General features: G+C 41.4%; 5 protein-coding genes and 1 long non-coding RNA gene across 14 annotated transcripts in view; 3 read left to right on the plus strand and 3 right to left on the minus strand.

The window, feature by feature from the left end:
* Positions 1-22326: 22326 nt before the first annotated feature.
* vari (MAGUK p55 subfamily member vari) lies at positions 22327-89240 on the minus strand. Of its 7 annotated transcripts, XM_086972416.1 has the most exons (13): positions 87649-88861; positions 74027-74407; positions 43228-43448; positions 41687-41812; positions 38891-39316; positions 35558-35752; positions 34797-35076; positions 33116-33343; positions 31528-31730; positions 28684-28821; positions 28342-28410; positions 26908-26975; positions 23883-24059 (listed from the first exon to the last, which is right to left on the minus strand). In XM_086972416.1, the coding sequence occupies exons 2-13, from the start codon at positions 74109-74111 to the stop codon at positions 23981-23983; spliced, it is 2118 nt and encodes a 705-aa protein (XP_086828542.1). In that variant the 5' UTR covers positions 74112-74407; positions 87649-88861; the 3' UTR covers positions 23883-23980. The 7 variants fall into 7 exon arrangements, with proteins under 7 accessions (XP_086828540.1, XP_022706096.1, XP_086828541.1 ...); XM_086972414.1 differs by lacking the exons at positions 26908-26975; positions 87649-88861 and adding an exon at positions 89207-89240 and having other exon boundaries at positions 22327-24059; XM_022850361.2 differs by lacking the exon at positions 26908-26975 and having other exon boundaries at positions 22327-24059; positions 87649-88848.
* Positions 52064-55653, minus strand: LOC147752148 (uncharacterized). The gene is made up of 5 exons (XM_086972417.1): positions 55391-55653; positions 54948-55216; positions 54379-54550; positions 52808-53024; positions 52064-52366 (listed from the first exon to the last, which is right to left on the minus strand). Exons 2-5 carry the CDS (start codon positions 55108-55110, stop codon positions 52154-52156), a joined length of 765 nt encoding a protein of 254 aa, XP_086828543.1. The 5' UTR covers positions 55111-55216; positions 55391-55653; the 3' UTR covers positions 52064-52153.
* Positions 55651-58629, plus strand: LOC147752149 (uncharacterized). Its single transcript, XR_015314889.1, has 2 exons — positions 55651-57403; positions 58464-58629. It is a non-coding gene; the product is annotated as an uncharacterized LOC147752149 (long non-coding RNA).
* Positions 89241-103021: 13781 nt separating the features above from the next.
* On the minus strand, positions 103022-109631 carry ppk31 (pickpocket 31). Its single transcript, XM_022850396.2, has 9 exons — positions 109507-109631; positions 108123-108229; positions 107758-107918; positions 107481-107579; positions 107036-107223; positions 105251-105316; positions 104724-104796; positions 103880-104014; positions 103022-103566 (listed from the first exon to the last, which is right to left on the minus strand). Exons 1-9 carry the CDS (start codon positions 109629-109631, stop codon positions 103555-103557), a joined length of 966 nt encoding a protein of 321 aa, XP_022706131.2. The 3' UTR covers positions 103022-103554.
* A 2686-nt stretch (positions 109632-112317) lies between these two features.
* On the plus strand, positions 112318-129806 carry LOC111270256 (regulator of G protein signaling 7). 3 transcript variants are annotated; one of them, XM_086972434.1, is made up of 12 exons: positions 112318-112750; positions 113189-113329; positions 113548-113816; positions 113952-114149; positions 119514-119552; positions 120985-121156; positions 121397-121557; positions 122275-122478; positions 122687-122894; positions 123068-123266; positions 124038-124285; positions 124661-129806. In XM_086972434.1, the coding sequence occupies exons 1-12, from the start codon at positions 112694-112696 to the stop codon at positions 124958-124960; spliced, it is 2196 nt and encodes a 731-aa protein (XP_086828560.1). In that variant the 5' UTR covers positions 112318-112693; the 3' UTR covers positions 124961-129806. The 3 variants fall into 3 exon arrangements, with proteins under 3 accessions (XP_086828560.1, XP_086828561.1, XP_022706125.1); XM_086972435.1 differs by having other exon boundaries at positions 124050-124285; XM_022850390.2 differs by lacking the exon at positions 119514-119552.
* An 8278-nt stretch (positions 129807-138084) lies between these two features.
* The window catches only part of LOC111270257 (protein amalgam), a 36620-nt gene continuing 30525 nt past the window's right edge, over positions 138085-144179 (plus strand). Inside the window, exon 1 of the mRNA XM_022850392.2 lies at positions 138085-138246. Within this exon, the coding sequence (XP_022706127.1) occupies positions 138210-138246 (37 nt within the window). The 5' untranslated portion in view covers positions 138085-138209. The remainder of the gene's footprint in view (positions 138247-144179) is intronic.

The following is a 144179-nucleotide window of genomic DNA, read 5'->3' on the forward strand; positions in this document are numbered from 1 at the left end:
ACTTTGCACTTAGGTTTAATTATATCGCGCTATTTAAACGAAATTTGTGAAGAATTCAAAATCGTTTCTACTTCCATTCAGTCTCGCTGCTCTCATGTATCGTTCCGTGATAATATAAAAAAGAAACTCTTCTGATTTGCTTTTTGTTTATCAGATGAAGAACGACAGATCGTTATTAACGGGTTGGAGCACATCATCTTTTTAGCACCGTGGTCCTATAATTTACACCTGTTACATTCTATTATGCGGCCTATGTTATCTGGTTGTACCTTTCAACTTCTATGCAATGGCTTGTTTTTCTGCAGCGTTCTATGTAACATTTATTAAAAACTAAGGCGTATTTTGCGTCGTTACCTCTCTTTAATAGCTCATTAGATTAGTATCTATTCAATAAATGTTAGGTTCGTTCATCTATAAATTTGCACGAAAGCGTTTCATCAATATATGGCTTAAATACTTAAGCGTTAGTTCGAGCATCGGGGTTGGGTGTTGCGGAGGGCCGCTAGTTCCCTCCAGGAGACGAGGCGTATTTGCTTTCGATTTTCAACCCATACAGTTTCCTACGTTGAGTGCGCAAATGTGTCCCCACTCAACGTTCAAGGTAACTTGCCGGTCTTTCTTTCCCAACCTGAAACATCTCTTATACTAACAAAAAAGGAAATCACATTACTTATTTGGATCTACGCATTACGATTAGGTAGATAACGTCTCCTATTTAAAAAAATGGTGATTTCTAACAACAAGGTGACAACAAATATAAATCTGCGAAGATGTCATGAGCGAAACTAGTAATGCTAGGTACTTCTGCCTCGGTAGGCTCTAAATCTAGATTTCACTATCGAACTGTGCGTTGGTACAGATGTGTCCAAGCTAGATATTTACTATCTCCCCATACGACCTCAAAGAAAGTACAGCCTTAAGAAGACGTTCCAGTACACACGAATTACTAACGAGCATCTGCTCTTCATGATAAATACGTAATTGTACGTAAAAACATTTGCTAATCTACAACATAGATAGATGGCAGCAGTGATACATAAATGAAAAACGTGTCCAAAGGTTACCCTTATTAAAATACAAGTCCAGCTGACTGTATAGTTATTTCAATTGCTATTTATGTATTATCTCAACCAGTTTCCCTAGCCACCAAGTGTTTAGGCCTGACACAATAGCAGTATATTGATTTTGATATAAATATATAATGATGTCCATCACATGTCCTATACACAGGCTAACGCTCGATCGATACTGGCGCTGAATTAAAGTAAACGGTGCTTTATTCAGAAGCTGCATCCGAAACAACTGTGAAACAATTCGTGCACTTGGGTTAATGCACAGAAAAGTCTTACTGCTGCAGATTAAATTCTGCCCTCAACGTTTCGGTCGAGGATTGTGTCTTCGAAGAGCTAGGTGGCACTTCTACCTAAGGAATTAATTTGTTAACGCCACAACACAATAGCACCAAATCTTCTTAGGTACGTCACCTGAATGCGCGTAGACAAACGCGCCTCCACTGTGTACATTGTTTCTTTTCCATATAAAGTAATGTCCGTCAATATGGCTATTACTCGAATAAAACTGGTACTACAAATTGTAGTCCTTTCTATAGGGTTCGGGCAGCTGATAACGGATTGGTACCTACGGGTTTCCCAGACACGTAACGGCTGGTACTCTAGATCTTGCAGTGGGCTAATTAATTAGTAACTGTAGCCACTTCGATCGATATGGTCGCAGTTAACATTAGCGGTCACTTCATGAGCTGCTGGATGAGGCAAATTCTGTACGAAGAACACAACGCTACACACTAAGCCAACGAGCAAATATGTACTTCAGTTTGCCCCCTTGGATTCATCTAGTAAACTAGGAATAGTCAGTTAACATCTTGTCTGTAAATGCATCATAAACAAAAAGATCGATTTTCTCTCAGGTAAGTCCTGCCAGGTTTCCCCATTGAACTGCATGTCACGATACCATAGTGGCAAACATAGCGGTCCTTTAGCAACTCCCTTCAGTGCGTTTAAGTGCAGCACAAGCTTCAAGTATGTAATGTATACATTATTATTATTATTTGAATAATATTATTATGGAATGAATACGTAAATTCTGTGAAATGAACGTAACGATCATAGCTCGAAGACAATTTCACCTTAAAAAAAAAAGAGATCTGCTTATTTTTTAGGAACAAAATGAACCGGGTGCTTTCCGGCTGCTACACAAGGGCGAGCCGAGCACAAAGATCATCACGTTTGCGGTAATGTTTTGCGGTAAATGTTTTTTGTTTCCGATTGATGTTACCACTTTCAAAGTACATCGATTTATAAATTGTTTTCGAATCAAGAAGTTATTTGACATCGGTCGTATGAAACATTTGCGCTATTTCGTCTGCTCATTTAGTTCCGGAGACAGAAGGCGTGCCAACTTATTTGTTGATAAACAGAATAATTACGTCGCAGACGATTATAGCTAAAGTCAACCAGTTACCTGATCCCAGCTTTGCAGATTTTTCTATAAAAATAGAAAACAAAATAAAATTTATATTTCGAAGTGCTTGCAGTGTAAATTCATCGACCAGGACAGCCGACACACCAAGGAAATTTTGTTACGAAAAACGTATATATCTTATTGTCGTTACATTAGCTGATAATGCCAGCTTTCAACGCAAACACCGATAAGTTCGGTTATCAGACAGTTTAACTTAATGAGTTCTGGTGTAACGATATATAGACACTCTGAGTAATATCGATATAGAAAATAATCAATTTAAGTTATCCTCCCTTAATTATTAAGCCGATAATTCGAAATAGTGAGATGTACCAAGGAAAAATGTTGGGAGCAAAAAAGCCCACAGCAACAGAAAGTTGTCCCTAGAAGCTAAGAGTTCACAACGGATGATTCGCAACGTGTACGCCAATACATGCCGAGTTGCGTTTTATTTTTCTTGCTTGATATAGAAATTTTATTACGGCAGTGTACTGTTTTATGAAGCATTGACGAATACGATTTTCCTAATCGTGTTCTGAGAACTTAGATGCTTCCTGAAGATGGGGAACGGCCGAGACAATCAGACAGCCGCCTGATGTCGTCGCTGTGATAAAACCGAGCTGTTCGCATCAAGAGTCACTTATTTTGAAGTCAAGAAAATCCGTCATAAAGTCAATTCATACGCAGATTATAGAGATACCTTTTGCGTTTCAATTTTCCTCCTGACATGGAAACCACGTAGGGAAGGCTGCGCAAATAAAGAGTCTCACATAAGGAAATTAATTCGAGTAATTGCTTCATTACCTATGTGTGTTTTCGTCATGGTCTTATTTTACATTTCCTTTGGTTGTCCACAGATGATAGCCTAAAATGTCTTCACAAACTTCCCAATGAATAGAATAAAGCACTACTCACAAACGTCCATTAGTATTTTTCGTCATATCGCTATAACGTGGTAGAAATCAGAACAAATTGTGTTCTTTGCGCATGAAACACCTTTTTACGCAAAACAATTAGGCTCCACTATTTTATCACGAAGAGATTACCGTTTGTTAACCTACTCCAAAAGGCCGTGATAGCTCGGCGGCCTTCGTAGGCGCGTACATCTAGATAGCATAAACGGATAACAATAGTATCAATTAGCAATGGCCTTTTCTCCATAAGGCTATGACGATGACGCTAGTAGGAATGCTAGTGGTGGCCTTAATTAAAACGGTCGAGCGGTCAATGAGCAGGGAAGCCGTCATTACGTAACAGGATATGAGCTCCGAATAAAGGAGCAAGCGGGTTCGCTATGTCGCACTATTTCTCATGTCCTCGACCGTTCGCAGGTGCTGATCAGAGCACTGGCACCGCCAGTGGATCGGTCTTGCAGATGACCCAGTAACCCATTTGTGGCACAAGACAAGCGACCTTCACGAAGCTTATCTCCGTTGACGGTCTGACTCGACATTCGACCTCCTGGATTTTTTTCTATATGGTCAATGGCTAAAAAGCATTCGATATTTTACGCGCATAGGGAGGCCCCGGGTAAGTACTTTACTTGACGAGAGTCTGGGCACGTTGTGGCGAACGTCATATAGTTTTGCTGGTTCTTCCGTGTCCAGCAAGCGTAGTTAGTTGGTTGGTTGGTTGGTTGGTGGATGACACTTGCACTCACATCGGCACGTGTCTCTTCACTTAATTCCGATAATTATCTAGCCTCAAGAATCCGCGTATGGATGAAGATATCTGTCTTCGGACGTTTGACTTCTCAGTCAAAAAAAGCGACCAGGCAAATGAATAGCACTGAGCCAATATGTGCAGAGATTATGGTGGTTAAACCCACCCTAACAGTGTAAAGTGTCAGAGCTAATGTGGGAAGATCAGCTGTCCATTTGCAACGCTTCTATCTGATCCGTGCAAACATGGATAATGTATTTCCTTGTCCGTAAAATATATATGCGTTTACATTAAACACATTCAGCATTAGGTGTCAGTATACTTTATATGCTGAAAATCTGCTAACCTTTAATGGGACGGTTTTTTTTGGTAGACGTATGCCCGTGCGCGATTATGGCTGGCATTACCTAATGAAATAAGCCCGAAGTACTAGGTATTCAAGGGGGGCTGGTGCTGCAGAGCAGAGTTTGAACTTAACAGTTATGATTTGATTCCACGAATACGACGACTACTACGAACTTTAGACAAATTGAGAAAACCTTGCGATATCTATATACAGACAGAAAGATACGCGCACACTCGTCCTAGTCGCTAGGATAGCTATTCATTACATTCTGTAATTTGCAATAGAAAAAAAATGAGGATTCTACTAAGGATTATCGTTTCGATACAAACGGGCTTTTCTGTGTATTGTATGATATAGCCCCCATGTTAGCGTGTTCGTTACTAACTTAATTGAAGATCATGTGCTGAAGGCTATATTGTGACTATTGGCTAGAGCTCTGCTGTTACACATCGTCGCCGTCTCGTGTAAACAACCTGCATTTGGATCCGTAGTTACAGATCTATTAAACTTCCTTTGCGCATATCCATTTTAAAAATTCCCTATATAAAATTCAGTTTTTTCGCATTTTAAATAGAATTCTGAGATTGCGAGCAGTTGACCTAAGGTATATTCTGAAACATCTATTAGAGTATATCAATGCAAACAGTCTATTCTGTACTTATAGCAACAGAAAAAGGCTAGCAAGTTCTTTAAAGATTTTTTCGCTGGTTAGCTTCTTAAACTTAAAATAATAACAATGATTATATAAATGCTGATATAACGTTACTGTAGTTATGCTGTGCACATATCACCATGCATAATCACCAGAGGGTCGTTGCATCTGTCGGTCCGTCCGATGCGGCTGGAAGATTCGTGCACGATCTTGAAACATTATAGACGCTTATGTAAGAGTACTCTGTACTGTGTGTCCACATCTATACTATGGGTATAGCAACAAGTAGTTAGATCACGTTTAGATAGCTAGATAATTTGTACGCGAATAGATAGATGTCAGTGCACGCTGACTGTTCTCGTGACGAAGTCAAATAACTATCACGGGGTGGAGTAAGTCTCTCATTATTTCGTGTTTACATCGTCCAGCTTCACAATACGTAAACGAATCGCACTCAACATGATTTCTTATGCTGCACCACCGGAGTCTGCCTGCTGTCGGTAGTAAACAAACCTCTGTGCGACCTGAGCAATTATGCATGTACGAAGAGCTTCATTCGACGACGCTTGCCGCTTCTGTCGCATTAAACCACCATTGAGTCCTGGTGGATTTGGTATCGTTCACACGGTGATTTAAAGAATATATAATTGGCATACATCAAAAAATCCCAAGACTTTTCCCAATACGTGAAGTAATACAAGAGAGTTTTTGATGGCGATATAATTTGGGTATCTCAGCCGATCTGAAAGTGTTTGAATACAGGGGCGATAATCTAGTAGCTTGCCCTATATCCCATCACTTTCTTAGAACTGATGGCTGAGAAAAGCTTGTCTGAATCTACATATCACTTCACTTTTCGCATAATGGGACAACGAGTTCACACGTGAAGATTCTTCGGGTCCCGATGGACAAAATTACGCCGACCCGAATTTCTACATGCCGCTACTGATTCTAAACGTTATTTTTGCATACTTACACTGTTCTTAGCGGTACAAACTAATAGTAATCATGATTATAAATGTCGTGATCAAGGAAAACGTTTCAAAGTTAAGTACTCTGCACAGAGGTTAAGGAAATTCGCACTTCTATTGCAGCAGCAAAATACCCATTTTTGTTTCGGCATAGTCAAATTTGTTTTAAGGTAACGCGGTATGTAAACAGAGGTTTTAGAGACTAACAGAGCTGAAGGCGGCCCAGTGCTAGAAGTTGGGCATGAAAGCCATCTTTCTTGCCAGTCTAGTTAAGAAGGGACAGTTTGGTGCGAAGGTTCGTCAGCGCAACGAGATGTCGTCCTTATTCAGCGCACGTGTCTAAACGCTAGTCACACATATGCTGACGTGTGTTACGCCCATATGTTTTTTGCTTATGTGGAACACGCCTACAGCTTTATTTTTCTTGCCGAAATATCTTTCAAATACGATATGCTGCTAAGGCCGGTCATGAAGCAACTGTACATTATTGACGAGGATTTATTTGTTTATAAAGACACCGACGTGTCCCCTATCGCGCTCAAAGGATCAGTGACTTCGTGTGGATTAGAACTGGTAAATTACTGAGCATGTTGGGACAAAAAAGGAAGCTACAACTGTACGGTCAGACGGAAGCCGTACATTTCCTTAAAATTAGAATTAACTTTTAAATGAAGTGTTTGAATAATAGTAATGTCCGTAGTAATACAATGTATCAAAGGAGGCAGGCTACGAATGGATGCATTGATCAAAATCATTGGAAGGATCATGCTGTTTGCAGAAAAACCAAATTCTAGAAATAACGTAACATAGTGTATTTTATTCAAAAATATGACTAGAAATAATTGGTGTATTTAATTTGTGTCATATAACATACTGCAAAGAAAAACAACCATACTTAATATACATACATGTACGTGTAATGGAAAAACCTAGACTCTCGTCAGAAGTGGAGTGCCTTTTCTTCATCCTTAGTCGGTAAATTGGAACTGTAAGCCTAAACTATTCTTACCTAAGCTAAGTTTTTGCCGTGGATGAACTAGTGAAACTAAACGTTAGAATGAAAAACATTGTTGTTTTTTACTTATCTCAATTTCAGTTACATAGTACTTTTTAGTTGTTTTTAAACTTTAGTAAAAAAAAGATCGATCTTAATCGAAGACCACTCGGTTTGGAACGAACACGATTTCGTGCACTTACAGACAAAGGCGAATCGATGTTTCTGGGATTATCATTGTTACATCGTCTACTACGTTAATATATCATATACTATTGTCATACTGTATTGCTTAGAGCACAGTTTTTCGATGTCAGAAATTAAGTTAATAAGTTAATATATATAGACGAGGAATAGACATTCAAATTCGTATCTTTAACATGGCTATTTAGTCTTTTCTAGTTATGATGATCATCTAATTCAAATGTCGAAGTCGAAAAGCCACAAACACCAAGAAATTCTACATATCGATCGGCTTGAAATATATATTCTATGTAGCTATATAATACATTTTTTTTTTACTTTCACAGCTCGTCACTAATATTTTTTTTGCCTGTTGACCCCTATCGAATTGTGTCTGACTTTTTGGCGTTGTGCATTTCTGGCCCCGACCAGGCATTTACATATTACATAGTTAACCAGACTGGTGCTAGGTCACCAAACTTCTATTGTCCATGCAGTGGCAAAAGGTTGGAAACTCCATTGAAGGCACCTTACTAACAGTTCACACCAGTCTACGGCCTACCAACTGCTGAACTAAAAACATACATGACAGTCTGTGAGTAATGCACGGCAAACGTGCGATGCTGAAACTGAGCCAAGCTAACAAGAAGGACTAATCTCTATCCTCCCTCAAGAGTCATTCTAGTATCAAAAACAAGATAGGTTTATGATGTAGTTGGGCAAGAAAGGGAACAATTTAATGCAATACGCACAGAGCTAGAAGCCGTCTTTTCTGAGGTTTGATTGATGATAGTACCTGTTCTTTTCAAACCGCACATCGCTACGGGACGCAATCAGTATTTTGATACACCTATGACGGCCAAATAGGTAGTACCTTGCTATCTGTCAAGCCATATCTCATTCATTTTTTCCTGTTTCCGCGACATCTGTTCGCAGTTTAATATAGATACTATAGAAACGCAATTCTACTGTAACCGACCAGCCCTTAATGAGGTCAGGCTTCGTAATAGCCAATAATTTATCGTGACTAGCCTGATGTTACACAAGAAGAAAAACGTTAGTAAAAAAAAATTGTCGAAATTCTACATCGATTCCTTTCGTGGGTGATTTCTTTTTACGGTCCGAACTTGTCGACATCGTGACGAATACTTCGTGTTGTCTGTGAGGATTCAAATATGTCGATCGGTAAAATAGAAGCTCCAGACTTTAACAAATTTCGTATAGTGAATTTTTTTCTATTTCGAAAATGCTGCTCGCTCGGAACGGCTTCCCGTGGTTGACAACAACGAAATTAAATATATACGATACTTGAAGAGGAGGTTTTGGTTAGTGCTGCTGTTGGAGTTCGAAGGATATCACCAATCAACTACAATAGCACAGTATCAGTCGAATTTAATGGGCACCGATACGTATCGAAGGTATGATCCAGGACGCTATAATGCAGCAGAAGCAATGTGCACTTCTGGTGAAGCCCCATATCTATCTCAGTCCAAATCCACCTACTATAATTCGTCTTTAAATCCTCAGGAGGCTTTTGATATTTGCAGAGAACCCAATACAAATGTTATATCCACATATTTCAAAAGCCATGATGAAACTTCATCGGAACGCAGGATTAATTCTCTAGTTGATCCACGGCGAAGGTGTGCGCGTATAGAGGCTGCCTTTTTCTAATGAGAATCGGTTGTATACAACTTCATGAGCTGTGTACAATGCTTGGAAGACAACGTTCTGCAGTGCCTAAAGATTAAAGAAAGACCTTTAAATCGTACTGCAGTCTATATCCGTTAGATCGGATTAGATTGCTACATACCTCGTTGGCTTATATGCGCGACAAACTAATACCTTAAATACGAAATGCACGCTGACATCATCACGAAATCCCAGGGGTACTTTAGATAAAGATGCCGCTCACTTCCAACTGGCTACCTTTAGGCCTCAGTACCTCAAGCTGCCACGGAAGCGTAAATACCCTCATGCTGGCCTTCAAGTATATTCTATCTAATGGAGTTCGCAAAATTCAACATAGATACGCAACATGTCAATAAAGAAAAGGTAGAACATCAAAGGCGAATGACAAACATGCGTATCTTGAGATTGAGATTAATGCTTTGTGCTACCCTGTTACTTTGTCTGACTAACTCTATGATGCGATAACCTGCAAAATGGAGCTACTTGTAAACAGATAGGAAAGGACAACTCAATAGCGTGCTTTTAGTTCGCAGCTTCAACACCTGTGTTTTCGTTGATAATCGGGTTATATACATTGCAGTGAAAATGGCCAAGTTTATTGAAACTAACAAACGCTCTAGTTAGTTTTAGTTGTTTTTTCGGTCACGTATTTTATTAATCCCTATGCGTATTTGCCGTCAGAGATACATAGAGAGAGATACGTTCACTGGGCTGCAGAGTACAGCTGTATGGCTTTAGCAGCAATAGTAAAATTGATACGATAGTCCTATTTGAGGATTTTTTTAATATAGTACTATTTTCGACCTTCGAACAAGGAAACCATTATATGGTACGGTTACATAGCCCGGCTGGCATGATTGGTGCCATAGCGTTGGCTTCATAGGCCGTTCAGTAATCTTGTATCAAATGGCTCAACGACTGGGAACTATAAAGGCAACACTCGTATACGTCGTTTGGGTTTCTGCATTCCAATAACAACTAAACAAGTTAAATAGAGTTCATTATTTTGAAATCAACAACCAATCAGACAATAGGTATGTAAGAGAACCTTTAAATATAGTTATTGAAAGTTATTTTCGCCAGCAGAAGGCCGAAAAAAGCTGGCATTGCAGTATTTTCTTATGCTTCGCCCGACAATCTTTTTCAACTAGACGTTTATTCAGTTGGTTGCTATCCGTGCGTGCTTATATAATTATCCGTTATCATTTTGTCGTGCTTCGAACATTCTGGAAAGAGAAATAAAACATTGAGGAAAAAATGGAACCCCCTTTGCGGGTAAAACACCCCGTCTACTTGCCAATAAGGATTTGTCTTGCCGCTTGATTGGTCCAAGAGTATCCCAGCTGCAACACACAACTTTTTAAAATAACTTCTCCTAGGTCTTCGCAGTAACTGCTTGATTCGAAATGGCTGAGATGGCAAAAACGAAGCTATTCTTACTTGATGGTTTTTGTTGGACCGGTTTGTGTTTCTTTAAAGATGTTTTTTGTACAAACAGCCGTGAACTCCACAAAAGACTCGAGGATTTGTCATCCAAAAGTAAAACTATTGTAACTAAAGTAAGGGAAACTAAAGGTGGATGACCTGTGTCCCTGTGCTGGCTCGGAGACGGCATAAACGTAGCACCGTTGAGAGTTGTTCTCGAGCGGGGGTTTGGCGTCTTCAAGCGAACACATCTGGGAGCTTAGTTGTTGCTTACGGTATGTGTAGATACTAAAGAAAAATTATGTCGCCCAATTACGGCTGTACCTAAATACAACAAGGCAGAAGTGAATAGCTGCAAGAAAGCTCACTCGAGCAACAGTTGAACCAAACAGCGTTCACTACATAAAGATTATATAGTTTTATTTGACCGCGTTCCTCATGGCGGTTAACATGGTTGGCATCATTATACCCGTGTGCATCAATGGTGTTAAGTATTTTTGTGCATTCTCACTAAACAACACGGGCAGGCCTTCTGATTGAGCTCCTAAATCTCGCCGGCTGATGAGACAGCTCAATGACGTCGCGATCGACGGCAACCCGTTTCGGCACACTTTAATGAGTACAAATATTTACGTTGCTTCTTTAAATATCTTCTGCTGATGTAGGAATCCGAGTTACCAGTTAGTTTGATCGTTCGTTAGTAATTAGCTTTCTCGCAACGAAGAGGGTACCACAAAAAAGTTATTTCACTGCGATATATAATAATGACTGTATGTTATGCCAAGGAATTGTTTCATGTAGCAACGGTTCAGTCTTGAGCGCTCAGATTCTAAATAAAAACGTACGTCGTTACGTACAACGAATCTATGCAATAAGGCCATCTACCCCATGTTCCTTATCTGTTTAGCATAACGATTACAGCAGCCTGTAATTAAACGGAAATGTACCTTTATTTGGCCAGTTTTTATTAGAAATCTCTCTATTTCTGAAACGAAACAAATCAAGTCTAACTTACGGTTCAGCTTATCTGAACCCTCCATTGATAGACTGCCATCTACAATTGCTACGGGCGGTCGTTCTTCATCGTAGTAAACTACACTGGGCCAGTACGTGCAGGTATATTACAAGTATTTGAAGTTTTGGCTGTTACAGCCAGCGACTTCGAACACTTATTTGAGGCATATTTGTCAGAAATGCCTACAGAATCCTCTAGTACATACAGGCCTTTTCAAGGAACTGGCCACAGCGGTCTTTAGACATGACAGAGTTTCGAGATACGCCCGGTACCTAAGACTACGTAAACACGACGCTGAGACAAAAGTGACGAATTTCTAAGTGGTCTTAACCGACTTCTTCTAACCGGTCTAACCGACACTTGCGTCTATAACCGATCCCTAAACTCCCTAAACAAAAAATTGAAAAGACGTTCAGCAAATATTACTCGGTAAGTATACCTTTGGCCTAAGTCTGCAGCATTACGATCGCGCGCTAATTCACGTGTCAATCTTAATTAACAATAAATATTTCCAGTCATTTTTTAAAAGATATTCAATTCATCGACATTATACAGATCTATTCTGTTTACAACATGTTTAGTAATTGTTTCATTTATGTATATGTATGTCGTGTGTAGAAATTTCAGATTAAAAAAAGAAATGTTTTGAGATTGCTTCAGGTGGCTAGTCGTTTTTTAACACAGAACAGTGCGGTTACAGCCAGTTTCCAGCCTAAACTACCTCACACTTTCCAGCCTAAACTACCTCACACGTCCTTAAGTTTGCTCGGCAAACGCGTTACAATTGCATGGTCACGAGGACTACAGATCTATAGATGTTCAATTGAAACAACGAGCCATATCTATCATGCTTATTAAATCACTTCTACAGCATTTGGTATCGCCATCCTCCTTTCTCTTTACCATTGTATTCTGTCTTTCATTCCTGGCGCTTACTCAATTACCTATCGGAATAAGTATACAGCAGAAATTATGTCTTCCTTCCGATTTGCTTTGCTCCTTGTTTGTCACCATTATTCTTGTCTACTAGACTCTCGCTCTCAGCTATGCACGGGACCGGAGTTTGGGCCTCACTGGGTCAGCTCAGTCAGCCCCACGAACACTCTACGAGCGTTTCCGTACAATGTCGAGATGATTGTCAATTGTCAGTGACACATTCTTTGGCTTCTGCTGTATACAGACAAGGTTTTCTGTGCCTGGTCTTCCTCTTCGTATCGTTCGGCCCTAGATTTCTGCTCAAGCTCAGCTCCGGATTGCATTTAAAACCCCGGATTCTACCCCAGCCTCCTCCAACAAACTCCATCTTTCTTCGTCCATTCTCTTTGTCTGTTTTCGGTTATTTCCTGAACGAACTGCGTCTGCCTGTGTATTCTGATGTGAGCGTGTAGGGATTCCGAGTCGAGGGGATTCAGAGGACCCTGTCGACGTCGATGGGCATCGAAAGGATTGCCCTCTTTCCTTTCTATCCATCGCTATTCCTCCGCGCTTGAGCACTAGCCAAACGAATTGAAGTGGCCGTCGCTGTTCCTGCTACTCCGAATAGCGAATAGTGAGAAGCAATGGACCGATGGCACGCCTCGCCCGATTTCCATGCTGGCTTTGCTAGAACGTTCTGTTCAGTTGATGGCGTGCGGCATTGGAATGAAACGATCTCAATTCGTATGGCGGCAAGCGCAGCACCCCTGAAGGGCCTCCAGTCGAAGCAGATGGACCAGAAGGGTCCAGGCGCGCTTGACCGAAAAAGGAGAAGCGGATATTAAGGATTGATCCCTGAATTTGAAATCAGTTGCCGGGATGGTCTTGCTGCTGCTGCTGCTGAGCTTCTCCTCGACACGGTCTTTCTACAGGCAGAAACTTGCAGCTTCTACCCAGGGAGTTTTACAGCCAGAGATAGTGGCTTTGGTTCGTTGGTTGACGAAAACTGCTCAAACCAACCCAATCCAAGTCCGGCCCGCCTACGAAGACGTTTATCTCTTATGGCGACAATATCTCTGTCTGTGTGTCTGTTCGTGTGGCTATTTGCTCCTTCTTGTAAACGAATGGTGAATTGGCGGATGAGCAAATGAAGTCGAAGACGCGCACAGGCAGAGCATACCCGCTCCTGTAGCCGACTATAGCGAATGAAACTTATTCGAACGTTGGACTCTCGCGTTACAAAGGGTGTTTCGTCCTAAATACCTGCGTTGCTTTACAGGGCCTTCTGAGTTCACTACCGGATTATAGATACCTTGGATTGTGGACGATCAAGATGGGAAGAACGGACAAAGGCCTGACATTGCGCACGTCTGTTCGGTCGGTTTGTTCCGTTTATTTCTACTCTTTCGAGTGTTGCTAAAATGTCGCCGAATTTAAATTGCTGTGATTCATTACGGAATTGTGAGATTTAAAGGCGAATGTCGAGTAGGCATATTCCCAGGTGACCAGATTGTTAGATGCGAACCGTATAGATACATTCATATTGGAGAAAGCATCTACAGCGAAGGATGTTTACTAAGAAACTCGCTAGACGTCGCTTCTAACGAACTAGCGTAATAGACTGCATTGTTGTAGTCAGGACATTGTAACCTCCCGCAAAGATTATAGAGATATAATTAAGGGACAGCGCAGTCTAGGCAAGGCTAAACAGACTCGTATCGATGACATACGCTTTCGAGATTGAGCAGAAGTTGTCCTGGCAAGAAAATATTATCTAGGATTTGTGCTTAACACTACATAAATGTCGTTATGACGACTGGCAACAGCAAGTTGACATAAATGAAATGTTATTTAAGTTAACTAAGCATGTGCGTTGTATTTAGGTAATTCATATTTATGGCTACAGGGTTATTTAATAAGATTGGATGGAATTTTTTGTTCGGTGATCCGAGAATCCGCTCAGGCACTTATGCCCTTAGCTAAGCGTAAACGGGATATTCTACAAAAAATAAGTTGACTTTATTTATTATATTTACACTAATATTATCTCATTTATTCTATCCGAACGGATCTGTTTATCATAAGTCCTGAGCAATAGCCTTCTAGAAAAATATTCTCTGGATCTATCGTAGGACCTCGGTAACTTTTATCTATCGTTGTACATGTCTGAGAAGGCAGTATGTTGACATAAAGCAAGCTGTCAGCTCAACCTTGACTTGTGATTAATAAACAAGATCGATAAACGACGTAATTATGAAAAGGTCTGCGTAAGTGGTAAATAATAGTAGTTGACCTTTGACATATAATGAGAAAAGCCACTTAGGATTTCAATATAGTTAGTTTAAATCGAATATAGCTTAAAAAGATAAATTCTGAGTAAATTTCAAAATATGACCTTATCATTTTCTAATCGTATTTACTAATAGCGTAACGACAAAAATACTTTGACTCTAACAACGATTGTCAGGGCCGGCGTCCGAATTATATGCGCGAGTTGCCGCACCCTTGAAGATGGGCCATAGTAAGTTATTTACGATCGTTATTGTACGGCTTTCCTCCCTCTATCACTGATACACATCCTTAACGAGTATATCTCAGTCAGTTGATTGTGCATGACCACGTGCCAATTGTTTAGCCCCGTGTAACCGTATATTACCATCACTAAAATGTAAATACTCATAGGCTCCAGCTGTCGGGACGAGCTCCTGGCCTCGGCAATTCAGCGAACTTAGTCACCTGTACCGTGAAATCCGGATAAAATTTTCTATACCGGACGAAAATTGCCCTCTACACTATCCAAGTTCCGTTCTTGCGGCAAATGGTATTGCATTCAGAACGCCATATCATCCATTGCTGCTAGCTCACTCTACCAGCTGCTTTGTCCATGCTCAATACGTTCTGAGCAGTATTCCAGCGGTTCCGGTTTATGTGTACGCGGTACGCACTCAGCAGCCACTAACAGTGGGAACCAACGCTGCGGCAGCAGGCGTCGAGGGGTCGAATAGAAAACAAAGGGGGAGTAAGTGAAACTGCCGTGGCGAAATATTGTTCAACATGACAGAAAGACAATGCAACGGAAGAATTAAATAAGGGAGCTAGGCGAGAGGAAGGGATATCGAATGAGAGCAAAAAGAATGAACACTTCTCGGTCGCTTTGGCATTAGAGCTTCGCGGGATCCGACGCGACATGGTAGGTACGGCGGGGGGCACAGCACGTGGACGTTCTCAAACCAATGCTGTCCTAGGTATATGGGTGAGAAGCTAACGAGGGGTTTACGAAGTTCAGGAAACGAACTGCTATAGAGGATTGGTTACGGTAGAGTCGCGCGATGCACCGACGAAAGCTCTCGAAGAACGAGGCTTTTCTGCTTGATGGCACCGGCAACGGCAGTGGGGACAGCAGCAAAGATGAGGAGGGGCAGCTGTAAGTGTGCCTTGAAAATGATTGGGGGAAGCCAGCGACAGAGACGATGGCAGACGCAACGGCACCCAATCAGAAGTCACCTAAATGTCTTGTGTCATGCTAGCGTAATTGAACAAGCAAGATTTATGACGCAGCGAATGGCGACAAAAAGGCATACATCAATGAATTACTATGTTCTCCTTTCCTGTCCCGCCCAAAGTCTTCAGGGAAAACGAAGTATAAAGCCAAAATAAAAGCGCGGCGAAATACACACACACAGTGTGAGAGGTATAGCTTGGCGAAGGCATAGTTGCACGTGACGCTTATGTCGGGCTTCGTCAAAAGCACCTGTACATTTATATGTTCGAACAGCAGTACGAGTAAGACCAAAGTTTGCCCACTCAAAAAACCGCGGACATTTGGAACAGGGGCGTGATGGGGTTAGTGCAACATTTTCCATATATGTGTATATATGTATATATATATGTATGTGTGTGTGTGAAAAATATACGGAGAAAAAAGTTTAAATCATAACAGATTAGGACGAAACGAGAGGTTCCGCGACACAAAATGTATTTGTGACAACTAAATGAAAAGTTGCTTATTGCTTTAAGGGCCGAAACCCATGAACGCTGGAACACTTGCCCACAACGATGATACAGTGGGAACCGATTTCGAATACAGGAAGTGTAGGAGGCGTATTGAAAATAAACGTTGAAGAGAAACAATGCATCATTTAACTAACTTTTACTAAGCACTTATAAGCAGTGGCGGTCATGAAAAGAAAAGCAATTATTTAAGCGAGAACTTTTACTTCTTTTACTTAAAAAATAAACGAGAGCTTCATTTGACTGCAACAAAACTTCTGTATTTATTATAGATTAAATTGAAACTGCTTTACTGCATATTCGTATGTAATGCAGTTTAAACTATCCGAACAGTCTACATTTGTGCGCTTTTCAATTCATAAAAAAAAAAAAAGCCTAATTCAGACAGAAATAGCGCCGTCTGTTACGCCTTAAGCAACAAAACCGTATTCAACGTTGGAAACAATGCGACGTTTCGAAGTAACTCACAACGTTATTCGAAGCAAGGTTTAAGAACGAGGACTTGGGGTGTTCCCCCAAGGAGACAAGCTCCTATCCCCTCCCTGAGCAAATGATGCTCATCAAATAAATTTAGACTGATTACTTTTAGCTCAATTTACATAATAGTCATTTACTACTTACAAATGCCGCATAGCTTCGCTGCTCATTACACTGTAGCTCTGAACTATACGCAAGTCAACGTCTTCTAATCATCCTATATATTCGTGTTTAACATTTTTCACACATACCCCCCTGAAGTTTGCTAAATTTAAGAAATAATGACAAGTATAATTAATATTCGGATTCTATAATGAGCGTCTGCAGGATGTACTTGTAACCAGGACCGTAGGTACATCTTGGTTAGTGTTGTGGCCTTTAATGTATTATCTTTTATACAGACAAGACTGTAAATAGGACAATGCCCCTCTAATGCACATTTCATTGGGTACTGACTGTTTGCTTTGGGGCTCTGTTAAGGCTTATTACAAAATGACCTCTACATAATAGACACTGTTGATATGTCGTGCAATCTCCATTCTAGCTTTTCGCGAAACGAACCAGCAACGACAATGAACGTAAAAGCGTATGATGATAAGTGGTCCGTTAAATCATGCACTAATTAGATTGTTCCTAGGCTAACTTTACTGTACTAGCGTCATTATGTGGGGAGCTATCTCTGCACGAGACATTTCAGGTATCATAGTGAGACATATATATATAATTTTTATGACAGAGAACGAATAGAAATAAATATATGATAAAAGAGCAAACCAAAAATCAATAAATAAAAAAGACGGCTGCACTTTAATAACGCCTAATTAATAACCATAAGGCTTATCGGGCGTACACCGGAACAAGTTAGAAAGTATGAGCCAATTTGCATGAAAGCTACCTTTTCTTGTCACTAGATATGCTCTCAAAGCATCGACGTTGACAGGGGTACAGGTCATATGGTACATGGATGGGACGCATAATCGAGGACGCCGAAATGACACGGAAGTTCAACGTGTTAATCAAAGCAAATGCAGACCGTTTCTTTGCAAAACACTAAACATTATCATTTTGTTTAGCTTGATAACAAATAGTACCAAAATAAATTCACTAATAGAGCGGCATGATAGGCATCTATAATACTGATTTCTGCCCTATCGCATCAAAATGCCGTATGGTATTACTGCGTATAACGCAGCCAGATTTGACGGCTGTTTTCTCAAGCACACTTTAACAATAGGTATCGACAGAAAGACACCGTCTATAACATATCTATCACGACTCGTTGTCTGGTCGATAATCGGCTTCATGTTCCATTTCAAAAGCCGACTCGATCCACAGATGATTATCGGACGTTGATTGGTGGTAGGACTATACTAATAGTGACCTGGTATCACAGTTCACAAGTATCGAACCGGCTGACGGAGCAGAAACGTTCGTAGGCCGACTTAAATCCGAAAAATGAGATCAATCTAATTTACCAAGTCATCAGAATAGACAAGCGATAAAACTTGAAACTCGTTGGCGGTTCACCGAACCCCGAACAAACAAAATTTACATCAGAGTCAGCTTGTACGATGTGACGTATTCATTCCTCCACTACAAGCCTCGCTCATTTACCGAGTGAAAATCCTGTGACAACACACTGAGGGTAGGGATAATGGACCATGTCCTGGCACAATAACCTTCCTTGTGAACTTTGCGGATTCGCCAGAAATACACGATATGTATTCCCAGAGTTCTCAAAATCTTCCGAATAGTCCCTCATACTTGGGCTGAAAGTATCACGAAATCAACAAGGCATAACGTATTTCCTTCCTGATTCTTCCATGCTTTGTGATTTAACCACTTCATCTAGAAGTAATTTTTGCCATTTGCATGAAGTTGGCAATTGTTAGCAGAAGCTAAAGTCAATCATAGTTGTAGGGAACTAATAAAGAAATTGCACAATATACATAGCTCAAAAATGCAGATGGTTTCGAGGACCTACTAAGTTCGGCCGCGTCTGTGTACCTTTTGCGGCCAAACTTACGAATGGAAAGGACCAGCAACTATTGTAAACAACCCTGTTGGTCGTGCACCGTCCTATGCGGCTTAACTAGGATCTTGTGGAGAGTCCATGCAAGTCAGAGTGCTGTAGCGTAAGGGAGAGGGTTCGTTCAAAGCTCCTCTGGGTGTGTACATGGGCAAAACGGATCAAACTCCAGAAAACGATGGAAAGGCAAACGCCTCGTGACCGTGAGTCGGGAGACGAAGACGAACGTCCCGATATCACGTCTTTTATGATATATTATTCTCTTCTCTTAGCGTCTGGTCCTGCACTTGACATCCTTCCACGATTGCCCAGGGGAATGCTGGAAGTACGCGGGGAACGGGGAACAGGAGCACACATACTGTACTATTTGCTGCATGTTTCTGAAGCTCTTTTACGTAAGGTTTGGCAGAGAAGTTTACGCTTGAACTTCCCGACTAAGTTACAGGCGTTTGTATTTGCGGCGAACAAACTATTTAAATACATATAGACCCTAATCTGAGTGTTTGTCAACAATCTTTGCAAGCCAATACAGCGATGTCTAGCAAAAACAGAGTATGTTTAGTCGAAGCATAAGAAGTGCAGTCCTCACTATAGTCTCGAGGTTTATCACATTACTCTCGCATACCCGTCGCCATCATTTGAGCAAGTATGTTTATCACTGCACATTACCACAACACAACTTGATCAAGTTATAAGAAGTTATAAGTTATATAAGAGGTAATACAATACTGTTTTTAGCACAGGGTATTTGAGGCGAATAAATCGCTCGCCAATACGGTCATCAACGATGTCCATCACTCCGACAGATAGTGGCGAGTTGCACTTGAAGCATGGCGACTTCGCTTGATTCAATGTCATATTATCGCGGCATCGAAGTCCAATATGAAACTCCTCGCTATTTCTTGTTGTCACAGTCATATATTGGGCCGATATATTGAGGCATATGTTCAGTTCCAGTGGTATATTAGGTCCTATATCTTTTCGTCGCTTCTTCGATATAAAGGCGAGGTGTAGATCAAATGAATGGCAGTTGTACGGGCGTTAGTGCATCGTCATTACAATTGAGGGGAGCAAGAGGAGATCAAACTGTACAAGCTCAAAGACTATTCGAATCGTGAATAGACGAAATGGTCGACTAAACTAAAAAGCCACGGTCTGTAGTAAAACGTTCGTCTTTGTGGAAAGCCGTTCAACGTCGCTTTCAAGTCTACCATGTCTTGACTATTCGAGGCTTGAACAATAGATCAGGATTTTGGAGACAACAGCGGGTATCTACGGCTGGCCGCATGAACGTGTGTTCGGGATTTCTTATAGATTTTATGTACAGTTCAGTACCGATTGAAGTCGGCTGTAAGCAACCAGGCGACGTGACGTAAAATGAACTCGTCTATTCGAACGGTTGCCACGGAAAATGTTACCTCACGCGGTTATAAGTGGGCCCGAGCAGATGACGATAACCTGTCTTTACAGGGGCCAATACGATCCAATAGAAATCGTTTCTTCTGAATAAGCGCGTACTGCTGCAGGATCGTGTCATTGAGTTCAGCGCGTGTTCAAAAGACATCAAAAAACAATGTCTGGTGAACCACCTGACGCGTGTATGAATATTTCGTAACCTTACTGACTGGAGCATCGCCGCTTAATTTCAAGGCTCCTGCCCGTACGACTCGACGCTCATCGTGCGACATCTTCCCGTGCCATAATTGGGAAATTTGCGCGCCTGCTGCCTTCCTTAGAAACGCTAGCTATTTCTCAGACTGGCTTTCCGGAATCCCTGTTAAAACTATATAACATATTTTAATTAATTAATGCTCGGCAAGGTTATCCATCCAGTAGAGTGCAAATTGATATGCGGAAAATTAGGCCGGGTGCCGTTTAATAATGAATTAAGTTCAACGGGGTCCATATAAGACTGCTTGCGATAGTGCATGTGAAATGTTCGCGTGTCGCATCTTAACCATGGCCATTGTTGTCCTCTAGCGCCCTTGGCTATACGTCATTTGCGACATTATTAAACAAATGTTTAAGAGGTTTTAATTTAGCACTACTTCATAACTTCAGAAAGTTGGCTTTTAACGGCACGTATTGTGTCCGTGCCCGTTTTCGAAGTTAGATCGCCTTCCTTGTTCGTAACTAGGCGCCCACGTTACCGCCGCGGGGACGTTTTGCTATACCATTTCTATATAAAGGGCAAAGTAGGCTACCGAACTTGATGTGATTTAGATTAGCGTCAGTCGTAGCTCATGAAGTTAGCGCCACCTTGTAGGACCTTTCATTTAGCGAGTAAGTGTGCCGTTAATGTATTTAATACAGGAGTCCATACGGTGATTATGACGTAAAGACGCAATTAAGAAAAGTTCGTTTGTCTCTACACCATACCCGGCGCACAAGAAGTTCGTCTGTTTGAAAAATCACCATTAAAGACACGATGTTCATTCTCACATGCAACTCCACCGGTTTTTTGGAGTAGATTAGGAATCGTGTAGAATATAAGTAATTTAGGTCGAACGGGAAAATACAATGGCAAAGCTCTTGGGGAGCTGCTTGTGGCCTGAAAATGAGCCTGAGCTACGATAATGGATAATTGATGATCTCGGTGTTCCTTGTCGATCAGTTTGAAGATTGTTTACCACACACCGTCAGCTCGTCTCGAAAAGTAGTCGCCCAGCAATAACCAGCAATTGGGCATTAGATGTCCATTAAATCCTCTGGAAGGAAAAGAAAATTACTCTTTTTTAAGTTTCACATTCTATCCTACGATTTTGAAACGACAGCGAAGTAAACACAATGCGCATGTAACCCAGATCAGAAATTAGGTGATGTTAATGCGCAAGGTACGACGATGAATCAAGCACTATGTTCCGAACCGGTCACACCTGCGCAGGTAAAACAACAAACATTACGCCTTTGCTCAGCCCTGACGAAGCTGCAAGGGAGTTTTATGTAAGCCAAATGCTGATGTTGGACGTTTAACTTATGAAACTTACATGCTTATATTAAAAAAAAAAAACAGTAGTTAAACAAATGTGACGTGAAACCTGAATAATAACAATTGAATATCCATAAAAAAAACACGAGGTCTCCATCCAGGCGCCTTGGAATTTAGCTCCTTGGAGACCTTGAAGACAGTGCAGGATTCTCCTGAAATTGAGCGTTCCATAGACATTGTGCGAAATTCGAGTGAATTAGTAATCTTTGTAGAAGACCAACCTTGCTCTTTAAAAAACTGGGACTCACCATTTTAAAGAGCAAGGTTGGTCTAACAGATGTTTTTTTATAACATTTTCTGACTTGTGTTACAATCAGATTGAAAGCACCTAATGGTTCTCTGACGTAAATGCCGAAGATACACTAGTATGGTAGAATGATAGCATAGTTATTTTTATGACGTAATTGAAGTTATCTCTACTCGATGTAGCTACTAAGCCTGTTACTATCACATATATTAATCTACGTATCAAACATAGCTCGTATCGTTTTCGTACGACTCTCTTGTGTTATTTATTTGTATATATTCATCTGTAAAATAAGGCAGTATGCTTGATTCCTATATCATTATATTACTTTGAAGGTAGGACGACATTGTGCTGTTAATGAATTTTCATTTAATAATAAAATAAATTCATTATGAAGCTCAGTTTTTCATTTTTGCGTGCAGTACAACATTTTCAAAAAACTCAATCTCGATGGATCCATAAAAACGGAGGATCGACTGCTCCCAGCGAAAGATCATAGGAGTAATTTAAAAAATTTCTAGATAAAAATTCGCTAATAGCAGAAGAAGGTTCGCTGTTAGGTTTTCATATTCGATAAAACGTTTTTTTGGATCCTACGACATATAATTTCTACTACTCCTCATTTTCCGCACTCACATGTTATGATAATGAATATATAAATAGACAGCTCGTTAACACATCTATCATTAACTCTTTGCTGTTTAGCGAAAGACCATAGTTAGTGAGATATGGTATGACAAAAGATTATACTCAACTAAAATGTGTATATATACAATCATTTTAGCATATTTTCTATATTTTCCGTTATTAAGTACAGCATTCGGTTATGAAGTTTGTGCCTAGGACACCTCAGGTTCGTCATCTATTTCATTGTAGTACATCTAACCTCTAAGCGTCTCGCGTCACTTCTTACCTTCGTCAGCAAATTTTATTTGATATATACCATTTATATTGCCCTCAATAGCTGCCGGTTTGTTAATGGCTGTTCTTTCTGTTTTATGGAAGGCTGAACCTTTATGAGCGCTTAAAACACCAGCGTCAGGCAGTACTTATCCAAATCATCGTCTGCGTCCCTATGCGTACACCATCAGTAGCGTTCCGTGTGTTGACGCATCTGTTCGCTGTTAAAATTAGCACCATGCAGTTATCGGTCTGCCTAGGATTTCCTGCCTAATTCATTCGAAGGCACAGCATACGTTCTCTCAGCATATATTCATAGCAAACATAACTACTTTCGACTCCCAACTTCTCCTTTATCAGATAGTAGGTACTAACAACCTGATGCACCGATTTTGAAAAGCCTAAGTCTGAGACTCAATAGAATGTTGGTTGCGTACTGATATCTATTTGTAGCGCAATAATGAATTAGTCGTTGAGTGGAGACCTCTTATCGCCTTCTCGTTGAGACCATTTGTCCGTCCGCAGGACGTCTATACCCTCCATAGCGGCTGTCCTGACAATGTAATGTTCTCGATACTTCTTTGTCGAGTCCACTTTTTCAGAAGTTCCATATTCTGTTTTGACTTCCCACTGATTCGTTAGGGTAGCCAAGCTCCTGTACCCTAGGCGAGTTCAGTGTTTGTATGTATATGTGTATTAATGCCGGTGTGTACGTCTGCTGTAATTACATTGCTACAAGGAGTGATCCGCGCCTGTGTCAAGCTTCTAGACGGTGTTTGTATGAATTGGCTATTTTGAGGATCTATTGATGTCTCTAGACCTCGCAGTAGAACAGATCTGACGCGAATGCTATCGACTCCAGCTATTTTTTAGAAGTACACAGTTGAGTTAGACTAAAACACCCAGGATACGGGGACCCACTGTTGTTCGGTCTTAGTGCGTTCGATAAGTTCCTTCAGCTGTTCGTAGGTCTTGTCGAAGGCGTGATTAACTATGGTGGAGTCAAAGTACGCGGCGAACTGCCGCTCAAGACGCGCGCTTTCATCGATCGTGCGTTTGAGGTCTTCATCCTAAAACAAACAGGAAAATGTGATTCACGATATAATCTGGTCATGCAGTAAAAGACAAAGCAATTAAATTTAGATCAGGGGATCGAAATGCCAGAAGTACCACCAAACTACCCATGATGTTTAAGAAAACGATAACACAAGCAAAGTAGCGCTACTTGACAGCACAGATAATTCTCGGATATGATAGACTCATGTAGAATCTTAAAAACCGCAGTTCTAGCTGCACACATATACAAATGCACCGTATGTAGTTTGAAAATGTTTTGGGCAAGAACGCCGAAACATGCACCATTGATATCAGTAACGTCACCAGCAATGAAAAAGCAGGCAAAGGCCCCAACCGTTGGTGTCTCAACAGCTGGATCTACAACAACACAATCCAGACAACATATACTCCCACTCCCATTTCGGGTCGGCATTACTGTTCCGAAACAGTAACCTATCAACGCTTGTCTCCGCATTTATCAATTGAGCACTGCCTCGTATGAAGGGCTCGGGTTTGTCGGCGCCTTTGACGCTATGGTTATATCACCGCCCTCCGCAGGCGGCGGCAAGCAATGAGCGAGCATTACATCAGAAAGGCGGCTGCTATTTCGAATTCACCCGGGTCCCGGGCCACAACAGTCAACGTTGTTCGTTTGATCGCGAACCCCTCGGACTCGACTTGTGGGTCTTTTCCCTCGTCCTCAACTTAACTTCCCCTTAGGTCGTGCTCGCTCGCTATGACAGACAGGCAGAAGACGCGCGAAACATGGCTGACTGGCTGGCTGGCTGGCTGCAAGCGGTATGTTTAAAACAATCAATCTAATTGTGGCCGTCTGTTCATCTCTGTTAGGGGTATGTAGTTCCGATGGGAGAACAGGGTGGCTGCTTTTTTGGGTTTTCAAAGGGATGCGAGCCAATGAGTTACAGTGGGGTTCTGAGTGCATCCGTTCTTCAGTCTCATTCTACCTTCAATGTAGGTGGTGTTCGTTGACTGGCGCAGCTTTCCGACTCGATGATATAAGTCAACTTGGCCGGTGGGGAGCCTTCGCACCATTTAAACGCCAGTCAAATGATCGGGTTTTCTCTTTGTTATTCACTTTCCCTTAGAGGCTTTCTTGACTCCGCTCTTTTCGACGGCGTAACTGTGCCATCCCCCACCTTGTGACACCTTGACTTTATTAGCGCCCCCACCCAAAAGCTTCGTCCGCCCCTCATCTTCTCTCCTTGCTTCGCAAGATGGCGGTCGCTGGTGTTTCTATCAAGTTGAATAAGTGCAATTTAGGTGATTACAGCTGAACAAAACGGGCAAATAGATTGGAAGTATTGAACCAAAGAGCACGATGTGGAACCTGCTAGAAAAGGGTTTCATGAACAACTGTCAACCAATTTAGTGAAAGCTTGGCATGAACAGGTGAGTCAAAGGAAGATAGGCAGTGTGCCATTTGCACGTTCGCTTAAAATTTCTAATGACGACGCAGCAGACCCAACATGAACTTTATAGCTTTCTGATTTAAATGGTTATGTTTATTTTTGTAGGAACTACTGCTAATGGCGAAAACAAGCATATGTATATGTAAATAACTTGAATAAGGAGACGCAAATGTAGGGTATCTGGTGTACTATGCATTCATTATATATATACGAGCAGACAAAAATTATGGAGCCATATGATTTGGTAGGACATATGATTGGAATAACAAAGCTTAGACGAGTAACTTAATCGTCAGGTAGTAAATATCCTCAGCTGAACGATAGGTGCAGGATTAGGTAGCTATCACCGTGTTGCACCGTTACCATTATTCGCTGAGTTTGTGGGGAGGTCCGATCGGTAGCTCCGTAGATTTGGGGGATAGTTTCCCATTCGAATTTCGATATTTAAGTCTCTGTTTTTTGAATAACTATGGTCCATTTCTAGCAAAATGTCTTTTTATAGTCTGATTGAAATTTTTATTAGTGCTTTTTTATATTATCGATAGGCCTGTACGGCACGTCTATTGCTACAAAGTTTCTTCGTTTGCGGGTTGTTTCCGTTGATGAGGAGATAGCAAAGCTCTTGGGCGACACTACGTAAGGGATTGTCACGGTCCCACTCGAGAGTTAAGACGGACTTTTCTGGAAATAGCCTCTAAGAGGAAGTGAAGTCGAACGCCTGACAGAACAGCTGCGGCAGAAGCAGTAAGTCCTAACCAGTAGTCTACGACTGGTAAGTGCGGAGGTGTAATATAACTTTCACTCAATTGGGCAGTAAGGCTAATTTTGTCCCCCAAACAACGAAACACTATGCCCCTCGCCGGCAGCCCTCCTCACACAGGACGCGAATCCAGGGCCGAATATCGTCGGTTTTCGCCCCGCGCAGCGCTACTGATGCTAACCCCTTAACCAGCAGTACTGTCCCGCGGGATATCCTGGCCTTAGGGAACGTGCGCGGAATAAAAGGTAGGCCGACAAGTAAGACAACTAGAAGCGGCATCAGCGCCGACTCGAAAAGCCATTCTCGTTAAGCAGCGACAAGAAGCACGATGACAAGGACGAAAAAGTGGCATCTCCCTATTGTCAAATCGTCGCGACTCCAGGTCACCCTAGATAAATTTGGTTCGAAAGAGGAGAAATATGAAGGGGAAGAAGAAATTGACAGGGCCAAATGTAGAAGTGCCGTTCGTTCGCTGGTGCGCAGGCTCGACTCGTTGCAGCGTTTATGAAGCCGCGAAGGACAGTCGGGAGCCAGAAGAAGTGAAAAAAACGAGAATACACTAGGTCACGGCTGGCAGAATAAGCGTACGTAAGAGACGGCTAGAGGCTAGCGAGAGAAGGCAAAGCAAATCAAAGATCAACATTGAGTCAGTTCCTTTGCAAGCCTACTAACATGTCGGGAAGATAAGCAGCCTCACTGGACCCGCCCTGACCTCCACTCCAAGTGTTCGCTCGGTGTAGCTGCCCATACAGATTGAGAGAGGTGGGAATAATGGGTGGTTAGGAATGGACCTAAAGCTATTTCCATAACCAAGAAGGCGCGTTGTTCTTTCTAAGCAATCTCTTTCCCTATTTGGTGTCACCGTGTGCGAATGGAGACGGACAAAAACTAGACATTAATCATTTTATGGCTGCCGCTGTTGCTGCGAAAATCAGCCATGGAACGCGGGACGGCGGGCAGAGTGGATATACATATCTAACTGGCATTCTGCAAGCTGGTATCTAAGAGCGAATACGTATCGTAGCACAAATTTCTCCGCCTACGCTGATCAGGGTAGTATGAGAGGAGATTATACGCAGGGAAGGCACGCGCTTGTAAGCTTGAATATTGCTATGTATTTTGCAGCAAAAGTTTACAAATTCAGGGAATGCCTATTTAAAATTAAGTAGTGCTTATTTCTAATATCTGGAAACTTACGGGCGCCCGTACGTGATATTACTTACGTAGAAGCCAACTGCGAATTCCGCTTTGTTTCGTCAGAGTTCGGTGTAATTAGCTTCGGCTTTTCTTAGATCTTTGATTAAATATATCTAGAAAGACTATGTCCCGTAATAATCTTTTGTCACAGTGATGCCAGTTACAGACCCGTTAATAACTTCTTTTTTCAGTTTTAAATAGAGCCAGCTTTTTGCACTGAAAAAACCGATGCATATTAAGCAACGTCGATTCGTCTCGATCACTTAGGCAACAGTAAAAGAAGCCTTCGAAAACATTAAACGGGCATACTCATTCTCGCGAAGGGTCTTTAACACGAAAGCTTACTATCCCAAACCTTTAAAGTTCCGTAAAGTAATTGCCGTCTTGCTGCTAAAACCCACGGGACTTCCGGTCATCTATAGCCTTCTAGATACCGTTCGAGGTTCGATACTGTCAAGCTGTTCGAGACAGAGCGATCCCTTTAGGAGAACCTACCTGCCTAAGAGAACACTTGATTTGTTTACCCGATCCGACGTTTCCTCAACACTACCCACTAGAAATATAAAAAATCCTGGTGTACGATGGTTCCAGAATGCAGATCTAGTATGTACACGAGATTAGTATTTTTTTTTAATTCTATTAATACTGCTCTTGCCTACACATGCGTCATAATACAGATCACACTGTTTTGTAAAACGGGAACTTTTTGACGCGCCCTTTGATATCCTTACGCTGAAGTCTTTCTCTTATCCGTTTTACCTGATGATGCCCATTGGTTATTGCTTGATTACAATATCATTCTGCTGATTTACAGAATGATGACCATAGAACGATTTGGGTTGAAAATGCTGGGTGCAGTTTTACGGTGAGCCATCCCAGCGCTACTGGCGATGCATTCAGATGACTTACTTCTTGGAGAGAAGCCAAGCTTTGGAGGGTGAGAGCCCTGCGACTTTGACGACTCATGGCCCGATCAAACTATAATGAAAAGTAAAATGGACATTTTTCTAAGGTAAGGTAGACTTTTATGCCAAGAAAAAGTATCAGTTTCACATAAGCCTACATATTAGCTAGACGAACTAATATGCCAAACCTAAACTGCCGACTGAAGAAAGTACGGTCGAAAGTAACAGATTTTATTGTACCAAAAGTTTATCTGTATCAGAGCATTGTTTACAATACATAGAACTAACTTTTCATTGTACGCTGTGGTCCCAATTTCAAATATATATATAAGCTATCAATACTCACGGTGAGATTAAGGTCAAGCTTGCCATATTTACTTCCATATCTTCCGCCCTCATGGAGCCCTCTGAGTTCTGGTATTGGTGGGGCAGCGATGAACACAACATACGACATAAATTCAGGACTCTTCAACACCTTTAGGTACTGCAATTGAAAGCTGCAATTAAATTGCTAATTCTACGACTACGAACTAAACAGGAACGACTTTTTTTCCAAAACGAAGAACAAAAATAACCTAGGATCAAATCTGTTTAAAAAAAAAAACAGGGCCCGTTAAGTGTGCACTAAATGAAGCATCAACTATATAATAAATTAATAGCATAATCGTACATTTTTAGTTAGAGAAACATAATCCGACCACTATTTTTGTGTTGTGTGCTGTTTGTTATTTATTATGTTTGCAGGGTTTTTAGTATTTGATAAAAGTTTAAAGTTTTACGTCAGACAATTAGCTGGCAGCACGAAATAAACTAACGTGCCAACACCCGTTAAGTTACCACGCGTGGCTTTGAGCTTAATGCAAACACGTTACCACTGTACCATTACGGTACGTTTGGTTCTCGTTTTATACTGACCGCGCCCCTTTATGTTGGAAGGGACAAGATCACTTGGCGAGCTTCGTATCGCACGCTTGGAATATCTGTTAGGGACAGCAGTGCCCTGTCGGACCAAAAGTACGTTCCCAGTGTCCATATGATCCCACCAATCTGAAGCTGCACTTATTAATCGAAACTTGGCATCAATGAAAAATAACTGTTGCCCCGCTTGAAGAATCGACAGTGATATGAATAGCTGGAAATTTAATTAGCAAATGATCAACTCGAATTTGTCATGTTGACTCTGTCTCGTTAGGACGGACCGTTCCTCGCCGCCCACTAACTATTGGTCTCTGTTAGAAACGTATAGTTTCTTTATATATAGAGTTCGACGTTTCTACGATTATTATTCAAATCACAGTCGACAATGTAGTCAAAACCCATAGAAGCGTTAGCAATAAATAAAGTTCAGAAATCTCACAGCGAATGGTGGTCGTAGTCTGACAGAAACGCTGGGTCGACCTGCTTGATTTAATCGAATCGAGGGCGAGCACACCCTTGTCGATATAATCAACAATAACAAAAACCTAATTCGAACGATCTCCACGTTAGAGTATTGAAAACGTTGCCCCGATTGCTCCAGCTACAAGGGCTTCGATCTCTACCCTGGCGACATCGATGATCTATTTACAATATGGGAGGTATGTGGCGGCCCCAGTCGTACTGATATGTATTCCAACGTGATACGTTATTAAAATGAGCTGATCAATACCGCGTCGAAATACAAAGAAGCAACATTTGACGACGTGGGGACTTTAAAAGCTCGGTAGGCCTAGTGAGCTCCAGGGCTGCTACTGGTAGCGTTACTGTAGGGAGCAAGCTGTAGCACCGAAGCGAAAAAAAGGCCAAATAAAGCTTGAGAATAACGTGTTCAGTACAAACGATACCGCAAAGTTAGATGCTAACAATTGATCAGACATGCTGGATGTAACGACGCCGTGAACGGCCCGAACAAAAATTTTTGGCCAAGGCTAGACTCGTTAGACTAGATCGGTTTTTCAATGTGTCAATTCTTATATCGATCAATTTATATCTATGTTATGTAGCGACATTCTCATAAATACAATATTACATGATCCGAGCTTTTAAGCGTAAACCTTTCATGGCGCGACAAAAACAGCGTGCTGTCATGTTCAAACAGTCACTGTACCTAATACGTGAATCGCTTATAGTGACAGGATCAGAGTGGGACATAGTATTAATTTAGGCTAATATTCATCGGTAGTAGGAACACGCAATAGCACGTGGAAATAGGACATTTACAAAGTATGCCATTAAACTGGTAGACACGTCTACGAACTTGCTTCTGGAATTAGTGACCGATTTTTTTTTTTTTTTTTTGGGGATACTCACAGCGCTGTCCATCCCACACTGTCCGTACTATTAATATACCTACTGGGTCCTTTTCGTTAAATAAATATAGTAATAGTCTCCTGACTGAGCTTCAGGCATGGCTGGTTCAGAAGGCAATAATATGGGTGAGCGCATAATGGAAAATAAAGGGTACCACCAAACAAGCGACTAAACGGTGTAAGAAAAATTCTGCGAACGAACCAGCTCTAAAACGTACTGCTTTGTTGTAAGGCGGTTAATCCCACCTTGACGTGCTGGACCCTCAGCTATTTAACTCGGGCTTCAAGGCCATAAACACTACCGAGAATTTCGAAATACTTGAAGCCTTCTTAGAAGTGACCAGCGACTCACGATGGAGGGAGGCAGGGAGGGAACTACGCCGCTACTGACTTAGGTGTTACGAAAAAAAAAACAATGTTAGCGGCTAGAAAAGGAATGACGCGGACGAGACCGTTGAAGTCACCGTCGTAACACCGAGCGGTTTGAGGTAATATTTAAATCCCCAATGAGAAGGTGGACAAGGTTTCCTTGATGGCTTCTATAAACACAATGCCGTTACTTCCTTGGAAGCTTTGATTGTTTTAGTTGTAAGAATAACGGTACCATGGCAAATGACTGGTAAGTTATATCAAGACTATGGAAAGAAAAATGCATCGTTGTACACAAAGCGCGTACATTTACATTGTACAAAGTACGGTTTTTAAACAGAATCAACGATAAATCGCAATTATTGTGGTTATTTTTCCGAGCGATGCCATGGTCTCGCTCATTTTGTATGATGCTCCGGTTCGAAATTATTTTATATGATTTTATATAATTTGAAGAATCTCGGTTACATTTCAAGAATGCTCACTTAATCATTAAAATGATGTATACGTTATAGTGTGATGCTAATACTAACCTGTGGACTACAATCGAGAATCACCATACGACCCTTGTTACTGATTTCGCGTATTGAATCTAGCTTTGTACCGTACAAATGTCCCCCGAATTCACCCCATTCGAGATAAGCGTTGTCGGCGATGTCGGCTTCCATCCGTTCCCGGCTAGCGAAATGGTACACCTTGCCGTCGATTTCATCGACGCGAATCGGCCGAGATGTATCTGGAAAAACAAATGAAAAATACACAGAACACCAATAAAGACTTGGTCGATTCAAAGGTGGGGCAAATCATCATGGCCACTGGACGGACGTGGCCGGGCTTGCAGATAAACTGCTACAGCCGAACATATAGACTCTCTAAGATGAAACTGTGATCATTATTTTCAGGCACGCCGTCCGTTAATTACGGATTTTCGCACGTTCAAAGTAAATTGAATTCCATGCTGGGCTTATAGGGAGACCAACCACGCCGTTAGTATAATGGTCACATCAATTCACATGTGGCCATTTTTAAACGCGTATTTAGGTAGTAAAGGACTCCAGAGGTAAAGAATGAGCAGTCGACAATAAAAATTGAAAAGCGATCACAAAAGTGCCCGTAAATACAATTATACAGGTACCAGCCGTCATACAGCCGACGTCGTTTCCATGCATAAAAAAAACCATGATTACAGAGTACCATCAACAAACATATACAATACAGTCTGTTCTGGACCAAAAGTCTTCGGCTGACTCGAGACCAAGTATACAAGATGCTCGTTTCAAAGGACAAAGCCTTTATCCTATTTTCCCCCACACGATCTTCGGATCGATCTAACATTATCTTCTGGTCCCTGTAGAAACCTTCGCTATCCATTGTTCTTGTCGCAATTGACAATGGCTTTCGGCGTTTCTGCTTACATTTAGATGACAGTCTTCATTGCTTCTCTAATGATAGGCGGCCTCAATTAAGGACGTAAAACTCAAACCATATACTCCTTCACCTCATCACGTAAAGCCTATCTGCATATGTAACTATAGGTTATGACTAATAGTTCAAAAGAGTTGTTGCCTTCAGTCCTGTTGATTTTAACACGACAGTCTCTGCGATCGCTGATACTGTCAAGCCCAGCCAACGCTGCTGGAGATACACGATGCCTTTGCTAAAAGACCCTTTGAAACAAAACCTCGCGCTTAGAAAAAGACATTGACGGACAGCGTCAAAGTATGGATAGTTGGCCTCGTGACTACGCGACCTTTACGCCGAAGATTTGAAATCCGCTATGCCTCCGCTCAGTCTGCCATAGTACAGCCGGCCTACTGCATTCATGTGTCGTATCAAAGAAAAACCTTGTTTAGAAGGTTTCAGTAAGAAACTTTTACATAACCGACGAGCTAACCGTGTAACATGCGTAAACGTGCACGAAATTGTGGAACATTTGAGTATTCCATATATTAGTAGCGATTAAGGCAAAAACAAAAACTCAGCTATGATTGTTATATCTTATAATGTATTCGCAATTTGCGGTTGTTCACAAAAACATATTTAGGATGCAATATGAAACAATTAGAAGCTTTGGTGGTATCTTAGAGAAGCGGTTAAGTTACTACAGTTTGACCAACTTACGTGGCAAGGGGACGCCGAATAGCCCGGGATGCTCCTCGATTAAGCGATTTCGCAGAGATCGTCGACCGACTCCGTTAGCACCCACCAACACTAATGTTTTCCGCTCAAACGGGGGAATTTTTGTCACTTCTTCGTAAAGAGCGAGCTCCGCCTTCTCGAACTCGTCTGCCAGCCGAGTCTCGTAGAATATCGTGCGCTTATGACGGGTCAACTTCGTGCCACACATTGCTGGAATACAATTTAATATAAACGGAAAATCATGAGCAATTTTTCCAAGCAGAACTAAACATCTTAGGTAGCAGTTGGACCACATTTCACGTTTTCCCATTACAAATCATTGACACTGAAGGAATCAGTTTAATAAACGAGTACATTGTAATTCGCGCATCGTCCACTACCATATGCGCTGGCGGAGAGCGAACTGACACAGGGTTAGATTTTCAACTTCCCTCAATTGCACATGTGTACTTATAACATCGAGGGTATGCTTTGGACAAGCGAAACTGACGACCCTATCACTTTTACTCGGCTCCTATCGATCAGGGTAGACCTGGGGGACTGGGCCCAACTGAGCTACCCATTTCCCATAACCTTTTACTCTCAGTTTTTCCTTTCTGCACTACTTCGCGGACTCAAAATGTTGCTTCTCATCTTCCAATATTGACTATCTTATTCGTCCATAATCTGACCCGCTTGCTTTCGCTCCGCTAAAACGAATACGTTTCAAAAATGGACAGAAATGTTAAAAGATAGACCAAGCACAAGCTTTTTTACACGGAACGGAACGACTGAGGTGACATGGTAAGGGGTGACCTGTGCCACTCTAATTTACAATTCAGAATCTCGCAGACAACTCCAGCGCCCACTGCTTGGAGCGGTCCATTGTCGAAGGGGCATACTCCTCCTAAACCTCATGAAAGAACGCCGTTCCCCGCATTCGCTCCAATTACTTATAGAGCTGCTGAAGCAATGGATCTTCCTGTCTCTCTTGTAGGGTAGCTCTTTGAACAGAGGTTATCTCATACTGCGCTCAGACAGGTTCATTCTGTCTAATCTTTGCTGTTAGCTGGCTCGCCTGATCTCGGAATTGGGACCCTTGCAGAATAGTCATTCGCCACCTTATTGTTCCTCGATTCCGCCTAATATAATTCGACAAGTAGTTCGCGTTTGGCCAATAGGCTTTACTAAATGCTTCGAGAGTAACAGGATATGTCAGCGACAGATTTCTTTCCTGCAGCGTTAGGTCGATGAGCGCTAAGGACACGAGACTAGATACGACTATAGCCATTGTGCACTTCTAGCATGGGACTATTCCTCAGTGAAGCCGTATAATCTAACTTGCTTTTAAGTTGAGTACCAATATCGAAGTAATGCAGAAAAGGTGGATCTGCTTTTGCCACGATATGGTATATTATTAAATTAATGTTCTAGGAATAGAACTACATATGATTGTCAACATTATGGCATTGTGTATCGTAAGGCAAGCATATAGTGTACGAGCACAAAGAAAGGGATGGGAAGAACTGTTTATACATGGCATTCATGAAGTTGACTTAGGAAAACAAGTAAACGGGTGATTTCAGCAGGTGTTATCTGCACAAAAGCAATCATTCGTATTTAGCATTTTGGGTCCATATTGAGCCTAGTGTTTTAACATTGCGATGTGATGATTCTAACTCACTAGTCGTAGTTGCGTAGTCGAATTCCGCTGGAACAAAAGCTCTTCGTCGCTCTTCAAGCTCCTGCGATGGAATGAGGCCAGCGTGACCCCACGTGCCGACCCGTCGGGCCTGCCACCAGTTTGGGTCCTCCGTATTCAGGATTTGTAGAATATCTCCCATATTGAATGCTAAGCCGATCTCTTTGCAAGGCAAGAGTGAGTCCTTAGTCGGATCATACGAATACAGTGCCTTCACGAAGCTATTTGTGTGCATCGATTGGTCATTTGGTGAAGGAATTACCTGTGTACGTTATATATAGCAGATTAATAAAAATGGAACCTTTATCCTTACTTCACTGATACGTGATCCATAGAGGAAAATCGAGGGGCACTGACAGAGAGCATTTATCGTGATATCCATATTAAATAGAGGGATCTTATACCAGTCAGTCACTGGGTTTGTTTAAACACTGTCAATGCGCCGCAAACTGAATGAATTGGCATTATGCTACAATTCTATCCACAAACTCTTATAGAAGAGTTGCTTCAGGAGGTCTATTTATTCGAGAAGCTTTCCTTAATAAGAGTTACGTAAGTCTGCAATACTATTTCGGATCCAATATTGCTCGCACTCAGAGTAAGGTAACCTTCCAATACACGTTTGCCAATAATGCACACCTTCCTTGATCCTTAATAACGGGAAGCGTTTATATAAACACCACCATGGTGCCCAAAAAATAATGTTTTTCTTAATAATAAGCAGCGTTTCTGCCTTACATTACCTTGAAAATAATGGTACCCGCTTTCGCTTTTCGCAACATTGTCTGAAGATTCTCAGCTGTCGACACGCGAATATTGTTCATTTCTATAATTTTATCGCCGACCCGGAGCGAGCCCTGTTTTTCTATTGTACCGCCAGCCAAAATACGAGCAACGCGTAGTCGGCCAGATTCGGGGCATACTTCGACGGTTATTCCCTGAAATGGACGGCCATAATCCAATAAAATCATGCACTAAATGAAAAAAAAGTTTGCCCTTTTCTTAAAACGATAATCTTATTCGAAGAAAAGATCAAACAAAACTACTAGCGGTGGTACTTCATCATCCTTAGACAGCATCCTATGCGTCGGTGTCTATGCATGCTGATACATCCATATACAAACAATAGCCGATGCACACCAGTTCAATAATAACAGCTCCCCGTCATACTCGAGCTCTAGTTGGAAGCCAAAAATATAATAGAGGCCCAGAGCAACGAACGTCTAGCTTAATGAGGTCTACTGATGATGTTTTGTCGTCTCACCGATTCGGTTATTTGACGCGTACGTTTTCACACAATGGTTCTCTTGTCTGTTAGTCACTACCCCTTGTATTTCAGCTAATAATATATCATCTTTCGTTAATTCCTCGGAGATTTACACGACTGAAGTCATGAGTATCAGTGCCACATAACTCACTCGTATAGCTGCTTAAACATATAATATATATATATATAGATTCATATATATATATAGATATATATATACACCAGGTTTGAACCTACATCGCAGATAACGTAAAATGCACCATACAAGCAGGCCCTGAGGTGAAATAGGTTAGGCAAATTCTTGGAAATTTAAAAGTTCTTACTCGGCAAGACGAAGCTCACCTAATCAAGACATTCGTACAATGTAGATATCAGCACGGCGCTATTGAACAGCAAGAACTTTCGGAAGAAGCAAATAAATTTTTTGTTAGAGCATTTGATTGCTACACTTTCTGTCGAGATGCAAATGCATATCATAACGCAGGCCTTTTCGAATAACGAGTATAGAGTCGACTTATAGAAGACAGTCTACTACTTGGTCCACGAAAGCGCGAGGCAATGAGGGTAAAAGTCACTAGGTGCCTGTGCATATACGCAGGACAAAGCTGTCTCTCTTTCAAACAGAAGAAACGGATAAATGAGGGAGAAGGCAAAACGAAAGCGGACGTTCTAATACGGACGAGTCGATCGGCGCTGCTATCGGTCTCGCACATCATTTGCTGCCCTTCACCCCCCTGTCATGCTCTGTACTAATGTTGCACTGCAGAACAGTGTCTGGTAGGGACTGTTGCAGCTTTGGAAATATACCAAAGTAACGATATAAAGGCACGACTTAGTGGCTTTTGACTAAGTAGACCCTGATTCTAGTAGCAAGATCCTAACCGCACAGGCAAGCCGGTATAAGCCTGTCGGCAGAGGCTATTACGTTTTACTTCGTCGACAGCCAAATTCAAAAGGGTCCAGCAGATGCAATACGAGGTGATGCGTTGGGTTCAAAAAGTAGCCGGTCCAGCGAGTTGCTCGATTGGCTGAGAAGAGGCAAAGGGGCACGAACGCCACGCCTACCATCAGTGTACTGTTTTTTTTTTTGTATGTGAAACGATACGAACCCCCCGCGGTTGTGGACGACTCTGGTCCACCTGCGGTGGTAGCTGGATACGAGTGGACTCACGAGCGTCTGAATATATATTATCGGCATGGACATAAGCTCAGAAGTTGACACAGGCGCACGCTAATGATCGTTATAGTTTGAAAATGTATGGATGCGACGAACGGTTGCCGGTCGTAATGCGTATTTCATAAAAGAACGACACGGCGTAAGATGCGCAAAAGAATACACAGGCCTTACGACCGATTTGTGGTGGTAGAGGAACAATGGAAGGGCCAGATATGACACCGACGACGAGAAAGGCGGCAAACCAAAAAAAAAATAGAAGACAGAGAAAACACGGTGATGTCAAAGGTTGTAACAGTGTGGACCAATACGACGTAAAAACAACTATAAGCCTTTAGTGAACTTGTTCGGTTGAACACAAAAAAGATCGCGGCAGTTTACAGGACAACGTGGCCACGCTGTTCGACACACGCCGAGATAACATTTAACACACGCGTATTACTGAGATACTTTTGCTGAGGGCTAAGTATCCAAAAAAACTGACTTGCGGTATAGAGTAAGTGTTTTCTGTCAAGGTTATGGCATGTATCACAGTTTTATATGTCCTTATATAATTGTTATATATAGCTAGGCCGTTGGTCAGAGACTGACAATACCGGCCAGCGGCTAGAACTATTATACCATAACCGTTGGTTCGTTTTTTATAGCCTGTTTATCGTTTACATGCTTGAGCGTAATACATCGCGACTAAGCATGCTGCGTCTACGCAGCAGTCGCATGTCTATTGTGCGGCTACGGCTTTCACAACTCCCTGTGCCAATGGTGTAGCGTCCTTGTTGCAACAGCTCCCTGTTGACCACCTAGATGCCGTTACCGTAGTCCTACAACAGTTCTGGAATCCATGTACTTCCGTTCATTGTCGTAGTATGTGTCCGACACACATTTTGTAGGTCTAGCATGTCTGATCTCCCTTGTCGATTTAGCCTCCTTCCGTAGATAATAGTACTTGGGGCCAAGCCCTTCTGCCGTCCCTTACTTCAGAGCTGGCGACCATGTAGACTGCGACCTGGTGCCACTATCCGTTCTAACAGTTTCCCGAAGGGTGACCTGTTTTTTGCAGTGATCTGACCAGTGTCCCCGCGGGTGGCCTGCCTCTTTTGGAGATATGGCCTCCAACCAGCCTGCCTCTTGCGGCAATCTGACCAGGGGCTCCCGCTGTTTCCGGAGTGGTCTTAAGACGGCTAGCCGGTTTCCAATCTACTGATTTGGTCACTTCCACAAGTTTAGTTGGGCCCCTATTACCAACTTGCGAAGAACAAGGCCGTTGGACGAAGACTGACATGACATCGGTGAGCGATTAGTGTTTTGATACTTTAATGACGTCCAAATTATTAGCTGTCTACACTATATATATATATATATATATACACACATATATATGTATATGCAAATATATAGTGTAATAGGGTATACATATAATCTGCCGTCGTAATGATGGAGCCATAACGTATTTAGTTTCGTGCTAGAAGCCAGTCGACTGAAGCAATCCTTGGCGGCAGTAGCGAACTTAAAAAAACTTGAAATAAGAGCATGTATCTGATACATAAACATTTGCTGCCAATTACTATTTATACAAACACTTAAAATGTTTGTCCAACTTATCATTATATTGTAGTGTAAGCGCAACAGACTCACTAGTGGCTCAGTTTCGATCTTCCTGACGCCCACGACTTTGATCGGCTTGTCAGCTAGGGAATCGGCGCTGCTTTCGCGTTCTGATGAAACACTGCTCTCGTGGTTGTCTTGTTCACAGCTTTTACCATAAAACTCTTGCTCGCCCTTTTCCTCTTCGCTGGCGGACTCGTCAGACGCTGCTTCTTGCTCAGCCCGTGGTCCTTTACCTTTGCTAACGGTCTGACTATTGGTAGCAGTGGCTTTTGGTTGTTGATGGGTGTCTCCGAGGACAGAGACGTTGGAGACGACGCTCCTCTGCGTGCTCAACACCTGTAGCCCTAAACGCTCCTGTTGCCTTCGGAGCGTCATAAGTGCCACTTGGTCGTGAGCGTCCAATAGCTTGTCAACGTGCGGAGAGCTGAGAATTGAAGCAAGCTCTTGTGCGTCCTAGGCAAAAACAACATGTGCAAAACATGACGGGAATTAATTAAGTAGGTTTATGAATGGGAGGCACACATGTACATGATATATTCATTATTATCTAAGGGAAAGATTAATATAAGCACATTATATGTATGGCATATGTACAATTCAGTGTTTTGGTAATTTTTTTGGTAATTTCGTTATATGACAAGGAAATCATTAAAAAAAAGTTGTATAATTTACATATAAAGTGATATCATCCTATACTACTATGTAATACATTATAAATTTATGCCAGGTATGAGGAGTGGCCTAGGTAATTAGCACCGCCCCTGTGAATATATAATCGAATTACCACCACGTGGAGCGCTAAAGTTCCTGCGCTTTTGTACTTACCAAGGTCAGAATAAATTTATTAGTCTAGGTAGGACCAGTAATCGCCACCAAAAACTGCATGGCTGCAAAGTAACCTAGCAGACCTTTTCATTCGGTAGGACAGAAGGTGATACAGCCACAGGGTCTAAGCATGCAGAGTGTGTGTATGCTTTTATGTCTGTGTCAACCATGTACTCTTTTTAACAAGTATATACCCAATGAGACGTGTAAACTATCAGCATTTGTTGAATTTCGTATGTCGTTGTGCGTATCATCGATCAGTACTTTGTTCAGTTTCAAAATCTGCTTAACAACAGTGCTCATGCATAACTTGGGGTAGGCGTAGAAGAGGAGAGAACCATTTGTTAATGAGGTTTATGTAGTCGATGATGCACGTCGTTGACTTTTCTTTTCATTAACAAGTAATATTTCATTATGATTTGAATCTATGATTTGAATTAGTTTAGCAGAAGAGCTAAACGTTAGTATGCTGTCTGCTAAATTCAATTACTCTTCTCATTCCGACTCAGCTAAGGTTTACAGCTTCACGGTTTAAACGGAAGTGCATCAATAGACAGTGAGATACACCATCGTTTATATAGGTTAAATGAAGTACGTTCAAAGAAAGGATAGTATGTTATTTGTCACTATGCCGTATTAAGCAGTTAGTACCTTAACTTTTTTTTACGGTTTTTAGATATTTATGAAATAATTTACCTAGCAGACGGGCATAGATAGACCAATTTGACTGTGTATGCACTACCATACGATACATCGTCTCATCTTTTTTTATGTCGTTGACGTTCTACCTACGCCGTTTGCATATCCTGCAGCCGGGTGCCGCCTCTCGCGATCGAGTCACAGTTACTTGAATGAAAGAGCTACCTAAATGAAAACCGTTGGCATATGCATGATGGGCGCGTTACCTCCGTTTGTTCGTGAGAACCCTAGCAGGATATTCAGGAACGTCATAAAGTTCGGAGAGATTTTTCAGAAAGAAATTGCTCAAAAAGCGCTCACTAAAGCATGTCCATGTCCCTACTTCTAAACTAAGCTACGGACCAAGAGGCACAGCATCAGTGGCGCTATGTAGTATTGAGCTCCAAAAAGCTATAAAGAGAAACAAATTGCCATTTTGATGTCCCTAGTATTCTATCTCACCGTGTTTTTCATTGGCTCTCGATCTTGTCAAATCCTCACAAATCACCCTCACCCCACAAGCTAACTGATGGCTGATGCTGTGGCTGCCGGTACACCCACTGCCGTCATTACCGCCATTGTACCCGCCGTCGAAAGCTGATGCTAGCATGACTCCACCCGATAGGAACCGAGTTTAGGCACCGGAAAACATCAAGAAACCCAAAATAGCAGAGCATTAGGCTTACTCAAGCTGCCTCTGTGGCCATATGCTTTCCACAAAACTATCATAAGGGCTTCAACCAGAGATAACCATGTGGCACAAGCGAGAGGGGGATGAAAGGGCGAGAAGTAATCATAGCAGAAAAGTGAGGTTTAACTTCGGGGAACTGATTGCTTGATGCGGCAGTGACGACGCGGGTGTCGCCACTCGTAGGGAAGACTAGAGAAGCTGGGGGTTGCTCGAAAGACGGAAACCTAGGGTTAAATGAGGGATCAAAGGGTAGAGCAAGAGGTTAGAATCGAGGTTTGGGTGCTTTTGGCTAAGCCAGAGCTGCCGGTTAGTGTTTACCTTTCGATAAAAGATGAAGAAGCAGGGTCAAATGGAACAGAGGTATTATATAATGAAGTGCCGCACGACAGAATTTACCCACCGGAAAGCTGGATAAGCGGTGGTCGTGTCGTAGACAGCGTCGGCTTCTGGTCCAATCGACCGGAACGAATATAACGAGTGCGGCGTAGATGACAATGGAGCCGGTTCGTGGCGCCAACGAAGCAGAACGTAACAACAGGCTATAGAGGGAAATCTCAAGTGCCGTTATGAAATGCTATTGGGTTATGCGCGCCTCATTATAAACTTGCATATTGTTTAATAGAACTTGCCTTGTTATATCTGTTGGAGCGACACTGCCTCGCGACGTCGCGAGCAATGTCGACCGTCTTTAGGTGCGCCGTGGTTGTATGGGTCGGGTTCGTAGATGAAGAATACCTGACCTCCCGAGACGGATCCTTACATACAGATCGATCAGACAAGTAACCGAAATTTGACTGCGATTATTATTGCTTAAAAGTGTCCTTTATGTTAAAAAACAAAAAAAAAAAAAAAACAAAATAGCTACAGAGTTTGAGAATCGCCATTCATCTGGTTAAATCATTGCTTTAAGCAATACAACGGTGTACAGCATTTGTTGATTGAAATGTACTGTAGGTGGTGAGAAGTGGCAATACTGTTTTTACGTCCAGTTATGTGTTTAACCTCTGTGCGTTCTTCTTGTGTTACGAACCCCTTCTGCCAACTATTCGTAGCGTTGGTCGACCGTCGCTAGTAGATATGAAGTCTGCGTGTCCGCTAACTAATTGACTCAATTTGACTCGTTGACTACAGGCCTATATGTTTATTTACTTACACATCATATATAAAATAGCTATAAATCAAGTTGTGATTGTCCAGAAATAGGTACACGTATTGTGCTAATTTACTCAGCAAATTATTAATAAAGTTCAAGTTGTCCAGGGTTTGCAAAGCTGGGTACAGGACGAACCAATATAGACAGCATTGCTTTCTGTTATTATTATTTAATTAGTGATAGTAATTAGAAGCAGGTAAGAAGAACTTTGCAACCCCTCGACTAATGATTACCCCCCGTAAAAGCTAATAAAAACGTACATCAGACAATGGATAGGTAACTAGGAAGGGAATGATATGACTGTTTGTGCGCCTTACAAATATTTGATATTTAAACGTACGTAATTTGTGTATTTTTGTTTCATTTAGCCAGCAAGTCGACTGAGGTGAATTGGAAGATGTACCTTACAACGATGGTCAACTAACTTTACGAGGAATAGGCACAAGGCGCAAATACCACGAAACGCCCAGAGGCATTCAGCAATTGAATATTCATGACTGGACCTATAAACGTTTCTGTCCACCGTTTTGGAAAAAGCAAATGCTGTGCAAGGTCTCGCGCGCTGTCAGTCTAATTTATTGACGACGGAAATGCTTTTTTAACACTTCCTATCTGAACAACCTCTCCCTCACCCCTCAGAATTACCTCTTGTAAATCCAGGATGGAGAATTTGCCCCCCACTAAAAATATAAGCTGGCTGAGTCTTATTCAGTTATTATTAATCTTGAGCTTTTCCAACAGGCCTGTGAGACACGTGGCCTTTAACCTTAGTGATAACCTCTTTTAATGATAATAATAATTTCCTTAAATTCTCTAGTTGCTTGTTTTGCCCAGTTCGTTATCCTCTTTATTATCAGTTCCTAGTAGTAATTTTTTGTTAGAAATAATATAATGTTAAGTAACGCCTAATAGTAATAAATCGGCGTAACAGCGTGCAGAAGGTGCAGCAGAAGAAGTTTCTTTTCCCTTTCGGTACGTCGGATGATAAACAAGCGCGCAGTACGAGTGGAACTCTACCTGTGCAGTCGATGCTGGTTCTGCGTCTTCTGTTAATGACAGTATTGGCTTCGATACTGCTGCTGCTACGGTCGCAGTTATGACCGCGGGGTTCGTCTCGGGAAAGTCTGAATGAATTGCAACGACCCTTTTTACGATGACGACATCACTGCCAGTTTTATCAGTCTCAACCTCGACGAGATCATGGCAGGCGGGATTATCATGACCCTCCGAATAGCCAGCTGCAAAAAAATAGATGAAACCAATCCAAGAATTTAGACGATAAGTGAAGCGTGCAATTTAACATAACGCACGCCCGATTAACGTCACTGAAAGATGTCAAAGAAAACCATCGGGAATTGCTACGGGAAACAGTTTATAAAAATATCTTTCAGAAATATTATGCGATACGTTTCCTAGTCGATTTTGAAACAGTCGCATTTGTGAAGTAGCTTTTGTTTGTGATCGACAAAATCATGCCAACGATTAAAAAGTTATAGCCACAAAATGTATCTGAAATTTCCATTATCCCCAAAGGTATACGTTTGTAGGGGCAAAGTTGCTTCAGGAAACCTCGTTATGTCGCGTCACCTTTTACTCCCATTCGGCCTCCTCCATAAATTTGCGACACAAGAGCTAGAACTTAGCGTGCCCCGGATTTGTCGAGGATCTAGCGACCGGACCAACCCCCTGCCAAAACAAGTTATCCATGACTCTTTTCACTATTGCTACGCATCTATCCGTGCCGTCAAACAAAATAGACGGTCCGTATTTTCTATGCTCGTTGACACATATCCCGAACGCCACCTCTCTACTTTGCCGTTTTGTGTCGAAAGCGTCTGTGGCCAGCCCGAGTTAGCCGTGTTCCTTCAAAATATGTGTCGACCATTTGCACTAGACGTTCAAATGCATTGTCTCCTATCTGTGCTAATGTATCAATAATGACATCACACCGATTCCGCTTGCCTTCGAGGCAACCAGCCATCACTATTTGCCGTTTATATTTTTTTCTTTCACCGTTACTTCAGTAAACGTCTTTTCTTTCTTCCATGCCGGCAGACTCTCGGGTGTACTTTCGCTTTCCTTCCAGTCAGAAGGGTCCACTGAAGCGAACCTTCATTTCACTGCGGCCGTACGCAGTAAAGGCCAAATGCCGAGGCAAGTTCTCAACGTCGACCGCCAGCACCCGAACAGCACGCGATGCTGCGTCCTCTGCTGCGGCTGCCTAACAGACGTTACATGCCAACCAAAGGCTATCCACTTGCCAAACTGATCGATGCGCTAGCAACGATGCTCTTCATTGTACCGTTAGGTAACTGAAAAAGCAGCGACGGGAGCAGCGTCTCTTTTCTTATATATGGTTCTTCTACATATTTTCTTTCTTTCTATATATGGTTGCTTGTTCACTTTTTGAGATCTCCGTTCATTTCTCTTCCATCAGACTTTCGGCCTGGGGCTGGCACCGCTCTCTTTTTGGGGCTTTCAGTGTCAACGATCGCCGTCCATTACCCGGAAGCGAACGGTGGCTACTAGTAGTGGTGTCGTCATGAGCATAAACCTGGGACTGGGTAAACAGCCACCTTATTGGGCATATATGGACGTTGACGCAAAAGGGGAACGGCTCCAGGGCGTTGGAAGGGAAAGAGAGGGCCACAAAACAAAGGATATTCCTACTTACAGTCCGAAAAAGTATGTAGAGCCAAATATAGCTATCGTTTACTAAAGGAATATAGATACATTTGCACTGTATAACCAGCAATATGTTGACGTTATGCCCTCTGCTCATGGTACTATGGCCAATATTATTGTCATCACAATTATGAACCACTAGAGGATAGTGCATTACATATAGCACATGCATACGTAATTGCTAGACTAGGTTGGAAAAGCTAAAACCTTATGTTTTGCTCAAAACGTAGAAAATCAGTCGAATATTTTTTTGTTCCAATATGTACCAATAGTATCAAATAAATATAAATAAGTAACCCACTATCCGGTGAGCTCTTCAACTATATTCCACAACAATTCTTCCACACATATTCACCAGGTTGAAAGTTAGCATATACTAAAACCTCAAGCGTAATCTCTGAAGAATGTACGTCCCGTGAGTGCACTGCTTACACGCATCAACGGACGTTGGCCACATCGCAACATCAGGCAGTACAATCACAGCGGCAAAAGCAGCTGTCCAACTGCCTAGCCCCAAGCAATTTCTAGCCGCTCGCTTTTTTACGACACGAAAGTCATGCTTAGTGCTGACTTTGTGACAGTAGATATCTTCCTTGACCTCCTACCAAGGCCACTGCTGTCTTTTGTCCTTTTGCTGTTCCGTGTTATCATAGTGCGGGGGTGCTGCCGCTATTCTGGGATAGGAGAATCTAACGCACTAAACGGATGGACGCAGGCTGAAGCTTCGGGAGGCCGTAACGCGGGGCTACATACGACGGTGGAGTTACATCTTACAGCAGCAGGAAGCCGCTGACGTAAGCCTTCCTTTTTTTCTTAGTTTGAATAAACAAAGGGAGTGGAGGGGGAGTCGTTGCCGAGAAAAGGCGGACGAGGGCCGCCGGGGGACAAAACAAAACAAGGCAAAAGATCGAGCAAGACTATGCGACAGCGAGACAACATCTGGTAAACATAAAGGAGAAGATGTGAAGAAAAAGGGCCTTGTTTTTCTTCGCACTCGTTGAAGAGAGAAAATAAGGAGGGTGGATTATGATACCTACCTTAATCGTGCCTTCTCCAGTGAAGCCTACACGGGATGCATGAGCTTAGTTGAAAACGCACTGGCTTAATTCCTTTTGCATGCATACGTTATCTGAATACATCGATACTAAGCCAAGCGGATAAACCGTGAGTAAACTAAGCGGTGCTGACGTGGTGCTGGAATCACGCCCGGTACCTTATGGGTACCAGCTCGGTGTTTGTTCCTCCATTTTTTTTTGTATTAACACGGACATCACATTAAGAGCTCAGAGTACTATGGCCCATCTCCAACGACGGTAATAGGAAGAGGAACTGCGCGAACGGAAGATTTGGGCTTGGGGAATAATCACAGCTGCAACAGCATCCACAGATTAATTTCCGTAAATACTGTCACCATCCTTGACAGATATCTGTATAATTGCATATTTTGTATTATATATATATATATTATACACTATTCGTTTTGTAGGGCTCAGTCTGAAGCTATCGATAGCGCCGGTTAAGCATTGACTGAGATTTTGTGCATCTACAAAATAGCAAAGTTCCATATGTCGAACGGCGTGAACCGTGCATATGATTGTGGCTACAGCCAGCGTTTAAGTTTTTTGTTTACGTTAACGTTAAGAGGTCTCCCATTTCGGCCTGTACCAGAATAGACTGTTGGATGGTAAATAATACGTCAACCCAGACCCAGCAAAAAATATCAACCTTCGGCAAAGCTAACCAGACGAAAGACAAGATAAAACACTTGGTTCATTTTGCAATATTTATTTCCTACGGGATTCGCTAGGGGCTAGGTAGCTATGAAATCAATATTAAGCTTAGTATGTGAGTCGATGTTAGGTTTATCACAAGCCCGTTTGCTCAAGTTTGAACAATTCGGCAAGTTGCAGGAGGCTGTTACAGCATAAATTGAAACTGGAAGACCCTGGTAAGGGAGAATAAACATTAAGTTAAGGTAGAGAGGGTACGGTAATTCGAATAACCTTAGTGAGAGCGAGCGGGCGCTGATGTTAGAAGCAATAAAAATTATATTTACGCAGCTTCTTATGAGAAGCGGCTCATGAAGAAAAAAGCAAATTGCTTAAAAAACGCCGTGAATACAATAGAATTGACTTGGGACGGAGTGAATTCGCCAAAGCATCAGAACGTTTCCAATACTCGAATGTCTAATAACGGAAGTAGATTCCACCGCCTAAAACAAAGACAAATTGTGACCCTTCGAAAGTGAAAGACGGTACACTACATAGACGTGCCATGTTCGTCTGTTTGACTGAGGTCAATGGCTTATAAAAGCTGTAAAAAGCAAACAATCGGAAACTGGAAAAGTGAAGAAAGTATCGAAAGGTTCAGCGCTGCCGCGTATCAAGAAGAGCTAGCACAGGGCTCGCGGAAATTTATCGGCATGCGTCCTTTTCTGTTCCCAATGCTCAATGTTCACGCCTCATTCCTCGTGACAAAAGAATAATAAGCTCTATAAAGAGGATGATTTTTAATTGGAAAAATGCTACGCTTGCATCACCCAGGATAGATACGCACTTTGTGTTTTGTTGAAAGCTTTCTAACATACGATGCCAGCGAAAGCATCGGAAATGGCTCAGAGAGCAGCTTTTGAGGAAATGAACTGCTGTAGCTATCTTCTCTACGTTGTGCTTATTGGACCGACTAGTCACCTATGAAAAGCGATGCAAGGCTCGTTCTCATATCCCCTTGTCTCTCTTTGCTCATTGTCTGGGAGTGATGTCCGGCGCCGATGGCGAAATCATTCTAATACACTGCGAACTGAATGAAGGACACGGAAAAACTCGTGGGCATGCATAGAACACGAAAAAAACAACTGAAGACAAAGCTTGACAAATGTGCTGAGCTTCAAACACACAAGCAGAAAGCCTCGTTCACGTAAGTTAGGACGACATACTGTGGTGGCAGGGAGTGTATAAAACTCTTGTGGCAGAGGCATCGATTTTCTCATGATATGGCATGTTATACTACTTGCTAGGTTCCGTTCAGTCTCATATCCTAACTATCACGCCGTACTGTTTTCACAACAGTCACGATTCGCCGTTGAGCACTAGTCACAAAGGTTCCAACTAGCATTTTAGTTATAGGATTCTTCGGTGCTTCATGCAGCATCGACCGAAGTGCGCATCCTTAGTGTGAGCCTAGCGAGATCAGGAAAAGGCACCAAGACTACTCGCAGCAATAGTACCAAGCTTTCGTTTAGGCGTTTTTTTTCGGACGACAGCAGGGCTTCGATTTTAATGGCGGTAGGCGCGACGACGACGACGCCTGCGAACCTGCAAACTTATAGCCCCGAAAAGAGCAGTCAAAATGGTCCAGCAGGAACGGCAACATAAGCTGCAGAATTGCGAGTACGAAAGGCGAAGTAGAAGCGATCTCAAAAAGTGCAGTCGGCCGTGATAATTACCGTCCTATCCTCAGTGATGATACCGCCGGTCTAGGCCAGCCTCTTCGCCTGGCCCCATTACGCGTCGACCGCCCCATCAATGAGGACCTCCCTTCCCTTGTTAGCCTCTAACCTCTGTAACCCCCAGCTTCTTTCGTTCTCCAGCTTCTCTGGCATTCGTCCTTCCTTTCCGAGATTGTCTTGTGCAGACCACACAGATGGCTCCATTTTCTCTTCGTTCCTATCGCTTGGTAAACTTCTCGCTAGCTGTCTCTCTCTGGCCAAATATCGACCTAACCTAGCCTGGACTCAGTCCCCTTTCCTTCAGATTCAGCTTCGACGACTTACTCACCCAAAAGATAAAAAATATCAGGCTCCAAAACCAGCCGAAGCACGCTCCGTCCTCCGCTGTCAATGTGGGTTAAGACCCCACGTTAAAGCGTGCCACGCGAAGTTATAAGTATACGAAGCATTAGCTTAAGATCTGAGTAACGGAAACTAAATAACAGCAACAAACCAACGAAGAATGTGTCTCCTTCTACCGCTGTTTTCCGCAGTCGGTCCGTTCATTACAGTAGTTTTCGGTCGGGATTAACCTGCTTCGATTGTGGCCAGGCTGCGTTGCTTTTGCCGCAGGCCTAGACCGAATTGTGTCCCTTGTACAAGTGAGGGACCATCGTGCGCCATTGACTTCGTGTTTAACTGCCACTTTCGTTGTACTGTTGCTCAATGTGACCAATCCGATAACGATAGAATCAAAGCCCTTTAACCCCTTCAATCTCTTTCTGTGCTCGGCATCGGTCTCTGTCTGTTGTCTTTTTCTGTTTTCTCCATGTTCTTTAGCAGACGCACACGTACAACTCCTATACAGTAACAAATTTTCAGAGACTGAAACGTAAGAAATCAACACCACCACTGACGCCAGCATGTAATGACAACGCATTAAGTGGACCGCCGTGGCTGAAGACTTTTGAGATCTAACAGATAAAACAACAGTACTTCCTCATTTTGATTCCTATGCTGTTTACCCCTGTGCTCCTTGGATGGGTCTCCTATTTGCTCATTGTTTCGTGAATTAAGGGACACCGTACGGCCTTCACAATCGTACCCCGTTTTTATGGCTATTGCCATTTTCATGGCTGACGAACGGGTGAAATTAGCGCATTAGATAGTACGTGCTGCGTTATCAACAGAAAGCAACGTAGAGAATGTTAAGAAATAGGAAAAGGAAGACGAAGTAGCCGCTACAAACGGTACAGCGGGCGAACACGGTCGATCAGCCGGAGGCGAACTAATTATATGTTTCTACATTTAACGTTTAACCTTGGTTGTAAAGGGGGTAGCGCATCAACCCGACGTAATGCGCTTACACGTAGACGAGAAAGACTTTCAACAAAGACGACAAAGGAACTTAAAGTTCTACAAAGTGTCGCCACGGCTATACCATTCCTGCATCAGACTTGCTACGAATTGTAATGCTACAATTATAAGCTGTCGTGTACTTTCAGAGACACTCGGATCACTACTCTCTAAGAATGGCCTTCAGTTTTTTAGTCGGCCAAATGGTATTCTAAGTGCACTTCTCGGCATAATCAAGACTGCGTTTGTTCAATATGCAAGTGCGACCCTCAGTTAAAAAATGTCGGCAGTTAGCCAATTATTCTTTTTCTAAATCGGCATGGCCTACTTTTAAATTATAACTTTAATTTTAAGCACAGCAATCAGGAAGTTCCATGTTTGTTTGTTTATTTATATTTATCTTCATTTATGTGTTAGTCCTGTACCTGGGTTACCAGCTTTCCCTAGGCAACTTCACGACTGTCAAAGATGCGTCCGAAGGACGCTACGTTGCTGCTCATCGCTGGCCACTATACTACGTACTTGAAACAGATCGATGCACAGATTGCTGCTTGGGAAGGGTTGGATTGCGAATAATAAAATTCAGTAGATTCACGTGAAGTTATAGTAGTGTAATTACATTAGATAAACTATACTTTTAAGCTAACCCCTAACTTTCGAATCCTTGCTTTACGCAACTCATATAGCTTCGAAATGCATGGCAGCTTTTTTTTCCTCACCAAAGTCGGCTTAAACCAAAGCTCTAATTTGAGGTTACGCTCGACGGACCGCTGGCTTTAGTTACATTGACCTCGTTGCTAATAGAACGCAGGTCGGTACCGGCCAGAAAGCAAGGCAAAAGAGCGAGTGTTTTCGTTCGCGTCCAGCATCTAATGCCCGCCCGGTTGCCTGACTGCTCCTGCCAACAGTGAGTTGCTGGCAATTGCGCTAAAAGCTCCACATTTTCCCAACGTCTCACAGTGCCCGCCAGCGCCCAACTTACAGCTATGCGACGCTGTCACCGCGAACCCACTGGGCAGGCTCAGTGTGTCTGCAAGCCCAGTCAGGCTAAAGGTGCTCCTTAGAAGGCTTTGTTCAGGCCACTTGCTCTTGGTGATGTCGGACGAAACCGCCTCTTCCTCATTGCGCTGAGAAGTAACGTCAGACGACGCCCCCTGACCTGAAGAGTGCGGCATCCTTCTTTCCGATTCATGTCTGTGGGTCGACGGTTGTGTAAGGTTGGAATAGACGCAATGGACGATATACCCTGCGTTACTTTGCTGCGGTTTTCGTGTGCTCCAAACCCCCGGTGATCAGGTAAAAAAAAAGCTCAAGTCTAGCTAATTGCTATAAATCACAGCTAATGCAGTTTTCAAAACGGGTGCTGACGTTGACGCTATCGACGCAAAGAAGCAGGGGGTAAAAAGGTAGACGCCAAGGGAGGGTATGAAAGGCCGAAAACTAGGCCATTAAAACAGCACGGAACAAAGACAAGACAAGCTAGTTGAGACGAGAATAAAACTAAGTATCAAACTTAAAGTTCGATCTTCCGCGCATCAAGAATTCGCCTAACGATTTCTTAGTGAACTTATTTTTCCTCCCGTCGTGCAAGGTGCACGACGGTCATCCTTAATAGACAACTGCGCATTGTTTCGCAGCACCAATAGTTGTTAAGCAACAGCCTTACAGTTACGTTACAGCAGTTACGTTTATAAGGCCGTTGCTAAGCTATGAAGTGCAATAGGTGTGAGCACTTCTTTTACGGCAAATATCGCCTAGCTCCTTGTGCAAAATTTGGTTCAATTTTCCCTATCCATTTCCACACTAGCCTACCCCAGAGGTCACGGTCGTCTCATGATGCCACCTTTATGTATGGTAGAAAATGCGTGAAGCTCTTACAGGATACAGATCAATTACATAGGGGACAGACAATCATGTCAACGATGACTCGTCCGTCCTCCCTTGGTTGCTCTCTTGCCCTATGTTGGATATGCAAATGTAAAAAAAAAACTTCTAGCAAGCTAATCTATTTTATTTTCTTCACTGCTTTGTCTTTGGTGAACCGAAACCACACAATAAGGCGACTAGACTTACGCTAGAATTATGGGAATTTCAATTATAGCCACAATAGGCCGCACGCATAAAGGTTGTCCTGCACTTTTGTTGACCAGCAATAATTAGACGAACCGACTCAGCCTTCTTGTATTTTCTCCTATTAATCGAAATCTATGCTACGTTTTATTCGTATGTTTTTTCAGGTGACAATTGCGCGTTGTCCAAGCTTCCATTTTTTAAAACTTCGTCCAGACTATTGCTTGCAGCATCACTGTTTGTGGAAATAGAAGAGGAAACTGCTGCCCTTTCGGCTAACGAAAAGTATTAAGTCATCAAAAAGGACTCTCAATAAAAGCGAGTCGTACTATAATACACGTTTAATACGCATCACCCCATGACCGGCATAGAGTTACTGGCAAAATTTATAGTTTAAAGAGTTGCCTACTGGGGTACCGGTGGAAGCATCGACGGTGCGGATGTATTTATCAAACGCTCTGCGATGGTCATGTTTTCATCTAAAAGATCATTTGGCATCTCCTGACTGATCTTGGATATCGTGTCGTCTTGATCATCCAGTTCTTTGCCCATTGCGAGAGCTGCAATCCGAAGATGTTCCAGATGACGCGCTAAAACTTCGCTTTGATCTTGTAACGCCTGCGCAGTGAATAGTGCATATCTAAATATAACATTCAATGATTTTTGCATATATATATATATATAGAGAGAGAGAGAGAGAGGGAGGGGCGGGAGAGCGGGAAAGTTTGCCGAAACATTTGTCCGTTGTCATGTGCGTGCGCATGGGCTGTTAAGTACAAACCAATACGGCGAAAAAAAACTCATATGCTTATTAAATAAAAATAAATAAATAAATAAAAGGGTATTAAATCCCCACTGAGCCACGAGCAGTGATTCCTTCCGAGAGGTATTGCTGCTAAGAATATTATGAACGAACATATCAATCTTTACACATTTGTTTTGCTACTGACTAAATTGCTACGTTTCATACATCCGAAGTACGCGTCCGCTAGTTCCAGTGTACACTCCAGGCTAGATTAATAACGGGGAGCAAAATGCTGACAAATGCCCAGTTCTTACTAGATCGATCTCTTGATTTCTTGTGACTGGCTCAACACTATCGAATGAAGTTGGAACAAATCCTATCTGATGTTTCGATCCTCGTTTTTTTACGATGCCTACGGGATCTGGCCTATAACGATCACGCAGTTTCACGGCTACTGCGGGACTCTCGACAATTCCTTCTAGCCGCTTTATATCACCCTCCAGATCCGACGCTCGTTCTCTACGAAGGCATCTGTAACAATATCGACACCGAGTTTTGTCATATCCTACCACAATGGTAACTGGCAAGGTATCATTCGAGGCTCAATTATCTCTGCAAGGATGCTTGCTCTTTACATCTACACGTGTTTAATGTAAAACTAAAGGAAAAAATCAATGCCAATATTTGTCGCAAACATAACAATAAGCAGCCCGAGGCAATGCTCATGCATCGAGTGAACGGGCCTTTTTGTCCTGAACGACCATTTGAGTGATGACACCTTTAAGTATTGTGATCAATTTGCCGAATTAACCAGAAGTGCTATAAAAATAATGATAACAGCATAAATTTTTACGTCCACAATCTGTCCTAGCTATCTCTCCTATAAATATAAAAACAAAAATGGCCAGTCTACACAATAGTCATCGTTTTGAAAGCAAAGATTTACCATTAATGAATTAGCAGAATGATAGATAATTGTCCATCTAATTTCAACTATGAGAACTAACTATGTAACACGCAGCTTTTTTTTGAAGTAACGTTTTAATACGAGTTATGATGAGTGTCGGAGGCAGTGTCAGTAGCAGTCTGCAAACAGAAACACAACGCCTATTATGGATAGGATAGCATATTTATACAATAACATTGCAAAGGAGTAAGGAAACGATAAAATCTAAAGTCAAATCATCCATTGCTATTTTGGTTGGCAAAATCTCTTTAATGCGAGGTACTCCTGTACAATCGGAAACCGTGTCCGCACCGTTTCCGGATAACTACCGCTTCGAAATCGCTGTTTGGGCCTGTTCACCACAATCAGTGAACGTGGACGGTTCACCCCAATGTGGGCAAAGGAAGACAATCGAGACAAGCGGAAACCAAATCCATTACGAGCTGAGTGATGAGACAGAAAGGATTACCGGTTACCTTGCAGTCCAATGGCTTTGCTGATGAGTGAAGGCCTAATGGCTTTATCTCACCTTTGTGGTGTGTTTGTGAAAAAGACTTTGTTTAGGACTCTGCATACCATTTAAAGCCGGTATAATATTTGCAGCTCAACCTTTGATAGAGTACGCGGGCTTCGAGAACTCACCAATACACTAACCATGAGTCGATACTTCTTCGTAATGGTAACTCTGAAAATGTTGGGCCCTATTCGTGAGGAGGCGGCCAGTCTTATCGGAGAGATTACCCCTAACAGCTGTTACCGTTCGCAATGTATTCTGGGTCGGGAGGATTTTCGAGTGCGTAGTTGGATAGCACTTGTAAGATTAATATCCAAAATAATAAAAGTAATAATAATTGTCGTTAGAAATTTTCACAAATACCCAAAGCAAGTCGTTACTTAAAATTGCGCAGCCGATACGTTGACTTAAATTATTCACTATACCTTCCCTTAGCGAAAGACTTGATAATAAACCACGTGTAGCCACAGAAAGTGTCTTTTTCCTCCATTTCTTCTAGGATGGTTTTGGCCTTTTTCAGTGACTCAGTAATATCTTGATTTACCTTACGCGCCCTTTCTAACGCCTCATGCTGTGACTCAAGTCTCGCCAAGGTGGCTGTAAGAAAGTACATTGCATATGGTGACCAACTTTGCTTGCTCAAGACATAAGACATTGCTGGACATTGCATTCTTGATACAGGCATATCTCGTTTGTTATTTGATTGACTGTTATAAAACGATTCCTAATTTAGACTTGTTGCGTCCACCCATTGTTCCTATGAAAGGAAATTGTAAACGCTTAGCTTAACTCTCATGCCCTGACACATGTGTTCAGAGCAGGATGACCTTCAGAGCTATATTGTGTCTTGTATATAGTACGCAGAATTATTAGGTAAGTATTAACAGTAAGTTCTCTTGACTGTGAACCTAGATTCGGCTTTACGTTAGTGTTATTTCAGCCAACGATACATACACTTTAGCACGAAGTACACTAATCATTCACTGGTCCTTACCTATGGCGGCTTGTTCCGCTTTCGCTGCTTCTTCAGGGTCTATTTTAATGCGCAGATGGCCATCGATATAGCTTTGAATACGTTTGCTCGTTTCTGGTAGAGGACGGGGATGTTTTAGTAGCCCATCGTCGAACTTCACATTTCGTACATTAACTACAACCATCTCGATAGTTTCGATCGAGGCAGTGAACACGCAGTTGCGCTCTCACAAGAAGGACATGTAAACGCCAGCCGAGTGGGGGTCGGGAATGGAAATGTCCATTATCGATCTTGATGGAAGAAGGGCAGGCGCATGTGATGAGAACGTCAAGACTGACAGAAAAAATGCCTAATATATATCAACAGTTGATTCATACCTAGCTTCTAGCTAAATCAGTATATATACACGTGAGTAAGTATATCGCATGGATTTATCGTCTCTCGTTCACGTTAGCCACCCTTACTTCCACCAGCGTGTGAATTCTGATCAAGCACAACGGTCACAATCAACGTGTGTTTTGATTGGCCATTCCGGAGTCGAACAAGTCAGGTTCTTTCAGTTCGTTGTTATCTGACGGCGATTACGGAGCTCAGATTAGTTAGAACAGTCTGCCATCAATTAAAATTGCATGCCTAAAGTTCTAGTGTTTGCATTTGGATATAGCCATTTGTTGTTTTTGGAAACAGCTACTTCGCATATGGTTTCATGTGAGTGAATGTTTTTATGAATCTGTCTTCCCGTATATGTATCTGTGAACGCATGCCCAGCTCTAAATTCAGCTCACTTTCGCCCTTCTGTCGTTCCCCAAAGGAGTTCTGTCGTCTGTCTGGTCTACCCGTCCTGTTTCGTTCGACTTTTTCATCTTTGTCCTCCTGCGCCGCGTCTTGGTTTCCCTTTTACTCAGTTGTTACATAGTTCTCGATCTTCGTAACTTTCTTTGATGTTTCTGTATGCGTTTACCTAACATACGGTGCGTTTTCTTAGCATCATATCTGTGTTACACAAAACATGACGGCACGCTCGACTGTTTATACAGCCGACCGCGGTTGAATAACCACAGCAGCATGATCTGCCCCACCTTCGTATCTCGCTTCCTTCCTCTGCTGTAATCTCTGTCCTTGCTCCAAGCAGATAATCTCATATCGTCATACTGCACAGGCGTAGAGGCGCCATCCAGCACGTACATAAGCACGCATCCGAGACAGCTGTCATGCAAAGAACGTAAAACCAGACACAGTGTCTACAGTGTTCACTCAGCCAGTGCATAGTAGGTGTTACGGTTAAGCGGTATTTACCAAACCCATCTACCAACCAGCCTTGCCCTCGCCTTTCTGTGGTCGTGGTTGTGGGCTGCTGTTTGCAAGTGCAAAAAGACTATTAGCTACCGGCAACGGGTAACCCCATTCATATCGCAAGCACGATTCGGTCGCGTTTGACGCACGACGTCTACCGTCAGCCACAGTGCTGCCCCTTATACCGTTTCCGCTCCATCTCTGCAGAGCAGGCGGGCATCTGTGTGGCTGGTTGTGTATCTCTCTTGGCTGTTCCTGCGGGGGCAATCCTCTTGGATAAAAACAGGTAGCCAGCAGCCGCACAGTGCAGAATAAAAAGCGCAGTCCGAGCCCCGCTGTCGATGAACGACCAAAGTCGCGTCGTCAGTCGTCGACATTTAGAGTGCGCTGCTGCGGCCTGGTCGTTTGTGTGGTGCTGCCCTCGACATTGTCTTATTTTGCATTTTGTTCACGGCTGGAAGAAGCGATTTGTCCACGACTGGAAGAAGCGCAATTTTCTCTGCTGCGGCTGGTGCATGTGGGTCTGTGTGTATGCGACCATGTTGCTTTGTTACCACACAATCTGCACCTTTTTTCACTAGTTTTCCATGAAAAGTCGCAAAGTTGGTATTTCTCGACACAACGATAGCAACAATACAAGCAGCAGCGGCGACGACGACGGTAACAGCCGAAACAGTTCGTCCCATTGTGGTCGTTGTTGCAAGCAAACCGAGAAGCCGCTTTCTTGCCACCATGGCTTGTAGGTTTCCGCTTTCTTACCATGGTCCCATAGTCAGCCCTTCTTTTTCCTCTGAGCAAACATGAATCAGGAGTTTGGACACCGCCCGCTACAGATGGGTGCATCGTCGCCTGCTGTCAACCTGCCGTCACTGCTTTTGCTGCAACTGCTAAGGGCAGCAGCAACCGATGAACCACAACCTCAAACTAGCCCAGTACTTTTTGCGAGCTTAGATTATTCAAAATGCATCTGGCGCGTATTCATTCCGTGGTATTAGGCGCCGGTAAGGGAAGACTAGGAGGAAGGATAACTGTGGAGCGAAATTTGGAACGGGACCAGCATCAACTGTTAGTGTTGTTTACGTTTGACGACGTCCGAAAAATTGCGTGCAGGAAGGACGCACAGGCCGAAACAGAAAGTGCAAATCGGTAATCGAAATTTACCCAGAAACGAATCGCGGAAACTGGTAAGTACTCGATATGCTTCTATTGTGTTTACATTTATCAATATAATGAATTTCCAAAGGGGATAAATGACGCCCCTAGTCCAGTGGGTTCGACTAAGTCATTTTATTAGAAGGCAACTAAAAATTAGTTACTGTCTAGTTAAAGACATTATGCACTATACGTGAGCAGGACGATGCGCAATTTCGAAATCGAGTTTCGAAATTTCTTTATCCACTAGAATGTTCTGCCTTTAAACGTTTTGACATGGCAGAATTACTTGATTAACTTACACATGTGTGATCTAATCGTTGATATGAAACGTGTTTGGTTAGTATACTATATAACTATTAAATGATTCGCAATTACATAAAGTGGGCTTGCTATGAAATGTATCTTGCAATCTGGCATGAAAATAAAATTAAACTAAATGTCTGGTTGCCAATTCCAATAACCGCAAGTGAAATCCACAAATATATATATGTATCACCCATGTTGTTTATTATCTATTTGTTTTAAGTTACCTTTACATACTACCTTCAAGTAGCCAACTTTACACAGCTATTACATTAAATCATGTCCAGGTATTATTCATAGGCAACCTTGTTGTCTCTGACCATAAAGAGGGTGACTGCCGACTGAGCTGTATGGAACTACTGAAACACGCATGAAAGAGATACGCGTAATAGGGAACACAAAGAAACGACGGCTGAACTGCTATAGAAGGTCATTCTGCTTACTCGTAAATCTTTAACTTTATTTCACTATCCAGGCAGGTTCGTTTTATTCGTTCCGATAGCAAGTAAAGGGAGTCACTATTAGGTCAGGTGAGTGGATCTAGTAAGCAAGTAAGAACCATCCTGGTCTTCCACTGCGTCGCGCAGATCGGGCGAACGTAGTAGCCCGAAGGAACAGCACGCTATTGGCATAGCTGTGACAGCTTACGAAACCTGTGAAATTCATCTGCAGTTCTGAGGTATTTTTTGTCTCATCTTTCCCTTCCGCCGCTTCTGATTCTTAGCCCCCGACCGTACCCCATCATAACCAGTTTCGCACGTGTCACGCCTTTGTGCATTCTTTCAGTAAGGCACACAGGAATGTTGGAAAGGCATCACCCTGGGGCCTACCGTATGTCGCGATAGTCCAACACCTCTTCGACTCGCCACAAGGACTATAATCTGACACCGGGCCATTCTTTCTCAGTTAATTAAATTGCGTATGGTGGTTTGCGTACACCATGAAATAGCCGTATGCGTTGCGCAATATTTTGTACACTGCTGCATAATATGATGGAAACCCATTTACGGTAGTAAAAAATGACTGAAAAATAGTGGTTGTTAATGGAGGACGTGCATAGGACAGCGGAAAAATCAATGAAAAATAGTAATTTGCTTGCGAGAAATTAAGTTAACAACCAGATAGAAAGTGATATATTTAGACCACTGACAGTAGTTTTCATGTTTACTATTTTTTGGTTATCTGTTAAAATCTGCATGTGTACACTTACGTTTTTATTAGCGTTGATAAGTCCATTAATTGAGACCACCCAATAACTATAATCGCTATTTTCTCACCGTAGAATTACCTATTAAGGAACCCCTCGGATCGATTGTTTGGTAGCATTTGACTGTATCATAAGCAGTAGAATAGAGTACCTGAACAACTTAATGCAGTTGGTCGGCGTTGCTTTATGCCCAAGTTACTATTAATTAATGTACGTTGACTGGGATATCATGATGACGACCTGTGGCTGTACCCGTGTCTGCATAAAATTTCTAACGCATTTACGCCACGAAGTATTATTCTCAAAAAACATATCTTCATACTCAAAAATGGATTGGCCACGTTCGGCCAGTTGATAAGTGTACATTCTTGGTTTTGTTGCCTGCCGTTAAATTTTGCAAACGGTCATCTCAACTGACGCGTAAGAAACAGCAGGCCGCAGTACATCATACGCTCGACTGCTTTTTCCACGTTCTGTATCTGCCAATCATAAGAAACGAAATATATAGTTTAACTAGGTGCGTTTAGTCCGCTCACCACTTAATATTAAAGCCCACACGATAGACAAAGGGACGCACGGACCGATGCCCAACCAGACAAGGCCTAGCGCAGAATACAGCTATAGATTAATTGTATCAACGGATGGTAATGTTGCGACCTTTTCCACAGAAATTCTGTGTGTTTGGTATACTCGTTAGCATTTAGCCCCAGCCAAAGGCCGTATGGTTGATCTGAAAAACCTTTCAGCCTAGCTGCAATTCAAACTGATACTATCGGTGTTTAAAAACTTTCTAACAAAAAACAGTCTATAATCAAGATTGTAATGTTGTAGCCGCCTGATCCTTCAAGCTGCTTCAGGTCAATCGACCGCAAAAGAGAAAAGAGAAAGACCTATATCTATTTTGAGAAAGCCTAAGCGCAGCGAACATATGTACATCCCTTCCATAAGGTACAAACGCGTTATGGCGTCTAGGGAATCTACATGGCTTTTTGTAAATAAGTAGCACACACTGCATTATCATACAGTTTTCGTACAAACCTGCAATAAAGCAGAATTATTTATGGGTTTTGTTTGAATTAGAAACCAGAATGCACAAATATGATTGCCCGAAATGTGTCTTTAGGACGATGAGCCTTCCCGATCCGCCGCAGGTGATTCATTATTCATACAATTGAGTGTGAACTGGGCTGTTTTAAGGCAATGAGTAATAGAGTGACGGACGTTTGAAACTCATTTTCGAAAGATATGTCACGTTTCGAAATACGATCTCTGCTACTACTAGCACTCAACGTAAGGAAGTCGTCAAAGTTCTGAGTGATCTGAGGTTTTCTGCGATCGATGCATGGATTTTGCAGACGACAAAGTGTACAATCGATTTGTCGACGACGCGCCCTTAACTCATCTGGCATTTTTTGGTCTCCAGCCGAATATGTATATACATACATATATATAGATATACACATATATATAACGTATTGACTGTTTCTCAAGCTAGATAACCTGAAGTCACATTGTCTTAAATTATATTGGCCGCATCGGGTCGTTCGAAAGCCAGCTGTAGTAGATATGCTAAAATTGTTGAAATAGCTTTTTTTACACTTATGATACAGCGTCGTAAGGATGATAAAGGCATAAATACTATCGAGGCTTATGTAAAAATCGGCCTGTACATGCTCAAGATACGTTATCAAAGGGAACGAGCCGAAAACGGCTTTACCCCTATTGTTTTAGAAATTTCGATGTAAAAGAAGCTCCTTGTAGTGGTCGACTAGTTTCGAAGGAAGCTTATCAAGTTTATAACGGAAGCTGGGTCAGAGTGTGACACGTGAATAGCCATGACATCGTTATCATGGAGCAAAGCATCCATCACTAAGGAGTTTGAAGACTGCCGGAGTTGGTACCAAATAACTTCCTCGATCATATTTGTATCTGTGAACCTATACAGAGGCATAACAAAATCAAGCCATTTATGGCGCGGCTAATTACAGATGCTAAAAAATACGTTATATACAACAATAATGGGTAAATAAAAAATGGGCTCTACGATCTGCGGCAACGCCGCTAATAAAAATGATACTATAGGTTTGGTAGGACTGGATAGATGAGATAATCGCGTACTTTGAATTGCTGCCGTCTGGCAAAATGACTTATTCCAACCTTTACCGTCTATAATTAATATGATCACAGGAAGGCATTGAAAAAATCGACTAGAACTAGATGAGAAAAACTTCTTTTCTACCATGATAATATCTGATCACATACATGTTTGGCTATATACCAACAAAAAAAATTGATAAAACTTGCAGTGGGTCCGTCATATAGCTCGGATTTAGTACGATCCGATTGTTACCTGGTTGGGTCCGGCTGAGCTTCTTTAATGGTACTGATGTATTTTCAGTGGAGGGATGCGAAGATCAGTCGTTGCAATTTGTCGTGCAGAACGCACAATTGTTCTACAGTGACAAGATTATTGTATGACATGTTATCAGAAAACAAAATAGCGATTCTATCAAAATGGCGCATATCTAGTTTAAGGACGTTCATTTACAATATAAAAGTACTTAATTCCATTTCGGCAGAAGAAAAGTTAACATTTTCTCAACAATCAATGTATATATAAAACAAAAAAAGATCGGTAGTTAGTTCGTGTAGCTTCTATATTGACCAATTAAGAAATCCAACAGTAGCGCGTACATTCGGCGCGATTTCTTCTGTGCGAAGTTATTAATCTATGTTTACTTGTTCTCATCACCGCTATTACCTAGGCATTCTCTCGAAGCGAATGAGTAAAGTTTCTATAATAATATATATATGTATACTATATATATAGCCAAGCAATAAATTTCTTCAAATTTATTACTTGGCTCAGTCAGCTCTGATGACTTCCACTGTTTTGAGATGTGTGTAACTTCAGTGAAACGGCGTAGAATGGCGTGCCTTGTTAGGCAGGATCACGGACACAACGAAAAGTGCCTCCAGCCAGGGATCCATTGGCAGCGGGCCATCAGTATAGTAGGCCCAATTTTGTTGAGCTACATTGAATCGGTCTGCCGAGCCTGTGACGGCAACAACGCCGACGTTGTATGGCGGCTCGACGCAGCAGGCAGAGGGCAAGAACGGCGGTGAGAACTGTTCAAAAGTAGAGCCACTACAAACGATAGAAATAACAAACGCAGGAGAAACCCGGCCGGCGGCGATAGCCGTCATCATCGGAAAAACACAAACAAAGAGGGCCTTTCGTCTTCTTTTTTAGGTATTATTAATGGGAAAGGACATAACTGCTCACCGTGGATCGTTATTTCGTCAGGCGTGAATCAAAATAGCGGAAAACAAACGAAAGCCACATAATTTATTGTATCATAGGTGTCAACGCGTGTAAGCTTATAACTGTACTAGCCAAACCCTAGCAGCAGCGACAGCAGCTACATGAACACTGGTTACAAATAAAGCTGATAACAAGAGAAAAAGGGTCTGTGGATATGTGCGTACGCATACCCCTGTTCCTTTCAGATACTCCCTGTAGCTGCTATAGGCATAACGAACAAATAATCGTGTGTTTAATGTATCCTATACGATCACTCAGGTAGTTCGGTTCCGCATTCATTGTTCGAAAATTAAACGATTTCCTCGTCGTCGTTGTAGTCATTGCTGTTGTTGTCGTCGTTACGCCAGACCGAATCGTTGGCACTTTATCGATTCCTAATATTAAAGCAAGTGATATGAGCAGTCTTCTCGTGTTGCCTTGACAACCATGGAAAACTTACCCGCTACAGATCTCTCTCTCTCTCTCTCTCTCTCTCTCTCTCTCTCTTTCTCTCTCTCTCTTTCTCTCTGTGCATATATGCCGTATGATTATCTGTGTTTTTCCTTTCTGCGAGTGACCAGAAGCTGAATAGTGCTACAGTCGTGCGCGATGAGGGAAGCACCGGCGACAACGTCTACGACGACGGTCGATCAAACTGGGCGCAGTCTACAGGCGGACATAACGTAATGTGCGGCCATTCGTTAGCACAGCGCCTGGTTGTTAGTGCAGGTGCCGCAGAGGCGTTGGTGGTTAGTATTACCAGTACCGGATAGACCTAAATGCGAATAGAGGTTTACTTGTAGCAATGGAGCGGACACGATGTAGACGACTACCAGACGCCGTTGCCCAGGAAACCACCAGACAACAAATAGCGCCAACAGCAACTGCAATGGCAACGGTCGTAATGGTGGCTATGACTGTTCAACGTGCGGAGTGCTACAACGTCCAACAACGCCATGTCCAGCGCATAGCTTCTATGGAGCACACGCTAGGGAAAACTAGACAGATATATATGGGTTGGCCGACCACTTGGATTATTTAAACACGAATCAACGAAGGCAGTAAACCTCGCTATTATTAAAAGAATACACGACAATGATGTATGTTCTAGCGTATAGACCAAAGGGCAAATTGTGCGAGAACATTTTCGAAACGATGAAGTTGAGGCTAGCAAATCACAGCGCAAGGCAAGATAAGAAAACAAATGATAATGCTTGTTTAGTTTCGAGAATAATGAGAATAATAGAGAATACCTTAATGAAATAGTGATATAAAATAGATTACGTTTGAATGGATTTCTCACTTCGATTTCCCTTAGGACCATATTCTCTTTAGGCTGATTTAGTTCAGCCAGACAAACGGAGAGCTACCTCACGGCTCGACAATAAAAAGACTATTGGAACCTCTTTTCTTCAGTATTACCAATTTCATACTAACATCAAGTAGATCAAATGTACTTCATATCATTTTGTACTGATTCTTTCCTTGTTTTTTCCCTTCTTTTCCCCTACGCTTATGCTCTATCTGCTCTAGACGCCGCTGTGCATGACGGTGTTTGGGAATGAGATGGCCATTTACCGATTCGTCTGTCTTTTGGCATCTCACTACGTGATGACCACGACAACGACGTCGGCTAGTGCTCGACGAACAAAAGGAAACACAAGACGCCACCACGCGTAAGCACCGTATGAAAGAATTTATTCATCTGTACCATTCGTTTGCCTGCTTTTCAGTACCTAACTGATGATAGTTGCCAACCGGCGCGGTCTGTATCTCATTCATAAGCACCATCTTGACAATGCTGATTCATCCGGTACTTCTATTCAAGAACGCCGATGCCGACTGTGTACTCAGATTGCCGTCGTTTTCTTTTCCGTTCTTTTATACGCGTGACATTTTCTTAGACAGTTCGTTTTTTTCTCGCATATGCTTCATGGTTTGTGCTACTATCCTGGTCCAATCAGAGTCAGCCGACCAGCTTGTAAACGACGACTAGAAATGGCTACACCAACGTCGACGTTGGCCCTAGTCATGTACGGTCCTACTACGGTTGGTAAGGACGACAGACGCGTTGACGGAGGATCCTAGAGTAGGCTACAAAGAGGACGATAGGGGAGAAAAAACACAGGAGACAACCCGAGAACAGACACTCCTAGGATGAGTTTCTTTCTACTTCCGATCAGTTGGGGCAACATTGGATCGGAGGGGGGTGCGATAACACGCTGGTAGGTGGGTGGCCAGATGGGGTTTGCAAGTGAGCAAAACAACCGAATTTTGTCAGGCAGCTAACTTACAAGAAAGCAATGCAGCGGGAACCAACAAAAGCAGGCAGAAAAATATTTTCCAAGCCAAGACAGCCTAGCATAGATAGCGCAGACAATACGACCACCGCAACGACGCCGATGTATATATAGTGAGCTATTCGACTAAACGCCGGCACCGACAAACAACTGAAAATGAAAAGAAAAATCGAAAAAAGGCAAGATGCCGAGCGACAAGCGACAGAATTTTTCTTTCTCAGTTGATTAAAATTGATGTACAAATGTTTACGGTAAACGTGTACGTCGGCCGTGTCAACCAGCGGTAATGCTTTAGGACAAGCCTGTGTTGCGGAAGGACTGGCATTACCTTATGACCAAGTAGTTACAGGGTGAACGATGAGACTGGCAAGCCGCAATCGGTAACTAAGGGCTAGGACGGGCTCAGCAAGAATTTCTCGTTGCAAACACAGCACGTTGTGCACCAGTAGCAACATTGGCGCAGGCCAAAAATAGGCAGACGATCGTATGACCCAACGGCTAAATAGAAACATAGATACGGAAGCGAGCAACACATTGAACGTGGGCTATGCAAAGTCACTCGAGGTCCTTATGTGTTTTATGCAATAGAACGAAGAAATAACGAGTTTCGTCGTAGTACGTCTCGTTAGAAGGAAGCTGAGATAGACACAAATCGAATCAGAATAGAAACAGGGGAATAACTAAGTGGCTACATTCGTTCGTTTAATTCAACTCACCGATCAATTCTGAGAACCTTGACCAAAAGCAAGGTCCGCAATGCAAGGTCACAAGGTTTTTTTTTTGAATAGACCACTGGCACAGTAAATTAAAGACAACACCAATTTACTGTGACATCTAGCAGAGGAGGGCTTGTTATTATACGAAACAAAGAGACTCAGTTTTTCTTTTACTTGCGATTGGATAGTTTAGAACTGGTTGAGTGAAATATACAGAGTAAAAACATACGGTTTCCAAATATGTTGCTATAACCAAATATGCCAAACAATTACTAATTCCATATTACGACAGTATATCAGCCGTTGTTCGCTTATGTTATGTTTTCAAATGAGATTAGTTTAAAATGGTGCAAGACGGGACTTGTAAGAAGTTCCGTAAACACTTCCCAGTAGAGGAAAACATAAATACATCGTGTGCTCTCGTAGCTGATTCAGACCGAGCTACAGTGTGGCACCTCCAACGAAAGTTACATCAAAGGATCAGAACAGCAGCCTGTAGCCGAAAAGTCTACCAGAAAACGACCTACCATCCATTATAGTAGGAAACCCTTTGCGAATCGATTTTGGTCGTGGCATAGTAGCTGATCGCCTTCGATTTAGGCACTTCATCATTAAAAGTGGCTTGATAACAGTAAATTAACTATTACAACGCTTCAGCTATCATTCGGGTTAGCAATAAATCACGTTAACTGGGAGTGCTGTTCCCAACAACCTTTAGAAAAAGAATTTCTATTATTTACAGAATGGTTTTTTTTAATTCCAAATGGATCGCCGCCTCTCCGTGATCTTTATTGCTCAGTTGAGGAACATCGGAGTGGGTCAACAGGTTTCAGGACCTGTGAAACTATGTTTTTTTATTAATGCTGCAAGCCAGTAAATCAGATTTTCGTGTTACCTTTTTCAATGATGATCCGACTACAACACAGCGCGTGTCTTCAATATGTGTGTGACACAATAAAGACTCGCAGTAATAGCCAATGTGTATCTGTAATGTGAGGTTAAATAAAATAAAGCAGTGACTGAAATGAAAATAGGTGTGAGCTTCTCGACACCGACAACACAAATGGCCAGTCGCAGTATTTTCGTTTCTATCTACTATGGGTCGAACACTGATATCGATGTCCCAAGGCGTTGCCTTAGTCGATCCGATTCAGAAATTGATAATCCACGCTCCGACCCCCTGCTTTAGGTTATCACACTATTCAAGTATTGTCCTGTCTATCGCCGAACCGCTATATGTGGTTCAATAACCAGCTTAGAGCTAAAGCTTTGGCTGGTTCGGGGTTTGTCCCAACGAGCTGTGAATCGAGTGAGTGGAATGAATACACCTGATAATAAGAGCACTCACCTTATAAAGTCTGTCCTGACCCAGTTTATGCCGGTAACAATTTGACAATCATTTTGTTCGCGAATTAATATCCGACTCCCGAGCACGGTCCACTACTATAATCAGTAATCAATTCGTCCGACACTCATCAGTCTGATGCACATTCACTTGTTATATTAGCAGCACCAATAGATATCATAATTCACAGCAAATGTGTTACAGACTGGCAGATACCATGTGCACCTATGCGACCCAGCTGTACCACAGCGGTCGTTCACTATCTGAAGCAATTTATATTCACCGTAGAACAAACGCCTAGTGTTAATTTGTGTATTCATACGGCGAAATCTATTTCAACAACATGACACGGTCGTTCAGTCACCTTCGAGCTCGTCGGTAGAGGTGGATCGGTTCAGACTGATTGTGATGAATCGGACTGATTGATTGACGGGTCAGATCACACATCTCCAATTCAGGCGGTGCACAGAACATTCCAGTAACGCAGCTGTACAGGCAAGCGCGAAGCAGTTAGCTTCGTTTACAATGTACCGCAGCGCAGGGCAACAACTACGTAGTACGCCTGCCACCCTCAGCATGCACTTGCATTGAGCCTGACTCAGCAAACGTTGCCGTGTGTGCAAGTTAGCGATTGCAGAGCCCACTTGAGCCTTAGACAGTTTTCACCAACCTCGCCATCGCCGTTACGGTAGGTTAAATGGCGCATCTAGCGAACAGGTTGTAGTGACAAACGAGCATACAGTCGAACATAGAACCAAATAGCGAAACGGCCAAAGCGGCTGGTTTGCTCACATATTCTGAAGCGGTAAGCGAGCGCCTTGGAGGGCTGAAGTGATTAAAGCAAGACGCCATCTGGTGGCAAGCGCCGTGACTACTTTACAGCGGCGGGTCCGGCAGTGGCTAGGAACAACCAGGGACGGTAATTGACATTGAACCGCCGCAGTAGACTTTGCCGTGTCCCCCAGTCGCATCGCTATAATCGTCAGGAGCAACAGCGGCATTATCAGGTAGACGTGTGTGTATAGAACGGATCTAGCCAATAGAACAGGGAAAGAGAGGAGACGCAGGAACCGGCTACTGCTGGTTGCATTGGCGATCAGATCTGCCGTAAGATCGGGCGCGGCTTCAGCAGCGGAAGTTCAGACACACAAAAGAAAAGAGCATACGTCAACTCGCTGCTTTGGCGGGTAGCCCCATTCTGGACAGCGCATGCGCCGGATTGGAAGCTGCGCTCGCCGAACGTTGGATCAGACGTCACAACGCCGCTGAAATGGAAAACCCTAACAGCAGTTGAGCGGCGTGCCGTCCCGATGAACAGAGCCGTTCTGATAGGGATGCAGCTGACGCTTTAGTGCTACGCCAAAGTAAAAAGTTGAAGAAGCAATAGAGAGCCAGTGATCAAGTCGAACGTAGTGCCAGAACAACGCCGCGGTTGATTAGAATAAAAATGCCATGTTATCCGAACACTACACGCAATCGTACATCAGAGAACAGATTCAAAGCCATGGGTTACTTAGACAGCCACATGAAAACACAGAGGAACAGGCATGCCGTAAAAACGGACAACCCGTAAAGGAACGGGCGCGCAAAAGTGTAGGAAAACAGTGGTCAGGATGGATGAGCGCAAGCTATTTCATAAGGTAAAGAAACATCTAACAGAACGGACATGAACATACAAATACGTTATCGTAGTTTACAAAATGTTACATCATTTGATTAAACAAAAGCGATTGCGAGCCCTGAGGGTGAATGAATCTGAATGTAGCAAAATCAGTAAATGACATTGGCCGGTTGGACCAAACGCAGACTATAGATTCACCATATTGCAACATTATGTTGCCCAATTTGAATTAAAGTGTTTTAGTGCGGGGTTACATTCACGTCTGGGTCAATCAAATCCCGTTATATGTAAATTACCTTACCAATTAGCTCGCCTTACAGGAAGCGCTGCACTCATTGATCTCACCTTTTCGCTTAAATACCCGTGTAATGTAATCAGTGTATAAAAAAAGCCAGTACCGTATATGACATATAGGGGATGATGGGGCTGGCAAGGCCAGTGCTGTTGCCTGATAAAGGGAAGCTAATTCGAAAAGATACTGCGTGTCCTGCAAAAAACACTTAGGCATTTTTGAGACATAGGCGAAACAAAAGTTTTGCGCAAGTCAAGTTAATGGATCCTTTCGTACCGAATTTAAACGCAACTACCATTATTTCACTCATATGCGTAATTTATCCAGCACATTTTGTTGCGCTTTTTTTTTTACCGCAATGTCGAAGGTTAGAGAACTATTTAGAGCTAGACAATTCTGGTTTATACATTTGCCATTTTTAATTAAATAACTTGACCCCTTCGGAGGCTATATAGGCCAGTAAGAGCATTAATTTAGCCAAACGAGTGGATATATACTCATACTACTATGTATTTGAATTTTGGTTTTTTGGGGGGGGGGGGGGGGTAAACGCGTCGCCGTAACACGATTAAGCAATTGCTATGGAGGAAACCATGTAGTCGATAAATAATGAAAATCCAGATAATGAAGATCGTGACTCTGACGTAATTAATTAAGTAATCACAGGCAATTATATTAGAATCGTAAGTAACCACTATAGACACACGAGCTCTAAAGCAGTCAGATTGACTTTGCAAAATTGCATGTATGCTATTAAGGTTTCTTACATTTTTCCAACAAAGTACCAATCTCAGATATACAAGTATGTAACCAGTTAATACTTGTATATTTGTACTGCCCGGCGGAACTGAATTAGGATCTCTTAATTAATCATCTTCGACACTTAACGACAATGTAGTATGATTTTTTCAATTGAGACCACGGTTCCTTCTTAGAAGGTAAACATTTTCCTTTCAACATTGTCTACTTCTTCCCACAAATCACTAGGTGCCTATATTGTGTCAGGGCAGAATGGAAAGGTATGTTAGGCACTATGGATTTACTTATCCCCCTGAAACTTGTTTTTCTGTTCGAAAGCAGGTATTTTCATCTCCCCGCTCTACTTCCCTAGGCCTGCTTACAGATGTTGCCCATTCAATAAGATTCGCGGGATTTGTAACGGACCAAACGAGCAGACGGTCGTGTCAAAAACTAAAAGCGTTTAATTACATTTGTTTTGATCTACTCCGTGCGCATATAATTAAAGGCTTATATGTGTTTCTTAAGTGCGACAAAGAGACTTTTCTCAAACCATCGTTGCAGTTACATGACGGGAACAAGTGCCTGGCCCCGTCACGCCTACGTCGTCCAGATAGTATGGACGCCCAAAGGGTGTAAGATCGGGCGCTATCTAATAACTCAGCCAGGTATAGAGAGAGCAATAGTGCGCACGAAACACAACATTTAATTACTATCCGCCGAGCACTGGACAATTTCGAAATAACAACAGTAATAATAATAATAACACAAATATAATAACTATGGTACATCTATGAAACAGCCAGCATCAGCGTTAGACCTATACTGCAAAATGACTGCTTTCTCGATTGTACCAAATTACATAACGGAAATGGTACAACAGGCCTCCTTGATCAAAGTCATACTTAATATAAAATATCTTTGTTGGAAAAAACTGACCAGATGGTGTAATTGCAGAGACGACAAAAGCCATTCTGTGATGGGATACTAAGCAGATCCATAACTCAGATTGCCGTAACATTGTTTTTTTTAATGTCAAAGCTGTTCATAATGCGAAAGAGGGCTTGAAGGCGTGTTCTTTCTTTAAGGGATAGATATCACATCTAGTATAGATGGATTTAGTGCAGATTCTGTTAATTGCTCAATGGCCCGAAATCTTGGACAAGATTCTAACAAATCCATGGTCACCAGCTCTTGAATATCTCAGTATTGCGTAAGATAATTATTAAATAGCACTGGTGTGTTTACACTATTGATGATAAATATAAATTTCACTTAACATAAGTCTCCTCATATTTTAAAACATCAGCAGCATCGTCGCGATATAACCTAATTGAAAACAAAAACAGATCTATAAGAGCTCCGTGTGAGCATACTGCGTAGCACGCCCCACTCTTCGATCACTAAAAGCTCAGCGCTTACGTTAACAGGGGCATGTGGACGACGCTCTGTTAAGAATCTTCCGAATCGTATCGGTGCCCCAAAGGGCTAAATTGCTGCTATGGTTTTTGCCTGCCTGGGCAACGTACCGGCACGAAGATACAAGAGGCACTCTTGCACACAGGCTGTAAACGATGTGTAACAGGACGACCGGGAAACAACTTTCCGGCCTTTTTTTTCCTTTTTTACCCCCTTCCCTCTCTTTTTTCCTTCCTCGCTCTTTACGTCGATGTTGGGCGACCCGTAGTTTGTCGCTCACGCAGCTACTCGCTCTGTCATCCACCCTAGCTTTTCCTCCCCCTCCCCCTCCCCGCCCCCTAAATCCTGTGTGCAAAGGACTACCCCAACGTCGGCCATTAGAAATGCGGTGCGGGTCATCGATCAACATATCCTGCCGAGCTATCAAGCAGCGACGGCTGCTCGCTTTTGGTTGGCGGACCGGGGTCTTCCTGCTAGTATCCGCCACTGCTAAACCCACAGACGATTACAGAGAGAGAAAGAAGGACGATATGGACGTACAGGCGCAGTGGGCTGTGCCTACACTACTTTTTACCTACCGTATAAGGTGAAAACTGTCTACATAACTCTCACTTGCCCATTCCTAGCCCCTCGAATTAGGCGATGAACCACGTGCGAGCAGGTACTTCTTGGCTCGGTGCCTCCGTAAACATACAACGTGCCGTATCTTGTGGGCTACGGACACTCTGCGCATGGAAGGGAAACAAAACATCGGTGCATGAGCGGCGATGAGGCAGAAGAAAACGAAACGACGACAAAAAGGAGAACGCCAGAGTACCTCCTGGCAGACAAAAGAGCATACGCAGCAATTTTGGTGGTCTTCTATTTAGTAGACAGAATAGGACAAACCGTTCCGAGCAAACTCAACTGTATACGAAGATTAATCTTGCGAAATATATTCATTATCGCGGCAAAGTTCTTCTACACTATTGTATATAGTCGTTTTATGCACATTGTGTAGGCAGCGACAAGGGGCTCAAATTGTTGGGGTAAGTTATCAAGTAATTTTTGTATTTTTAGCATGTGATAGCCCTTATATTAATAGTAGTATAAAATCAAGAGTGAATATAAGCAAATATGAAAGTTAAGTGATTCATTATAGTAAACGATTATAAGATGAATATTTTTTTTATCAACTCTTTTTTTATCAACATAGAACTTTGTGGTAATGCGCGTTTTTTTTTTTAATCAAATCGTCTATTTGTGAGGTGTTATTCCTTTCGTATATTTTAGTCCATTCCATGCCACCTACTGTTACAATATGGCCTATAATCTTAATAGTACACTGGATTGGACTTTATTTCTGTACGTCGCGGGAGAAAAACGGAACAACATGTGTGTACATGCATGTACATGTATATACCCATCCTGTTGTAACTTCTTCACCTTAATATCCGATTAAATTGGATGAACTTTAACCCGTCGTCGTTTCCGGCCTCTTAGACCGTCACTTACAAAATGGCGATGGGAAAATACACAAACTTTTCCACTTTCCACTAGCCATCCGCGATGAGTATTATCTGGCCCATTTTACACTGCCTGTTACGTATGAGCTGTGGATTAAGTTCGATAGACGCCCTGTGACTGACGCTCACAGCATGCGACCTGCGGCACGTGATGGTAGTACCTGTGCCGTAAATATTGACGTGTGTATATCCCATTAGCTTGCGAATTCGTGTCCCCTGTCGGCTGGATGCTCACTACTGTTACTGGAGATTATTGGCAGTACCACGCTGAAAACACGAGCGCTTTGCCACAAGCTAGAAGAATTGAAACGTTTCAGCCGTTCCCTATTCATCGTTGGCTTTATTCTCTATAGACGAAATAGTGCTACTCATAGTCTCTTAACATTTAACGTTAATTTGGCAGAGGGTTGCTCAGCTGGGATTTGGAATCTACCAGGTTCGGTTTGGCCCTGGGCATCCGTTAAGTTGCTAGGTTACTACATTGGACTCAGCGTGCCCCTCCAACGTTACTCTCCTAGTATGCATTCGTTTCTTCAATGCAAGGCTTGTCAGACCCCACTATACGTCATATAGCCCTCATATAAGCCGTATCACCGAACTGACGAACCCTTCGCAGTTGAATAGCCGTTTCTATAAGACATCGTTGATAGTAACGAAGTCCTATCACCGTGCATCCACGAAATTTGATGTCGGATGGGGGGTAATGCAAATGTCTGATGGACAATTCAGCCCGTGATTTTGAATTCCTTAAAACGCAAAGGAAAATACCTTTTTTGCATTCACTTCAGGGTTCGGCACTTTGTTGATCGACGCTTTACTAGCTAATATCTTAGCTTTGTGTCAGTTTCTTGGCGACGGTTTATAACATCAGTATGTCTATCCGTAAATCCGACGGACGCGTTTGAAGTATCTGTACGATAGTGGGAGCACAGGCAGAGATTTTTTTTGCTGTTGGCCTGACAGCCGGCTGAGAGATGTCTCGCAAATATGCCAGACATGGCGCTCAAAATAGGCAGCGAAAGCGACACGAACAGCGAGTCACATGAGCTGCCTGGTTATTAAATATGGAAAAAAAAACCCACACGCAAATGAGATTTGAATTGTGCGCGTTGAAAATGTTTAAAGACAAGGTCCCTAACATCTAATAAGCAGAATATAGGGAGAGACCGTATTTATTCCCCCTAAAGGAACTAAAACGTGTGGTGTCACGAAACTTGGATGCCCTCCTTCAGCTTCTTTGTATCATAGGATAAATGGACATTTGCTACCTTTCATGCAATATAATATGGCCTATGACACAGCACGCTGTGGGCTTCAAAATCGATATTATAATCCGGATAACTAAATAGACATGAACGCACTTCAATACACCGTATCTCACGTTAGCAAAGCCTGAAACTACAAAGGCAGATTCTCTCTTCAATGAAAGAGCCTTCTAAATAATTTTAACAAGTAATTCTTATAACAGCGAACAGTGCACCTAGCGTATTTGAGTACGAGTAAACCTTAATGCTGATTAAGCGTTTTAAAACGATAATGAAAAAAAAAAGAAAAGAAAAAGCTTTTATCCAAAAAAGCGTGATATATTGTCAAAAAGGGAAAACGTACGAGCCAGCCATACGCCCGAATAGATAGTTACACATATGCCCTTGACTACTTCAGAGCCACCTGGTAATTATGTTGATAATAATAATAATCAAAATTATAGTAAGGTATAGAACAGATAGTGGCGTTGGAAATCTAAAACCGAAACTTCTCTGCTGCCTCAATAATGTGGGGCTCATATAAGCTATTGCGCTATCGTAATTGCAGTACCATATATAGAATTACTGTTTTAGATAATAACATTACTGTTTATTACACTCTTTATCACTGTACAGTTCCGGCAGTTTTGTTACTTACATGTCGAGGGCTTGTCAAGCTGCTCCATACTGCGAAGCAGTCGACGGCGATCCTGCCTTCGCAGGATGGCGTTCAAAAGGACCATCTCGGTTGTCTACATGTTTGCCTTTCTTCTATCGTCTCATGTGGGACTCGTTTTTCTGTTCCCGGCCCTTATCCGTCGCTGCTTCTTGTTACCCTCTACCAAGTGTTCAAAGCACTAAGCCTCCCAATAAATCGTCGATGTCTTCTTTTTTTTTTGCTTCTGCTACCAATGCCATATGCAATTCAGTAACCGAGAGGGGCTGTGCGCTACGATTTTCGTGTCGCTCCGAACTGGTCCCATGAACGGCACAGCAGCAGTGAGACCAACAGCTACTGGATCTGCATGCTAAATAAGTTCTGAAACGAAAATCATACTTTCGTCAGTATGTGACATGGTCGAATATGTATGCATAAAATTTACCTGAAAGCCGACTCGTTTACGCGGCACTCCTAAGTAGGGCTAACAGAGCTAGAAAACCAGAAGTCAGGGTCGAGTCAGGGGAAAACCAGGGTCGAGATGTTCTCGGTTAGCGTCGTACGCGACAATAGCCGCTGATCTATATGTCAACGACTGAAAGAGCTCTAAAAATGAAGAAATATGACTTAATCCCCCTTTGCAGCTATGTCACGATCTGAAGCTAGTTCAAGTTGGCATGGAATTCTATTGAGCACCCGCTTATGGAAACGGTTAAATTCTCATTTTACCATAATGAATTTACCGATGCAAATTAAGCACGAATATATTATCTAAGTGCCCTTAGAGATGGTGTTTCGAAATGCAGCCACAGTCGTTGACTTCAAAAGGGAGCCATTCTGGTTCCGTTGAATAACCATTATAATTCCGTCTTGAGAACGTCACCGCACGGCGCATTAAAAACATCGCCATATGCCTTGCCACGGGTGTGATGTGGACCAGCGATCAGAGCTGGTACGATGTCCTTAGGTGGCGTGCGTCGGGCCTTCGAGGTGCGTAGTAGACAGATAAAGCAGCGTTGTACAACAGAAGCTCTGCAGCATGCAAGAACCAGCTGGCCGCGAAGCACGGGAGAGTCGTCTCACTCCATATTCGTGTACTCTTTTTATATTAGATGAGCTTAGAAACGGCGATCTCATTTATTTTTCAGCACAATACGATTATACAATAGTAGTTTTCATTATTCAAAAAGTTTGCACACCGGTCACAGTATAATTGCATAGAGCGGGCTCTTTATTATAATAAAATACCAACAATGGCAAAAACGGCTACTTCCACAACCTTGACTGACACGTCCGCGGAGATTACTTCTCTAGTTTCGAATAGGTTCCAGGAACGCTTTAATGTACAATAACCTGTGATGTGTCCTTGGCTTGTTATCTTTATGGAAAAATGCAGCGCTTTGCAGCTCAATAGACTCACGAGGGACATCGCATTTCGCTGCTACTTATTTAGGAGGACAGCCCGGGATATTTTATGTATTCATACATTCTATGATGAAATGGAAACCATACTAGTAAGTTACACAACCAAAAATAGCAAAATGCAAGCACTATGAACGTTAAGTTGATACCTAACATTCAACAGAGTCAGTTCTGAGATTTAGATAGGGATCAAAGCCTTTCTGTGTAGGATTACACGGTAGCTGACTGCCATCTAGGAGATAAACGGCGTTACCCAGAAGAAGATATAGTTTTATTGTTTCTTGGCCAGGATGCAGTGAAATTAATCGCCTCTTGGATGACAAGCACATCTGTTGCCTTATCTATTTCCATACAGATATAATAGATACTTGCATGCATGCACGTATCTATTGTGTCTGATAGAAACAACTTCGAATGGAAGCTAGAGCTTTTGACAAAATATAATGTATACAAGGGACCTTAGACAAGAATGCAGGTGAACACTCCTCTGGAAATCCCATGCTAATTTAGGCCCAAAACTTTAAAAGAGCATAAATGGGTTTGTGCTCAACGGTAATGTTTTCCATGACAATAATAGAGTCCAGAACAGCTCCAAAACGATAGTTTCCCACAGCCCAGATCGGAGATACAATACTTACCCGAAAAATGAAAATATAATTCCTTTCTCAAAAGACCTTGTAATAATGATGAAAGAAGCCATCCTCGAAGTTAAAAACCTCGGCTAGTTCCTTAAAGGTAATTGAAGATAGACTGCGAGGTGTGAGGCTCAACTATCGGTCAACCTTATCGAACATTTGTGTAGGGGCAAAGTTGACGTTACTGAGGCCCGTACGGTCTTAGTCGATAGCATCAGAACAAATCCCATTAGGAGAAGTAGTATAATTTGGAGTAGTTTAAGAGTATCATCGTTTTTCTATATAGTTAGTTGCCCGTAAATCGTTCTATACCAACGTGGCCTCATTTGCGCATGTTTAATCGTTCAACTGTGTATCGAATGCCATAGGATCCTTCATGTTAAGTCCTGATTCGACCTGGCGTCATGGGCAGGGTTGTTGCAAACCGCAATTTTTTGTTGAACAACTTTGCGTAGGAACTATTTGCATAGTAAAGCATACTATGCTACTGTGAACTAGGCATAGTAAAGCCGTAGTTGGCTTTAAAATTTGCCATATGAGGCGTTCGGATCCGTCAGAGTTCGATAATAATAATTAAAGACTAAAAAAAGATTAGGAATCTCTAGGATATTCATGCAATGTAATTGAGTATTAGGTTGAGAAAATAACTCTAGAAAGACAGCAAATGCCTGTGCCATATTCCTAGTCTCTGTGTCCGCACTCACCAAGCACAGTTGGCAATAATCCGTATTCATTCCTATCTTACCAGTAGGGGCATTGTACTATAACTCGAATTCAAGAATTTTAGCTACGACGCTCCATTAACCCCTTGCCAGGTGCTCAGCCACTTTCTTTAGAGGCGAACAGCAGTAGGACGCCTTGTTGGACTCCAGGCGGGCGATGAAAAACAAAACTCTACCTTATCTGCTCTTTGTTTAATATATCAGCCGATTTGCGGAGCTGTGTGGCAGCTTCCGACCGCGTGAGTGAGGAAGCGCTGAAGATGTCCGAACACCTTCGAGGCAAAAGGTGATGACGTTGTCCGTAGCCTTGAAAATGTTTGCCTTTTATAGAGATATAGTAATACAGTATACAGCGCGCCCTTAATTGCTATTAGATAGCGAAAAGTGATTGATGCATCTTCACGTATGCCTAAAATTCAAAGACGCGTGGACGCGATAGGCGGTTTCTGTCAACACAGAAATGGCCTTTTTGTAAATGCCTGGAACATCTTTGACTTGCGCAACTATGCAATATGGAGAGCTCATATTGCTAAAAGCCTTAGGACAATAAAAGGATCTGTAATAACAAAAGATGTTTTTCTTAATCGTTTGCCATTTCTCGTGCGCTTCATTGTTTCCATTTGAGCACGCGGTTTAGCCGGATTACTCGACCTTTTCGGAAAATATCAAAAAGAAAGATATTTTTCACGCCATAAATTCATGCGCCTTTTGGCGTGTCTCTGACATATGTGCCTATAGTTCTGCATAGACGTTTTGCTTAAGAACCCTAATACATAAGCAAATATTTGATCTTAGCCTGATCAGAGCGGTATTCGACCACTGTGTTGACTTTAGCTTAAGAAATGCTTGCAATGTGACATGTATTAAGGAGGCTAGATCGCTCTACACCGTCAAACTTTCCGCTGATCGCATCTTCCGCGTGCTTGAACAGTCTGCGATCAGAGTTATCGTGTGATTCTTCACACAAATCCGCCGAAACTTCGTGACTAAGTATTAAGCATCAGTTAGCTAAACTACACGGAACTTTTTCGTACGTAGAGCTGACAAGTTTGAATCTGCGGCAAGTTTGGCATCGTGCCACAATGTACCTTCGTGCACTTTGGTCCATGCTAAATTAGTCTTAAACGTACTGTATGCTAGCGAAGATAAGCGTATTATTTCTACCGTATGAAGTTGTACGATATGTATCTATATGACAATGTTTATAGAAATATGTAAACGTTAATTGCGTCTTTTCTATTTAATTCTATGATACGAAATATTCGAGCCTAGATGAAGAAGGATGGACGGAGGTCGTTTGTAGAAGTTGTGAAAGCAGATTTTTTTTTTATAGGAATTGCTGATTAGACATTGCATATGTAACATTTAATAAAAGTTATTCGTAAAAATAGAATACAAGAAAAGAAATAACTATAGCCGATGATAATCGATGGTCCCATTGCGCAAATCAAGGACAGCTTTTAGGACATACGATAATCAGTGACGTTTAGATATTATTCAGCCAATCAAATTAGGGCCCTAGGAGCTAAACAGGGCCCTACATTGATTAGTTGCTATTGTAAAACACCATATATAACGCTCTAATATCAATATACACTGGATACAATCCATTCCACGTATTCGCCGTAGCCTAAATAAAGAGAATATACTTAGCGGAAAGCGCCATCGAAAAATCATATTCTCTCCATATTTCATGTGTATCTTGCTAGCATTATAAAAAGCTAACCCTTAATAAAGGCAGAGCTACAATTTATAACGATTTTACCAACGCTTGAACTGACTTGGGACTACATATTCATCGTCTATGAATATGCTGAACGGCGATGAATACGAAAATTAAAATCCAACAAAAACAACTATCGTGCGGTTAAGTTTTAGGTTCGAATCTAGACAAATGCCTACGATATTAGACGGAGTTGCCTGAAAATACTGAGCAAACTTACCTATAACCTTTTACACCTCGTTCTCCCTTTAAATTAATTCCTTTAATGAATTTGACCATCTCCTTCAGTAAATTTTGTCCTGTCATTCCAAGCATGATAAACAATAAAAATTGACTGAACATTAACGACTCGTGCTTTAAGCGCAGTCCCAGTTATTTTTCAATCACATAAATATCGTATCTTGTCCACGCTATCACCAAGCTAAATTCCGAGGACCCACCCCCCTCCCCCCAAACTACCTATATATACAATCCTGTCGTACACACGTTCAATCTAAACAAAATAACATGGTAATAAGCGTCACACGTCAGCGTTCGCTCCCCCCACCTTTCCGAGAGCATTATGTGAGAACCCCGTCCGCTGTAGCGGCGTCGGTTCACTGTTATGACCTTTAAATCAGGACCAGGCTTTATCTCCTCGTCCACCCTTTACCAGTCACCTCCCGTCCAATCCCCGGTGATTAAAGCAGTCGAATCACGCTAAGGGAACATTAAACGTCAGGATAGAGAGGGATAACCGGGTAAGCTAGCCAGAGCTGTCTGTAGTTCTGCGCCCAACAAACTCACGGATGACGCCTTCGGATGCCGCGCGTCCAATGGCACTTGCAGTTAGACCACGTTGGTATAGCGTCACATCTTTACGCCGCACGCGAGCCTTCATTCCGACACATATGGTGGATGTAACCTTCTGCGCGAGATTTTGCTTTCTGTACCCCATCTCTACCCTCCATGTCGTTAATGCGTGCGGTTCTGTTGAGATTATAAAACACTTTTGGTGATGACGATCGGGTTAGCAAGGGATCGATTCGTTATTGGCATTGTTCGTATAATTAGCTAATTTTGGAAAATGGCAGCACATCACCACACACATACGGGTGGTAATTATGAACTAAATTGAATGCATGAATATCCGAGAGCAATTGGCACCTATTTCTAACGAAGCAAATTGATTCACTCGTTGGCGAAAAGAAATAAGAAGGAATCCATATAACGCAAACGCAATCAGATTTCAACAATGCGATTTTTAAAAAATACATTTTCTAAAGATTTTTTGGTATTTGTAGTCAACGGGAAGACGAAATGACATTATGTCATCTAAATCAGCCCCACAATCGACATATACTCTACCGAACGTTTGAATTAACATACGCTTTAGGATAACATAAATAGTAATATTCGGCACCCATGTATTCAACGCGCATGGCCCTTGGGCCGTGATGGCTATCATGGTTGATCTTGAATTTGTCCTCTCTGCTTCGTGATACGAGTGTGACAAACGCGGTACATAGTTCCCTACGGCTGGCTCCAATTCAACTCAGTTCATCCATACCTTTCTGTCTGTTCATCATCGTGCTTCTTGCTCACCACCTCAACAGCGAGATACAGGCAAGCTACAGTGGATGTAACTACGGTGGCCGCTGCCTTTGTTTGACGACGGGAAAACGCCGGCCAATACCAGTAGCGAGTCGGTCACCTTGCACTGGTGGCATCCAAGTTATTCCTGCGTAACCAGCATTCTCCTTACTGATAGCCAGTTCCATTTGCCGCCTTCACGACACACATACGCACCGGTGGCACCCTTATCGCTATAGCGAACAATGGCGAGCTATTTCCTTTGCTCTGAGAAATGCCAACCGACAGACCTCAGACAGATTGAAAGACTAGGCCCTACAGAACTCGTATTGATTATGGTATCTTGCTTCAACAGCAGCAGCAGCACCACCTCTGACTCTAGTATCAGTTGTCTCTGTTAGCGAAGTCGTCATTATCCTAGCGTTGCCGGGCGCCCAGCGCAATAAGACGGGACTTGCAATGGCTCGGCTGACCTAATCGTCCGGGGGACAGATGGGTTCATCTTGCATTGCCTTCCGTGAACATCGAATAGGCAGGAAAAGGCATAGTAGTAAGCTGCAGGCCGTAAGTCAACCGGTTTCTATATGTAGGTCGACTGGCATGGGATCACACTGCCCCTCGCCCTTCAATATCTTTGTCAGTCTCAACCATTATATTGCTGTGAAGCGAAGAAAGTGGCTGACACTTTGGCGTACTCGTGTTCATTAGGTCGCATTATAGGTATAAGGTGGGTAGTTGAACTGCGAGCAGAACTATACGTTTTCGCTTTTACTGCACTAGATAGGACTGTTCCAAGAAGACAGTTCGACGATAGCCTGATTCGAAGTATATGCTGAGGAAAATGAGCCTCGGAAGATCAACAACACGGTTAGGATTTCGGTCATGGAAAACTAAAATTTAAGCAATAGGATTAGTAAGGAAGCGTAAAATATGGCCAGTTGGCATTCTCAATGTACGCGCATTAAAATTTAGACCATCACTATAGGTGAAGTCTGTATTTTAGTTAGCTTTCATGAAAAAAACTCGTACGAAAAAATGCTATATCCCATGTCGATCATTATTTGGCAACAATTAAAAATAAAATTTTTTTAAACATAGTGGGATTCCTGTTCGAAATGTTAACTGAATCATGCCTGATGAAATTTCAAATGGTAGTGTTATTATCGATCGTCGATCGGCTAGAAACACGGACGCATGTAAATTACATACTCTATCCCGTTGATACGTCTAAATCGAGGCGGAGACACGTGATTTTGGAGGAAGCCTGGCTTAAGATAAGCCCGCTATATACGTACATCCGTAAGATGAAGAATAAACCATCTTTAAACGATGTCTTCAAAACGATAGCATTTCTGTTATCGATCGCCGCTAGTCGAGGTCGCTTTCCTCTCCTACCAGTGATTAATGCATATATCACTATCCGATTTTACGACACGAACGTGTATAAAAAAAAAAGCCATAATTCGAACGATACTGAATGAAAAATGAGTTGACAATACCCACAGGGAAACACAGTGAATTGGGTTGCCAAAGGCGGAAATTAATTATTGTCGTGTTTGGGCTGCAAATGGCGAAACAGGAATTGGCTACTTATCGTTTAATGAGCCCTAAAAACTTCTACTACAAGTTTGAAATATTTTTTTTTTCAGTTAATACCATTTGTAATCGGTAACCGCAAACGACCTTGGGCTCAGCTACCACCGCCGCCAACAAATGGTGAAACCATGTCCTGGTTTGTGACCTCAAGTCAACTGAACAAAGACTTATCTTTAATAGAATAGTCAATATTGTTCGCGTTTAAAGTGTAATATCGAGGCAAACGATTTTGCCTCGAAAATCCTATATTTACTAGACTCGTTCTGTCTCAAGCTTTTATACGTAATGTTGGCTTTTGTTTTCGAAAGGTTCCATTGAGCCACAACATAGAGCGGGACATATTTGCCGAAAGTCACGTGCGGATCGACGTCTGTTGGCAGGACCACGGTGCGTTTCATATTCAAGAAAATAGATATAGGTCTCCTTTGGCAATTCGATAATTGGTCGACTAATGCTTCGTTTACTTGCTCGTACTGCACAGACGTATACTTACTCGGACAACGGTTCTTATTACTATTCACTTCACGGAAGCAGTAATGCCTCACGGGACAATGTGATGCTCATCAATAACAACTGCGTTTCGTTAGAAGCTGTCGGAGCTACCTTTATCGATGAGTTTTATCGGTCTGCTAATGAGACCGCTTGCGCAGGGCCCAAACAGGTAAAGCTGCAAGGTTCCGCCTGCGATTCGTCTCTCAATTAGATGATAAAATCACTCAGAAAAAAAGGCATCGGAATTGACTTCGGCAACTTGAGATGTCACCCATAACAAACTTGAGCGTCGTTGTAAATATATAAGCTGGGCTGACTTTCCTAGACCTGGTAGAGGCTTTCGTGAAAGACCATACTCTTTACTATTGTAACGCATATGTGCTTTTTAAAAGTTCCAATGATGAGCTATGAGGAAGTTCTTATTAAGTAAGCTTCACATGTAAGTAAAGACAGTTTTGAAGGTTCCTAAGAAAGGCTGAACTTATCGAGCAGGCTAACTAAGCCGTACTAGTGCTTTCCACCTAGTTATCCAGCGCCTTAGAAAAATGTTTGAATTTAATTTGCTATTTTCAAATCAAATACCTAGTATATTTAATGTCTCTCTTCAGCTTTTGATCGTAGGGTTAATGTTCGTACCTCCCTTTTATATATTTAACTGCAGTATCCACAATGGTCGACCAGCGAGAGTAGAATTTATTGACGATTGTATAAATCATTAGGTAATAGTCATTCAGATCGTCGTCTGATATATATCTAGCACAGCTGCGAAGAGCTTCGCGTCAAACTAATGGTTATGCCGGCCTACTCAGCCAGAATCAATACAATCTTTATTGAAATTGTTGCTTGCTCACCTTCGCTCCTACTAGGCCGTCCATTCTGCTAATAAAACAGTGATGTGCAAATGGGCGTAAATGTCTACTTTTAGTGTTTCTAACAACAGCTACCATTGCTAAGGTTTGCCGACAAAGCCTTTTCTCTGCACTTCTGAAATATCCTTTTCTTCGCATACGCATCGATCCATAGGGTTGGCGGTCATAAATAACGTACATTTAAAAATATTGTCTTCCTTGTATACATGATGATGTCGATCGTCTGCGCTTAATTGATTGACACAGGTATCCTGTGTTGTTGTCGTCGTCGTCGTCTGACGACGACGACGACAACAACCAAACTCAGAAGTTTTTGTTAGGTAACGCTACGGAGATCTACAAATCCTCTACTATTAGCCAGTATCTTGGTAAAAAAAAAAGCCTACGCTTCTGTTGAAACGAGGCTCATTTACGCATTAAGCTTTTGTTGTTGTTGTTATTATCTAGTTTTTTATTATCACAATACTGTCGATCTGTTTCGTCAGCACAATTGTCATAGTGACGTTTCATTGACACATTCAATTTGCTAACCGTTTGAATCCGTTGTTTTGGATAGCATTGAGAACGACCGGAGAAATCAAGCTTTATTTAATTGGTCAGCTTATATTAGCACTTTTTTATAATGTAGGCTCTGTTTCGGATACAGTCTAGCTGCCCGATTGGTCCAACTGGAATCTCCATAAGAATTACGTACGGCCGAAACAGTTCAGCCTATGTCCCGTACAGGTTTTATCTAATCTATTGGTCGATATAAAAATAATAGGGTAAAGTATTTTTCTATAACTGTATAGATATATATATATATATATATATATATATATCAGAAGTTTACATATCAACAAACGACGTCACACAATTAATTTCAGGACAAAGCGCAACTTTGGCATCAACGGTGGGGCATCATCTTATCGCACGGACGAAACACGAAGCGACCCATAGGCCAATGGGTACCAGTCTCTTCTGGATTTTTTCTAGTAAAAACATACAACGTTTTGCGTGTCGCTGCTGGTTAATATTTTGGAATAGTATCAACAGTAGGTACAATTCCCATACTACCAGCATTAACGCCAGGTTAGCTGAGAACACCTGCATATCCGTTTGAGACGAAACGAACCGATAGTTAGTCAAAAAAAAAAAAATTACTGTTACACTCACTATTTAACATTCAACTGCGCGTGTGCTAAAACAATAATGTGCAGATGCTCATGAGTAACTGGGGTCGTTCCGAGGCGGCAGAATGAAGACTGGACGATATGGCACCGTTTTGTACTAGTCAGCTACGAACTGGGAGACAATAGCTATTGAGATCGTTAGAGGTAACACGATTCCGTTGGGTTCTATAGTATACATTATCCATATGTTGCACTGGTTCGAGATGGTGGATTGTGCTCACTAAGTGCAGACCCGTTAATGGTAGGCTAATTTTACGTGTGGCCCACTTAGGGACACCCGTACGAACCTTGAAGTTTAGAATGTGTCTAGTAGATCTCTGTCTTATAGTCATGTGTGTCTGCAGCTCCGGTTGTTTCGTGTTTCAATTATTTATGCTACGAAACGGCGATTGAGGGGTGGCGTGATCTACTTAGCGGTGTCGTTTCAGCGTTTGTACATATCTTATATTCTGTTCTGGGCACGGAGAATGACTGTGCTAACATTTTCTAGAGCCAGCTAGTTGACCTTGATTTTTTTGCAGTTAAAACATGGCAGAGCATGACAAAATCGATTATTTTACTATAAGCCGTTATCGATTTTTAGCTCTAGCTTGTTACGTCCTTCAGTGACAGGGAGTTGAGTTTAGTTATCACTAAACATTAAAGCAATTTGGGTTGCTGGAGAATCTATATAGAAAGTTAAGTACCGCCTACGAATAGCATAACTTCTTGCATTTATACGAATTTTACGAAAAGCCTTCTACACGCTGAATCAAGCAGAGTTTACTTGACCTTATTTACCTAGTTTTACCTTCTTAGCTATATATCTAGTCATCGACGTAGCCTACCAGGTCACTCACATGCTGTCCGAAATATAAATTACTAGGACGAATGGTGTATGCGAAAAGATGCTTATAATTTTAAAGCTACCTTGAAGAATCCACTACGAATGGAATCGAAGCGCACTCAGCCAATATTACCAGGTAGAAAATAGGTAAGGACTACCTAGCTATGAAAGTCGCTTCAAGTAAAGATGTCTGATTACGAAATATAATAGAGAAACGTCACACCCGTAAGCTTTCCGTATCAGCAAAAGACGGTTGGTCACGTCAGATATCTCGGCTCTGCGGATCAGTTCGGTTATTTAACTGATGTAATACATGAACAAAAAAAAAAAACAAAATGCACAGTTTTGATATAAACGCTTTTTCGAGTACATACAAAGTAAACGTTCGAGTTCGAGGCACCGTTTATACAGTTAGACAATATGTTAAGTGCATTGGGTTGTCATATGTTTCTGCAGCGTGCCAGCTGGCTATTGATAGTGTGTGTTTCAACGATAGCCAGGCAATGCAATATGTGAGGTATCACATCACGCGGTTCCCGTACCTCGTCTGTCAATAAACTTCCACTATGATAGAACAGTTCCAATCCGTATAGTTTTTTTTCTAACTGACGATTTAAATAACAGCCTTCCCCTAGCTTCCTCGCCACCGGTAATGAAACGTTGTGCGGTCGATCTATTATGCCCTGTTCTAGCGGCACAAACAATAGCCAAATCCCGTTAGCGCCTTAAAGGGTGATCAATAATTTGTTTTCTTCTCATTACATTAGGCTAAACCCACGAAGAAGGCCAGAGACAATTATTTATCAGGGCGTACAGAACGAAGACGTTCTTTCACACCCATCTTGTAGCCTTCCACAAGTTGTAGCGTAGTACCATCAGTAAAAAGAGCGATAACAGTAGCACGAACATAGACTACGTTACGATTGTGACCGTTGACGTTTCAGGGTGGGGCGACTGCAACAGACTTGCACCGAACACATATCCATTTGTTTTTCGCGCTAGCAGCGTGACGTTCCACGAGTCGGCAGAGCAATACCAGAACAAAAATCGTCATGAAGACGGACTTCATGCGACCGCATTGTGACAGAGGGGTCTGCCAGAGAATTTAATGGCGCGCCCGTTGCGCAGGTGGGCGATTCGTAGCGAAAGTCACAGTTATCATCTTGCTGCTGTTGTGACGTGAGTGACAGGGAAGACCTAGGCAGATCGTAATAAATTTCTGCTAACTGTAACAGTTTACCTCTAAATTTCTGCAAATGTGGTCCATTACGACTATGCTATGAGAGGAGGGTTTCGTTTTCCTTTCGCTTTCTGTCTACCGACCGTGAAAGAGGCAGACATTTACCTCTGCCGAACAACGTTTTTCTCAGTTTATTCTTGTCGAGTTGACCACAAAATGTTTGTAGAAAAGGGAAAGCAATGAGGCAAGACTGTTACAGTCGCATGGTTGATTCATCACATTTGTTTAACTACTCACACGGTTTAAATGGTAGCTTTGAAGAGAACTCTATCATTAGCAAGGGCAGCAAGTCCCACCAATAGTCTCAGTCTTAAAATCAACTATGTTAGAATGTTCTTACCTGTTACATGAGCAACTCGTGACGTATTGCGCATACAGAAAAATACGGCTCGATAATCGAAGCAGAAGAATACTTTCTTCTTGGGTCGGTTCCAAAGGGGGGGGGGGGGGCATGAAGTAAATGGATGTCAAGGCTCTATAAAGAACGTATTGTCATCGTAATGTTTGCCAGTGTATTATCCTAGGCTGTTTAGGCTGAAGGGGTCTGTTGAGACTAGCTGAAGGAAAAGGAACAGTCATTTCGATGAGTGGCTATTAATATGATGAGCAACCGTGGCGGTCGTACAAGGCATCGATATGCTTGAATTGTTCTCAGCCGTAAGACTCGGGGCGACTGATGATCGCTAATTTTTTTTAGCAGCAAACAACTGTGTTTCATACGCTCGTATTGATGGGCAGAAATATACCCAAACGTATGATATACTTGTGTGAAAATGTTATTCTAGCGTAACAGTGGCGTCCGTTCTTCTGTTCCTTTAATGAGCATAAAAGTTCAGAACCGACAATGATTGAATCCACTATGATGCTGTTTTGTAGAAAAAAAACCCCAAAAAAAAGATGTACGGTGGATTGGTCAGTCAACATCATTATCACTGTCATAGTTTTGAACTGAGCAAATAACAGCGTAATACTAATTCAACATATTCAAAACCATGTTTGTCGCAGAAATGCTAACTAACTTTGAAGATTTCAAGTTGAAATTATATTTACCGGTTGTAAAAGGCACTATACAGAACAATATAGAGAGTTACGTCACCAGAAGAACAAAACTTTGCACAGCGTTTCTACAAGTTCATAGCTCGGAGCTTGCTTTCTGTTCTGTAATACACAGTTGCAATCTACGATGTCCAGGGCAGGTCTTTTTGTCTGGCGTAAACTCTTTCGTGTGTTAAAGCTGTTTAAATCGGAAAGAGCACTATGTACAATACGCCTACGGTCTAAAAGATAAAGAAAAGAAAATCTCTAGCGAGCAATCCACCTTAGCTTCCCTCGAATTCTGTAAGCGGCTCTCACCTAATGACTTGACGATATTTACGTATTGCGCTCAGTTTAAACGTCGCTGTTGTTACTTTTTTTTGTCACACAACTCAACAACACTTCCACAAGTCGTTCGTTCGAATTCTTTCGGTGAAGCTTCCTCCATACATCGATGAATGCGATCCACCCAAGCCACCAACACGAGACCGCGAGATGGATTGGGAGTCTCCCAGGAGTTGCTTCGCAACGCAAAGAACTTCCCACAAGCGTACTTAGTTATACACTGTCCGTTACCTTCTCTATGAACACTTATACTTTACATAGATACACACCGAGCATTCGCAGTTACCTCAGCATCGCCCATCTGAGTTCGTTGATCACACTACACTGAACAACACCTAACAACAGCCAGACTCATCGGTTGAAGTAAATGGGTTCATTTTGCAAACCTGACGTTCGCATTCTACTATTATTTCATTCGTCGTTGCTCGCCTATTGTAGAATATGTCGTATATAATCAGAAGCCATTTTCCTCATTGCAACGGAATATCGCTAGCAGGTTTGGACGGACAGACCTATCGGTTGCGTCTCTTCCGCGCACGACACAGACAAAAACCTATAGTGGCTGCGTGCGCGGCCCATTGACGTGTTCTAGCGGACAGATTATCACCGCAGCTATCCTGACCGTCATCTCAAATCGTCGATTTCCGTATAAATCGCTTGTGTTTAGGCGGATATGGAACCGAACGCCGGAGCGCTCAAGGAGTATTGTTATCGTGAACGACTTCAGCGTCCGATACAGCGGAAAAGTTGACTAGGCAAGCAGGCGGTTAAATCGAAACGACAGCAGCAAGATTAGCAACTAGGTCACCAGTTACAATGAACATGGACGACGCTAATCAATGCACAATAGGTAAAACTATCGTTCGGAGACGACGTTTCCCTTTGTGTCTGCCGTTTGCCAAACAGTTGTTCCTTTCATTCCATTTGTGCCGACTAGCGCTCCTTTTCTGCTCTATCGGGCTCGACGCCTCCACTGGCGTAACACCGGAGCCGCTGCCTCGGTGAGACACACTGAATCGAGCAACGTTAAGCGACAGCGATTTCGTAGGCCAGTCGGTGCGGTTCACAAACGAGCTCTCGTTGGCTCCGTCTCTGGTAGCTACTGCAAAGCGGCGCTCCAAAACAACTCACGGACGCGCACACGAGTGCGCAGGCCCACACACACACACACGCACCCACAGACGCCACACAAAGTCCAGCATAGAGACGCACTACGAGGCAGCAATAGGCCAACATGGAGCCCTAGCAGTGGCGACGGCGATTATGCCAGCCGTGGCACAACAGAGCTCACGTCCTAGCGCAGAGCATGGCCACAGCTTTCGCGCATGAGCGGAACGAATGTGAAGTCGCTTCGTCAACGAAGGACAGAGAACTGATGCATGGAAGACTGGCAATAGCAAATAGATTAACAGACAAACATAACGTAACCTGGAGAGAAGGTCTTACATCACAGCTCAGATTACCCGTTCAGTCTTGCTGATGCTGGTTCGTCCGTACCTGTGACTACTTCTCTTCGACGTAGGGCACTTACAGCTGTATGGAGTGAATACGAGCAGCAATAAGATGACTTCGTTGTCCACGACGCAGTCTGTGGGATGACGGAGCATCAAGAAATCTTGGAATCAGGGACGAGGGAGAACGTTCGCAATAAAAGGACAACTAGGAGACGAAGGGGAGGAGCTGAAGGAAAGTCGGAATCGTCAACTTTTGCGTTACATGTACATGCGTACGATGGGACGAATGACGCTGCTACGATAGCGCCAGCCATGATTTTAAACTTTTGTGTCGAAATAGCGGTTCATTATAGCAGAAAGGCGTATGGTAGTGAAGGTTAGTTTTTGCGGACCACATGGTATATAGTTTATCACCGGTACTCGTATCTCCACTTGAAAGGAAACGCACAAGAGAGATTATAATGTAAATGATTTCTTACAAAACTATACACCATGCACTTCTGATAAAATGCTTGTAGGCTCCGTTTAAGACCAGCGCTAACGTACCAAGCTTGCTTGCTATGACTAACATCATCATAGTAGAACAATAACCTCATCTGAAGCGTGTTGATATAACGTTACGAAAACAACACAGTGTGTTTTGGTAATTCATTTTTCGAAAGGACAACGAGTGGCTAAAATATGAGTCGCTCCTGTTGTTAAGAGATGAGCTTTCATGTTCTGTCCTAGTGTTTGCAGGCCCGCTTTGTCACAATGCTACGCTCACACACAAATTTGACTGCGCTGCCCCGAAGTGCCTCCAAAGGTCGGTGACCTGACGCTGATGGCTAATGGCAGCTTTTATCACTGCCGATTATGTAATTATACCAAAGGATCGACAACGCTAAAACGCATAGTAGAACTCTATGTACCGATAGGTCTTTTTGTTGAGGGCAACGGAACTGCTAAATATGACACTGATCGAAAGTTTGTTGTCGGCCTACGATCGTAGCTGAGTGGTAATTTTCGCGGGCAATTGCTGAATCGATCAGCTTCTTCTTTCTTCTATCGCTTTTGTAGCTTTTATAACATTACTTCATAAGATTGGGGTCACCGGGGTGACTGGATAAAGCGCTAACTACCAAGGTTGAACTCGACAGGTGTGGTGCAAATATGAGCGGATTTTATTAAACTTTCCTTACTTCATCGCACGCTTAGCGCCACATGTGGCGTTGTTGTGTACAGTAAATACGTAGGAATCAGTAGTAGACATTAAATTTGTATAATATCGATACAAACAAATACCGTCCAGAATTCATAAGGCAAGGTATTAAGTATTTAATTACGGCGTATGTCCTTATTTACTTTTGCACATACCTATTTCGAGATTTTGTCCTAAGTTGTCTCAAGCACTTGGCTCAATTCAAATAACTTTAGTAGGTTTGCCACAGCACGTCCCTGCGTATTAAAGTAACAAAATATATATTTTTTAATTTACTTCTTTTCAGTATGGCTGTACACGGGCGCACCATATCGTAATGTGTCCCAATATCTAATTCATCTGGGCTACTCTTGCGAACCTTTAGCTTACCCCTAACTCCACCTCATGTTGATGGCTACCTGCCACCGATACGAGGTGGAGCAGCACTTTAGTAAATTGTTAAACATACACTCAGCAGCCATCCTTTCTATTCGTGCGTCTCTCTTAGTAAAAGCGCTATGTCTGATTCAACATGTTGGAAAGTTGCACTATAAATTCTCTGAATACGTTTTTGCTAGCTGTAAACATTGTGTGTTTGGCCCCCGTTTTCCCTTTATTTGCTATATTCGAAATCGGAAGATCAGGAAGTCAGTACCGGTTACCTGTCCGTGGTTTCTAGCTCTTTTGCAATTGAAATCGCGCCTTTCGATGTATGAGTAACCAATCGAATGTTGGTCCTACATTTCAGTACGATTCATCTTGATTAAACGGATACTGATCGTGCGCAGGTATCCTATCGGGTCTATTTACGCTTGCCAGGATATAAATGAATGGGCATGGGCCATTAGTTCGCGGTACCGACTAACTTAGTGCAGACTGTTGACTGCATTTGAACAAGATGACTCATATGAAGTACGGCAGCTTCAATATAAAGATCAGCCATCTGTTGAAGTTTCGCTAGCCGGCACATTGGATACACTTAGCAACAACGCTCATTATGACGAAAGTATGATAATGTTTTTTTGGAATTTGCCCGGGTTTCATTGGAATAGCCTTAAAGAAATTTCACATGATGGCGGTTAGTTAGAAAAAGTACCAGGTAAAGCTTTCGTATAAAGAATTGAGTGTCTAATGTTGAGATTTGATTTTTCCTAATATGTGGAAAAATTAAGAAATTCTTTATTGTTGATTCGGGACTAAGGGAACGCAACATCTCGTCGCTTCTGGTTAGTGTCTAGCTCAAAACTATGTTGCATGCTTAAAATTAATATTGTCGTACTATACAATACAGCAAGCAGAGTGCAGTTTCAACTACCATTCGACTGCTAATCCGCCGTCCATAGGACGCCACACTGCTAATACACCAACGTTGATCAAACCAACACAAATCTAAATGACGCTTCCCATTTTCTACCTCACTAGCGCGCTGTTCCTACGACATCAGCACGGCAAGCGGTCGTTATGGCCCCTGCCTGATCGCTGATAGGTACACGCCTCTCGGAAAATGGAGTACATCGGCAACAAGCGCGAGCGACGGCATCGATTAGCCGTTCGGTAGTTTGATTTTACGGATTGTTGTCCTGCGAGGACTACTAGACAGAGGAGGGGCTCGCAGACATTCAGACGTCGCGTAACGATATGTTTTTTTGGTTTCTCTCAGGATGGGTTGACGAGACAATGACCTTCGTCGTCTGTCCTTGCACTTGGATGATTAGGGGCCTCGATGATAAATAGGCGCAAGTCACTTAGAAGATAGTGGGGCTCGAGTTAATCGTAGGGGTTCGTTTAGTCTGAACCGTGTCAGGGACTCTTATGGCTATAAGGGATGGTTTTATAGTGCTGAACCAACATATATATAATTGGGTAATTGTTTGGAGAGCTGTTTGTCGTACCAGATATGCATGCGTTCATTCGTTACATCAAACGAAAATCAATTATTTCTGGTACGAACCCACAAACCAGGCGTGCCGACTAACAGGGCATCATTTCAAAGACCACCGATAACTCAGTTCTTCCGCGCAAGACAAAGCCTACCCGTCTTTGTGATAACCTAGTGAATAACGTAGGCACCGGACGTAAAGCTTGAAACATGGAGGGGACAAAGCCTATTCATATTAAGAACTTGCTTTTTTTTTTGTGTAAAATCAACAGTCTTTCATGTCGTTTGTGAAAAAGACGTTTTTAAGGTAGACGGAAGGATCCTTAGTTTTGAAATACCTGAGCCACTGATGCAGAAATTAACGGCCCTTTTTAGAAAAGAGAATATCTATTTCCAACTGGGTTTTTCAGATCAGCTTAGATTTTATTAGACCGCTTGCGCTTTTTTTTGCACTTCTTACACTTTTTCCACGTTTTTACAGCTGCATTTCTGGGACCTTTGGCCTGCTCAGAACTCAACTCCGTTGGAAACGACTGTTGGTGCAGTATTTCAATGACACTTTAACGAGTGTACACCTCGTTCGCTTGATGCACAGTTATTACGATAGCGTTAAATGCTGATTTTAAAAGGAATAGTTTGAGGCGACTTCTGAGAGCTTCAGGCTCGGAATTGCAACTAGTACGCAGGGGATCGAATAAAAATGGCCATCGGCATTCACATATTTGACACTTGTAAGAAATTTCTTTGAAACATCCTGTTTTTATTTACATACAATATTAGAAATAAGGCATTGGGGAAATGCTCGACTTAGACGGGCTGTATGTATATATCTAATCTGTCCGAGCTTACATGCGAAAGTATCTGAATATAACATGTTTGGTCTTATGTGCGCCCGGTCAGAGAACTTCGATTGTTTGCATCGCAATGCGATTTCACTTAACATAGTGGTAGTACGCTATAACTTTGCTTACTGGCTGTGAAGTAACCAAGGTAAAAAGGCTCACTTGGAGGGATAAGTGCGCAGACATGCAGTCCGTCTAAGTAGATGCCAGGAAATTTCTACATAAGTTCCAAAAAGTACTAGCAGGTAAACATGATTCGAAGAAAGAGTGTTGCTTTAAATACGAAAAGAACAACCTCTTAATCACAACAAACATTTTTTGAAGGGTAGAAAGAACCGAACCAAGCGTAGTCCTGTGAAAATGAAGTCTGATACGCTTCAAGAGGTTTATCAGTACCTCAGGTAATAGCTCGAGTCGACGCATTTATCTCGGGGCCGGTGCTTTCAAATCTTAATTAGAAACTGACTAATTTCTTCTGCAGGGGACAGTTCACTCGGAGTTGGGCAAATGATTCTTTTCTTTTTTGTGACATAGAATATTACCCAAGTGTTTGCGTTTCTCTGGGACACACAAGTTTATTAGATTTAATCTAAGCAAGGACAGAGTATTGTACCGAGTTGGGAAAACATTATGCAGCTTGATTATGTGGGGCATGTGATTAGGTTTTTCTTTTGTTAAACACCCTCAATCACCTCTATAATTAAGATTGGAAATCTGACGATAAAATGTGTCCTTCAAGTTAATCGAACACCTATAATGAGCCAAATTCATTTAGTGTTACTATGTCGAGTGATACAGAAAATTTCGTTAAATAGCCAAGTAAATATCTGCTTTACTTTTCCATGCAGCGTTTGTGGGGCTCAAGATTCGTAGCACTGGCGATAGACGAAGCCGTACGTCTTACGCCAAATTGCTATTTCAGGCAGGCTCACAAGAATGACTTTCGACTACCCCACTCATTTGATAGAACTGCGAAATTAATACAGATAAGATGTCATCAACTTTTAAGATGCATAACGAAAGAAGTATAGTAAGCCGTAGTTTCGTCGAGCAGACCAAACGTTTTTTGATCATGGAGTACTGCCTTAGATGCGTCAAAAATCAATTTTCGTTCCATTCATTTTGTGCTATAGCAATGCTGCATAGCTAGGGTGACCTAAAATTTCTAACACGACAGGGGCAGCACGGCCGGTGTCGGAAATTCAACCAGTACTAAACTTAACTAAGTCCTGTTAAAAGAAATCAGATATAGGATTGCTACTAGGGGTCATGTGTGCCTTCTTTAGAGAGGGCATAAGCGGATTTTTATTCTTGGTTTTCAGTTAAACAGATACTGAAATAGTAGTTTGCGCGAGGTGTTCCTTGTATCATAACGTACGATCAGCCCCTATCCGGTAAGGCATAGAGCGAATCGAAGAAGCGTTCGCTAATATAATAATTAGAGTTGTTGTTAAAGGAAACCCTACTCTTCAATCTTATCGTTTTCGGGGAATAATTTCGACATCGCTGCTATATATAGGTCTGAAATCAGTCAAATAAGACCCTGTCAATAAAACAAAATGCACCTCTCGTTTGGTGGTATAAAATGAATGTATATGTCTACTGGTACCTTGAAGTTAGTTTCCATTTATTATAGCGGAATTCAGTTCACTCTTACTTGCATGCGCCAGAAAGGGCTTTCCTTTGTAAGCTAGCTATCGCCTCAACGGACCGTGTAAGAGAACATTTTTTCCTTTCAAATTTAAGTAACGATAATATATAACGGTAATACTTGGGCGATATCAACGTTAAGCATACGCAATTTGGCCTCGGAGTTATATAAACTTTTTACTGCTTTTAAAAATAACTTTACGTTACCGATTCCTTGTTTCTTCAGTTTGTACCGAATGAATTAACGAATAGAAATATGTACATGCAGTTTATGGCCAAAAAATTGGTGAACTACTTATCGCTAGAGACTAGAAGCCCAGACTTAGTTAACTCACCCTGCGTCTAAAGTACCACTCTTCAAGAAGAATATTACTTCACTCATTCAAGCAAAAGGATCGTTGATGACCGAATTGGAGACTTACTTCAGATATCTGCTGCAGGTCCTGTATTAGTGTTCACGACCGACGTTGCATTTATTCATACTCCTCATCTCAAGCATCTACGTACGTCAGCAATCCTTCGCTAAAATGACTAAAATGCAAAAGTATGGAAACGGGATGAAGAGAGTATAGACTTGTAGTCGGCCAACGTTGTCACCTTAGAAATTAGAGGGTGCTGAAATCCGCTTGGAAAGGGTTATGTTGACAGAACGGTAGCGTTTAGGTCAACACATTTTACTGATAGAACCTATGCCCCCGCCCAAGTGAAACGCACGAAAAAAAAATGACAATTGCTTTTGAAGAAACAACTGTACTATTAAGAAGGGATAGAATCGAATGGTACCTTTTAACTAACGACATGCCTATATTAGACGTAGTACTCCAGGAAATCTACTGATTTCTTCCAATGTTGGTAATAACTAAGGACTTTGTTAATAGTTTAGTATATAGTGTACACAATACGATATTTCAAAGAAGCTTGATTCGAGGGTTCGTAAATATCGTGTCCATTCAAATGGTTTCTTACCGTCAGTTGATGACCAGACTCAACGTTAGCTGTACCGTTTCGCTCAAAAATGGTGTTCTAAGATACTATAACTTACATCTATAACCAGATTATAAAATATTATCCTTTTTTAAAACTACGTAAGTAGATAATTTTATGAGAATATTTTTCCTAGATAATTTTAAATAGGTTATCTCTACTCCATGTAGATGTAGATAAAGTGTCGAAGATCGGATGTCGCAGTAACGTTAATTTTAAACGTCACAGTATTGCTACAGTTACAAATAGGTAATTCAAAATAACAATTTCTCACGTAAAAAAGTATTCATCACTCGACAACAACACTTTGTACTATGTCAGAGGTTAATAATAACTGATGCCATATAATAACTTCAACTATACCTTATAAATTATACCTACAACTTTTATGAAGGTGATATTCTCTTAATAAGATTTATAATTAATGGCTTGAACTTCGAAAAAAGATTAAGTTTAGAGACAATTGCACTTAGGGCTGGAAACTTTTCCAAATGGAAAGAAAAAACTCTTATAGTGATAATAAATATGTAGTATAAAGTAGCGTTTCTCGGGGGTGGATAAGATGTTTTGCCTCCCGTGAATAAGTGTATAGTCGCTTTCATTCTACTTACAGGCTTAGGAGAGGCGGAGAATGACGTCACATTGAGCGCGGGGCATATGGCTATTCTGATCGGTGGACGCAGCCCAAATACAGGGAGTGGCATACACACAGCCATCCGTTATTACTATACCAGGATACTGGAGGAGACGCTTCCGGTCCTTACTTTGTTTATCTCTCATTGTCTTGTCTGTCCTTTTTCTATATGTGTTTACATCGAATCGACTGCCTGCGGAGTCCTAAAAGTCTTGTCCAGTCTTCAATCAGTTGTTAGTAATCATATTAGGTCTATTACGGTCGTTCACTACATTCCGTAAAAACATTATATAAATATTCTATTTAGTGTAGCGTAGGGACCGGGACGAATTTCGTGACCTCCTGGGTCTCTGGGGCAAAGCGTAGCTTTGGGATTAGTTTGTCTCTGAACACCGCATTAAACAACAAAATAGTAACCACGATAATGATAAAAACATTAGAAAGCGAGAAACCGGTGTTTTTGTTTGAAACAATTACCACTTCAAATATTATGCACTATTTAAGGCACTTTAGGTTTTTATGATGGCTATTCTATTTGTGTTCTACAAGAGCAATTTATACATAATATATGTGAGTAAGCTGCAAGTTATGTGTGAAAAAAACAGTAATCGTGTTGCCCAATGATACATTGCCAAGAGACTACTTCTGGTCGCGCAGGGATTATTTTTACACCATAATGGCACCACAGCCTTGTATCCTTCATGGTGCCATTTGGAGTCATGCATGATTTCACCAGAAAAGGAATCATATGAAGGCTAAAAACAGTTACTAATGGTCAAAGGATGACATTTTATAAGAAGGTTTTTGAGCGTTCTCAAACGCTATAAAAGATAACATAGAAGAAAATGACCCCTGGACGACGCCTAGTGTACATCAGTTTAGTAGCTTGCCAGCTTCGTCTTAACAGGGATATTGAGATTTATCAAATAACGAGCAAAATGGCTTATCATCGTTTCCGAGGCAGTAGGGTCAAACTTCACTGTGCCGTAAGGGAAGAGATAAATGCAATATAGATACTTTGCGGTACTTCGAAAAGAGAAATTATTGATGAACTTATTTCAAACTTTGAACTTACCGAAGCACTAAGAAATTTTAAACCGATATGATGTACCCGAACAATAGTTTAATTATCTGTCTTTTTTCACTTCCCAACAAACTTGAGTTAGTTGCTAAATAAAACTCCCATTTTCGCATAAAATGATCTATAATATACTTGAATGTAGCCCTAATATTGAATCTGTACAGTTGTCAATGGTAGACGCTGTAGCTAACAAAAATACCAAAGACAAATGTCGTAAATCGCCTTAGTTTAGGCCACTTGTGCCTGCAAGCTACGAATCTAAACAGGCAGAGCGAAATTTCCACTTTTACTTATTTACTTCATATTTACGCACATAGACGTTCTGCCGAATTTGGCGTAAGTTCCATTTTTATGTAGCTCATTTTAACATTTGTTTAAAAGACAGAAATCGTATATAGGATAACGTAGCTCGTTATACGCCGTTATACTCGTGATATACGCCGATTCGTTTAATCGCCAGGTGAGTACTACGTTTTAGAAGATACGTTCTGAACAGAAAGGATGCGGCGACACAATATAGTTGGAGTCTTTTTTTTTGTTTAAAACATTTTTTTATTTACTTGCAATGAATGGGGCACTCTTCAATGAAATAAATTTAAACCTACATTATTACCTATGACCTAACGACTTTCTTATTAATTAATGTGCGTATTGGGTCTGCATATTGGAAATCATAGAGGATTAATCTCCTATAGTTAAAAATACAATATATATACAGAAAACGACTTTCAGAAACCTAAAGAGAGAGATCATTGTTATATTACACTGATGAAGTCTTCAGTACATAAATAAGATACATCGTAACTAAAAGCCCCAAAAAATATATAACAAATTGAAATGATTATCATAAGAACGATTGTCGGATTCCAAGATAGCGGTACATGACTTCAACCTCATTATAGCTATGAGGAGATGCATCACGTCGGCAAAATATGTACATCGTGCTTCAAATAACCATTATATTCCTATCTAGACATCGCGATTTGTACGAAGCCTTCGGCCTAAGTACACTCAGTCAATGCTGTCCTTTCAGATCCTTTATTCAATTGTCTGCGATCGACGCGCCATCCAAGAATAACAAAAAGCGATCAACGCGTAACAGCTCGGATCTTTACAGCTAGTTTAGATACGTGCGGCAATATAACATTAAAAAAAATCTTCATTTTATTTAAATGAAATTATTAATTTGCCATTAAATAATACGAGCAATCAATAAATGACGGTCTATATTTTTCATGTGATTTGTAGATACAGAAAATATCTAAATCCAATCAGCTCAGCTTGCGCGTCTCATTAACAAATATAATTGATGTATATAGGGAAGAAGGCATTGTTGGGGCATTTATTTATTGTTGTATATGAGCAAGTAACTTCTGTTCTGTAAGCGTCATAACCAATTGTGCCATTGAACAAGCATCCATGATGAATATAGTTACTTAAATTAAGACAGATGAGTGTCGGGGACATGACATAGCTTACAGAATCCATGGATGGCTTTTCGATAGTTTCGAAGACATCCTTTCGTATCACATTATATTACTCAAGTAAGTGTATTTTTAGATAGAAACATGCACCTGAATAAAAACGCAACGAAAAGATCAATAGAAAATAGTTGCTTCGTCAGATTCACTTAGAATTCGAGCAGCACAAAATTTAATCAAAGTTGACCGTTTTCGAAACATAGTTACTGTAGTCGTTATTAATTTAGTGTTCTTTGCCCACCAAATGATTGTAACGTTTTACGTCTTATACACAAAGCATACGACCCCATATCGACGGAAAAGTCGATGACGCCTCGGTTCTAGGTACATCCATGGGGGATTAATTACATATCGGTGAGTAGTAATTAAGTACATAAACCGCCAGAATTCGATTGATAGTTTTATATAGAATCTAGCAGATGTTAGGAATTTTTTTAAATATTATATTAAGCTCTTCGAAGAGTAATAGCGAGTTTCGTTTTTTGCTTTACTTACTGGTTTTATATGTCGTTTAAAAACCGTTGTCCCATTGTATCCGGGTCACAAAGTTCTACTATTTGTTCCAAGGTTAAAGAGCTGTCGAAACAACGTTCTATAGGTGCATCGTCTTCTTCAAAAATTCTATAGCTGAGATCGCGATCCAAAAATGGTTTGCGAAATACAACGATTGTATTTTCTAACTTTTACCTAAAGGCAGAGACAACTATGAGCCTTTTAGAGATAGATGAGGCCATTTCCTATAGTCTTATACATAACAGTAATAGGCTTAATGTATATCCTGTTACCACTAAGCTGTCACGATTCACCCGATAAATTATGATTTATTTTATTTATTATTATCGTCACTATTATAGTATATCTATCAAATTAATGCTTATCCAAAATATCTGTAAATGAATAATTTGAATTAATTGAAAAAAAACTATAAGTCAGCACGAAAATTCTCATTTGATAATGAGCTTTAATGGCCGCTTCAGATCAAAAAGACACCGTCATGTATCGGATGCCAGTGTGGCTATAAATGCAGCCAACGGGAAAACAACTTTTATAATCAAATATTGAAATATACAAAAATTATCGCGTCAACTACCTCTTTTCAGTTTCTACCCTCGGTTTTCAACTACCCATTTTTGCGTATATATGGATAATTATTTTCGAAATAACCTAGACATAAACAAATTTCTACAGTGTATCTAAGAAAACTGTGAGAGTTAGCCGGAGCTCCAAACAAATCGGTAAGCATTTTATACGACGTCGCTGTGATGTAGCGAGGTTGTGTATGCGTGCGTAGGGTCGAGATGCGCACCCTTCATATATTAAGCATATAATTTCAGCATTTAGAGTTTTCCTTTAGCGTTTAAAGGCGTACACAGTCATTGTTTGTATAAACTCCTTTTATAGCTTTCAAAATAGAGAACATTCTTATAGGGCAGAAGTAGTAATGTGGCCCAAAGGAAGCTTTGCTCCATAAGTTTTTTAGAACGTTAAATGTACGAGTTAATGCAGTAGACATATAAACAATCGGGATGGCTGACGGTGCAACTGAATATTCTGTGTGGCTAACGATGCATTAGAAAAAATTTAACATGTCTTAAGGATAACGAAGTATCAATTGCTAAATCATTAGGAGGCTATTTTCTACTAGCGAATTTGACCATTCGTTCTGTATCGAACCTATTTCAAGATCAGTACGCAACACACTTAGAGAAAGTGTTGTGCTATCAAAGGAAGCCACTGGGTCCCCACGTGTTGTAACAGCCAATGTCCTACGTATATGAATTAAGCTTAATTTTCTCCAATGAGCTTCAGTCTTAGACCTTACAATTACTATGTCTCTACCCCAGATTTAAGAGCGTTTCGACTTTTAAGACTCTTTAACGGCACCGAGCCTCATCTGGGTCGGGTCTGAATAGTACTATATATTTTCGCTAATATGAGGAGCACTTACAGGAGAGCACACTAGACCTCGAAAGCCTAGAACAACGCAGAAGATAAAAGCGCTAGAAAGATAATGTAGGGAACTAGAGACAAAATTGACATTTCTTTTTGGCACCGTATTTTCTATGGATTAAAGCAATATCATCTGAAAACTTTGATACATTTTATGCGTTGGTTAATTTTCCCTTTTTTTGAAAGAGCATGTTTTATTCAGATGTCAGATTTGCAAAAGCGTTTATATTTCCTAATAATGAAACGGCAGGACGAAAAATGTGATGGGTAGGCACGGGTAAGGTGAATATTTTGTATGTTAGAGAGATTTGCTGGAGGCCTGATTAGCCACATGTTAAGGTGTTTAAAAGAAACAAAAAAACAAACATATTCTGTACTTTACGCGTTGTAATATCAGTTTTAAGAATAAGTTGTTTTATTATACGGCGGTGTATATACATAGTTCCACTTAGGATGTGCTTACAGTTTCGTTTGTTTATGTTCCAATTTTAAAAATTATATTAAATTAATTCATACAATTACTCTTCCACCACGCCAAGCTTTACTGCTACATACGAAGCACTTTCACACATTGCTGGAGCGTCTCGGTACCTACACACCGGCAAAACCCCTGCTTTTCGAAGGGACTAACTATCTGGTACATTAATATATAATATTTGAAAATTTTTCAACATGACCCTGAGTACTTAGTACAATTCGAGTGCTCAATCGAATTAATTTTTGCACAAATCATGTACTACGTATGCACGCAGATTGTAATATGCTGAAGCTATGTTTTTATCGCGGTGTTCTTTTTCAATAGAGATGATAGGGTTACATTCTCAATAACGTCTTAGCATACTTGTAATTTGGGCAAAGGCGCGGATAAACGAAACTACGGAATTTGATTTGGCGCACATACTTTCGTGTATATTTTGACAAGCTAGAGAAAAATATCCCTTAAACGTATGAGTCCTGAAACAACCTATTACTAGTATAGCAAATGCTAGGGTATAGGAAGTTTCCTTTGTTTAGAAAGCAGTTAACCTTTGTTTAGAAAGAAACAACACTCATTCACGGAGTATCTCAGGGAATATTCAATCTAAATGCGTCGTACTTCATGGTAGTGTTTATTTAATTAGACAGCCGAATATGTGGCATTTATCTACATCAATCAATTTAGAATTAGCAAACCAGTAGTACCAAATGGTGCTCTGTTGCATAATTAATAAGCTTTCGAATACAAATCAAATAGCATGTTTTTTCATGAAAAAAACAAAAAAAAATGCGTGGTTCCCTTTTTCCCGACATTCTTTCCAAACGTCCTCGAAAACCCCAGCCGTTCGTGTCGACCTATTCCTGTGTCGAAGAAAGCTGTCTTATAAAAAGCAGGTACACTTCGTTACATACGCGGGTATGAAAGCGTGACTCATCTTCAGGTAATTACTATTTCGATAAATAAAGTGCCTTTTAATGAGACCATACATTTTTATATGCTTGTATATAGAAACGAAAAATAAGATTAAAGTGTTTCCTACACAACTGAAAATAGAGCGAGGATGAATATTGCATGAAACAAATGGTCTCATAGAATCTTGGCTGATGCAGTTTGGATCTTTCTAACGGTTTTGCGCACCTTTACTAACGTAATTCCTATGCTTAACCTGCTTAACCGGTCGTAGTTCTAATTGCAATGAATAGGTTTTAAAACGGCCACTGCCAAAATTTTAGCTAGGATCACGTACGATCTGCTGATCAATAAAGTGTTAAGTTGATGATGATATTTTATTAGAAAACCGACAATATTATCTTAATTATACTCATCTTGTTTTCTCCTATTATAATTAATTCCAGCGGCAGTCCTATTCAATGAAGTTCACTGTTATAGCTTACTAAGAATCGCACTAGGTAGCTCAGGCAAACTAAAGTAACTCGTCTTAAATAGATCGAAAAATTTAGTACATTTCATAACAGATATTCAGCGAGAACGCACGACGGAGATGGATCAGTCATACTGTCGGCACCGAGTATTTGCATGCTTTGTTGAATTGGGCACGGACAAGTTATTGTCCACGTCACATACGCGTGTAGCACCTTTTGAAGGCTTTCTACTTAGCGACTTGGCGGAAGTGAACTAAGTATTCTACAGTGGTTTTATGCATTCCAGCGCACCAGTGTTAACCGATGCAATCCTGCGGTTGGAACTTAAGTTAAATGAAAAGTGTTAAGATCGCTGCCAGAAAAGTTTGCCATATTCGTTTGATCGAACCCAATTTGAGAAGGCTTTATCTAGTTGATTAAACCGTATGGAAAAAAAAGTTGAACACAAGTTTTGCTGCGAATTTAGCAAAGCTTGCCTATCAGCTTCGTGGGCCAACTCCCTTCGCGTTAATTTAAAAGAGTGCATGATAGAGTGTTGAAATGATTTTTCAAAATTTATTAACGGGTTCGACTTGAGAAACGTGTCACCTGCTTTTTGAACAATAAAAAAAAACAAAACGTATTTAATTATCTACTGTTTTCCGGAATTGCGAATGATGCTCAATAAATCTGAGTGAAGCAAATATCTCGCCTCGAAACAACCATCAAACAAGTGCGCAAGATATATATTCTGAGCACATTTTTTTGAGACTTATGCTGTCTGCTAAGGTGTCCATACTTGAGATCTGTCATGGTTTATTACAGCTTTACTGTGATATAATGTTTTCTCTGGATGGATGGATGGATGGATGGTGACAGGCTTGTCGTCTTCAGTCTTAGCAGAGTCAGGAGTCATTCTGAAATTGACGAATACTGATTTAGAAAACGAATGATTATTTTTATAGGTACGAGCAATCTAAATATTTTGTGAGTTGATTGCTTTTACTTTATTTTTCAAGTTGTTTTGTAATTGCCGGCATATGGATTCACTTTACGAGGGAGAGATTATTAGAGATTCATAGGGCACCTGGAATTCAGATACTGTTATAAGTGAAGACCATGTATAAGTATGGAGACTAAATAGCCAAAATGCACTCGAGTATGCTATATCCCTATGCCGGCAATAAGGAAAAGTAATTATTTTCTATATTCTTTATTTATTTAACTTACGCGAGCTCTAACGGTTTGTTTTAGTAACTTCCTAAGTAGGTTGTAGCAGTTCTCGAAACGAAGCAATGTATCTAACAGCGACATACCAGTCCACGTGCCTATGTACGCTCCAACATAAGCCACGAATTCCGTGTACTATAATAAACATAGACGAGAGATAATAATTGCAAAATTTTTATCAGGGATTAATAACACGCCTAATTAGTGGTTCTTGAAATAGCCTATTGCTTTCCTAGAACCAATCACATCACCGGCAACAAAGAAAATAATCCGTGCGGGAGAAATTATAACCACAATAAGGTTTCAATAGAGGTCGCTGAAGGGAAAGGGTAAAAATAGGGTTACAGTGTTGGAAAAAATCACTCAAAACTTAAGTCTAGAAAAGCGGGCAAAAGCAGGCTTACGATCGAAGAAGAGCTGGATGATCAGTAGGTAAACAGTTTCGCTTACGTCAAAATCGAGAGTATTTTCTTACAACAATAATTAATTATATTCGCTTTATCCATTGGCCAGAGCCGTTAAGTCACAATTATCATTACCTCGCTGGATTGACGACTAAGAGTCTTAATTTACATGATTTCAGGCCTGCGACATGACTTTTCAATTCAAATAAAAAAATGTTCCTTCCTAGCTTCGAGATGACTCGAAACAATAAACACCTTTAAATAATAGTTATTTTATGTGTAAGGTCGTGTCCTTAAATTCTGCCTCTAATTATATCGACTTAAATTCTAAGTAGATTTTTTGTAAGTCGCCTCACTTCTAATCCTGTACAATGTCTCATAACGGAATTAGTAGTAGGAACTTGACTACGCTGTTTAACTTTATTCACATATTAACTTACAGTTAACGCTGGAACGTACTTTGTTATTTCTTCGGCATCGGAAGCAAAACTCAATAAGAGGGTGAATTTGTCCCTGTAACGCAAACCCCCAACTAAAGATTAAAACAAATTAATTTAAAATGCTTCCAGGCATTTAGATACTATATACTAATCTTTGCCACCACTTGCGAACAAGAAACCGTCACTATTATATTTGACTTTTACAATAATTAATTAATTACACATGCACACCACAGTAATTGGGTGTAGTTGATTGCTGCCTGCGATTGTAAAAGGTTGCCTTTACGGATTTAAATAGATTTACGATTTTTTCGGAGAGCTGTAAACTACTGTAATAGCATTTTGCTGTGTTTGGCACTTTAGTGCATGAACAGTTGTAAAACGCTTACACATACACACACACACACACACACCCAGAGAGAGAGAGAGCGATATGGAGATGGAGATGGGGAGAGAGAGAGAGAGAGATGGGGAAAGAGATGGAGAGAGAGAGGGTAATTACATAACGAATGATGCCAATCACTTACTTGATCTCGTTGTCGGAACCGTTCTCTGTGCTGAAGCCTATCACTTTTAGATCGTACGCGATTTCCCTGTTCGAATTTTGTTCATGCAAATATAGCACTTCGTTATTGTTAAACTAAAAGTGTTTCCACAAGCTTTTTACATTATTTATTAACATTATTATGGATCTTAACGATGTCTGTGCAAAGTGTTATACCTAAGCTTCAATTGCCATCAACTTCAATTGTTTATATATATATATATATATATATATATATATATCTATATATATATGAATGAAGCTAGAGCACAAGTACATTTGGTCCGTTTTCCTTTTAGCGTCTCGCTTAGTTGTTTAGTTGTGTGTTGAAAAGCGTTTTTCAAAAACATTCCTTCTTCTCTGAAGGTTCGTTATAACACAACTTCATTATGTAATAAGCGCAATTCTATCCTTCGTTTAGGCTTTAAACGTGAAGATTCCAAAATGAAATGCATATCACCATATGACTACCAATAAGTCCCCTTAAATCTATGTGATCGAGTTAAAAATCAGAAGTTTCAGAACTGAGCAATCGTCATAAGGGGGACAAGAGCTTTTATTGCCTCTCAACATCACAATGACAGGTTTCAACACAGCTTCGCTACTAGCGACTTGGAACGATCTCTCCGCGTACATTTAAGGCAGAGAAAGAAATGAATGGCTTTCGAAGATATGTCTGCGTCCAGAGCCATGCCTAAACCTCCATTTTAAGTAAACGATGATTCGCGTATGTTGGGACTGGAAGAATCTTTTACTCTTGAAAAATGCTTAACAAGAACAAGACGATTAACAGGGATCTAAACGCGTTCCGGTCGCATTGTGTAAACGAGGCTACCCAACAAACAAGACGAAACTATCTCTTATCACGACAATACCAGACCGCACATAACGATGCTATCCCGTAAAGGCACTAAGCTAAAACATAGGTATAATAATTTACTGCATTAACAAACTTGCAAGCACCAGACCGCGTCCATTTATTTGTATGTATCCAACCAGGTTAGAAGCGGAGACTTTCTTGACGGAAGGCCATTTCGAACTCCTAATACTTTCCAGACCTTGCCCTGACAGACTACCACCATTTTTCACTGGCAAATGAAATTAGGAACGCTACATTTGACACCGAAAAGAGTCTCAAGCTGAACATTTCGAACGAGACGAATAGATAAATTGCTTGACAGATCGGAAAAGGTCGTACAGACTAGTGGCGAACATATATTGTGACCGGAATTTGACGCAAGAAGAATGATGCATTTTCCGTGAAGTGAACAAAACGACATTTGAGCTAGAAACACTAGAGTGGAACTATAGATATGTGTATATACCACTACAACATACAAACAGAGTCATTTGACGGCGATTATAAATAAACTGAGGGTAGTTTCATGGCTGAACGGCCCCATGAAAATAGAAGATATCATTAGTTATCTCTACTATTGTAATAACGACCTTTAGGCACCCTGCATATTATAAGCTTGAAGATTGAAACACTTCATCGGCTTCATTCCGAAAAAGTCCTTGAAGGGTCTCACATCGGCGAGGTTGTGATCAATAATGATTGATATTAGGTGCAGCTAATTGCTGCCTGATCTTACTCGTAACTTGAAGCTGGTGCGAGGATAACAAGGTATAAAGAGTTTTGGCTAAAAAAAAAAAAGGGAGACTTCCCTAAAAAATATAGTACATACGTCGATTTAAGTAGAATCTAAGCTCAATATACTATGATCGAATCGATAAGCGGGTCCGAAAAGAAACAAGTACTACTTACTCGCAAGGCATGCCGCAGACCATGTTGCATTTCTCATAGGTGTGATTCCGGTGTATCATATGAGAGCATGTATCGCCGTACGTGAAATTGCAGAGTGTAAAACGCTGGTGTCCCGCGTATTCATGGCTGGATAATATGCAACCGCACAATTCTAGCTCCATATAAATGCTACAATTTTGCAGACACAGCTGAAAAATAATGCCAGAAAAAAGCACAAGAGTCGGTGGTGATTTCGGGCTGAAGCACATCAACAATGGCAGAAGACTGTTAATTAGTACTTGAACAATAAACATCCACTACACAATGTCTGCATATTTCTTTCTCTTCAAGTCCCCACTTCGGCCTATAGACCTAGTGACCACTGACATGGCTATCGTTAGATTAGAAGCTGTGATTAGATGAGATCTGGATGAATTGAAATGTCTAGCCAATTCAGTTAACTTACATCAAAATTCAAGAAGCCACCGTATTCTTGCCTATACCCGCGCAGCCTATAATCATGACAATGAGATTTATACGGCGATGGTAGTCGCTTAATTCGTTTCTGCAACGAGACATTTAAGGAGTTAGCAGCATCTTGCATCTACTCGGTTGTAGGTAGGCCTTGAAGTCTCCTATCATTCTGTAACCGAAAGCCTATATTACAACTTCTCAGACGCAATCAACAAAAAATTTTTTGTCCAATCGATAGCCTACCGAGACAACAAGCTGAATGCACTGACCTGTTTCATCGAGAGCTCGTAGACTGTCCCAGGTCGCAGCGTGATGGCCGTTAATGCGTCCGGAAAGGTGCTATTAGGCGAATGTACAATCAAGGGGTATATGTTCTTTGGCAAAAAGGTGATGACCCGGGATCGATTCACACGATACTTCAACTCCAATGCTAAATTGTCGCCATTTATAGGAATCCACAAAGAATTTTCCTTCATTAAGATACGTGGGCCTGACTTGAAAGACTTCATTGTGAAAAGCACGTAACGTATAATACAGGGCCTACCGTTCGTTAGTGACATTCTAAGTAAGTATCACAAGACCGGCCTATTCCCGTGAAACGAAAAGATAAGTATTTTGAGTCCTTTCGACTTACTGTACATCCACGGCGATTTACATTTTGAGACGATCCCGTGTTGGTACGCACCTACGTCAAGAGTGTAGCAAAGCTGTGACGGAGCGCGAAAATAGCTCACCTTCATGCTAATGTCAAGTTTCATAGGAATCAAACGTTTAGCTTATCGACCGTTTTACGTGTAAAGGCTTCAAGTGTATAGAGAAAATGATAAGGGACGTACGGTCTATCAGCGAATGCGGGCACATATATAAGAGGTAACTCATATATTTATCATGATTATACTAAGCGCACTACGATTCTTGCTAAGTATTATATCAATAATTCTAACAGAACCGGCATAAATGCGGTGGCTGGGGTAATTGCTTAGGTGTTCTTAATTTTAGACTAGAGACATATCTTGGTAACGGCGTTTTTATCTTAGAAGATGGTGGTCAATAGTTTACTGGAATCTGATCGTCTTACGATTCTACACATTTAAACGACTCGCAGCTTGGGTTCCGCATCGTACAATGAAAGAGTTCGTCCGGCGGAAATGAGCCAAATTTCCTAAGATCCGGATCGATCTGCACGTAATAAAGGCCAACGGAGTACGTCTGTTGGATTCGTACAGAGAGCGATATAGGTTAGCACTGTGAACTAAACTTGAATGCGGGAGGGTATTAGGCTAAGCTGTTCAGACGCTGGAGTCGGTATATGTTTTGCAGAAACTTCAATATACCGTTATCAGGCATACTTACTAGATCGCTTTTGGCGCATTTACCGCTGGTGTATGTGCACGTTCTCACAGAATCCAACCTGTGAAAAGGACTAAATCATTATACGGGCAATGCACGCAATATCTTACCAAGTCCATTAATGATAACGGGAACTCAAGTAGCTTCCTAGATTTTCCGCACCACTAGATAAATACACAGAAGTCTCGTTTTCATTCTTAATGTATAGTCTACATTCGTTGCCGTACGGAGATGTGAGCAGATTGGACAAGATAGCTCTAATCGTGCCTAGGAACGAATCGTTCCTGTAACTTATAGGAAGCATCACGAGCATAAGCATTAACAAATTGTATTTCTATGTGCGGAGCTTAGAGAGTTAGATTACGATAGTTTCGAGTCACAAAAATAGAGTTCTGGCACCAAATGTAACAGGTACTTCATTTAAATGTATTGAATTTTATGTCTAATGCCACTGCTCACGCTGAGCATTGTTTCACATGGCTGCTCCCCTTCACTACGAGTTCGAGGCAGCTTCAAACCTGGGCTCCTAACCCTACGTATTCCTAGGATTTGCAGGCGGACATAATACCGTGACTGGGACAGATGTTTCATTTAAGCAAAAACTACACATGTGGAGGAAATCGGACGAAGATTCGTGATGAAACTTCTTATGATTCGGCAAAACTTACCAGGCATCAATGCACAGTGTGACCCCTGGAAAAACTATGTTTTCTCGGTACTCCTCTTCAATCGAGATGGCAAAATTGTACTCTCTGTAGTACGTCCACACATTGACAAATTGCACGAAGAACATGCTCGAGCATAAGATAAACATAATCACCCGAAACCATCGTATTCGTTGACAGTGATTGCGCAGATGGTGGTTCGCATATCGAAACGAGCCACGCCCATGCCAGAGGTCATAGAAAAACATTTTCCGCGTCGCCTGGAATACAACTTACGTGAGGTAATTATTAAGGTAATAACAAAAGCGCAGATGTTCAGTAATTTATAGATAAAGTGTTATCAAATTTTAAAGCAGCGAAACACTGTCAGAGCGGCGGCGCCGGATGCTGCAAAGTAGTTACACAGCTTAGACTCATCGGCGTTCTAACACCAACAACGAACAATTTAATTTAATAGAATTTTTAAAGAAGATGGTTTAAACATAGCATACATAGATTATTTCTCGGTAGCGGTGCGACAGCTATGTCTGATTGATCGTTTCCCTTCTAAAACCACACTGGTATATACAATTCGGAGAAAAAAAAAACATATTGCTAGAAAATAAAACTAGCGTAACAATAGTTGGATTTTTCTGGGAGCTCGAATATACCTGCTCTGATGATTTTTCCAGGTGGAACTGAATTTCTCAAAATTGACCTTATGGCGCGTACCGTCAAGTCAAGCCCCACTCGATTGGCTGACAAGGTCTAACCTTTGCGGAACTGTCTATTTCAAAAAGGACCGAACCAGTTCATTGTGTGACTGCTGTTAGCATGGACAACTCGCGAAGGCTATAGTCATTAAGCGAACGATTTGTTCGATTAATCCAAGTCAGTAGGGTAATTGATTGACTTTCGAATGCGTCCTTCGTTCTATTAGCCCGAACACCAACGCTTGACAGGTTGGAGTTTGAGGACAATCGTAACTGTAGCATACAACCCCAAACCACTTGATCTATAGGCAGTATAAGCAAGATGTAAGTTAATTGAAGCTTTGTCAACTTGTACAAAATTTCGTATTAACATATTACATCGCAAATATTAGGTCATTTTAGAAACCCTACACATAATTCAACGTTAGGAAGCTTCTCAGATGAGCTTAAAACCTTATCGTAAAAGCGAAAATTACGAATTGTTAACTGATCGATAGTCATCAAGCCTGTATAAATAAACGAACGAACTGGAAGTACAGGAACTAGATGTCATTTAGTCCGTTTCTAGCCATTGTAAAATAATCAGAGAAATCGGTGATCCAAGATGTGCCGCCTGTACAGCCAGCTGCGGCCATGAACACTGACTGTTGGAACACTTGCCTACCCGATTGGATCCTGTAATCGTCGCTCTGAGTCTTGGTGATCCTCAGCTCTTTGTGCTAGTTAGAGTCCTCATTTGGAGTCCGAGCCGAATTTGTCATGGCGACAAAAATAAAATGTAACCGGCCTTAGAAGTCGGTGCATGTTCCAGGATCCGTCTTGGATTGGAGGCAGTCCTTATATGACCGTCATTACTGAGATAATCCTCGCAAAAAAAAAGTAATGCATGGAGATATGCAAAGTCGTGAGTAACTTTGATGTGTAATAAGGGTGAATCTAATTTAAAATATGAGAAAAAGTCTAAACATAAGTATCCTTTTATCAACAAAGGAAAATAAAAACCCTGCCGAGCCCACGAGTATTATAAGGCAGCCCCTTATTCCGTCTGTCGCAGACACCAAGCACTTATAAAGCTATTTAAGTGAATATTCGGTTTATTTGTGTTGTGCCTAAATAGAGGGTTAAAAAAACCCTATAACTTTAAACTTATAAACCTATAAACTTTAAATAGTCGAAATTCATGAAAAATCTAAAATACTTAAAACAAGGTGTGCTGAGCAAAAATGGGCCTGCGATTTCGATTGATAAAAATGCAATTGTTCTGTGCGTAAGATGGTAACTTTAGGCTTTTTCACAGAAATCACTTCCTAACTCACCTAGTCATGCGTTGGCTTTGGAGGACCCACAAAATCAACCCGAGAACGTTTATATTCAACGGTTCTAAAGGTCATTTTGTAATTGCTATCCACATATAGTATCATAATCTCTGTATGCAATAGTGCCTAAATACAATAGTCTTCTTTTCCATGCCGCGCCCATACTAGATGTACATCGATGCTATGTGGTCAACGAAGACGTGCCGCACACCCACTTCGAGTGCTTTGTTGTCCTTAAATGTTGGCGATTAGTAGTACGTACGAGTTCACCATTATTACTGCTATTACCGTCGTGCGAAAAATAAGTATTTTTCCAGATCTGCGCGAGCCGGATTTACTAGTTCTTATTTTTCTCGTTCGTGCTATATACATGTCCGCCCACGCATCCCACACCGACCCTTTACTTCTACTGCATATATTCGCGAGTGTTCACCGGCCTGATACTACTGCCCCTGCTAGGTATCATGGCCTCCTTTAGTGCTTCTACCGATTCCGCTGCGTAATTCATATTCTTTAGCTGCTCAACTTCCTGGTTGCCTTGTTGACCCTCTCCCAAGGAACTCGCCGTCGCCGTCACCTCGACATCCTGCGTTCGTGCTCAACGTCCACCTCTCAGGCTCTCGCAGCACCCGGAGCATTAACAACAGTTGTTGTTCATTGGTTCCTTTTCCTCGGTGTACCGGTTCCTCCGACTATTTTCCTCTCGCTCCTCCGAGTCCGACTTTTACCGCACACACGGCCCTAAATCGCGGACCCCCTTGATCGCGCACCGAGAAGAACGACAAGAAGTAAAGGAGGGAGGAAGGAGGACCAAATCAAGACGGTAGAGTGCAGTAGGGTCGAAGACATAGGCCAAAGGCAAAGCAAGGCCAGGAACTGGCACTGGCACAGTGGCCCCACTGTGCCAGGGACCGCTGCCTGCTGTCCTGCCGTATGCAGCTCGCTTAGTTTAGATGACATAGGGATGATATCGAGGCGGCAGTAGATAGTTGCTGAATTTTCGGCTTGGATGTAGTCGCCGACCATAAACCGACTAGGTTAGGTAACCTGGCTGGACACTAGTCGCTTAATTTGAAGAAATTGCGCTATAGTAGCTTTGGTTTGCCGCTGCCGAGTGGCTTGCGACCATCATCGGTTGATCCATCGGCAAACGGCAACGACGAACAGCAAAAACGACCTGCCATGTCCAGTGATAGCGAAAACGAGCTACTCAAGGAGCCGAGGGAATACGCCACTGAGGTGAGTTGTTGTATCGGTGTATTTAGCAGGTATAAATATTGCCATGTAGCTGTGAGATACGTAGTCGTTGTACGTTTGTATCTATCTGTGTCGACTGACAAATGGACGATGTTATCTTTATTGACTGTGAAATCTGTGATAATTGGCCGGACACCTGTTGGGTGATACGAACGATACGAGAATCGAATAACATTGAGGTCTAGCGCGGTTTCTCGCTAATGGTCAGTGTACAGAGTGGGAACTCCTATAGGAGACGTTGTATAGCTAAAACGTGCGCTGTTACCAATAAGGCGACTACAGCCACAGCGAATATAGTGAATGGAAGCTCGATAATGAGTGACATTCTATAGCATATTTTACGTGCTTGACGTACGTCACGTCTGAATGTCCCTGCGCATATTTTCGTAATTGTTTTTAAAGAGATATTTTGCATTGCAGCCATTGAAAGCGCTGTCCCCGGCGCCTGCCGGACCCCTATCAGCGAACAGCCAACATTACAGGCCGCCTGGATCTCCGCATCTTACGAGTCACCACCAAAACAGTCATGACAACGTGTGCATCGAGTCATGTTTCCTAAAAGTTCGTACAATTATTAATTGGTCGAATGGAAGTTTATTTTGTGCATATTCATTACCATACTTTGCGCTTTGTACGTCACGGGTTATTGCCAATGGTTCATATTCGAGATTCGTTGTCGCAATTTAGGGTTTTCTAATCATCTTCGTAGTGTAGACTATGGGTATTGTTGTCGTTTTAAGTTTACGTTTGTGTGCTCCTTCCCATTACGTGTGTCATAGATGGAAAGGCTTATTGCGGAAATGCAGCACCCTGAATTGGGAATTCCAGTTCGCTCGCAGAAGCTATTCCTTACGTCAATCCCATGTGCGTTTGTGGGCTACGACGTCGTCGAGTGGATAATGGACAACCTGGACATCGATGACCAGTCGGGGCCCGTGGCACAAGAGGCGCTTCACCTAGCCAATCTGCTTTGTCAACACGGATATTTTTTCCCCGTTGGCGAAAATGCGAAAACCTACACGATTAAAGACGATTCTACGCTATACAGGTACAAATAGGAATGACTTTTTCTAGCCCAATGCAAACCCATTAAGGTTTTTGTTTAATGCTAAAATTAACGGTCACAAAAGGACACGTATACCTTTATGGGATTTACAACCAAGCACGCTTTTTTTTATCACAGGTTTCAAGCTCCAGAATACTGGGCATCTCGTAACAACCCAGATAACACCGAGTATGCACTGTATTTGTTAAGAAGGACACTCAAGAATAAGCCCAAGAACTCGCTCGAAGATTATGAAATAGAAGCGCTTCAGCGGCTGAAAAAACTTCTCGCCAATAAGTGGGACACATTGTGTCAGCAAGCCGAGGAACAGATCGCGTGAGTGGACTCCATTTTTCGATACATTTTTTTTTATACGCTACAGGAGAAAATGCCTTCGTCCCTCGTCTGTGCGTACGTCTCTCGTAAAGATATGTTGCCGCCAGAGATGAAATATGCGAAGTGATTGTACCTTTGCTACCATTTAATTGGCAACGGTTAGCCCCTTTCACTAGGAGCTTGACTGCCCAAGCCACGATCGTACGCAACCGAACGAATGCAAGGTATTTGTTGTTGGAGAAATTGGCATTTTAATAATAGTTGTACGTCGTCTGCTACTTGGATATTAGGATCAACAACGGCACAAGGAGAAACGCTATTTGCGAAGTATATTACATGGGGATTTTTATTCACGGAAGTTAGCATTAACATAAAATGATTAAAAGTAACAAATGATAAGTTTGTGCTCTTATTTTGAACATACTCGGCGTGAGCGCTGTTTCGGGTGCTACTACAAATGCAGTTTTTTGTAAAGAAATTCTTTGTGAGTCCTTCAATTTCTACAGAAAAAAATTACAAGGACGTGACGTTTCCTACTAAAATATAGCAGAACAGTTATAGCTTGTCTCGTTGTAATTTGTATTGCCTGCATACATAAGCAGCGTATTCATTCATGGTATAGGTCGTAATTCAAAAGCAATTTCATTGCTTCCCTACAAATGTTCGTATCTAGTCAACGTGATAAGATTGTCGCGCCATTATTCGACCCTATTAGGTAGCCCGTACTCTACTATTAGATATTGTATCAGCTGTTTTGTTTTTTTTTTTATTTAATAACAAACATTTTAATTACCTTGGTTTCACATTCTCATATATGTTAATGTGCGTCCTCTGAACAGAAGAGCCATTACCTTTCATGATGGAGATATACAGAGTGCTGAGTCACGAGACGCTACGAAGGAATAGCCGGGCCAGTCATTAGAAGGCAGGGCCTTTTGTTGAAAAGTCCAGAAAAATATGTGTTATTTAAACTTTGTCATACAAAATAGATATTAATATTTTCTGTAAAATAAACCAAGTAAATGATGCTAAGGCTAATAAACTTTGCTATGTAAAGTCGATCGTAAGTCATCTCGTCGTACTCACTGGGAAATATGCGCACCTTATTTTTCCAGCCAAATATATGACCTACGTTTCGTGTACCATTATTTAAACGATCAGTTAGTCTTACCCAAAAGTATGCTTTTAAGCTTATAATTATAGATCAATATTAAGTAAGTATACTCCCTAAGCTGTGAATAGTCCAGTTTTGCGAATTAAAACTTTTTACTATGTCATTCGAATTAGAAGTTATGCTGGTCCGTAAGAAACGGTAAAGCGTCTCCCTGGAAGCACAGCGTATCGATTTAGCCATAGATGCCGAGTCTTACGGATGGCAAATGTTACATTTGAAGACCTTCTATCTAAAATGGCATTTTTTTTCCATTGACGAACACCTATAATGCGATTCTACCTAGAATTCAGCTGTCTTGGAATCACAGTTGGTTTGCTTGAGCACGCGCAAAAAGCGTAAGCATTTTGTAGCCTTTATCTAACGTCTAACACATAAGCACTAGTGAACCAAAATGGCCTGTTATATAATTTCTTACTAGTATCTAAGATAATTCATCACTGCACACAATGCTTCTGGTTCTCCAGGCTTTGGCTGGCTACTTTGAGCGTCACCTTTCTATTTCAAAGGAGAATTTTTCAAAAGTTGTGTAGCCTTTACCTAAAAAGCCAAAGCAATTTCTTCCGTAACGCTTAGCAGGCGTATCAATATATTACGCTCTAATGTTTTTAGCGAAAATCCTGGGATAGAATGTAACAGGAAAGAAGCTGTAGGGCATGAATCTCAACCAAGGCATTGTGACGTTTTGAGTGGCTTGATGGGTCTCGACACGATGTCCTGCAAAAAAGCTGAAGGGGCTACGAAAGCCGAGCTTTCTGTTGCGAGTGTGGTGTTTCTGCGACGATACAATGTTAAACGGTCCGCCTAATAACCACAGAAAGTCTAGGTTTGAATACAGCCGCAGGTATTCTTTTACCTCCCATTAAAATACAGGCAGTTCTTCTAGTAATCCTATCAGCTCAGACTGTTCAGTGTTGTTTAAACTCATACAATCTCTACCCTGAAAAGTCCGTAAACCGGCGCTAAGCGGCAGTGCCGGTAATAGCGGCATAAAGGACAAACGAGAATCAGTTTTAGGAAAAGTTAATAATGGTGAACTTGTTCAGGTTTCACCCAGTAAGGGGACGTATTTGTGACGAGTGAGTGATAGCAAACATTTAAACGAATCCTTAGCCTAATCTTATAGTGCATAAATAACTTATAAAAAAATTTGCGGTTTGCACCTTGCAGCATTTTTTGTATCATGTAAGATATGCTGTAGAAGGGTCATGAGGTTTAGCTACGGTAACGTGACGACTCCGTGATCTTAAATATATACCCGCTCTTTTCATGTAGGGAATGAAATTTCTTGACTCCAACAGTCCTATTACGAATCTTTCGCCTGTGCAAAGTGTCTAAGCCAAAAACTGAGATAAAGCCAGTGTCGCTTATTCACGACTGAATCATTTCTTCGCATGCTTCCCATAGAGCCATTGCTCAAAATCACGCTCATTCAATATGGGTGGCATTTGCGCTGATAATGTTTTTCTTCGAGAGCTATGTCACTGAAAAGAGCGTGTCGGACCATCCCTGTGTACATTTATAAATGCCTTTTTAGCAACAGTAGAAAATTAGTCAATTTCATGATGGTGAGGTTTGTTGGCCTCTGGGTCAATCGGGCCCCGTTCATATTATTTCAATGAATTCACATCTGGGCTATAAGCCGTCGCTCTAGAACGTGCTTATTTGCTTAATCAAGCAGCCCCGCGCTAGCCTATTTCTATAAACAGCTGCGCCATCATACCATCCAGAATTTCGTACCAGATTTTAAAACAAGGCGTATTGTGGTTTCTGCCCAACTTTCACAACTTAAGACTTGTATCGAAGGGTTTTGTGAATGATTCAAGTTATTGTATCCGCCGCCAAGTTAAAGTCGCGCTACCAAGCCGCAACGGAAACACATAGATGATAAAGAACATTTTAATTATCTGTAGAATTTTTGTAATGAGTATCCGGTCTTGTTGCTCCCGTTTTAGCGTACAGATTTTTGTTTCTGTCTTTTCAACACCGATGTACTTAGTAGCGTTAAAACCGTCAATTTTGATTAACTACGAAAGTTTATAACTTCGACGAATTTCGTTAGGCGCAAACACATCCGATGATAATTGATTTTCCCTCATATTCCAAACACCACTCCCCAGTCCCTATTATATTTATTTTCTGCTTATCTCCTAAAAATAATAGGCATTCTTCTAATTCCCAAAAGAGCAGCTGATACGGATGTCCGTCGTGAGAAACTGTCCGCTAAAGATTATTGTTCAATCACTTTTTTGTTTCCGTCTAAACGCCGTGGATATACTCTCACTCATTTCAATTGATGCTACACTGTGTACGCGATGCCATCTAATATCAGTAAACCACTCCGTGCAGTGGTTCCATGGTAATAATCCTGTCTCATATGCATTAATAGTACGTGTACCGCTAACTCCAATGCTCATGAGAAGCCTGAATGGAAATCACTATACAATTAGCAGCTTACATGCACCAGCGCACATCCGCATGTTTAATGTCCATAGGAGATTAAATCCAAGGGAACAGTTGCCGGCCGAAGACAAAAAATAGAATATTCAAAAAAAGAAAAACTCGAAGATACACTAACATCTTATAATCGTAGGCATTTTTCTTTCGAAACATTTAATTCGTTTCATAGAGATTTTAAAACGAATCGGGTAGCTAAAAGTGAGTTGAGCATATTTCTGTACCAATTGCTGTTCAGCTCTGACTTGTTTTCGAACAGGGTGACTCGTATGGGATACCCCTAAGGGGATCATCAAGCAATATGGAGGAAGGCAAAAATGTTGATATTGACCTAACCAATCAAGCAATACAATGCTTGTTGCTTGGAAGACAACAGTTTCATTGGCCGTACTGTTGTCGTTTGCCATTTGAAGTGCTTGACGCGTTTTACTATCTGGCTTGCGATCGAGTTGACCAGCGATGCTGGTATTAGCATAGCCGCTGGCATGTTAGTCGCCGTACGACCACCACATCCTGAGTTTACTGACGATCAGATTGAAGGCTAAATAACTTCGCTTCGATTCGACCCAAGGCACATGGCCTCACCACCGGCTGTCCCTTAACGACGCAGCTTGAGCCGCCCAGCAGACTGGGATGGGCGGGATTTCTGCACACCTTTAAATTGATTTGCCCACTTGTGCCTTCTGAAACAGCACGTATAGAAACCATTCTCAAACTTCAAGATCGGTAGATGGCAGAGTCCAGTTTTACTTATTCCTCTCTTAGAAACAGCATTTGGCCAATTATTGAGTAAGCCACCGGTCGTACTTTACTACTTCGATAGCTTAGCTATCCAGCTATATATAGATAATAATGGGCTTCAGTACGTATCGAGGCTGGTTGGAAAAAGGTGGCGAAAGGATGCGCGGAAGCTTGCTACCTAATCTACCTTTTAATAATTTGTGGTTTCTTTTGTATTCAGTGTCTCTCCTTTGTTCGAGGTTAAGATTTTCGTAGACGAAACCTGCAAAGACTTAAGTGACGATGCTGAAACTAATCTTGAAACTAAGGGCTGTGATCGTGGCAATAAAGTCGAGAAAGTGCCGGGGGCTGTAAGTATCAAGGACGAGGAGCACCTCTGCCGGATGGGCATCATGCGATTACAAACCTTGGCGTCGTGCTGATAACCTTACTGAAAAGAAGATTGCATTTGAGATTTAAGCACAGCTAATTTCAACTAGGATTTTCTCCAAGTTACGCATTTGTCTTGTTCGTCTGTTATGCCTGTCTCTTTATCTAGACCTGTCCCTTTTAAATGCTCTTTTTACTAAGTTTTTGGACAGATATATTGTTTAGACCAATACTGTTAGTAACGACAATAACAGCAAGCTCTGAAGCAGTACTTAGAGGCAGTAGCAGGCGTAAAACTCAAAACATTATAGTAGTGATATTGATCGTTGTTGTTATTACATTTCGCTAGATTCTTAGCAGTACGATCATGTCCTGTGTCCTACTGAAAAGTTTGAAATGACTGGCTGATGGCTCACTATTATCTGTGTTCGGCTAAGTGGCTTTGTTGTCAAGTAGAGCGGCTTTCAGGTAGGGCAACGTTCTATGACATGAATGATTTTTAACTTATTAACGCGGATAATTTAACTTTAATTTGTTAATACAGAACCATGAAAATTGCTCACTTGTCTTTTGTCCTTCATAATGAATACTGATCGTATTATTTCCATTTCACTCTTTCAAAAAAGCCCGCCCTTTATAAGCGACGGACGGGAACGGATTAAAGGGTAAGCTTTGTAATAAACTTTTCCAATCATCGCTGGCTTTAATTATTATGTAATAAGTATTCAGCATGATTTCAGCTGCTCCTGCTAAATGCTTTCAACTCCGTTGGATACAATCAATTAAAAAGACAACTTGATAAGGTGATATTCTAGAATGACAAAAACTAAACTCTTCGCTATTATAATCCATTTTAAAACAATAAAAAGGTCGTATCAGTGATTCCCGACGATACAAGTACTAGTAAGTAAGCCTTACGCGCAGATCACGATCAAAACGCTTTCGTCTAGTCTCCGTGCGCCGTCATTGCTACATTGCTATCATGCATTTAATATTACACTATTGCTCATCAATACATCGCCGCTATAAATGTCATATTTAATGAAACATGGGCCAAACCGGTCTATCTTTTCTCAGAAAACTGAGTAGAAACAAACTAAATACAGGCGTCTTTTTTTTGGGACATCTGGCTGTTTGCCCGACAGATTAGTAGCTTGGAAAACATGGCAGGTCCTTGATTCATGGGATCTAGTTTAACAATCGACAGTTAATTAGGATGTGGCAGCTAAAAAACATGCTCCAATTTCCAGGTTTTAGTTGGTACAGCCGATTTGAGAGCATGAATAGACTAGACTTTTAATCAGATTTGCCATTACGGATCTTGCTTTGCCTCTTCTTCTTCTTCTAAAAACAGACGAACCTTTCTACAGACGGCTCTCTTCTAGTCCGTCTTAGCCTTCTTTAGTTTTATTTGAGGGAGGGATTTGTGCCTGGACAACGTGGCGAGGCTAGGGGTAATATCTTCTCACTAATGGGAAAGCTCCTCAAGAGGGCACCGTAAGAACATAGCCAGGTTTTCGTTTATCGCAGGACAAATTAATAAATGAGTGTGCGAAATATTTACAAACCACGGCTCGAAAGTCCTTACTGAGGATACACGAAGGAAGAACAATACGTTCAGTAGGCACATAGCACACTCAGTAAACGCGTCCAAAATTGAAATGAAGAAAAATAAAGTAACGAAACTTCATATGCATGATTGTACGAGACGGTAAAGATGACGATCATTATTTTCAAGCGATAATCTGAAAAGCCATAGCTGGCATAGTGTATAAAGTTACTGTTACTACAAAATACACTGCTATAATACAAAATTTTCTTTAATGATTCAGTCTGTGTACTTAGGTGGAGCATCACCAACTGTATCGTGTAAACCAGAAAAGAAAGAAAGTTTTTTTTTTTTTTTTAATGTTTTTGCCGTCGTTAGACTTGTGTGCCGCTTATTTGTCTAGTTTTTCTACCGTGCAATCGTCTAAAGGAGATGTCCGACGCTAGCAAACATGTGATCTTGTAGCATTAATTCGTGTATGCGTCCTTTGGAATTAAAGAACAAATCAGGTTTTTGCTTTGTAAGGCACATTTTTTTTATCTGCGCAGGCAATCAAAGGAAAAAAAGAAAACAGATAAGGTGATCTCATCATCGCAGGAGCGGGCGTATTGGCGTATACATCGGCCACCCCCGGGGACTATCACTTGCTTGGAAAGGTGCCCCGTCCCCAGTCGGCGCATCCGAAAAAAGAAAACAACGCCCGAGCAGCTCAAACGACAGGTGAGCATAGTCCGTAGCAGCTCTTGATACACCCACACAATTTTCTAAAATTCCCCTCATTTTGAATTTGTTCTGTGCTATTCGAACACATACAGACATTATATTCTCGATCAGCGTAATATCAGGCATTATATAACAGGCCGCGCTGTCCTATTTACGTTAATCGCTGTAGCTAAACTATCCATCGCCCCTTCTATGCTAAAGAAGCACCTTCAACATTTTGATGTTACTCGATTTCAGATAAAAATATTAAAGAGCACAATAACGCGAAGTCGCGCCAAGAGCACATTGTGGCAGCGCTCCGAGGACTATCGGGAGTTCGATGCGTTTCTTTGTCCTCCACTACCTTCAAATCCATGGGTCTCTGATGATCCAACGTTCTGGATAATCGAAAGCCATACGTAGGTTTAGACACGTCTTTGCTCTGTCAACAAATGCCAATTGAAGTTGCTCCGTTTAGTAATATGTACAGTATATTGATTACATTAAGACACTAGTTTAATCTCATGTTCTACCTAAAACCTTTCCGGTTATCTACGATGCATAATTATTAGGGATATAACTATATATCAAATGAATGGTATTAGATATCTACCGAATATGTTCAAGGTAAGTCACCCGTGATCATACCCCTGGTAAAAAGAATAGGCTTGTTGAGCCTTCTCAAAACTTGAAAAGCTACGATCTGCGACAAATATTTACATTATGATTCTAATTCCCTAAGGGCTTGCTTATCATCTATGTGCAGTACATCATTACGAAGCCGTTATTACGTTCTTCGTGGTTTGCTCAACGGTAAATTAATTTGTTGAACGGCCATCTCCCATAGATTCTAACACTGTTTTATTGAAAGGATTCTAGATTCTGCAACTACACGTTATCCAGTCTTCATACCTTTCTGTATCAGAAGTCAGTTTTTTCAGAAGTGAGCTGACCAGTATAGCATGCTCATGTTGCTTAATAGAATAGTGTACAAAAATATTTACAGAGAGATAGATTGTTTTTTTAGACGCGATTTAACACTCTATTGCGTTGCCTAGGTATGCATTGGTTTGCTAAGTGAAATAATTAATGTTCGTAAATAAAAAAAACATCAAATGTTTCGGATACTCGCTTAGAACGGATACCCTCACCGAAAGGCGTCTCCGCCGGTGGACACTCTCCTTGGAAGAGCTACTCTCAGATCCTCGAGGCTTCCAGGAATTCGAGACATACCTGCGCAAAGAATATTCCTACGAAAACATCCTTTTCTGGAAGGCCGTCCAGGATCTCAAGCGAGGCTCATATGCATGCATTCCTCAGAGGGTTACGGAAATCCATAGGTTCGTACCATTTCGATGTAGCCTTTTCACTTATTATGTTCTTATCAATCGTGTATCTATAAAATATGTGGAAAAGAGTTATCGAAAGTACACGCGGATATTTTTACGAATGTCTCATTGCATACGATGCTTCGTACAAATTAGCGGCAATGTTTTCCCGCTATGTATAAAAAAAACATTTTACGTTTTTGTGTGAATGCTCAAACAGTGAATATCTATCATCGGGTGCACCATGTGAAGTTAATTTGGACTCGGCTACAATGGAAGTTACTTTGGAGGCCATAAAGAAACCATCGCGCTATACGTTTGATCACGCTCAGCAGCACGTGTTCACCCTGATGCAGACCGATATCTATCCGCGCTTTCTACGAAGCGAGCATTTCCGAAGTCTCATGGTTAAAGCGTCGCTGCTACAGGTGGAAGGCAACGACGCGCTATCGTGGCGTTCCCGAAGACTCTATAATTCTCTATTTCTCGTCTTTACTTCTACCATTCTTATTTATTGTAATTGCCTTTGCAGACTAATGACAAAAACTGTTGTTAGTGCTTTGTTTCTCTCTTAACATCGTTTCGAAATTCTTATTTTTAGATTCAGAGTCAACGTAAGCGTTTCTTTAATTTCGCATCCGGTCGCAAGAAACCGCAGATTTGTTCAGGAGCAGATGCTAGACCTTCGACATCTCAGGGCCATCTGGCCAACGCAGGCCTGCTCTATACGGGACAGAACAGCCGAGTCTGTGCTGCCATAACTGAACAGACCCAACAGGCTCCCGCTAGACGACTCTCGGGTACGTAGCCACATGGCTGGTCTGTATGTACATATGCCTTAATTTGTCCTACGCGCCATTTTGCTGAGCTCAGCACCTATCAAGTTTCTTCGTAGAAACTCATTCCAACCAACTGCACATAGATTAAGCACTCCTTTCCCCTCTGTGGGTCTCTATATTGTTTAGCAAAATATGATTATTTTACCCCATTTTTTCACGCACAGTCCACATCGTTTACCTAAACGCATTTCTTGTCCTGCAGTAATTGACTGCCATGCTAATCAAAAGGCAATACACACAATATAACAATAATATATACATTAACATAATATCGCATTAGTGATTGCTCAGGGGTGATTACCGTCACGTACTATTTAGATTTTAATCGAGTTCTTTTTATAATCCTTACGAACGAAAATTGTCACTCAAGACACAATACAACCCATGGATGAACCTTCATCGTTTAGGTTTCTGTTGCTCTGCTTCATTAGGAACTAAACTAATCACAGTCTTGCATATAGTGAGTTTAATGAAGCTGCAAAAAAGATCTATATTATAATAATTTGCTATACTAATAATAATCACAATAATTTCTTAGCATGTACCTCGGGAAAAACTTTTACTCATCACAGTTGTGTGTTACGTTCTTAACATTGTTTGAGTCTTTTACAAGCGAATTTGTCCTTTTCGCCTGTGAATGCGTTCGCTTGATGTTTGTTTTGTGTATGTATCTTCTGTACCGTGTCTTGGTCGGCGTGACACATGCCGTGCGTCCACCACGTTGTCTCACAGGGTTGCTTGCAGGAAGCACCTGCGACCTCCGGGAGTCTATCAAGCGCCGCAACAGCAGCCGCCAGAAGCGTCTGGCTAGCAGCGGGTCCAAAACCGACCTTATATCAGATGACGATTCAATTAGCGTCGCTAGCCAGTTTAGCGGAAGGCATTCACTAAGCACAAGTGACCTTCAAACGCTCACCGCACCCTCAACGGCCTCAACCAGCGAAATCTTTGCGGACTCGGACAAGGTTCTTAAGCACGAGGTGGGTGAAATGTACGCTCGGAGGAAGTTATCGTTATTCGTTATAGTCAGTGGGCGTGCACTAATTAAAATGTATAGTATTGTTATTACTAGCATTAAAAATAGATGAAAACGATGTATTCTATGGAGGAGTACCTTATTATAATAGTTTGTTATATCGTACACTTTATGCAACGATACGCGTTCATTTAGAACCGATCGCAACGTCGCAACTAAACGATATCCGACCGTATAAATATATTTGTTTAAGCAAATAGTATATTATATATAGCCATTTTTGAGTATGACAAACATTTTTCTTCTTTACCTTCGTGCTTGTCCATTGCTTGTGTGCCACTGCATGCTGGCATAACCCTAAATACGGAACGATAATCAGGCCAAAGCTACAGCGTCGGCAGGCGCAGCAGGTCACAGTGGCTGCGTACTAGGCCAACGTGCCGCCACAGCCAGCACAAGCGATGCCGACGTCGACTTATTCGTTACTACTATGTCGCCAACGGCGGAAGACAACGGCTTTCAAGGGGAACCCCCATCGAGAATCACCGAAGGCCTAACGCCCGAAGAAGCAATGCTTCCACCACCATCTGTTTCGCCAAAAGAAACCGACACCGAGGATCCACCGCAGCATCAACAGCAGCAACAACGAAAATCATCATTGACAAAAAGAACGATGTGATTCTTCGTTGGAAATGATCTTGAATGAATACAGAAGATTGCGACATATTTGGGAGTAGAGGAAACTGCACATAAAGCAAATCGATAGTACCAACATAAAATTTTATGCTGTACTATACAAGTTGGTTAATTCATAACTACATTAACCAGTATCGACCAAATAAAGCATAAAATTCCCGAAAAGATATCTGGAAGAGAAAGCAAGTAGTATCACACAATAACAAATTTCGATTGCTCTTCAGTATGCTTACATCGCCTTTAATTATTGCGAGTTTAGTTAATATTTAACTGAATGTTTGATCTGTTGGCCTTTTTCTAATCGAAAACGGCGACAATTCTGAAACAAGACTGCAAAACAGATCCATTTCGGACCCCTTCAGTTGCTTCGAACGAAGAAGTTCATCCCTGGTAAGGGAAAAGCTGTGTAAAATATAACGTGCAGCGTGGAATAAAAATGGCGATTTGTTTGCATAATAATCATGTGACTCTTAGCATGCGAAGCCAGAAATCCGGACAGAACCGATTCCAAGACGATGCAATAGATGGCGCTATATATATATATAAATGGTAAAAATCGATAGATGAGTGCACATTTATATGTTTAAACTTCGGACGATTTCACTCTTGGTACACGCTACTGGCTTGGGTTATTCCGTTGACAAACCTAAGCATACCGGGGGCTTATCCAGGACGTCTGGGGTTATGTTAACGGCCACTGGGAATTACACGAGTAGGGCACATCTTAAACCAATATTAATAATTGTACTAGATAGACATTGTGTAGGTACGAGCCCCGGACAAAAAAGCACTAATATATTCAAGCTATATAAACTTGTTCATTATCACCTACGACATTTTCAAACGTGTTAGCGTCTACTGCATTCAACTGAAATGAAAATGACGGATAGCACGATGTCACGAAATTCTACTGTAGTGAGTCACTGCAGGAACGTGCAGAGTGTATATATATATACACACACACACATACGAATAATATATTTGATATTCAACCGTGGTGTGTTGTTATTTATTCATGTAAAAACAAAGTGAGAAAATGCTTATTATCAAGAAAGAATTGTCACCCAGATGGTGAGAGGTAATTGGCAGATTAGTTGTACATGGTGCAGGGTCCGACGATCTGCTGATACTGTGCCAAAAGGAAAATTTGGAAGGGGTCACTATCAGAACTGTAGATCAAGAGTTAACACAAGAACAAGAAAAGATAGAAGTTTCATAAAACCCAAGTGCCCGTGCAATTAATGGAATATGAGGCTTTATTCACAAGCGAGCGCGCGCGCGCGCGCACGCACGCAACAGGGTCCTATAATAGCATCCTTCTAGAAGGCACTTGTTCTCAATTTAAGATAATGACCCTAATGGGCTAATCGTTCATCTGTTGGTTTTATATAAATCTATAGTATTGTGTATTCGTAAGCAAGATCAGTTACCGGACGCTTTTTGTAGCCTACAGAACAAATAGATGGCTTGCCTTGAACAAACAAATCCGACAATTTAAAGCTTTTTATGTCACACATTACAGTTTATACACCAGTCTTCCACGGCAAACAGGGATTATAAACAAATGGATGAGCAGCCGGCCACTGAGGGACTATCGGCAGAATAGCGTTGAACTAGATTTAAAAAAGAGGTATTTTTTAATGTACACACGAAAAACAAGGCCCTAATGTTCCCAGTTACTCTTCAATCACAGCGAAACTCGAATTTTTCGGGGATATTTTTTGCTGGAGTTACTCGTTACGTGCACACATACACGTGGACATGATAAAGTAGTAGATATACACACATACCTATGGGACTGATGGTCTTTACGAGGCACGTCGAGGTTATGTTTGTTTTATGTATTAGAAAATAGCATCATCTCTAAAAGGGCAAGTTATAACTATATTAAATATTAATATAAACAGAAAATTCATGAAAATGCCGCTCTATGAGCTAAATATGCCAATGGCCATTGAAACGTCTCGCCATGATTGAGACGGATTGACTTATTACTCCTCTTCCGATAAGCCATTGTACGTGTTGAATTGCTATGAACACACAATATTACTGCATTAAGAGTTATATAGAGAAGCAGTCGGTAGCCCGTCCAATTTCTCATTGCGGGTCGATATTTCATACACAGATATTCAACGGGAGAAACTCGTTTATGCAAAAGTTGTTGTTGCCCACCCCTTTGAAGACCTTTATCACTGAACTGAGTTTATTCAACATCCTGCACCTTGTTTTTCAGATAGATAAAATGTAAAATGGTAGCTATCATTATCATTTATCTGACTTATGACAACTGTGCTAGCTCAAAGAAAAACTCGCCATATCCCTACGGGATTTCGAAAACACAGAAAGCGAAACAAATAGAGGGATATAAGCGAGAACAATTGTAGCCCTTCGATCACTTCTTACGTTATATTATTACTGTTATCTTTACCGCTACTTAGTTTATCCATTATTAGATTAGAAGGAGTAAACCTGCCGAGCAATGCAAGGCAAAAACGATATTTACTAAAGGCATAACATTATCAGGTAGTGTGGTAATAGTGGTGATGTTGATACCAATGTGATATTTTTGCATGTTTTGGTTTCGACCGTTCACCATTGTCGAATGTCCGTCACGCGAGGAAAATGGCCCGTCAAAGGGGCCTGCCAGGTCAGTCAAGCTTTCCTCGGTGATTGCAATCAGGAAATGGGAAATAGAGCATTTGATATTATCACGCCAAACTCGTGCTTGGAGCACATATATTCTATAATATCTACAATGAAATTAGTACTGCGATAAACTATACTATCCGTATGGATCAGTGATAGGACATATAACTTATGATAACGTCAAGACGAATGTCCGCTCCTAGGAACTGCTCCTTCCCTTCTATTTGTATCTATGTATATATTTCCTAATATAATTCCTTGTAAGGAACATTCTGGGGGACCTGATTTTATGAGACGATCTATTAGACCTGACTTGATTTAAATCGTTAGAAACTTTCCCCAGGCCAGATAGAAACGTGTCGTTTAAAAAAACGAAAAAAATGAAAAAGGAAAATCATTTGAATACTAGGTTCGCGGGACGAAATGTTTAAAGTGCTGACGGAAGTGCTTTTTGGAACATGACGTGAAATATAAACATTACTGGGCTGTCGCTGTAATGGAGTCGCAGAAAGGCGTAAACCGAGAGTGATTTCTTTTAATGAATACCTACATATAACCCACTGCGGTTTAAAATGACCTTGTCCTGGGTAAACTACACACATATTCTATAAAATATTGATAGAAAACGTCAACGTTACGAAGCATCTGTATAAAAACAGATGTCTATATATACATACACTTACATACACACATATATATATATAAGCGTAGATGTGCTTAAACTAACGTCAGCTATCAAATCTTGCGAAGAAACTATAATAATGGATGTGAAATGGAGATACAGTAGTATATGTGCAACATCTACGAGTGCTCGTCTCGAGATTCGTTTTTACATCAATTATATCTTTACTGAATACTTTGCTGGATTGGATATATATGGAGAAGATCTTTTATTAACAGAAATTACTTAATTTTTTATTTACTACTAGACGCAGTCACAGGAATACATACGTGTTTTAGGTTACCTGAACTGGGAAAAGCTCATTCACATGAAGGGAAGGTTTGTGCACCTAATTGCTCATCGGCCGCGCTCAGTAGCTCAAGCTCTGCCATACGGAAACACTGATCATGCGGTTAGTCCATTCTCGTAGAGCCCAACGTTAGGACTAACCTCAGCCAAACAGGGTATCATCTTGTCGAAGATATTCCATAAAGTTCTGCAAAAATTATCGAGCCCAATTACCTACTATTTAACTTGTCACTAGCGTTAGCTTACATTTATGTACAATACTTTCAATAGCAGTAAGTTATCCATACTTTCCTTTAGATATAACGAAATCCATTGACAAGTTGAATTGTACCGGGTTGTTGTTTAGACGAAAATCATCCATATATATTCGTCACAAACCAAAAGTAAATCCTTGTTCCACTTTACATGACGGTGCCGCCTCAAGTTGTTGAGAACTTCTAAGCTAACTTGTACATGAAAATTATTTTTAACAAGTTAGCTTTCACAGCGAAAGAAAGAGGGTATCGACATTTCACACGCAGCGTTCATCGCTGGACTAAACAAAGCGTCCAAACGTCGTTGGTCCCGTTAGAGTGTTACGGTCGCTAAGCATTTTCTTGTAATAGTAATGCTTAGAAGAACCATAAACGAAGAGTAGGCGCAATTATTTACTATTTACGAAACGACGAACCCTAACCAATTTCCATCGTGGACGAAAAACTAAATGTAAGACGATTACTTTTCACAGTAGTTACAAATTGAATCAACATTTAACTTCCACTGTAACTTTCGACGTAATACTGTAATTGCCATTAGCAGAGAAAGAAAAGTTTTTATCAAAGTACAGAGATAAAAACAACTATTTATCATTGTTGGGAGAAAAAAACGACTAAACAGTATATTATTTTTTACTACTACTACTACTCTCCGCCGACAAGCGTACTAACATTATGGTAAAGGAAAAACGATCGGATTATTATCAAGTAAATCGCCCTAGGCAGAACTATCAGGCAGAAACTACACTGACGTTACGAGTTTAGCCATTGAACGCTGATTTATAAAAGGTTTTTTGGTAGACACTGAGTATGAGTGGCAAATCGAACATAGCGATAAAGCGGTGTACTGTGTATGACCCGAAAAAATTGAAAAAAAACCCGAAAGACCCGAAAAAAACGAAAGTTATAACATGCAGTACGATGAAAATTCTATTCGAATAAACAAGTTGCTGAAACAATTAAGAGCACTTACTTAATCCTATATAGTAGATTAGAGGGAAATTACTGAATGGCAGTTCATAGACATCTCGAATATTCGTGTCCCTGTTCAGAAAGCTGACTTGACCGCGATCAAGTCAGCTTTCTGAACTTATTTAGGGTAAACTTTGGTTGTGAACGTTGATGGGGTGATGAAATATTTAGATTATATTAATGCAGAACTTAAATTAATTACAAATATGCCCCAAAATCTCAACCTTAATCTCTTCGTAACCGTAATTGACCCCTGCTATTTGGGGTCCCCCAAAAATGATGTCTATAGTCCAACGATCAGGCGATATATTTCGTTGATAATATTTACGAACATTTGATAATAAGCAAGTGATGACATTCGAGACTACAAGTACGGTCAGGGCCAAACTAAAAAGGAAACTATTAAGGAAACTACCGTGGGAGGGAATAACTTCGAACAGGTAGGGCTACTCTGAGTAGTGGACCAATTCCTCGTTACAGTCAATGTTCAATGGTTAAAATATTTGCTCTAGGACATTCGAACTTATTCGGGTACGTCATGATGCTTAGTGGATGCATAAAAGTAGTTACATGATTTGGAAACATCGCAAGGGATGACTTTGGAGAATATGCAAATCTAAATTTCTCTAGCGTAGTGTTACCTATCTGGTAGAAGTCTCGAAATCTGCAGGAGGGCCTGATTTCCGGAAGGCCTTCCAATGGCCCGAGTATGCTAATAAGCATCGTGTGAAATAAATGTAAGAGAACTTTTTAAAGACTTACTAAAGGCATCCCGTAATTTTTGGGCCTGACACGGCTCACCGTGCCAAGTTCGGTGGACACTCCCATCATAATCACTTTTATAAAATAGTCGTAATAACATACGTTCATATATGTGCTAATAAACTTGTTTACGAAGAGATATTCCCTATACAAATTAGTTAAGTAATCCAATCTGCCAAAACATAAATAGTTTCGACAAAGACCAAGCTTGATTTCGCTAAATACTTAAATAATCCTGGAAATGTTGTTTGTGTTCTTGTTTTTTTTTTCTAACTATTGTGCGAATCAATCTAGCTACAATTTGCTTTTGCTTTTTACTCGTTTTTTGACATCGCCGTACCTCATATTCTCTCCAAGATAGCCCCCCTCTTAGACGACTCATGCATGCACGTCCGTTGTCACATAGCCAAAAGGCCCGAGAATAGTTCGAACAAAGGAGCCAATGAAAATATTTGCCCCCGTACCAGCGACAGGATGCGCATTGCTGTTCTATCAGGATTTCGTTTGTTGTTATTTGTTGCGCTATAGACATTCAGCTGTACTTCAATTTTGGTCATCATCTGACCAACGGAAACTGTTGTACTGATTCATTCAACATAAGATCGCGTGCAATTCTCAGAGTTGACAGACAAACGTTACTCTAATTCAGCCTCGAATCCATGTTGTTGGCGCTTCAAGCGCCACTAGCATAGCACTACTACTGTTTAATGCCTTCTTCCTTCCACGCCCAGATGGCGTCGACTTCTTTCCTGACGGAAACAGAATGATTGCCTCACTCTGTGTCTCGTCTCGATAAAAGAGTATCTGGACATTATCGCGTCGTCACTTCCCGTTTTCTGAAGTTGATGCGATTAGTCCTTCTTGTAGCATTTACAGCAAAGGTGTTCGTGTGAGCCCGGCCGTGATTTGTACCGACGGATTTATTTTCTGCTTTGGTAGCGATTTTCAAAGGTGAAGATTGAAGATGCCATGTATCGCGCACACGTACTACCTTGCATGTACGGCAGCTGTTATAGCGCCGCTCGCTAAGGTATCATAGGTAACGCAGGCTCACAAGAGTGTATCCTCTTCTCGTACTGGAAATGTTAACTGAAAGATAGATAATTAAAAGCGGTTTAGATCTTTAAGTCTGTCGCTTTTCTGCGTCTAATGTTTTAGGTAGTCTGAATTTAATTCTAATTTTCGTGGACGAGAAAGAAGAAATTTACCTATAAAATGTATTTTCTGGGATGTGGGTCCTATTTCTGTGATTCTTTTTTTAAGCTAAGTGACTGGTAATACTTCTCCGAGTTCTTTGTCGACAGTCACTTTCGCATTGTCGACGCGTCATCATTCCGCTGCGAGCAACGCCATGCATCCCTAACAAGGCCAAGCAAATTTTAAAAGCCGATTGTCAACAGGAGGAACAATGTTCCAGGTAGAGAAAACCTAGTGCAGGAAAAGCCTGTTCGAGCTTTAGCGTTATAATGTTCCATTTATTCGTACTAATACTGTTCCCCTCCAGCACATATCCTAGTATTAGGCTAATTTCAAATATTTTTATCGGAAAAAAATTTCGCTACATGGGATTAAAGATATGATCACATGAAAGACCCAAACCAATGATAATAATGGTAATAAAACAATGATAGTTCATCTGAAATCGTATTACTTTGCCTATATATATATATATATATATGATGCTTATTTATTATTTTCCTTCGTCCCAATGAGTCATCTTGCTCTTCCCAGAAATGGTCTTTGATATTGTACGAGTTACGAAATCGCGGATTTAGTTGCTGTTGCACCCAGCAATATGGGACTTATGGTCTGCTTTTGGTTTTAGCTGCATTCGTTTGTTTTGTTAACTGTTCTAGCTTGGTCGTAACACTTTCCTCACAAGTCGAGCGAAGGCCTATGCCTAGGATGAAAAATGGGTGTAAAAAATCAAGTTTCTACTGTAACGTTTGCGTTAATTTAACGTACAAATAATAACATATTTAGCGTTTAGTTAAATGTGTTAATCATCAGTGATTCAATACAGGTCTACTATTTATCTATATAGAAGCCTATGTGTGGATTGCGAAGTCTGAATCATTATATAAGTTACCAAGTTATATAAGCTTGTACCTTTGCTTCCAGGTTAGAAGGGGGTAAAGAAACTGAATTGAAATGTTTCTGTATGCTTTCTTAACTCCGGGTTTCCTAAAACTAACTGATCCATTTACCTTTGCTGGGTAAGTGGCTTGACTATTGTAAGGAGATTTTGGAACAGTTGAAATACGTATATATTCACTCGAAACTTTGTCTTCTTAAAGCAAAGTAACATAGTTGACTAGGAGTGAAGAAGGAAATCTTACTCAAAAAATCATACAATGATGTTTTGTTCCGATCTTCAATTTACTTTCAACAACACTTTTATAATACATTTCTAGATCTTAGTTGGAATCCCTCATAATTTAGTTCAATTAACTAAGACTGTGAATATTCCTACAGAGTTTACCTGTACATCACTTTAACATGGAAAAGATTTGGGCACTTGGAAAAATATTATCAAAGCATAGTATAAATAGGAAATTAACATATTTTTTCTAGGTCGACCTTTAACTACCTAGAATGCTTTTCAACTTCAGGCTTCGGAGTGTCTTTGGGCATAGGCTGAAGTTCCGTCCGAGTTGTTCTACTTCAATGGCATGTACTGACACAATAGAGTTATTCTAAAACCTGGCCTATAGTGGCTTCAGGTTGTTTCCATCTATAGTCATTCCCACATTTTCTGAGCTGCACATAAAGGACCGTTTAACACTTCCTGGCGTTCCAAAACATTTCAAGAGAAGAAATTTGGGATTTAATAGAAGTAACTAATCGAACTAATGATTGCCTAGATAAAGAGCTGTCTAATCAGGAGTGTAATCTAGATGTCCCTTATGTTCGTCCTATGTGACAGCCCTTATAGACAAGTCAAGCTAAAGCGTGGGTCGTCTTCAAACGAGACGACCGACCACTTCACTGTGGTGCTACTTTAATGACTGGTGCATAACTGCTCAAGATTATTTTAATGGTATGAAAAATTTCTAACGTATATTGAAGTTGTTGAACGCTGGCGGAAAACGGAATTTTGAAGAATAGATTTATTGATACAAATGGCATCTGAGGCACGACAACACCAACCAAGAATAACTAAACGCATTGGTATTCAGCTAACTTGAGATAATTTTTTTTTAAATCGGCGTTAAGATTTCTGTTCATCAATATTTTCACACGACGCATTTCATTTCTTCCTTTTTTTGACAACTCAAGTGTTTTCTTTTCATATCGTCTGTAGTAACTTCCGCCGATTTCCGACGGACCGAATAGCCATCAACGAAATTGAAATAGGCAGTGACTGCTTAACAATGGAAAACAATCTCAGTAAGGATTTTAATTTAATAACCTAAGTTTCATCTATAGTAACTTGCAACGCCTTCGTGCGATTTTGACACCTCTCTAATTGTTCACAAGAGCTGATTGTCCTTGAAACACTTCAGTGTTCTCGACACGACATTTGTAGGTTATACCGTACCACACTTCAGATCCTGTACCACAGGACTCTCAGATCATGTCTATCAGTGGAACAAATTTACTCACGCAAAATCATGGACGTCCGATAATAAAATCTGTGTGTATCCTGCATCTTAACATAGCTTTGCGTTTTTGGAGCAGATTTATTTCTATTCGTGAATCGTTTCGTCATCGAAATCACTTGCATAAACGCTTCTTTTGACTATTCATATTGCTTTTTACCTATATACTAAATGCGAGAGGTCTCGTAACTACTCTAAATTTGTATGATAACCCTGAGTGCATAAAGCATCGAACCGATATTGCACACAAACAATGCAGTAGTATTTTTTTTTATCTCGTATTTAGAAAATAATTTTATCTTATAAACGTACCAGATTATGGGCAGCATCGGGGCTATATATTCATGGCAAACTGATTTCCATTAAAAGTCTCCCGAAGATCATTAGGTCATCTTTCTCTGAGGACGAACGTTTTAGGGAACCGTTTGCGGACCGCGCTAGATTGAATTTCGGATTGCATGGAGAGCTCTGTCTGTCGAAATAAATGTAAATATTTTATGTAAGATTTAACACAGCTAAGTGACCTCTAATATCAGGAAAAAGCCACAAGATTCGAAAGGTGTAAACGAATCAGATTTGCTAGAAACTCGGAGCAGTGCTTTGAGGTTAGGTCTATTGACTGTACGTGATACCTTGCGTACAATTTACCGAAACTGCTTAACTGTTATGCATGTGTCCTTTTTCCAGGAACAGTGCAAAGTGTTTTGAAAATAGAGACCTTTTTTTAATCCAGTTTCATGAACTTCAGGTATGATAGTCTCTCGAAAATGTGCTATTCTTTCCCATCTGGAATATGGCTCATTTCCATAGGATCCGTATTGACGCTAGTCTGAAACGATTGGACCATGCAGACGAAACGCCGTGGGGGGATGAAAATTTGAATTAACTGACTTAAAATTGTGAGCAAGATAAACAAGCGAAATAGAATCATGAATGAAATAGTATTTCATATTGAAATTGGAACTTACGGCTATCTGACAGAGTGCTCACGATAAATTGACATTCTGAGAGATCTGAAGTGTAGTCCACTAACCAATGCTCACCTATCTATCTGCACACCTTTATACGTGGCAGGAATTTGATTATTGAAATTAAAGGAACTTTTATCGAAGGAAATGGCCATGAAACATAAACGCTGATTACTAAAGTTCTCATACGGCTTACAAATAGATATGTTCTATGGGATCTTATTCAGTTGTACCTGTAAGTAAGTACATGATTACATACATCCATCTGCGCTCTGAATGTTGCATGATATTAACGTAGATAGTTCAAGAGCGAATTCGTGCATACTGGAATAGGCAGAAGTATTGGAAGCCTTAATACGTAAAATCCAGGAAAGGACGAAGTAAATATATTTTAAATTATTTAGAAAAATAGGCAAATTAAGGCCTTAATGGTAACGCTATTTTTTTTTACAATAACCAATAATCCGTGCTTCTTACGTGTTACGTAAACCTACTTCGGCTTACTCCATCCTTGCCCCTATATGGTAACTATTATAGATAAGGGTAGGTGGTAATTTTTCCCAACGAATATTTCTACGTTTGCTGTAAGGCCGATTTTCTCTACTGGCAGTTGTCCAAAATGACCGGAAACAGTAAATGCGTAATCCGCATTAGTTCGAAAAGCATATTGGGTCTATTTCGAAATTGTGTCATTTATCATTGTCGGAGAGAACTTCCCCGACCTTGGCTGTCTGCTCCAGATTATTAGGTGAGTATAACGCAAAGTCTAAAGTTAATACGTTCATTCTGTATGGTTAAAGCACACTATTATGAAAATGGCTTCAAGGAGCAGAATCATCATCATCATTGTCATTTTGTTTCTAAGTGTTAACGAGAATCCACCGTCTCTATGCCAGGCGGTACGAATAAAAGCGCGTTGTTTAGAAGCTCGTTTGAGTCCTGACGTATAAATGATCTACGTTAATACCAGCAATATCAAATCGTTCTGATACCCGCTCTGTGCGTACCCACCGGACGAGGCTTATTGATAGGCGTAAAAAAACCAACTTAAATACGTTTTACCTCTACGTTTCGCGTTTTACATCCGGCATTGCCGTTGGCCATGACGAAAGCGGACGATCAACTGTGGACTCTGTCTTTAGCTTAACGCGAGGAGTTATAAGCAGCTAGTAATAAAATGTCTAAGAAAAAAGCTTTCGTTAGGGCTGAAATATGACCTACGGCAAGCGTCTTGTCTGTATTGCTCGTCTTCTGTAGAAGCTTCTAAAAAAACTACGTAGGGAAAAGGCCACGTCTTTTCCATGTCGTCATAATGAAGAGCAATTATACACCACGTAAGACTATGCTACGTTGAGCGATTGGCAGTTAGGTTCCGCAAACTTGTCGAACGAAAGGGCGTCTGAATTGTACTAGGTGGCTATAGCAATTGGTTTAAAGCGTGTTCGAAAGTCATCTTAAAAGATGAGAAATGTTTCCGCTTTCTATGCTTCTAGGAACTAAGTTATTCTATTTAGTTGCTGAAGTATTTCATTGTGACGCGTGATTTATGCTCAGTTCAACGGGTCTTTTGAATTTTACCTTCTCCTAGGCATATCATTTAATATACTTGTTTGTCGTAATACCTAACCTATGCATCCTGAAGCACTCTAGTATTCCCTCTCTAGATATGACTCAACTTAGTTCAGATCTATAGCTTAATGAACATGTAAGCTCTCACCTCTTGTAGTCAATGAAAAGATCAATGATTTAAATAGTCCTATGAGAGTTTCTTCGAACGGACCATATGGGTTCGACAATACAAAATCTAATACCTGGATCTTATTTTCAATCAGAAACAATGATCACTAGCATAATCGTTAGAAAGACAATCCTAAAAATCTGAATATTCGTATTAACAGTAGAGATTATTATCGTTCATAAACTCAAGTCATGAAGGATTTTTGGGAAATCAAGCCAAATGTTATAGTTCCCTGAGAACTGACCTATACTCATGTATGTATGCATGTACATCTGTATGTATGCACCAAATACAGACGAAGAAATTCTGTGTATACGCAGTGTTAGTGCAGTCGAGGTAAGCGGATGTACAGATTTTTCTGGCCGATAACAAAAGACGATAACTCTTCGTAGTTTTCTCGATCTATTTCTCTGCCCCTTAAGTTTCTACCTAAGGGCGGAAGCCTAACATACACATTTGCATACGAGTACATAGTGGATCGACGGCACTAACTCGGAAGCAGTTACATGTCCAATTTTCTACTCTTCTCTCGTTTCTCCTTCTGCCAACAGCTTGTCGGCCCTTCCGGTTTCATGTTGTTTCATATGGCCGCCTGCCCAACCCAACTCAGTCTCGTCGAGTTCGGTGTAGCCAATACTACTATAGCCCAAGATGCCACAAGCAAGTGTTAGTAAGTTCTGCAGACTGCTTCCGACTAACCGTTACGGCCAAGGCTTCTGGCGCTGCGAAAAATTCTAGGTCCATACTGTATACCCCATAGGGCCTTCTGAGTCTCGATCGGGACGAAATCATCGGCGTGGTCATCACGTGGGCCCCCGCCCCTCATTCCGAAGGCACGCCTCTCCGCTCCTATTGGTCGGCCTCGAAAGCTATGCGCAGGCGCGAACCGCGGCATGTTCAGTACTGCGACGCGAAATCGCGGGAACTTCTCGGTGTAAAAGTCAGTTGACTTCCCTCTGGGTAGCAGAAAGAAAGTATCTATCGGAAAGGAAAGCCCAGTAACGTGTTTTCGCAGCATCATCACGTAAAAATTGTTATCATCAAAGTTGAAGGCAATTGGACAGTTGTGAAACAATTTGTGATGCTTAATACGTCGCCACTGCCTTTGTTATGTTTAGTGGGATTAAATAGCCGAAGTGGACGCAGTGTAAAGTTGTTCAGTAGTTGGTTGTAAAGGAATTGTTTAGCACCGGATCGCAGTTAATTAAGCGATAAGCAAGTTAAAACTTGCAAGTTATTTGCAAGATAAAGGATTGCAACTGTCACAAACGTACAACGAAATTGGAAAATTAAACGAAGAGTTGATTGTGTCAACGAGGAATGGAACTCAGTTTGTGGAAAGTGCTAACAGTTGCAGGTAAGTTTATTAGGACGGGTTAAAGGATGACTACTCGGTGGGAATTTGGGTCCGAATGGTCTGCTTTAAGGGAGAAAATTACCTGGGCGCTGTTGGTACACTTTGGTGAATGACAACGGAACCTACTGAGAGAATTTGTATATTTTTGCAGTAGAACACACTGTGGTCACTCATCGAATACTAACTAACTTGTAAGGTGTACTTTTTATTATTTATTCAGCTCGGCAGAATCCGAGAAAGGCCCGAGTGTGACAATTTGGCAATCAATCATTGGTAGACTAAATGCTGGTGATACTGTAACCATGAAAGTCAAATGGCCTAAGTCAGATGTTTCGGTGGACGTTTTATTCCGTGATGTCTAGAGATGTAATAGGTTGTCAAGGGTATTTTCGGGAAGCCTATGAAATCGACAACTGAACAAGACGAGGCATCGAGGGCAACGAGTACCCATTCTATTGTTGACACTTTTCGGTAATCTGCTTCAGAATATTCACTTAAAAAATTTAATACACAATAATAATAATTTAGTAGTCAGACAACGTAGTGAAGCGCATCGCACGTATACTACTATACTTAATAGATACTTACATATATACTTAAAATCATACTTCTGCGCGTAACTTCTTCAGTTAGTTAGAATTTATATTAAGAACAATCGAGCAACGACAAATTGGCAAAATAAGCTGACAATGCTTACCTGTTGACATTCGCATGGAAGAAAAATCGAACAAAATATAGCCTCACACCCTCACCATACGCAATGTAGACACTTCACAGCGACCTAAGCTAGAATCCCGATAAGTTAAAGGTCATCGGGATTATTTCATCGGTGACAACAACAGCTACATAGATGCGGGATTGCAAATAGTATTGTCCCAGCTTGAATGTTTCTAGCTTTGCTTTAGATAGCTGGCTTCTTCTAGCGGGACGTGAAATCCGTTTGCGCGCGCTTTCCAACCAGGACCATAGAGCTACCTGTAACCCTAGTACTCAAACAATTTACCACTGCCCCATTACAGGGAGACAAGATCTAACCTATTTCGACTATTTTCGGTAAATCTGTGGCTGAATATTCTCAAAGAAGATCGATATCTGGTTTGAGCTTGCAGTCATCAAGCCAGAACAGCAACACCATTTGCTCTAGCTAGGTCCTACGAGAACGCATTTCTTTCTCTATGTGCGCGCGAAAGCAAGTAGACCCCGTGCCAATGACAATTCCAGTCGTCTTTAAAAGTGTTTTTTGATCAGAACCAATGTTGTGTTGGCAACGGTGTCTATATGACCACTCTCCCTGGTCCCTCCATGATTTTTACTATTTAGTTTGTACTCTGTAGGTTCATTGCAAGCTGTCTCACAAATCACACTTGCGCGAACTATTTCTCAATATTAGAATTGAAACCCTACTGGCCTTGTGGCATGTTGTCAGTAATCAGAAGCTAATAAGGGTAAATTTACATCGGCCTTAATGCACAACGATAGCCTATACAATGGATTTCTCAACAAAAGGCATGCTACGCTGGGCTAAGCGAATACATGAAGTAACTGGTGTGAAATTGATTGAAGACCATAGCGATCTTAACCAAATTTAAGTCGACTTCGTTTCAACTACCGATTGCGAAGTTTCTTTTTTGAGCTAATTCAGATGTTGTGGGAGTAGAATGCCCACGGAAAGTTGGGGTAAAATATGTGTTAGGGCATTTGTTTTCCAAACTATTAGCTGGCAGGGGTATAAGATTGCTCTATTATGTTTAAATTACTATGATTAAGACTAAATTAGTGCTCATAGCGAATCGGTACCAGTGACCGACCATTTGATTCACTAGTGAAAAAGTTTAGAAAGTTAAGATATCGGCCACTGATACATAATAATTTAATAATAAACTTTAACGATCTAGGAGCGTGAGTCAGACTCATTTGGTCAACGCAATACCGCGTGGCACATCATAGGTACAGCCGAAATGCGATTCGTTTGTACCACGTGTGCTTAACTTGACGGTCCTTCTCGCGTTTACTGATTACCAGGTATCGTACCCAGTGCAAACCTGAGGTACTCAACATTTACTTATTATGTTGCATCGACAGATACGTTTAACTAAAAAGAGAAAAGGTCTATTTCTCCCCCCCTTTGATACAAGTGTTTCGAATCGGCGATGAGTACCTCACATTTCCACAAGCCGTGCGAGAGTATTTGGCCAATCACAACACACACATCCATTTGCATGAGAAATAGAAGTTATACCAGTCTTAACTTTGTCTTACACAAATCCCTCAGTCAAAACATTCCCCTCTGACAAATTTTATACTGTGTTTGTTACGACGAAATGTACACTCGGCCGCCGGCAAGGCAACTTTAATGGCCAATATTGATCAAGAAAGATCAAGGGTCGCGCAGGTATTCGCACCACCTGTGTGAAAAAAAGTTGTTTTTTTAATCGGAACGACAAGTTTCCGTCTAAAACTAATGTAGTCTCCATCACCCACTCCAGGATACAAGAGTCACTCATATCGAGCCAACTGATTCAGGGCTACGAGTCCATCGGAGTGTCAGCTTGTATCGTTCGCTCGATGGTCATTGCCACGACAGTTACCGGCGCTCACGCCCCGTTCTTATTCCGCTCTTCAGAGTTAGCCAATGGAGTCCTCCCCAGAGTATCATAGCTGTCATCGAAATCCGCTATCTGCGCCGAATTTTTCCCTTTACCTAACGATACAACAAGCAGTAATCGACATAGATAGCACATTGCACCCATAGCCCACCCCGCATTGAGCACCCACATCGGCAAAGAGGCGAGCGGTATAGCGTCCTTAGTGGATTTTCGCCGTCTCTCTCTCTCTCTCTCTCTCTCTTCACGTCGTTCCCTTGTCATACATAACAATACTGAAGAGGATGACAGCGGCGGCGGTGGCAGCGGCGATTACGACGGATGGTAAGCCAACCCTAGGTAGGCACAGCCAAGCCGACCTTCGATACAAAAGAGGAGCGTCCGGGGAATAATAATCATAATGAAGCGTGTCGTGGTGATGTTGATAGTCTGGAGTAATAATAAGTCAAATATTTCATTCAAACATCGAAGAGTGCTGAGAATAGGGCGAGCACATTATCCAGCTGCGACCCAGCTATCCTATACCTATCATCCGGCTATGTATTTCCCCTCTTCGCAGACCCCCCGTTGTTCTCTTGGTATAGAAGAACAGCTCGCACATAGGAAAAGACTACATGCCGGGGTTGCCGGTGCACAGACTACTGTCCTAGTAAACGGAACGCCAGTAAACGAGACAAGGGATTGGCAGTAGACGACCATAGCGGCCAGAAGCTGCGCGGTCACATATGGACAACGACAAAACCTTCGTGGAAAGCCTATCAGCTCAGATGGATGGGTTTAGAACAGTGGGTACACTTTATGTGGGATACAGTGGCATAGGAGAAAGCTCGCGGAGCCAATGACGTACTTCATCGGTACTAGCTTACGGTAATGGTGATGAAGCTGCCTGTTTGGTACTGAGTGCTCTGCCCCTAGACATGATGCAGGGCACGTCAGCGTGCGTCAGCGGAAAACTGAGGTCCACGAAACGGGGGTTGATGACAGCGATGCTACAGGGCACCGGCAGCGTAGGGGGGCTTAGCGAATAAGCGATTACGTACTGTAAGGAGAAAAACAGAGGACCGAACTGACAACGAGAAGATTGGTGTTCCACAAGGTAACACAGCGTTCTAGAAGTGCTAGCGGTAGTTGCTTACAGTAAGCACAGCGAAGCTCGATCATAGAGACCAAAAAATTGGAGTGAATTAGAGAGAAAGAAGTGGGGTCTATGTAAATCTTATCGAAGAAAGAGTAGAACCGGGCTGAAACCGACTTAAAATTTTAAAAAAAAAATTATTTAGCATAATTTAAATGCAACATGGTTAATTGGCGGGCAAGGATTGAACTTCCGAGAAACCAGGCTGGAATTTCTATTATTAATGTAGGCGAACACTCATACATAGTTCGAGACAAGGATTAGAACGTATTGTCATCGGCCTTGTCATCTACCGCCATTAGTAACAGAAACCGCTAATAGGATGCTGCATGAAGAAATCTGTATACTATACTATCTTTTCAAGCTTCAAACCTTTTCAAATTATGGGGCTGAAGTGCCTCGTCAGTTTTCACTCTGACGTTGTTTGGATCAGTGCTGAGGAAGCTGTGAGGTGAGCATACTTGCTCACGTAGCGACGTAACTTCCACACGTGTTCTATTGGTAGAGTCGTACCTTTGATTGATTATAGAAATATTTTTTTTTTCAGCCTTGCCAAGCCGTTTTGCGCGGATATCCAGATTCGAACACACGATGTAAAAAAAAACTGGCGTAGGATGCTGACCTCGTTGCAAATTTGTGTTTATCTGTAGCGCGTGTAAGGCAGCGACGTTTCTAGGAATATAGCCAATTTTTAGAATTAGACCCGAATTTATGATCATTATTTGAGTGATAAATGAAGGTCGTTGACGAAGCCGGACCAATCCTGTTATATTCATGTAAAAACAGCGACACGCTCACGCTTCTGATGACTTCCATTAAGCGTAGCAAGGCGATGTTATATCGTACGTGGGTCTATGTCATTCTCAAGAACGTCGGCTTACTCAAACTACAAATAAAAATCGTGAATGCGCTGAGGTCGCGTCTTAGCATTTACAGCATTCTCAGCACAAACCATCGGTAACCCTGGGTCAAGCTGAAAGTAATATCATTTTGAAACCACATCTCCATCGAACGCCGGATCTCTAGACAACGTCGATAAGATATAAGCTCAGCCTTTTAGTTACTATCGTTGGGGCAATATGTGATGTTCGCGGTCGGTAGCCTTCTATTTTGGCGTATCCTGCGAGACCTTCAGGGCCACTATGTCTTAAAGCGTAGCCACTTCAGTTCTGCCTCTTATTTTGGCACTAGATCGGGTCGATAGAGCTATCCGGCGTTCTTATTTAGCACACACTCCATACGTAAATCGCATAAGATGTGTACACATTGCGCAGCTGCACTTTAGCAAAGCCGATGGGCTGTTAACATTACAAGCAAGCCTTCTATCCGGTTAGGCCAGGGGCGGTGCTTCCTATTTCCTTCGTGGACTCAAGACCTCTCAAGATTTTTACTCAGATGGTTCCGAGCGGTCGGCATATGTATTCAAGCTCGTGCAAAAAAACATTTACATGGCGCTCGGCTGATGCTTTCGAAGTTTTTTGAGTTGCTTTTGGATTGAATAGAGGAGCCGAACTCCACCGCGATTCAATACCGACCCCAAAACAGGGCGTAAACTTGCAACCTTTCGCTGTTATTGTTCGTGAATGTAACCCTGAAAAGCGTAGTGCACACATCATTTTACAGCCATGCATAACTAACAGAAATATTTCCCACGAACTCAACGATTCGCCCTTTATAGGGTGAACGTGGAGCCATGACTCCGAGCCCGATCCGGCTGGACAGCGGTTGTTCAGGCCGCATCCGTTAAAGAAAGAGCTGTTTAGAGTTTAGCGGCAGGCATACAGCCAGGCTCAGCAAAAAAAAAAAAAGGTTGGCTTGGAGTCAGCTCTGAGAGCAAATCCTTTAAAAGAGTAGAATGTGTTTTCCCCTTTCTTCCTTGGTTTCTCTTTGCTGGAAAAAAGAAGCTTAAATGCGAGAAATAAACGCAGAAGCTAACGGTAATTTACATTTTCCTCAATAAAACGCGCTCCCCAATACTAACACAAGCTGGCTCAAAATGGATTTAACCGAGTCTTCAGATGAGTTCTTGTATAGGGAACCCAACTTGGTACTCAAAGTTATTGAGGTAAGCAAGATGAAGATAATATGTTAGGCAAATAATTGCCAAGAGACAAGAAGGAATTGACAGATAGGGCTATTTTTTTCTACCAAATGAATACCCAACTTTGGCATGGGGTAAATGAAAAAATATTCGA

Source organism: Varroa jacobsoni, unplaced genomic scaffold, assembly GCF_002532875.2.
Source record: "Varroa jacobsoni isolate VJ856 unplaced genomic scaffold, vjacob_1.0 scaffold_1457, whole genome shotgun sequence".
Taxonomy (NCBI): domain Eukaryota; kingdom Metazoa; phylum Arthropoda; class Arachnida; order Mesostigmata; family Varroidae; genus Varroa; species Varroa jacobsoni.

What these genes read in the sequence shown, in the direction of transcription:
- LOC147752148 (XM_086972417.1), bottom strand. Translation starts at nt 55,110, where the DNA reads ATGGTTGTAGTTAATGTACGAAATGTGAAGTTCGACGATGGGCTACTA. An exon ending in AGCGGAACAAGCCGCCATAG is followed by an intron (nt 54,551 to 54,947) that starts GTAAGGACCAGT and finishes ACTTTCTTACAG; the next exon opens with CCACCTTGGCGAGACTTGAG. An exon ending in GAAATCAAGAGATCGATCTA is followed by an intron (nt 52,367 to 52,807) that starts GTAAGAACTGGG and finishes TTCACTGCGCAG; the next exon opens with GCGTTACAAGATCAAAGCGA.
- vari (XM_086972414.1), bottom strand. Translation starts at nt 74,111, where the DNA reads ATGGTCCTTTTGAACGCCATCCTGCGAAGGCAGGATCGCCGTCGACTG. An exon ending in GCTCCAACAGATATAACAAG is followed by an intron (nt 39,317 to 41,686) that starts GCAAGTTCTATT and finishes GTTTTTGCCTAG; the next exon opens with GACGCACAAGAGCTTGCTTC. An exon ending in AGCTTGACCTTAATCTCACC is followed by an intron (nt 28,411 to 28,683) that starts GTGAGTATTGAT and finishes TTTTCATTATAG; the next exon opens with TTTGATCGGGCCATGAGTCG.
- ppk31 (XM_022850396.2), bottom strand. Translation starts at nt 109,631, where the DNA reads ATGTTCTTCGTGCAATTTGTCAATGTGTGGACGTACTACAGAGAGTAC. An exon ending in TAAATCGCCGTGGATGTACA is followed by an intron (nt 107,919 to 108,122) that starts GTAAGTCGAAAG and finishes GCGACAATTTAG; the next exon opens with CATTGGAGTTGAAGTATCGT. An exon ending in GGTTCCGACAACGAGATCAA is followed by an intron (nt 104,797 to 105,250) that starts GTAAGTGATTGG and finishes TTTGCGTTACAG; the next exon opens with GGACAAATTCACCCTCTTAT.
- LOC111270256 (XM_086972434.1), top strand. Translation starts at nt 112,694, where the DNA reads ATGTCCAGTGATAGCGAAAACGAGCTACTCAAGGAGCCGAGGGAATAC. An exon ending in TGGATAATCGAAAGCCATAC is followed by an intron (nt 121,558 to 122,274) that starts GTAGGTTTAGAC and finishes ATACTCGCTTAG; the next exon opens with AACGGATACCCTCACCGAAA. An exon ending in TCCCGCTAGACGACTCTCGG is followed by an intron (nt 123,267 to 124,037) that starts GTACGTAGCCAC and finishes GTTGTCTCACAG; the next exon opens with GGTTGCTTGCAGGAAGCACC.